The 142,384-nt window shown below is 45.6% G+C and overlaps 3 protein-coding genes across 7 annotated transcripts in view; 2 read left to right on the forward strand and 1 right to left on the reverse strand.

Annotated features, from left to right (window-relative positions):
- Nucleotides 1-11,239: 11,239 nt before the first annotated feature.
- ZHX2 (zinc fingers and homeoboxes 2) lies at nt 11,240-87,423 on the forward strand. Of its 3 annotated transcripts, XM_063327476.1 has the most exons (5): nt 11,240-11,390; nt 35,623-35,717; nt 43,899-43,970; nt 78,231-80,921; nt 86,195-87,423. In XM_063327476.1, the coding sequence occupies exon 4, from the start codon at nt 78,419-78,421 to the stop codon at nt 80,915-80,917; it is 2,499 nt and encodes an 832-aa protein (XP_063183546.1). In that variant the 5' UTR covers nt 11,240-11,390; nt 35,623-35,717; nt 43,899-43,970; nt 78,231-78,418; the 3' UTR covers nt 80,918-80,921; nt 86,195-87,423. The 3 variants fall into 3 exon arrangements, with proteins under 3 accessions (XP_063183546.1, XP_063183545.1, XP_063183547.1); XM_063327475.1 differs by lacking the exon at nt 35,623-35,717; XM_063327477.1 differs by lacking the exons at nt 11,240-11,390; nt 35,623-35,717; nt 43,899-43,970 and adding an exon at nt 45,058-45,171.
- Nucleotides 87,424-103,400: 15,977 nt separating this feature from the next.
- DERL1 (derlin 1) lies at nt 103,401-121,584 on the reverse strand. Its single transcript, XM_063327482.1, has 8 exons — nt 121,249-121,584; nt 119,518-119,629; nt 115,684-115,748; nt 113,321-113,347; nt 111,286-111,381; nt 110,471-110,523; nt 109,191-109,301; nt 103,401-107,339 (listed from the first exon to the last, which is right to left on the reverse strand). Exons 1-8 carry the CDS (start codon nt 121,399-121,401, stop codon nt 107,201-107,203), a joined length of 756 nt encoding a protein of 251 aa, XP_063183552.1. The 5' UTR covers nt 121,402-121,584; the 3' UTR covers nt 103,401-107,200.
- A 115-nt stretch (nt 121,585-121,699) lies between these two features.
- The window catches only part of TBC1D31 (TBC1 domain family member 31), a 25,310-nt gene continuing 4,625 nt past the window's right edge, over nt 121,700-142,384 (forward strand). The window contains exons 1-18 of one of the 3 annotated variants that reach the window (XM_063327478.1): nt 121,700-121,985; nt 123,790-123,936; nt 124,525-124,640; nt 126,482-126,660; nt 129,678-129,829; nt 130,259-130,418; nt 130,655-130,855; nt 132,054-132,230; nt 133,058-133,137; nt 133,240-133,386; nt 133,647-133,780; nt 134,795-134,928; nt 135,523-135,702; nt 136,713-136,945; nt 137,565-137,717; nt 138,902-139,037; nt 139,940-140,032; nt 141,801-141,941. In XM_063327478.1, the coding sequence (XP_063183548.1) occupies nt 121,825-121,985; nt 123,790-123,936; nt 124,525-124,640; nt 126,482-126,660; nt 129,678-129,829; nt 130,259-130,418; nt 130,655-130,855; nt 132,054-132,230; nt 133,058-133,137; nt 133,240-133,386; nt 133,647-133,780; nt 134,795-134,928; nt 135,523-135,702; nt 136,713-136,945; nt 137,565-137,717; nt 138,902-139,037; nt 139,940-140,032; nt 141,801-141,941 (2,724 nt within the window). In that variant the 5' untranslated portion in view covers nt 121,700-121,824. The remainder of the gene's footprint in view (nt 121,986-123,789; nt 123,937-124,524; nt 124,641-126,481; nt 126,661-129,677; nt 129,830-130,258; nt 130,419-130,654; nt 130,856-132,053; nt 132,231-133,057; nt 133,138-133,239; nt 133,387-133,646; nt 133,781-134,794; nt 134,929-135,522; nt 135,703-136,712; nt 136,946-137,564; nt 137,718-138,901; nt 139,038-139,939; nt 140,033-141,800; nt 141,942-142,384) is intronic. The other 2 variants (XM_063327480.1, XM_063327481.1) reach the window with 2 other exon arrangements.

The raw sequence follows: 142,384 nt of genomic DNA on the forward strand, positions 1-142,384 counted from the left end.
TGTCGTTTCTTATCTTCAGCATCTGCTCCACCATCTTCTACAGTAAACTTCATTCCAGCAATTAACTCACAAAAATACACTTTGACATTAGTTTTGATGTGTTAATTGTCCGAAGTTCAGATGAAATTCAGGAGCACCTTCTCAGCCTGCAAGATCCACTTTCAGCATTTCCCCTGTCCGTATTGTGTCAGATGAAGGACAGCAAGAGTCTCACCACTGCCTGCACTTCCCAGATGGTTCATTGGGGTTTTTTTCTGTAATTTGAGTTTTTCATCATGGTTTGTTACCTCATGTGCAGTCTCACAGTAATGTGGTTACACGGTTTTTGAACGATGGTGAACCCATGCGTGGTCAGCTTGGTGTCCAGGCAGAGAGAGCTTGTATCCACCCACAACCCGCTGAGACAGGATCCTTGCATTCTGAAGAAGACCCTTGCTGAATTCAGCTCTGATTTCAGCTGGGGCATCTGGGCCTTCTCATAAGGCAAACATTTCTGCGTGTAGGATCTGCTGGGACCACAGATGAAGGTGGACTGTCTGCATTAGGCATCTGTTTTCCATTGCAATCAAGCTGGTTTGAAATCACTTGTCTTTATTGCTGAAGCATTAGTGTTTTACCATCAGCTTCAATGGGAATTGCTATGCCAGAGAAGCAGATGAGGCAGTCCACCACCCTGCCCTCTTTTTTTTTTTTTTTTTTTTTAATTTTACAATACACACAAATATTAACATATCATCCTGATAAAGCTTTGTTTACTGGCGCGGTGCCAACCCCTCTGCAGTGCCTCCTGCTCGGCAGCCTAATCTCCTGAAGTTTGAGGGATGCTGTCCAAATCTCTTAGCAACGTTAAATCTCATTCAATTAACTTTGTTGGGGGACAAAGTTATTTTGTTACCGCCATTTGTCAGTCTGCCCTACATAATATGCCATCCAGCAGCTAGGCCATTCAGCCTTTAGGGATGGCGAGGAGACACAGCACAGTCCGGCACAGGGAGCTCTGGCTAGACTGGGCGTTCTGAGACGCAAAACAACCCATTAGCCAAAAACCCCACCGAGACCTCAGAAAGGTCCACAGCAGCAACAGGTCCGAGACACTGCCCGGGTTTTAACGCCTTCTATTGGTGCCACTTGCGGTCTCCACCCAGCAGAGGCACCTGGTCCAAGGAATCATCCCTTCCTCGTTGGGTTCCTGGTGCGTCCCTGGCTTCAGAGCCACTGGATCAGCATCCCCAAGCAGATGTACCAACACAGCATGCCCCTGAGCTCGGTCCGGTCAAATGCCCTTCCAACACTAAGCATATGAATATACGTTTCTATCTGGCACTGCTCTATGAATAAAAGTTCATTATTGCCTCCATGGGGATTTCTTTTGCACCTGCAAAAAAATCAGGGAGGTGTATGAGGATGTCTTCCAGCTCCCCAGTGAAGAAAAGGAAACTACTACTGAACTCAGACAGAAGACGCTGGGGTGCTGTGCCATCTGGGAAGTGGTGGGTTCACGCTGCAGGCCTCCCCTGTGTGTGATTTTACACAGTATTTATGCTTAGTTGCAACACGTGAATCTTTAATTATACATATAAGACATTAAAGGGAAATTAGTTCGGTCCAAATTCATTTTCATTCCAGAACTAGTCAAAAACAACCAAAGCAGCAGTAATTTGTTTTTACCACACAGCAGGTGGCATTATATCCTTCATTAAATTATACACATATGATTAATATTAATCTGCATTTGTATCACTATCCATCAAATTCCACATCCATCACACCATCCTTAGCATAGCATTTATTTTCCAATGTATTTCATTAAAGTGTTAAGACATAACTAAAAGCGGTGAGCAGGACCTGGACACAGAGCGACCCTTCTCCCACCTCCCTCCCAGACAGTAGATCCCGGCACTTCTCTGAAAGACTTGCACCGACATTATGGCGTTAAGGAATTCACTGATATTTCTACACTTGTTTTTCGTTCTATTCCTAACTTCCAAAAACTCTTGCAAGTCAATTCAAGGGGTTCGGGGAAGGGGGATCCCTTATCTTCATATTTTTTAATATCGAAATGAGTAGTTCTGAAACCAGGTGGCTCTACGGAGTTCATAGCCAGCAAGATGCATGTCTGTGCCTTTATAAAGGTATATGCCTTTATCAGTCCCCCTCTTGGTGCGTCCCCTCCCTGCCTTTTCCAAGTTGCACCCCGTATTGTCGCCCATGTATTGCAACTCCTAGCTCCCATCCTGCCGGCTCACTCCTGGATGAAACACAGCTGTTGGTGGCATGATGTTAAATTTAATTTGTGTCTTGTAATGTAAATGCACCCAGAGGTTGAAGCAACAGGAACAAGTTTTTTTATAAATCAAATTTTACGTACAGTATCATTTTTTCCCCCAGACACTCTCAGAGTGCAGGAAAATCAGCATTTTACAGGCAGCACTTGAGTTGAGTTTAACCATCTCTGTGGAAAAATGTCACCATAAATTTGTCACTGAACCAGGGTGACATTTAAGGTGGCTATTGTGACAAAATATTTTGCACTGATAGGGCTGCCTTTCCAGGATTTTCAGGATTGGAAAAAAACATTTCCCTTCAGTTGTAGTAAATACCCATAGCCTAGCCTGTAATTTAGCATGTTCTCCAGCAGCTAGCTTTGCAAATCCAGCTTTCCGAAACTTACAGGAGTTATTACTAGCACGGCCTTGCAGCACAACAAAGGTTTCGCTGCCCCAGCACACAGGGAAAATCTATGCGCTGAGGACCTAAGGGCAGATCTCTTACCAAGACGATGATACGAACTCTTGGCTGAGCTCTGGTAGGATAAAGACTCCAATTTGTTTCCGTGAGCACTGTGATACCACTTTTATATTTCTGATAGTGGTATGGGCACACTTTTCTTCGAAAGCAGGAAAATTCCTACTGCCACTGCTGAGATCCAGGCCAGTCCTATAAATATTTACCTCAACGCGTAACGAGCCGAACTGAGCACTTCTGCTGGTGTCAGCTGTTGGGACGAGCGATGGGGCACGTAGCTAAGCCAACAGGTTTAGACTCAGGGGGTCTGGCTGTGCCACGGGTTCCTTGCGTAGAGTCAGCAAAAGTCGCAAGTTCCCCAGCGCCGGCATTGATTTTCATGAGTGCTTGGCTGCAGCCAAAGCCACTGCAGAGCTCCATCCCCAGTTTCCCCAAGCCTCAGCTTCCCACCGATAAATTGGGATAACCATAGGGGCTGATAACATAAGCGCGCTGTAAAGCTTATGATTATAATCTTCTGAACACCTTTAGACACTGGTATGGACAGAGCTACAGAAGTATTGTTATTTTTGAGCATGCACAGCCAAAGACCAGTAAACTGATTGAATTCACCTTCAGAAAAGAGAAGATTTTAATCTTCTCACATTAAACCGGCCCAGGGTAAACATGCTTCTATCCTCCTGCTGTTAAAATATGTTGCCATAAGTGTTTAGTGTAACATTTGACCTGTTTCTCTTGAATCTTCCTAGATTACGGTCAATCCATTTGCACTTCAATAGTTTGGGGGCTGTGCTGCATTTTCTGGGGTTGGGAAGTAGCTCGGCTGTAAAAACTTGCTGGAGGCTGTAAGATGGCATAAAGAGGCTGAGTCAGGGAGTATTTTACAAGCCAGTTTTGGAGGGAGAAAATCATTATACTTGATTCAAAGCCAGGTTGAATGGGGCTTTGAGCAATCTAGTGGTCTAGTGGGAGGTGTCCCTGCCCATGGCAGGGGGCGTGGAACTAGCTGATCTTTAAGGTGCCTTCCAACTCTAACCATTCTATGATGCCTTCCTCCCCCTCTACCCCCCCACCCCTGGTTTTGGTTGGGAGCCTAAAAAAATTATGGAGGTCTTCAAGGTTGTCTCTCCAAAATGACCTAAAGACAAATCTGCAGCAACCATTTGCCAGCTTTCTCACTCAACGGGTAAAGCAGAGAGTCATCAGTGCAAAATGAAGTGGCCTGATTGGTAATACACTGGGGCTATGTTGATTCTGTATGTTCAAAAAGGGACAGGGGAGGAACAGATGCGTGAGGACTGTAAACCTTTTACGCCAGCTCCACCATAAGGGACAGTGGAACCTATAGCAGCTCAGGGCTGTGTGCTCTTCTGTCACCATACAGACCGTGGCACAGCAGATCCACTGTGGTCCCCTAGACCATCATATAGAAGTTGCCACAAAGTCTTAATATTTGAAAGTCTAATGCTATGGAAGTCTAATACTTCTCCTCTGTACAATGTACCACTTGAGGAACCGCATCATTTTCCCCAGATTCTCACCTCCTTTTCCCCAAACACCTCTCAGCTTTGTTAACACATATCATTTAATAGGCACATATCGTTTAAGTCCTCATAAACAGCACCACGTCTATTCAGCAACAAATAAAACAGCCAAACTAGGCTGCCTGTTAACTTTCCAGCTCCCCAGAGAGGTGGCAAATTGTACCACCAATTTCTCCAGAACTGCCAAATATCCCCATCAATTTTGTTTGCACCAGCAGTCTAAAGATGCTATATTCTAATCTAAGGGACAGATAAAGGCACATTCTGAAATACATACTAAAGTACAGATAAATATACAAGCTGTCTCAGTGAATTAGTTACATGTGCAAATAGCTTCCTAGAGGAGCAGGCTCAGTTTGATGGTTAAAATCTGGTCCAAAATCCACAGGAATCACAAAAAAAAAAAAAAAGGTAAGAAAAAAAATCCCTTACTTTGAACCAGGGGCTCTGAACCAGGTCTTTGGTTCATTGGAAATGGATAACACTGGGTATGACACCTGCTGGGCGCTCTTTGGTAACTAATCCGCTCCAGTTGTCCGCAAAGGCTTGCGACAGTTGTCACCCTTCACGCCAGGCTCAGCGGGGAGGTGAGAGATGAATGCCTCGAAAAGCCAAACCACTCACCCCCAGCCCTGTTATCTTCTAGATGGGGTCCGGGCAAAGCCACGGGGGAGCCTAGGTGAAGTATGCATTGCCACCGGCCATGCAGCACCTGCCTCCAAACAGGAAAAAGAGAGTTTGGTCTCCGGCATTTTCAGTCTTTGGATGCACAGGGGGGAAAAAAAAGAAAAAAAAAGTCTTAAAAATTCCAAGGATTTCTACTGAAGTAATACCATAAATTGGTGGAAAAGATTTCTCAAAGAAAGCAACTTCCTCTAAGGAGAGAAGTACGTGATTTCTCAAGTGGATGCCCTCCCCCAGCCCTAGCACTGAAGTCCTGTAAAAAGCTCTGGGGAGGGCTTTAGTCCGTCTGCTCCAGGACAAATCCCATTGGCTTGTAGCAGAAATCCCACTTTTGTTAATAGAGAAGCTGCTTTTTTATTTCTCCTGCCAAAGCAGCCTGGCCTGCCTGGTCCCGCAGTGAGGTCATAACTCAGGGTTGATCACATCACAGCACGTTGCCATGGCGATGCTTGAACTGTCACAAAGGATGTGCGCTATGATTTCACAGCAGATGGGCTGTGAGGGAGGAAGCCCTCATTTAAATTTTAAAAATTGCTTTAGTAATTAGCAAGAGCAATAGAAAAAGACATTAAAAAGAAAAGAAAAATCCCCAAACCGCCGCTCTCAGTGAAGGCTGCGGGATTCACGTGGGACCTGCAGGCCGTCTGCAGGGGGGGATGGCCGAGCTGCTGCTCCGAGTTCACCCAGCTCTTGGGGTCAACTGGTGGGTCCAAAAAAGCCTGGAGCCTGCCCGGCTGCAGGAGGCCCAGAGCAGCGGTGGGCGAGCGAAGGCCCCCCCGCGCACCAGTGCATTTCAAAGCATGCTGGCGCCCGGCCAGCCGCCCTTCGCAAGGGCCTGGTGGGAATGGCAGAGGGCAGGCGGAGGTGGCCACAGCCTTTATTAAAACATGAAAAGCCCAATGGAAGGGCAGGTGGAGTGTCCTGGCTTCAGAAGTTTTTAGCAAGGAGCTGGCTTAGGTACTTCTATGGCCCTTTTTAATACAGCACGTGAGGAGCCCAGGGTCACACTGGTGTGTTTGCCCTCGCATCTCGAAGTGTTACCCCTTTGAGATGAGAGTACAACCCCGTGGCCCCCCTAATTCTCACAGCGCAACAGCACTGACCCACACAGCATCCTACGCTGGCCTTGCCCTGCATCCTCAGCATCCTCATGGCGGAGCGATAACCCAGTCCCACCTATTGCCCCTGCGTTTGGGAACTGAGATCGACAGCAAGCAACAGAGGCAGAGCAGACGGCGTCAAGCTTTCCAGATAGCCACGGTGCAGCCCTGCTACCCCTCAGGCTTCTCCGTCCCTGGCAGAGGTGACCTTGAGGAAGCAGAGCCTCAGGTCCCCGTGGCCACCACAGCTCGTTGCAGAGAGGCTGGCATCCCCCAGCTTGCCGCAGCAGCTCTCTTCCACACCGCAGCAGCTCAGCAACCTCAAGGCAGAATTAAATCTCTCTCCCCTCCAGCTGCAGCGGGCAACGCACACGGTGTTTCAGGGACCTTGGGCTGAGTCCTCATTTTTAATGGGGAGAGCAGACTTCAATGCAGCATGCTCCTTGTTCGTTCAGTGACTAACTGTTGATCTCTCTAAGAATAAGCCAGATGGTTCCCGTGATAAGTGATCAGCTCTCCTGGAGTTTTTGAAACAGAAAAAGACAGATGCCTGCGTGCCTCTTGCCAGGACCCATCTTAAGCTCAGGCGATGAGTGCAAATGCTTAGGGAGGTTGCGTTCAGGGGATTCTCTCCATACAGGCTTAGCAACTAATCTTCCCCGTCAGCCCTGCGTCCTGAAGGGGAGGCATCTTGCCTTCTGACAGCTTCCCCTGGCTTAAGGGCACTACAAATCATAAGGTCAGCCCTTATAATTGGATCAGACCTTGATATTGCTTTGCTCTTCTGTGCATTTATATTAACATCTCATTTTGCAGACAGCGCATCTGATCGGTGCTCACTACCTCAGCTTGCGTTTGCACACCCCGGCGATTGAGAGCACTGATGGCATCGACAAAGCATTTTAGCAAAGGGGAAAGCTTGATCTGGGGAGTTGTTTTGCTGGGGTGATAGAAACTAAACCACCCACGTTGGGGAGAGAGTGACAAACACACGACGCTGAAGAGCTTTGTTTCTCGGCCACTGGTCTGCACAACATGCGCTGACCCCAGCCAAGCACCGCTTCCTGCCCTCAGCACAGGGATCGAGATCTCCCCAAGAGGGAGGAGGGAAAAGTAACAGCATTTATCTGCTGACTTCTTTCTGAATTGATTTTACCTTAATTTCTACTGCTGACGGCACAGAAAGCCTAACTCCACTACTGGGCCATCACCAAACAGACCAAGTGGGAGCCGGGGAATCGCCGTACCTGTGCGTGGTAAGAAGAACGGGGTGGAAATGGAGCAAGGTGTAAAATGAGCAATTGAAGCTGAGCCTGGCTCTTCCCAAATCCAGGTCTAAGGCGGCAGCTTGGCCCGCCAACCCAGGGCTGCTTCACCTCGCCTGGGAGGAGCCAACACGTCCTGGAGCCCCCAGCCCACCCATTTGCTGCTGCACCCTGTAGGCAAAGCTCCGCTTGATCTCACAGTGTCAGGCCAACATAAAAGTGAGCAACACGTAGCCACGCACTCAACAGAAAATGACTCTCTTCTATTTACACGCCTCTGTTTTGGCTCGTAAATGATGCACATTCCCTTCGAGGATATTTACACACTCACTTCAGAGCGAAATTCGGAGCTGCACCTCCAAGAGAGGGAATTAGATCTGTAATGCTGACTCAGCCTGCAATTTCACAGGATTAAACAGTCAGAAAAAAACCATTAAACTAAAAAAGACTGAAATGTATGTGACAATACATATGTCAGAGGCTCATCTCCTCACCGTAAAAAATATATATATACATATCAGTACACAGTTCATTATCTCTGACCAAGGTATTATTTCACAGGCGAGCTTGCAACTTCATCTGAGGGCTTTATGGAGCAGATGTCACTTTAAATCTAGAGAAAGTGCACAGAGGAAGTGGAGATGGCACTAGATTTAAAGCACACAAGTGCTCTGCCCTCACTTTCCTGGGAAATTTGGCACACGTACTTTGTAACCAGTGCAGCTTCCATTGTGTTATTAATTGAAAAGAGAGGCCTTATTCAAAAGAAATTTAAAATTGCAAATCTCCTTTTTGCATCTTCTGTAAAAGTCGTTTCCATTTTGTTGTGTTACACTGCATCATTCCAATGTTAGGTTTCTATCAATGAGTTACATACCGAGAGCTAGCGCGAGTATTCATATTGCATTCATCGCTGCTACTTCTTTTTTTTTTTTCCTTTTTTGCCTGATTTCCCAAGGAATCAAGGCTTTTGTAATTATAAACTCTAATCATAAACACTGCTCTCCCATCCCTCAGTAAACTTTTGATCCCTTCAGTTAACTTCAATTAAATTTGACAGAATCGGAGCTAACTGACTAACCACAAGTTTCCTAAAAGACAGCATCTGGGCGGAGAAGCCACACAGCCTGCCGGTCCCACTGCTCAAGCTTCAGAGGAAGAATTCGATGACCAAGTTGAAAAACATCCACAAAACAGGTCGCCGTGCACTATATTTTGCACTTTGATGTGGGAAAATGCAAAGTCACACGCAAGCAGGTATCCTTAGACGTACCTACGTGGTCTGAGCAGTTTCTCTGGCGTAACATTGAACACACAGTGCTCAGAAAGTTGTCCCTAGTTTGTTCTTTTAGGACGGCAATACCAGCTGCTACAGTTTTAAACCCACACCCTCCTCCCCTTAAATACAGTGAATTATGCCCCATTTTTAACGACCCCTCAGCTTCTAATTTGTGTGACATCATCCAGGGTTTCGGGGAAGGCAGATGAGCCTCACTGGGGGCCTTACTCGGTGCGGGCACCGCTCTGACCTGAGGTTAGAACTCTCTTTGTTACAACCCGGGTTTAAAGTCTGAAACCCCGGACCCGGCTCCCGTTGACGGCCCTTTTTTGCACTTGAAAGGCAGAATTAGCCGCCGCCGCATCACCCAATCAATCAAAGAGCCTTTTGCATTTGGCAAGGCAAAAAACGTTAAAGAGGCCTTAAAGTAAGTGTGAATTAGGACAAGAGCAAGCAGACGATTTTTTCACCTGCTTTTCCACTGATCTGCCCTTTCAAGAATATTTTATATCCAGAAGCATTGAAGTCTTATTAAAACACTTTGGCTTTTCTTTTTTTTTCCGAATCATAGAAAAGGAATTTAAGACAGTAGGAAAAGAAAAAGTATATCCTGGGGGGAAATATTTTTGCCCCCTAAAATAGAAATAGCTCTTTTTTTTATTTTTTTTTCCCCAGGCGTTCGAAACTCAGAAACATTTACAGGGCTGATCAGCTACTGAAGAGTTAAACAAACTATATCTTCAGTAGTATTTATCAGAAAGAGGAATTTCCATTAAAAACAAAAGAAAACAAAACGCTAGGAAGGAAAACCAAAGTTCAATGAGCATCAGCAAGCTCTAATGGTCACCTTCCGTGTCTCCAGCGATCACGGAGAGGATGCCCACGCCTGCCCCTTCCTAACAGCTGAAATCCAGAAAGAAGAGGAAAAGTTAGCACAAATCTCGAAGCTGGTGGCAGAGAGGAAAGAATCCATTCTGTTATCAAATACTTGCAGAGACTGTACTCAATCAGGCAGTCAAAAACACGCCTACTCAGATAAGGGTATCCCTGCAAAGAAATCTCTTGACACTGCTTTGACATATTTACGTTCTTCCGCGATTATTCAGTTGCAATAACTTCGAGCTCCTCTTCTGACACTCTCACAGAAGCCGGTCCCAAACCTGCACGGGGAAGGGGAATGAAAACGCTGCCCACCGAACTTGTTGAGGGGGGTTAAGGGCTGCAGCCCGGCGCCGGCTCGCCGTGCCGCAACGCCGGTGACACGGGGCAGGGGGCCGGCCGAAGCGAGGGGAGATTCAAAACCTCTGGAGCTTTAAGTATACAATTAAAATATCGATTTAATGCCATCTAATCAAAGATACCGCATCGTAGATAGCACACCCCTGAAGTCACCGAGAGATTATGCTACTCGTACGTCCTATTAGCCTTGTTGGACTTGTTGGAAGATCTGCTATCTGGTAGCAAGATACAATCGGTAAATTATTTCTTTTAATTATCTCATTGAAGTAAACAGAAAATAGCCTGGGTCCTATCTGTCTACATCTCTTTGGAAGAAAGGCAAAGAGGCACAAGAGTTCAACGACAGTTTTAAGTGGGGGAAAGGATTCCTGCGGTGCAGCGGAGGAGCGGAGATTGCAGCATCCCTGGGAAATACACACCACCTTCTTCAAAGCAACAACCAACCGCCGCCTGAAGCCCACCCGAGCTGGGGTGGCTTGGAAAAAACCTCCATCCCAAGCCAAGGATGAAGAAATGCCTCCCACCTCCCCAGGTAACCTGCCCCGCTTCGGGGGGGGTGGGGGTGGGGGGGTGGGGGGGCAACCTCAGGGAACTTCATCCAGCCCCTCATCATCCCACCGCCGCCGCTACAGCGGGGGTCCAGCCCCCACTCCGTCCTTGCAGCGGGGATCTAACCCCGCCGTCCCTATACCGGGGGGCCCATCCCCGCGATGCTAAGGCGGGGGTCCCGTCCCCACGTTCTACAACCACCCGCTGCCATCCCCACGCGGGGACGTCCAGCCCACGGGGTCCTGGACCGAGGGGTCCCCACCCCCAGCCCCTGAACCGAGGGTCCATCCTTCCCCCGGGGGGAGAGCGGGGGGCGAGCCCCGGCTCCGCCCGGGGGATCGGGGGGTTCCGCGCCGTTCCTGCCGCGGAGCGGGACGGGGGGCGCGGCGGGGACGGGCGGAGGGGCCGGCGGTGACACCACACGGCGGAGCCCACGCGTGGACAGCTCGGGGCGCGGGGGGGAGATGCGTGGAAGATCCGCGGGGCTGAGCCGGAGGAGGAGCGGCGGGGGCCGGGCGGGATGGGGGGGGCACGGCCCCACTCCCAACTTTCCGCCGCGCCGAGGGACCCCGGCGGCCGCGCCGGCGGTGGTATCGTATGCAAATACGCACGCTGACGTCAGAGATCATGTGGGTTTTGGCGTAGATCCCCACCGATCGAGGGCTCTTTTTTTTTTTCCCCATTTTTTTTCCTTTTCTTTTTTTTTTTTTTCCTTTTTTTTTTCCCCTCCCCATTTTATTTTTTGCACCGCGGCGTGTGCGTGCGTGCGCGCGTGGCGGTGCGCGCGTGTTTCCCCGCGGACGGGCGCGGGCGGGGGCGGGGGTTGGGGGGGGGGAGGGGGGCGGGGGGGGGGGGGGGGTGTCCGTTGCGCGGGGTCCCGCGGCCGCGGGCTGCCGCGGCGGCGCGCGGAGCGGCGCGGAGCGGTGCGCGGAGCCCTCGGTGCCGCTCCGCAGCGGGACAGTCGGTGCCGCCGCCCTGGGCGCAGGTAGGAAACTTCCCAGGCGGGGCTTCCCTCCCCCCCCCCCCCCCCCATATCACCCCCCCCGGCACCCCACCTCACCCCCGGCGGGCGCGGAGCTGCGCGGCGCTGCGCACCCCTCCGCACCGCCCCCCCCCCCCCCCCCCTTTCTCCCCGCACACATGCACTCGCCGGCGCTGCCCCGGCCGCTCGCACCCAACTTTTCCTGCCGCAAAAAACTGTCCGGTTCCCGGGATTCCGGCGGGGGCCGGGAGAAAAGGGAGGGGGTTGGGGGGGGGGAAGAGACCGGCGGGGGGGGTGTGAGCCGGGAGGGTTATTCGGGGTGAGCTCTTAATTATTTTTTTTAGATATAATTTTTGCCACGCAGCCTGCGTGCCCCCCGTCCTCCTCCCCGCTCCCCGCCGCCTCCCGACCGCAAGTTTGGGTGAAGGGGGGGGAAGGCAGGCGGAGGGGGGTGGGGGGGCAGGAAAAAACATGTCTACGTTTGTCTATGTCGACATCAGCAACACAAAATATGGCGTCCGCTTTCGACAGGGCGTTACGTAGAGGCGAGCAGGGCGATTTTGTCAGTGCGGTCTTTAAAAAGCAGCCGCTGGCTTCCCGGGAGGGGGAAGGACGGGGCGGGGGGGGGACAGAAGCCGCCCCGGGGGTGCTGCGGGCGCAGGAGGGGCCCCGGGTACCGCCGCCGCCACGCGTGGCTCCGCGGCCGGACTTGGCAGCGGTTCTTCGGATTTAATTTTTTTATCAAATTTTTTTTTTTTTTTAGCTCTTCACCCCCCTCTCCCCCCCGCCCCCGTCTGCTCCCCCGGGGCTCGCCCCCTCCCGCCCCGCCGCTGCCGGTACCCGCGGAGCGCGGCGGGGCAGCCCGGGAGCCCCGCTCCATCCCTCCTCCAGCCTTCGCCAAAGTCGCTGCCTTTCCTCTGGCATTTAATTTTTCCCGGGATGGGGAGATTTGGGGAAATTCGGCCTTTGGCACGTTTCACCCACTTTTTTTTTTTTAAGGAGAGGTGACTTTCCCTTTTGTTTTAGCGGGTTTCCAAAGCCATCACAGAGCTGTCGTGGGTTTTTTTCCCCTTCTCTCTCACCACAGATTTTTTTTCCCCCTTTTTGCTAGGAATAAAACTTGGAAGTGGAGTTGGGATGTGCCTGCCTGACTTTGGGGGATCCCTCTGCCCGCCTCTTTCCTGAGCCCTTTTGTTCACTTTGCGCCTGGGAATCCTTCCTTAGGGAGTGAGCCTGGTGAGGGGACACAGCCCCGGTAGTTCCCTCGGGATCCCCAGGGAACCTCTCCGATGGAGGCTCCCCATCCTCTCGGGGCAGGTGCTCCTCTTAAACCCCGGGAGGCTGCAAGGGCCCTGCCATGCAGGAGAACTCAGCAAAAGTTTTGTATCTGAAGGTGGAGAGCAGAAGGGGGAAAAGCATCTGAAGAGGTAGGAATGGGAGGGAAGAGGAGGACGCTGGCTGGGTGGGAAGGTGAGAGGATGCCGAGGATTGCTGGGCATCAGCACCTCCTGCCAGCCGGGTCCCGAGGTGGCAGCGTGGGGAGCAGCAGGACAGGGTGACGGAGCCTGCGGTGCCTTGTGACGCTGCACCCCCGGCAGCACCGGGGATCTCCCTCAGCAGTGCTGGGGTCACAGCGTAAGGCTGTCAGCTTGGCAAAACTGGTCTTTCCTGGTTGGGTTTTTTTTGTCCCACAGGTGTCAAGATCCCAGTCCAGGAAGGGATTTTAGCATGTCCTTTAGTGGAGCAGTGACAGACATCCCCCCCCAAAAAAACCCTTTTCAGATTGGGGCTGAGAACTAAAATGTCAGATGCCTCAATGTAATTCTTCTACAGCAAATGATGATAAATCATTGCCGCTCTCTGCTTCGTCATCCAGCTCACCTACAAGTAACCCACGTGTGGTTGGTCAGTGAGTTGTCTTTGTTTTTAAAAAAGCTACAGATCAAACTTTGTTCGGGGTTTGTCCCTCCCGGCCGGGGCTGGGGTAGTCGTGCAGGCGCAGGTGTGACTGGCACAGGGGTCCGAAGTCTCTGGCAGAAACACCTCGCATGTAAACTTCCTGGGAAATGCCATGTGAAATAACACGGCTTGTGTGCTGCCGTGTTTTGTTAGACCAGTAGAGGAATAATTTTGTTGTTTTAGAGGTATCTGTGTCAGAAGTGCTTTGCCAGTGTAATATATTCCTGTCCCGGTGAAGCCTTTCTAATGTAGATGTGGCTTCGGTCTGTTGTATGAACTCAGCAGCTCTTTGAAACCCAGAATTGCAAATTGATCTCCGGGTCAGGGAAAGCAAGGTACTGGCCAGCAGTGGGGGAGAGTATAAATGCTAAAAAGCCCATGCATTTTTAAAGTTGTTGGCCGGTCCCTATTTTACCTCTGCACCCGTGTGCGGGTTTCTGCTGCGTATCTGCAGAAATGAACGGCCAAGAGTTGTCCCGCGTTGGTTCTCTCTCCTTGTGCCGGTGATGAACTCGGTGCCGGAAAGCACTTACAGATGTGCGTAGCTCAGTTTCCAACCCAAAGCCCATGCGATTACTCACCTTCCCAAAATGAGGTTTTTCCTGCCTGACCACCCCAAAAATTCTCCTGTCAGAGTTACGTCCCACAGGACATCTCTGCCATCGGCTGCTTTCTCTCAAAGTAATACTTTTTTTTCCCCCCTTTTGACCCTAGTTATAATTCCTGTAAAATCAGTGATCCGTTGTATGAGACAGCCCAAGTTGTCAGCCTGACGTTTTGGTTCTTTTTTTGTTAGGGATGGCGTTTTATTGGGTTTTTATTAAAAGTAAAAAAAAAAAAAAAGCTAACATTAAATATAGAAAAGTTATTTGCTTCTTTTTACATTTCCAAACCAGTTTCAAACCGCTGCAGGCTGGACTGAGAACACAGCAGGTTTTGCTCATCCTCGTACAAGATGAAGATTTTAATGCCAGGCATGACATCACTGTATCTGCATGTGCGACATCTTCGGGTTTTGTTCCTTTTAGCTTTGCTTTAACTAGGGTGATCCTCAGAGATACTATTTGGAGCCTATTTTTGGTTAGGGTGTTTTGGCCTACATCTGAATTATTTTCCTGCATGTCCACTTAACCTAAGGAATGAAAACATCCACCGAAAATAAATCAAAATAGTATTTTGATTAGGATTTGTTTAGAAATGAACAGCATCACAACTGAATTCCTGGAGATTTTAGCATGGCAGTGAGGCTGCAGCAAAGCTGCGTTTGCTTTTGGTGTGGAGTTGTAGTTTTGACTTTGTTTGAAGCGTGCGGATAATTCAGCAAGTGTGTTCTTTCCCTAAAAGTTACTGCAAACTGAAGGTGGTAACATCCGCATGACGGTATTTGTTCATATTGAAAATAAGTAATAAACGGAAGTAGGCATTATGATAATCTATTAAAGGCTTTAACTTAAAGCCATTTAAAGTAATTGCTGTCAAGTTGTGTTTACACATGTCACTTCAGCTGGAACTAACATTTGTGGTGTTAGTTTATTTTCTCAACCCTTCAAAAATAGGTAGGTCTGAAGTTTACTGGGTGCCATGATACGGTTCAGTCCCAGGGTAGCAATAAGTTTGGGTTTTATCTGCAAAAAACTGTTGATTTCCAGAATGTTACAAATACTTTTCATACAGGGTGGTATTTGAGAGTTTGGTTTGCGAAGGTGTAGCGAAATGGGGATGAAGTGAATCGGGCCCTTGGGAAGAGGAAGGGAAGAGAGCTCACTTCCAGGCTTGCCGTCCGCAGGCAGTTCAGAAACCACCAACACAGCCCCCCCCCCCCCCAAACAGCCGTGCCTTTGCGAGGCAGGAGGGTTTGTTGGACTGATTGTTTTGTTTTAAAAAAAAGATGCACACGGGGTTGTTTCAAGAAACGCTGCGGGTTTGGATATAAGACAATGCACTTGGCAAGCTTTCCTCAGGACCCTGAGACCCAAAACCTGTTTCTAAAGTGAAAAAACTGAGTTTTCTGTAAAACGAGTTTACATAGAACGGCCAGTATTGTGAGTCTGCTGGTGCGACTGGGAGATCCGGTCAAATTGAGGGATACAGGGTTTTTCAGGGAGACGTGTGAAATGATTTTTTTGTATTTAGCACTGAAAAACCTTTAAAAGTCTGTGTTTTGTTAGTGAGCGGAGGGAGAACGGCACAGGCAAGCAGAGGAGGATTTGGCATTGGTGACTTAAAAAAAGGTCCTCCTGTGGGGCTTTATTCTGGTCCTGAGGACGTGGGTTATGGTGCCACATCCCCGTGAATTTGCGATGCCCCGAGCAGGGCTGGTGGTGGGAAGACTTATGTCGGCGCTTGGCAGAGGGGAGAGTTGGCCATCTGGAGGGCTGACGGAGGAGGGAGGAAGGGTTGGGAAGCAAATGGGGAGGAAGGTGATCTGTAACGCCTGCGTGGTTAGAAATCGCACGTTGGGAGCGGTTTTTGGGGGGGGGGGCGTGATTTCAGCGAGTTTTGACAACCTTTTGCGAGTCGTCCCGGTGCACGGGGTACATGCTGGGTGGTGAAAGCAGGGTGCGTGAGAGGAATTCAATGTCTCTCCGGCAGCGAGCCGCCCCGGCTACATCTACAGTTTATATCTTCTCCAGGCTGTGGCCCCTGGGCAGACTTTTCCAGCGGGGACCTGATCTAGCAAAGCCAAGCCTGCTCACCACTGGCTTATCTCTCAAATTGACTTTTGCGGATATTTTGGGAGCAACTGGCAGATTTCCACACGCCCCCTGAGCCCCCGTCAGTTGCCATCTACACCGTTGACAAGCTCTGAAGTGATGCGGGTCTCCTCTCTCTCTTGCGGCCCTTCATCTGGCAGCCGGGGGGAAGCCCACGGGCTGTGCACCTCCTGGGGCTCTGGCTCGAAGGGCAGCCCCAGCATCCGTAGGATCATAGAACCATAGAATGGTTCAGGTTGAAAGGGACCTTTAAAGATCATCTAGTCCAAACCTCCTGCCATGAGCAGGGACGTCTAGCCCTAGGTTATGTTGCTCAGAGCCCCATCCAGCCTGACCTTGAACACTGCCAGTGATGAGGCACCCACAGCTTCTCTGGGCAACCTGTTCCAGTGCCTCACCACCCTCATCATAAAGAATTTCTTCCTTATGTCCAATTTAAACCTACCCTCTTTCAGTTTAAAACCATTGCCCCTTGTCCTGTCACTGCAGGCCTTGGCAAAAAGCAAGTACGCATACATTTCAGGCTACTTGATATCTCATTACACTCCCAGAGCCTAGGAGTGTGTGAGCGCTGTGGTGGGGTGAGCGTCCCACGAACACACCAAGAACTTGCTCCTCGGGTGAATTTGCTGGTCGTGGCTTTATCCTTCTAACCCCACGCGATGAGTTTGATAAGCGGCATCAGCAAAAATCACCCCTTGGCTGGTGTAACAGCCTTTCTGCTCCTGGGTTTTGCCAGCACAGCGACATGGGTGACATGTCCTGCCCTGGGCTGATACAGCCACCTGGAAAGCGTTTGTGGTACGGACCTGACATAAGACGTTCCCATGCAGAGCTGTCTGCTGCCATGTGCGTGTTCATCCCTTGCTGTCTGCACAGCAACGCTCCTCTTTGGGAAACCTTTTTGCTGCTTGAGTTAAGCCCGAGTTAAGCCCAGTCCTCCCAGCAGGAGCAGGCGTTGGAGGCTCCAGGCCACAGGAGCGGGCGCATCCTGGCCCAAACACAAGGGACTCTGTGCACGTCACGGGAGTTTCCTCCAGACCGGTGTTGTCTGACCACGGCATAGTTTAGTTCACTTGGGAGACTCCTCCACAGCCTGAAATTCATCTTCTGTCCTGGAAAAATGTGGCAAAGCTGAAAAACAAAATTATTTCCCTTGTGTTACGGTCCTCTTAGCTGTGGGTTTGCACAGAAACAATCTTGGTGAGAAGCAACCCTTGCTTCACTCCCTCCTTTCTTAAGTGAGATATATATAGATATAGATATAGATATCTATAAGTATTATTTTTTACTTGCAGCAGTTTGGCAATGTGATTTACAGCGTGGTCCCAGCTGGCACCAATGCAGGGGACGATGAACTTTGTGTGAGCAGTGAGAGGGGCGGAATGGGAACTTCTCGCGCTGGTTTCCGTGCTCCATCACAGGCCTGAAATCTTAGTTTTCCTTCTCTCTTTTTTTCCCATTCTTCCTGTCCTGACCTTATTTCCCCTCTTAAATACTAAATATATTTTTAAACTTGCAACCTCAAATTACCTGTCAATTTTGGCTTTTCTTTTGTTGTTAATTTTCTGTTGTTCCCGCGATTCTCTAGTAAGTGTTAAAACTTCGTATTTCACTTGCTGGAGCTTAAAACCAAAAAAAAAAAATAATAACCAAATGGAAAGAGATTTTCTCGCTTGTTTTGAGTCAGTGACCGTAACTAAGCAAGCCTCAAGTTCAGGGTTATTTAACCTCTTGTCCAGTCTGGTGAGTGAAGGAAGAAGTCCTGTGAGCAAAGCTGTCTAGGGAGAAATGCGTTTCCTTTCTTTTTAACAGAATCTAGTTGTTTGTGGGTTATTTTAAATAGCACCCTAAAAAGCAGGTTCTGAGCTGCTGCTAAAGGCAGTCTCAGAGGGGTTTAATAAAATCTCAGTATTTCTCAAGAACTCTGTGCCCCTTCCCTGTTCCTTTTTCTCACTCTCCAAGCTTTGGACATTTTTTTTTTTATCTCCCTCAACCTAATTTCATGCTTATTAGTTTCAGTTACTTCATGTTACACTTCACTCAGATAGCAGAAGTGGGAAAATACTTGTTCTTTTTTAAAATCTTATTTGCAAGAAGCAAATCCAAGAGTAAACAGTTGGAGGTAGGAAGTTTTGTTGGATTTCCAAGAGTGCCAGGACGGAGGCCCTGGGGAAGCGATGCGGGGAGGTTTTCCGTCCTCTCCTGCCGGGGGAAGCCGGTACGAAGCAGACAGCGCCGGCATCTCCGAGCTTTGCTGCTGGGCTGCTGATTCACTCTCGCACAAAATAAAAGAAAAGTCCTGATGTTTCTGGCCTGAAGTGTTTTTGAGGAGATGCCTTCCCCGCCCCTCTTCCCGCCTCCCACCTCTAAAGCAAATATGTTTTGTTGTGGGTTTTTTTTTTTTCAGCATCCTCTTAAGCACAAACTGTCAGGCACCACAGGGAGTTTTTCCTTGTCTTTTGTCTCTCCAGAAACTGATTTATTTAAATGATATGCTGGGAGCACACTGCTGTTACAGGCTTTGGTGCTTGTCGTCTTCCGGGCTTCGGTACAGATTCCATGAAAATTGTGGGAGATGGGGTTATCCCAGAGGATCATGGTGCCCCCTGAAGCTGAGTTTTTTCTGCATTTTTCCAAAAATATTCCCCTTCTCGGTCTTCTGAGAAAAGCGGCGTTGGGTCGGACCTATTTTTTTCCACGTGACTGAAAGGCGAGGACGTTGTTTGAACGCTTGGCTCCCTCCTGGGGAGAGCGCTGGGTGGCCTGGCTGGGTGTCCACACAGCTGTCACTGCTCCCACCTGTGGGACCACTGCACCAGCACCCTCCTTTTGCTCAGCCAAAGGTTGTTTCGGAGTCCTTTATTACTCATTTATTTCCTTGTCACCCTTGCCATCCCCATGGCATCTCTTGCAGCCTGTCACTTTTATGATGACACTTTCCATTACTGTCCTGTAGTGCTCGGTACTGGGAGGAGTTGTGACCTCGTGGTTGCAAATTTTTGGGATTTGCTCCTCGTCCCTCGGGACTGGGCAGCCAGGGTTTTTTTCAGGCTCTGAGAGCCAGAAGCCCTTTTACCTGGGCTTTAACCTAAGGCACAAGTTTCCCCAGCCTGTGCTCAGGTACAAGCATCTTGCCAGCAAGGTGCCAGCTCCACTGTGCTGCCGTTTTGAGGGTTAGATTTAATTTTCTTTGGGAAGTCAGCAGCGGTAAGATGCTCAGAAAGCCTCATGTGGGGGGTTTGAACCAAGGAAAGTGCCTGGGGATGCTGCACGGCAGAGTCGGCCATGCCAGGCTGCTGGGTGCAGGGACTGGTGGCCACTGAGAACCTGCAGGATTTTGCCCAACTGCTGTGGGTAGGAGGTTTCCAGGGACAAATGGTGATGAATAAATTCAGAGGAAACTGCTGCCTTAGGAAGCTTTTACTTCCCTCTGTCTGTCTGGGATCCTCTGGCATAAGAAAGGAATAGGCTCCACGTGTGTTTTAGAGCAGTTGGAGTGACGAGGAAGAGCGATGTGTTTGGAGGGTGCTGTTTTCTTCACCACTTTTAACCTGGCATCTTCTCTTCCTTTAAAGTTAGAGCATCCTTGTAATTTTGCTGTTGCTAAAACAGTTTTTCCAGGACGCCCCTCTGCGTATCTGCTGGCATCTCGTCTGCGTGCCTTGCGGTTATGTCGAGGGGATGAGGTGGTTTGGGAAATATTGCTCAAGGCAAACACAAGTTTCAAAATCCACAGTTAATCAGATACAGGAAAAAAAATGTTAGCACTCTAAAGTATTTCGCTTTCAAACCTAAATATACTTGAAATGCCTTAAATTCTCTTTGCTTGTCCTGTTACCCCAGATCTTAGCCTTTATCTAGAAGTACCTTATTTTCATGTTTTACCTTATTTTTACGTGTTTACCCTCTGTGCGATCATCCGGGAGAGCGTGTGAACACTCGGGGAGTATCCGAGCCAGGAGAGGAGTGTCACAAGATATTACTTATGCCGAAAAGAGCTCGTACGTAGGGATGATCTTAGCTCCAGCCCCGTCTCTTCTCCAGCGGCAGATCAGAGAGCCAGGTCGGTGGATTTAAAGTGAATCTCCTGAAATCGGAACTCCTTTTTGTTTGCTCCGCTCGTGCCTCTTGGCGAGCGGTGGATGGTCGTGTTCTCCCCGCAAAGTGCTGGAGAGCGGGTGCTTTCAGCCTCGGAGTCTGCAAGCTCCAGGCAGCACTTCTGGGGTGCGGGTGGGCGACCCGGAACCCGCACACCCTTCGTTGGCTGGCCCCAATGCCCTGCTGAGCCCTCTGCACCTCTCTGCACCTTTCTAGGGGACTTAAATATGTGTTTTTAAAAAAAGCCACAAACCCCTGTCTGCACCCTGTCCCCAGTTTAGGAGGAAGTATGTTATTGACAGCATGTTTTGCATTTTTGATTGCTTTGTGGTACCCTCTACCCTCTTCCTTCCCTTCTTCCCCCCCAAGCCTGTTCCCACCCTGCCGTCGCTTCGGAGGGCTCCGTCCACATCCGCATCCCAGCAGGGAGCCTGCCGCGGCAGGGTGCTCGCCGGGCAGGGAAGGCTCCTTTCCATCCACAGGGAAAAAGTTTTTATGGTGGCTTGATGGAGGGAGGGACCCGCTTTGAAATGTGCTATTACATGTGAAGCACCCCCTGAAAAATATGCGAGGTGCTTTGCAAGGATGATATTTGGGTATTTAATGTTAGCACTGCTGCGTCACAAAATTGGTGGTGGTGTAAACAGTATGTGGTACTGTATGGCAAATGATTGTCGTCTGTTTTCGGGCAGCTTTACTTCCAGAAGGTATCGGGCAGCAAGAGGGGATGGGGATTTCCGCCCAGTCTCTGCCAAGATTTTAGCTTTTTTTTTTCGATGTTTTGTGTGCGATGGTGTGAGGTCCAGTTTGCTGCATTTTGGAAATGGTGTATTTGCACAGGAAAGCTGAATTCTTACCCGAGCCTCCTCACTGTATTGATTTCTGCAGCCAAGGTTGGAATTTGATCACATTTTTCTGTTAGCTGCCTTGGACTTGACGCAGCCTTTCGTATTTGCCTCTCCCTGACAGAGGTGCCTTGTGGTTAGTGCAGCTCCCACAGGACCGCTCAGACTGGCTCGCGTTTTTATCTGACGTGCTTTTGTTATTTTATTTTTTTAATCTGCCTGTATTTTGTTCACGCCTGTGTAGATGGAATGGTTTTTTTCCTTTCTTCTTTCTTTCTTCTCACTCTCATCCTGACCTTTTTATTGAATCTCTGGGTGGAGGCTGCGACCATGTGTCCTGAGGTTCCCGTCAGGTTGGGTTTGGTTTGTGCATCTAAGGCGCTGCCGTAGCATCCTTCAGAAGAGTTCCCGTGCCAGACTTCTGGCATAGATCAGCCAGGAGACCCTTCTTTCGCTCAAATTCCTGATTGCTGGTCTGCATAGCAGCATAGAAAGACTGTGATTTGCCTTTTACAACCTACTCGTCTTGAAACACTCTTCACCTTTTGCTGTGGCCACTTGGCTTGGTTGGGGTTGCAGCTTGATTAATTTTTGGCTAGTGTGTGAGGCCCTTGTCCCTTTGCGGTCTTTTAAAATCAGTAAAAAATAAGTGCTCAAAAAGTTCAAAACAGCAAGTTTAACACACACTTGGTACTGAAACTTTTACACTGTAGCTAGAGGAGAAGGAAAAGTATCAAGAATCTTATTACTTGTTTTTTTCTTCTTTTTTTTAAATGAAGCAGGCAGCTAATAGGAAGCTGATTAAGAAACATTTGAAGTTGGGTGGGTTTTTTTATCATTAAACTTTTTTTTTACTTGTCTGCGGTTTTAAAATATCCATTCTTAAATTATGTAAAATAGATGGTGTGGGGGTGAGGAACAGCCCAATGCACGTCTCGGTTTGGCAGGGTTCTTCATATGTGAAGTTTCATCCTTAATGTGATTTAAGTAGTTCAAGGTAGTAAAGTCTTTAAATCAAGGTTTATAATGACTTTAAGATGCTCCCCATTTAAAGCATGAAGGAATGTTATATGCTATGGCTTTTAAAGGGAAACATTGTACATTCGTTGCTAATTGTGTTCTTTATTATTAAGTCCAAGTAGTAATTTTTTTTTCCAAGGCATGTTTGGCAACTGATAGTTTTTAATCAAATTACAGAATAAAATAATTACTTGAAATTTAACATAATAAACTTATTTTATAGGTCTTAATACAGTGAGGAGCTATTAAGATCACCTTTGATCTGCACTGAACGCAGGCAGGCAGAGTCTTGTGTGAAGGCAAGCAAAGCCAGTTGTGTTAAAAACTAGAAGACGATCATCCCAGGAGGTGCTTGTTCAGAAGCCCACGGTTTAGGTGAGAGTAGGGTGTTGACAGAGAAATTTTTTGTCTCTTCGGTGAGTACATGCAGATAGATTAGGCGAATTGTAGTTAATTATTTAACAAAGGGCCCAATGCTGGAGTTGCCTTTGACTCTTGCGCTACTTGACAGCTCTGGTTTGGAGGGTGGAATTTAAGACTACAACTTTGAAATTAAGCTTTTCTTTGCCTTTTCTTCTTCCCAGTGAATTCAAGGCTCTTGACTGCCAGCTCTGAGCATTACAGCCCAAACAGATGACGTGCAGACTTTTGCACTCTGTGCTAAGGACATTTACATAAAAGGGAGATATTCAGATTGCATCCAAACCCCACTCAGTTTATGGGCTTGCTGTTGAAGAAGATGGGTCTGCGCTGTCCCTGTCCACCTGGGGGTCTTCAGAGAGTCTCTCTGATACCAGTCCTTGCTTTTTGTGCAGACCCCTATCAGTCATTGAGCAGAAAAAGCTTAATCCGTGACAAGCCAGATGTGATGTGAGCTGAAATCCAGGAGACTAATTATTCCTGGGGCCAGCAGGACCGATGCAAACCGCTTTCCAGCGCGTTCGCTCACGAGATTGAATTCCTGCATGCACTGGGAGAAGGGCCAGACTAACCCCTCTCCACTCGATGGCACCAGTGATGGGGCCTCTCCTTCACAGCGTGTCTGTTTTCATGAGACGGGTAGGAAGTTACTGTCTTCAAGATTTTCACCTCTGTCAAGTGTGACAGACGTTAGGGGATGTGCTGGGATTGATAGACCCACATACACATGAACGTGGAGGCAGCCGGAAACCAACCTCACAAATCCCTTAAAAATCAGTGCTACCAGCAGGGATAAAAAGGAGGAAATGGAGTTTAGGAATGTCCAAACTTTTACCCAATTCTACTTGCCATCCCCCTTTCATTTTGCCCCTACCTGGGCTGTAGGGCTGGAGTATCTCTCAGCAGCCCTGTGGTGCCTTTCACAGAATCACAGGGGTTGGAAGGGACCTCTGGAGATCATCTAGTCCAACCCCCTGCCAGAGCAGGTTCCCCTACAGCAGGTTGCACAGGAACGTGTCCAGGTGGGTTTTGAATGTCTCCAGAGACTCCACCACCTCTCTGGGCAGCCTGTTCCAGTGCTCTGCCACCCTCAAAGGAAAGAAGTTCCTCCTCATGTTTAGGTGGAACTTCCTATGCTCAAGTTTGTGCCCATTACCTCTTGTGCTGTCACTGGGCACCACTGGAAAGAGCCTGGCCCCATCCTCCTGACACCCACCCTTTAAGTATTTATAAGCATTATAAGGTCCCCCCTCAGCCATCTTTTTTCCAGACTGAAAAGACCCAAATCCCTCAGCCTTTCTTCATAAGCGAGATGTTTCAGTCCCCTAATCATCTTGGTAGCTCTCTGCTGCACCCTCTCCAGCAGTTCCCTGTCCTTAAACTGAGGAGCCCAGAACTGGACACAGTACTCCAGGTGTGGCCTCACCAGGGCAGAGTAGAGGGGGAGGATGACCTCCCTCCACCTGCTGGCCACATTCTTCTTGATGCACCCCAGGATGCCATTGGCCTTCTTGGCCACAAGGGCACATTGCTGGCTCATGGTCATCCTGTTGTCCTCCAGGACTCCCAGGTCTCTTTCAGCTGAGCTGCCCTCCAGCAGGTCAGCCCTCAACCTGTACTGGTGCAGGGGGTTATTCCTCCCCAGGTGCAGCACCCTACACTTGCCCTTGTTGAATTTCATAAGGTTGCTCTCTGCCCAACTCTCCAGCCTGTCCAGGTCTCTCTGTATGGCAGCACAGCCTTCTGATGTGTCAGCCACCCCTCCCAATTTTGCATCATCAGCAGACTTGCTGAGGGTGCACTCCATCCCTTCATCCAGGTCACTGATGAATATATTGAAGAGGACTGGACCCAGTACTGACCCCTGGGGAACACCACTTAATACTGACCTCCAACTAGACTCTGTGCCCCTAATCATGACCCACTAAGCTCTGTCTTTCAACCAGTTTTCAGTCCACCCCACTGTCCATTCATCTAACCCACGCTTCCTCAGCTTACCTATGAGGATGCTGTGGGAGACCATGTCGAACGCCTTTCCTCGGTAAAGCCCCATGCAAGTGGAGTTACCAAAAGGCGATGTGCTTTCCTGGCTGCAAATGTACAGACAAGGGGATGCCAGTTCAGAGGTATGAAAGAGTATGTACAGCAAAAATATCTTTTCACTAGAGTCCTCACTGCATTTGAGGCTGAAATCACAAGAGCTGTTCTTTGAAGTTGGCTGCCTAATTGTATTGTGAATTTGGCTTTCAGGGTACCGCTTTGAACAAGCAGCTGAGACCTTTAAAAGGCCCAAACCCCCACTCTTTTTATTGGCATTTTTACATAAGTCCAACTACAGGGTGCACACATGCACCTGCACACATGCATTGTGTGGTCCTACCTGGGTAAGTGTTTAGATCATTGCACTTGTGTTGAAGTGAGGTGCAGCACTGAGGCCCTTTCCCTCCCACGGACGTTCCCAGAGCATCAGGATGGTCGGTTCAGACCCTTTGCTGTGGTCTCTGTCCCTGCTGGGTGACAGCAGTGGGGCAGGGGGGTCAGGTGTGGTTCTACTGGAGGTTCTGTGATCAGTTCCTGGGTCGTGCCGTGATGGGGAAGATTTGATAAAAGGATCAAGCCGTTCCTTTGCATTATGGCATTGTAGTGAATGGGCAAACACTGCTGTTCTCGTCTTTACCTCTGAGATCACCAGCAGCTGCTTCATTAACTATTAATGGCCTGCTCATTAATGCTGTAAAAGGCTAGGACCAATCTTGCAAATTTTCTGGACTCTTCCCCTGAAATATTTATGACTTGCTCGCTGTGCAAAAGGGCAAGAGCAACAGCAGAGAACATGCCTCCAAGTTTTGTTGAGCATTATTAAAGAGCTCATGAATATGAAGAAGCTGGCAGCTTCTCTCTTTTTTTTTTTTTTTTGGCTTTCTGAGCTTGTGCTGCACGTCTGGCTGTAGGGGTCGAATGGGCTGGTGGTTCGCTGGTGCATCGGCGGCTCAGATGGTCCCTTGGTGAGCCATTACTCCAGACAACCTGCTGTAACACAGAAGATTCATAACCAGACTAACCTAGTCTAGTGTCTGGTCTTCTGCCTTCTTAGCAGAGTTTTGGCTGCTTTGCTTAGGATCTGTAGTTGCTGTAGTGCTTTCCTTTGCACAGTGTCCTGCGAGCACCAAGTTGTAAATGACACCTGCAGGGGAGGTTTTATTATCCTTGTTTAACAGATGGGGAAACTGAGGCACCAAAGTTGAACAATGTGCCTGGAGCTGAGTAATGGGAAGCCAGTAGAGGATGGAAATGGTTTTGCCCAAAACTGTGTTACTTTTGATTAAATCTAGTTAGTGTGAAAGAGGGGGACGCTCACCAAGCCTCCTCTGAAGCCATTGCTACAAGTCATTCCCGTCCCATTCTAAACAGATACCCTACGTGATCGCAGAGAGGAGCATGGGGTAGTGCTTTCCCTGCGAAGGTGCCAGTTGTTGTAGCTCCCTCCAGTACCGAGAAGCAGCCGGGAAGCTATTTTTCCCCTCCATCCAGATTTTGGAGATAAAATTGTGTTCTTCCCGTCGCTTACATCTACCGGCAATAAAGAGTCTGTCCACTAAATCCCAATTGCAGCTCGGCTGGTGGTGCGCCAGGCAGATTAAAATCTATATTTCTTTCCCACAGCCATCTGCAGAGCAAACACCAGTGTAAATACACGTGGGAGGCTTTTTTTGGTGAAGTAAGGAAATATGCTTTAAAGAGAACAGGTATGACTCCAGGAGTGGGAACTGGTCTGTACAAAGTTTAACATCTTTTCCATATGCAGCTGGCCTTTAGAGTAAAAAGGCTCCTGTGCGTTTGGAAGATGCTGGGTGTGTCAGGAATGACCAGCCTTTAATACTGTTTGAGCTTCTGGGCTTGCGGGTAGCGCCGGAGTGGAGCCAGGCAGAAAAATAGATCCATATCAGAAGCATTCCCTGGTACAGCTTTCTCATTATTATTTCTTACAGAGTGTGAATATTTTATCCCACATTATATCAAATTACAAGGCATGCTTGGTTTCTCTCCTGGAGCCATTCCTTTTAGTTGATGGAGCAAAGTTGTGTTGGATTCAGGGTAGAGTTTCAAAGCCCTGTCCTTCACCACAGTAGTGTTTAAGGGTCTGTCTTAACAGCTTAATTTCATACTGCTAAGACAAGGTGAAAAGCCAGCTCTGGTACCCTGGTGGTAGCCACAACTTAGTGGTAGAACATGGTCATGTGCCCTGTATCACCACAGCAGACCCTGGTGGGCCTCCATTGTCACACTGATCTTTAGGAATATCCCAGCAGTGTGCTGAATGCCATCTGGCTTTGCCCTCAAAACTAGCAGAAGTGTCTCTGGGGAAGACTTCTGTGACTCTGCTGCTACAAGAATACCATCCAGATCTTGAGTGACTCTTGTCACTCTTTATTGAAGCAATTCCTCCAAAAGCTAGAAAATGGGTAGATGCAGGAATCGAGTCCCTGTCCTTTGGCTGGTGCAGCTCTTCCAGAGACAGTGGCAATGGAGGCTGCAGAGCAGATTGTCATTATTTTTTTAGTTACCAATGGTGCCTTTATGTCTCCATCTGTAGAGCTGCACTCTTCCTCGTGGAAGATCTGCCCCCTCATCCCAGCAAGGACAGGAAGCTCCACCTAAGTTTTGAGGGCCCTTTCCTTGCTTCCTCCTTGCTAGTTAGGACGAGTCTGCCCAAAACAGACCCTGTTCCTCCTCTCTGAGGAAGGTTGAATCACAGGTTGAATCACAGGTGAGGGATGTTGCAAAATCTCTGTTCCTGAGCACAGGGAAGACCAGTGTAATTCAAAATGTTGGGGACTGTGTCTTATCTCTGTCAAAGGCATCAATGATCAAGAATCAATGATGTGAGAAAATACAGCGATAAGTAACACTTTCAGTAAGTACAAACTTATTGTATCCTATGAAATAACTGGAAGAGGGAGGGGTTTTCTGTAGAAATATCAACATTCAGCTCTTGGTGTCATAACGTGAACTAAAAGAGCTGCTGGCAGCAGAGAAATTCCAGATGTGTCTTCTGCGTGCTGCTCAGCTGCGGGTTACATTCCCAAGGAAAAAACGTGTCTGTCTGCACTCTTGGGCAGATCCCTGATTTCAGCAGTTTCGGACTGAGGACTGGACTGTGCTTCAGAGGATGCTGCAACTCATTACTGATTTTCCTTTTCTGCCTGTCTTGTCAAGATAAAAATGATTGCTCACACTTACGAATAGTGGTTTCTAAAGGCTAGACTTTAAAGTTTAGCCTTTAAAGAGGTGTCGTGGCATCTAAGTGATCAACGGGGTACCAGTAGTTCGTTGGAACTTGTGGGTCTCCAGCATTTTTGGTAGAACCCAGCTATTCATTAGCTATACATGTGTTTGCCTTGTGTCTTTGGATTTGTAAGTGTTAGCTTAAATTTTCACATGCATTTAGATTGCTGGGTACTCCAACCAGCAGCCGCTTTGGTTCATGGTAAATTCTGACTCAGGAAAAAGTTATCTAAGCCTAAAATTAAGAGGAAGAAAGGGCAAAACCAGCCTTACAGTTCATGGGTAGAAATGGGGGAACAGGTCAGCCAGCCAAATAAAATGGCTCCTGGTTGAGTCTGGGATGAAGCTGTCCTACAAGACCTGCTAAACTTGGCCTTTTCAAAAGAGTGTAATCGTCCTTTGAGATGTGTTGATTTCTTATTTTTGCCACTGATGCTGTTTATGTCTTGTGCTTGCCTTGGCTTAAGGAGTACAAAGTCACCTTGCGACTGCTATGCTCATGTAGTTGGGTCCTTCTGCACTAATGTGATGTGATGGGGCCCAGAACAGTGCTCAGCTAGAGTTTGCATATCAATAAAAACTGTCCTGTCAGGCTTTTTATAAAACCATTTATTTCATGGCATCGTCACCTTGACTCTTACTTGACGGCATCTAATGGTCCCCACCTCCAATGGCCTGAACAGCTCTGTGTGGAAGGACACAAAAGGCTGAATTTTGTATTACAACACAGGTTGTAATTTATGCTGGGAACTCAGCTGGCATCTTGATGCCTTCTGAAGGTGGCTTGGGGTTAAGCTGTGCCTACACTACAGACTTCTGCTAGCAAAGCTGTCCTGGCCAACAGTTGTGGAGAGGTGTGATTCCTGAGTGACGCGGCCGCGCTGGCACAGCCCTGAGGCATGGCGTGCCTACGCTGGGGAAGCCGCCCTTTTGCCGGCCTGCGAGGGACTTGTGTTGGGTTCTTGTAGACCAGGGCTTTTCTGCAATAGCCCGATGTAGTGTTTTGACAAGGTTACATGGGTGTTCATCTGCTGCTGGAGTGCTTCTGGGATCTTAGTTCCTGGAAATTTTTAAAGGGGTGTTTTTAGATCCTCCTCAGAAAAACAGAGGTGAAAGGCGTGTTTTAATGTTGCAGGTCCTCTCTCATCATCCTTCTTTGTGGGGTGGTTCTGGTGTTCCCTCCACGCTCCAGAGCAGGGCACGGCGGCTGTTATTCTAGTTATGTGCCATCTAATGCTGGATAATGTTGCAAGATCCAAAAATAAAAAGTGAAAAATTAGGCAGACAGAGGAAACAAGGCCCAACTTTACCTCTTGGGCAGCGCAACCCCCTTCCCTCTTCCTACCACAGCTTCACCCCCCGAGTCTCAAAAGGCAGATAACTTCGTTGGGTTTTTACCACCTACTCTGTCTTTCTACAATGAGTTTTGTTCCTTGTCTCTCTTCAAGAGCTTATGTTGTTACACCGCTACTACAGGTCCTTTGGTAAAATACTGTTCCTCTCTTCCTCCCCAGCCTTTTAGAGTTACGCATTTCTTCGCTCAAGAAAAACACCTCATGGTCGTCATCCCCAGCTTCATTGGAGAAGCAGAGAAGAGAGCGGTTTATTGGTGCTTATTTAATCCCATGTCTCTTAAAATACAAGCACCTGTTACCTGCTTGCATGTTTTCCATCCCAGTATTTGCGCTACAGAAAAGTTTTGTTACAAGAATTAGGTGTAGAAGCACTGAGGAATAAAAATGGTTTACACAAGTTCAGGTGGAGGATTAAAACCTCCTCTCCCACAGCCTGGCTGGGACCATACCCTCTTGCCTGTACTTTTCATCTGGTGCACTCATGTCCCTGGTTTATGAGTTGCTACCTGAATAGCTCAGCTTCTCAGTACAGTATAGGACACACCGATTTCCGAACGGGTCCCTAAGGATGTACCAGCTGAGTGCCACAGATGGCAAAGGCCACGTCAGACCTGCAGGTCTCTTACTTCTCTGTTTGCTCGTACGTTTAAAGTTACTTACTGCCTTTGGCAAAACTAATGCAATCATTCAGTCTATTGGAATTGCCCAATTAAGTCTCTGATCAGATAAAAGTCTATTGGGATGTGATTATCAGCAAGAAAGCATCGAGATCTCCAACTTGGCCTCCATGAAGAATGTGGGTTCTGACTTGAAACAAATATGTGGCAAGGTTGTGATTTTGGCTTGGTTTTCTCCCAAAATAAGAACAGGAAGTGTCTCATCTTTTGTAGAAGTCTTCCTTCCCCCTTCCAGTGAAACTTGGCATTTTTTCTTCCTGAAAAGGGGACCCAGAAAAATGATTTTGCTAGACCAGGGTCTGGTCAAGATACAAACACATTATGGGGGAGCTGAGACTGAAATGTTACTGCTCTCTAGCAAGTCTCCTATGTATATATAGCTCTTATACGTGTGTCTGTGTGTGTGTGTGTTTATATATATATAGAGAGAGCTCTCTTCATAGCCATGGAGAGCAGGGATGCCCGGCTTCCCAGGGCACGAAGCTCTCATGTTTAGCCTGTCCCAATACATCACAGGAGACGGGACCTCAGTGTAATCTCCTTAATTATATCTCCATTCCTCGTTCCCCCTCTTCCGCACTCTCCCTGCAGCCGGGAACTCACTGTTATTGTAGGAATTTACGCCAGCATCCCAGTGTTCAAAAGCAACACTTGCTATTTTACCTGTTTATTGGGGGTTTTTTTTAGAAGCAAAATGCTAAACACAAATAAAATAAACAAGTGAATAAGCAAAGCATTTAAATGAATGTGCAGTCATTATAACTGGTATCAGGGCAAAGGAATGCAAACAGGCCAGTCTGTGGCTGGATGCCTTTAGCTCCTGTCCCTCTGTTTTGTTTTTAATTTTGAGCACAGGAAGGGGCCAGTGTATGACCATATGCTTACAAAATGCTGGTTACACACATCTTCCAAACAATGTTGTCATAGTAATGATATGTCACGTATGTGTCACATTTTGTCACACTGTGAATGCATCCATGTGACTCCAAACCTTACTGCATTTCTTTCTCCTGTTCTTTGTCACCAGCAATAACGATTGTTTCTAGTCAACTTCTGCACCCATTCTGAATAAATTGGAAATGTGATTTCACTTCATTCAGAGACGATGGGAAGTTCATACCCTGGGAAATTTGCAAGGGTATTGCAGGGAAAATGTTAAGCATGTGCTTAAGCATCACTGATGTTGATCTAGTTAAGTGTACTCTTAAGCCTTAGGAGCTATTGCCTCTTTCCAAGCATTGATCTTAATGGAGGGTTCTGAAAGAAGGGGAATTGATCTCCACTTGCAAGGCCCTAAAGATGGAAGTGTACCTTGAGGGAAGGAATAATCAGCAGAAGTTGATGCTGATATTGCTGTGAACATTATCTTGGTCATACCTTTTCATTTTCCAAAGATAAGATCTGTTCGGCATGATCTAAAGATTCCTTCAGTTTTCAAAAGTTGGCTGGGCTTTTTTTCTCCCCTTGTGATTTGTTTTCCCTTATTTTTCTTGTCATGTAATCGCCTTTGCAGTTTTAACAAGGTTTTGAAGTTAACACCACTTTGAGGCAGTGATATCTAGGCCAAAGAGGTTCGCACCTCTTTGGTGTGAGCGAGTTCTTGTGATTTTTGAGGAGGGAGGTCTTGTGATGAGAACGTGGAGGAGCAGAGAATCAAGGCTCCTGGGTCCAGATTCGATCTCTGTGGCTTTCCCTCCTGTGAGCCTTTGGCAAATGAGCGATGAATGCAGACTCCATATAACCATCTTTAAAATAGATCTCCCTTGGGGAGAGTATGGATTAATTAACATTTCAGAGGCGCTTTGAGTTCCTTTGATAGGTGTTGCAGAAATGCAAGAGGGGTTTTTTTTCTTGCTAGACATAGGCTGTCTAAAGGATGGATTTTGATGATGTTGGTTTACTTCCTAAGAGCTCTTTTTCAAATGGAAGACTGTTTAACTTCTTATGTATGTACCAATATGGTGGTTTACTGCCAATTTAAGCCAAATAAAATATATAGCGTCTGGACCAAGACTGTATTTGGTACCTTCACATCATGCAAGCTCATGCTGATAATTTGCCAGTAGCCTCAAGGCTCTGATAGTAATTTGCCAGATGCTATACTGAACCTAATTTGCATCTGTATTTACATAAATGCTTTAATTAAAATTATATGCACCAACCTGAGATAGATGAGCAGCACTGCCTGCTATTTGTTTACATTCCCTGACAATAAAACCCTGCCTTGGCTGTTTCTTGCCGATTATATGACTCGACAAGGCTATTTGAGGTGTGGACTAGAAACTTGACAAATTTCTAGTTAGGCTCTGCTGCAAACGGAGGAGTGACCTTAAGGTTCCAGGACCAAATTCTACCTTCATTTTAGCAGCAGAGGAGATTTGAGCATCTTGATTCTAGGGGTCAGATTTCCTCCGTGGATGCTCTAGGTTTCGGGTAGTTTTGTGCAGTCAGGGTTTACAGCTTCTTGAAGACAATGTCTGCTTTGTCACGCATGCAAAATGTGAAACCCCACTGAGGACAGTAGAAAAACATTTTAAATACAGCTTCCATCAAGAATAAAATTTCTGAGCACTGTTGATCTTTGAAGAGAGCGTTACAGGGCTCCTTATAGGGCAAAGTGCTGTAAATAAAATGGATTTCAGGGCCCAAGTGGGGTCCCGGTTGTTTCAGTGGGACATGTGAGAGCTCATGGCTGAGTTTGGATGAAGGCAGTGGAGACTGGCTGACGTTTTTGCTTAGACCACACATTTAATCTGGAAAATGCAAGCATATAAATACCAATTAAATCCAAGCTGTGCAGTTTACCTTTGTACAGTGGAGGATGTTCTGGTCGATGCTGCTGGGCTGCTTCCCAGTTATTTGAAAGTTGCCATGAAGTGTTGCAAAGGAAAGAAATCGAGTGGCAAAGTTGTGACCGATTTCACAGACCGCTTTGAAGATACACGAAGGACAGGCTAAAGAGAGCCATAACTACTCTGCATGGGTTTGGAGGATTGCTGAGCTTTATTTGAAGGTGTTTACTTACTTAGCTCTATATGAGATACTTCAAAGCCGCTGTTTCCGTCACTGAGAGGTGGTATATAAATCTGAGCGTTACCAGTCACTTCCTCTGGTGACCTCTGACTATATTTGCCCATAGTCATTTCTGAATCCAGCTTGAGAGAGTCCATACAGGTTCAGCATATTTATACATTAACCTGTTGGCCTGACAGCTCTGTTGAAGAGGATAAACCGCCCTACGTATTACAGCCCGCCATGGGATGGGTAGCCAAAACCTGTTTATTGAAGTCCACGTGCAAGAGCACAAGCACAAAAGCATCTATGTTTGTTGCAAAGTGGCCTGAATATTTAAATCCAGAGGCGTTAATGCCAGCAGTACGCAGGTTGAAAGGCGTGTCTGGGAGTTGGGGTGAGTGGGACTGGGGAGGGTGGTTTGGGGTGACCCGATGGCGATCGGAGTCGAGCCCACCCCACTCCCAGGGGCACTGCAGCACCACAGCCCTCGGCCCGGTACAGAAATCACAGCCAGCAGCGATGGCAGGGGCGATGGGCTGCCGGGGACACCCTCCGCCAGCAGCTGGGGTCTGACCAGCTTTGCTCTGCTGGGACCTGGTGGTCTCAGTCGGATAATGGACGCAACAAAGCCGGATCTGCAGTCTTGCGAAGCCACAGCCAGCCCTAATTTAAACCAAAGTAACATAAATAAATCCAAGCTATCAGTCTTGCTTTACCTCGTCCGTAATAGGAGGATGAAAACACTTCCCCTATTAAGTTCATTACGGCGGCGGGGGGGTGCTCTGAGGCTCGATGGGGCGGCGGGGAGGGCAGCTGAAGGAAAGCAGCCCTCATTTCCCTGGGTGTGAGGGAGAGGAGGGGACGGTACTTGCTGGTTACTCAGTCCTGCTTTTTATGGTCACTAACTGAGGCGAGGAGTGCGGGCAGAGCTTGGATCCTCTCCGCTAACGAAGCTTTTTCAACGTGATGGGAGCAGATGAAGGAGAGGGCCTGGGATGTAGCGCACAGGGAGAAAAAAAATGCCCCCCAGGGAAGGTGTCCTGTCAGGGTGGGATATGTATTTGTGTCTACCACCATGGAAGTCCATCAGCCCTCCCCTTTCCCCTCTGCCCTCCACACCACATCTCCCAGCCCGGCCGGCGCCTCCCTGGGGAGGGCAGTATGGCGGCTGATGGGCACCAGCTCCAGAAAGCTGGGGTTTGCAACCGTGCTTCGACACTAAGACAGCCACTGGTTTGAATTTGGACCAACATCCAAGGTGTTGGTACCTCTGTAGGTACCAAGTTTTGGTACCTCTGGTTTTCTCTAGGTGACCTCTCGGTCTGTTTTGAGGTGGGAGAGCAAGGCAGGGAGGGGGTTCAGTGAGCAGCCCTGCGTTTGGAGAAGGTTTCTTTCAAAAATCATCATGTCTGTTTGGTTTTAAAATTCACCGCTAATGCTTTAAGTGTAGCAAGTGCCGTAAGCCAGCCTTTAATCAGCCTGTGCGTATTTTAAGAATTGTGCCAACTGTTACTGCCTCAGAGGTACCTGGAGATTTGGCCGAGAGAAGCCTGGCCTAGTTTTTCGGGGCAGCGAGCAATGCCGTTTTCATTTCCCTATTAAACGTGCGCTTCCCCGGTCTTATTTTTCAAGGGGTTTTCTTTGAAAGGTTGCAAAGCTCCAAGCCACCCGTTCATGCATGGGAGAAGAGAGAAGTCAGGGTGTAATATAGCAATAATTCCTGCAGTTAGAAGTATATTAAGAACTGGACTTCAGCCGTGGATGGAGTATGGAGTGGTGGGGTGCAGGAGGGTCACCCCTGGGCGAGGGGACCTGCGGCCTATGAAAAATAAGTGTGGAATTTACCGGTGAATTCCTTAATGCCATAACATCAGTCCGTCTTTCAGGGAAGTGCTGGGATGTGCTGTCTGGGAGGGAGGTGGGAGAAGGGTCGCTCTGTGATGGCAGCTTGGTCCTCTGTGGATCATTGGTTGCAGTTGTGCAACACTGAAGGCAGCATCCAGCAGCCTAGTCTGGAACTGGCACAGCTTCCCTAATGAAGACAAGGCTTAATTGGGTAAAATCGTGGCGAGAACATGTTGGGGTTTAATCATTTGCATATCAGAAACCGTTAAGCTGTTAGGCTGGGGGTTTTGTTTGTGTTACACAACTGATGTGGTGGAAACGATTACTCATCTTTCCATCTCGGCTCTGCAGACGGGGAAAACGGAATATAAAAAGGCTGAGGGATCCGTCCTGACAATCCTCTGGATCTTGAGCGTGCCAGGCGGGCGTCCCAGAGCCAGGAAAGAAGTGCTTGGCTTAGCCAGACCCCTCTTGAGCTCTGACGTGGGAGCATGCGTGCAAATGGCCCCACTGGTCATCTACCCGGGTCCCTGGGAAACGAGGTCTTGCCAAAGCGGGCACCCAGGTTCCAGCAGTAGCACACTTGCTAATCAGGCTCTTGGGCAATGTGTTGTTATTCCCAGCATCACACCACCACCAAAATATGCAAAAAGCATCTCTCAGAAGTAAAAGGACTCCATCCTTGAAAAGCACTTAAGAGGCAGTTCATTAGTGCTTTGTTTTCACCAAGAGTTAATTAGACTTCCCAACTACTTTATTTATATGTTTTTTCTGCTGTCATTTGGAGATGGAAGCAAATTTTCTGAGTGACTCCTGTTACAAACTGTCACCCGTTGGTAGGCATCCTCTGGTAGTGTCCTCTTTCCATTTCCCACCCATGTGTGCAGATGAAGTTGATACGAGACCTTCAAGATGCCTGCAGCAAGTGACCTCCTCCTAACACGGGATCCAGCATTTTGTCACACGAGGCCAGTTCTTATTTATTATTTCTATTTCAGAGCGCCTCAAGACACACATCAGGTTGATGAAACGACATAAAGCGAAGCTGGAGGCTGTGCCAAATAGTTCATAACCATGGAGCAAAACTTGGCAGGTGGGCAGAGAAAGGGAGGGGTGAATTAGTGGTAAAACTTGTGTGTGAGTATGTCTAACGTGTTTGTCTCATCATGTTAGCTTTCCTAGATGTTGTCAGCTGTCTTGTACACCTAATAGCAAAGATGTTAAATAGTGTTTAATAAAAACAGAAGCAGTATGGGAAGAGGGCATTTACTGAATTTAGAAATCAATCCAGGTGCTTGTTCACTGTTCGTTAGACTTTATTATATAAAAAAAAATACCTTTTTGATTTGGAGTCACCCAACAAAACTAATCCTTGGCTCAGGCGGATGTTTGACTTAAGTTCTGATGTTCTCTTTTTCTTCTTTTTAAACTAAAAAAACCTTAGCTTTAAAAAAATGATACGGTATTTGCAGAATCAATAGAAAAGCTGACCCAGATAAAAGTGCGCAAAAATTGGTTTCATGCCCTAGAACTTTTCCTGCATGCTTTTTGATGCAATGTATCTGATCCTTCAAAAAGGAGGTAACATACAGTGATCTCAGCAGCTTTGAAGAATTGTTCTGGAAGAATAACAAGGAGCACCAGAGAAAGGGGTGTGCACCTGTACTTTTTTTTTTCCCCCTCATTAAATATATCGTGAGATGGAAGAAATTAATGTCATGTTGCTGGTTATGTGGAAGGATAGGATCAATTTTCTATGAAATCTGGTTTTGTCTGATTTTTAAAGGGTGAAAGTGCATTTCTCCTGAAGAGCTCTTCACAGTAGGATGTGAATTGCACTTTATCTTCCTTGGTTCAAACCTGCTCCTACTGGAGTAAGCGGCAAAGGTGTATCCAAGTAGTAGCAGGATTCACTCTCAGAATTGTAATGATGCCCTGGATCCTGATTCACGTAGAAAGCTGTAAAAAGCATCGGCTGCAACAGATGTATTCCAATATAACTAGGATCCAAATCTTAATTTGATTCAAATACAGCACTTAGATCTGCGGGAATCAGACTTTCAGTGTCTGAACCTGTATTGCCTTGGCTCCCAGGAACGTCCCAGGCTGTTTAGGGCTGTGGACCCGAAGGCGTAACAAATCAGCATTCAGTACAGGCGTCGCCGCAGTGAAGGTGATAAATTGATAGGACAGATTTGTGGAACCACGAGACTGGCAGGCTGTGAGGAGAAAGTTTCATTCCAGCCCTTTGTATTCGCGGCCTTAAAAAAAATGTTAAACTCTAGCTGGAGGGGAAGGGTGGGCCTGAAGTTACTGATTCTTAACAGAATAAGCAGACGCAGAGCCCAGGCTGTGCTGGCTCTCCCCAGGATAGGGAGAAAAGGCCACAAAAGCAACTGCTTCGTGGGGATTTCCACATGCCTTTCCAGTTCTTGGGGTTGGATGCTGTTTTTCAGTGCTCGGTGTATGCAGATTGTCCCTTTTCGAAAGGCTGCGTGAGCCGGCGCTGTGTGTCCGGGGCGCAAGTGCAGCAGGGCAGGGAGATGCTCCGGGAGATGCTCACCGCAGACAGGCTGCTCCGGGAGTTTGCAGTGAGGAGAGCGGCTGAAGCTCAGCACCAAGCGGGACCGTATATCAATGTGTAGGGGACTCCGGGCAACCTTTCCTACCGTCTCTTTGTTGCTCCTTGATTACTAGTAGCTGCAAGTAGGTCACCTTGCATGAATATAGGGGCTGCTGACCCAGGTGCATCTCACTTAACTTTCGAAATATAGACACATGGACACTCTTGCTGAAAATAAGAGACTCAATAACACTTAACAACACTGGTCTTCAAGAGCGAATGGAGCACTAGCACCATTATTTGAACAGAGTGCAGTGATTTCTTGCTTTATATTTACACCCCGTGCTCATTTCGTTTCTTGTACTACTTTTGCGCTGACGGCTGCTATGTTTGGCAGGAATTTGCAAACACGCTGGTGCTTACAGCCAAAAGTAGGAATGGTCTAAACAGCCGGAAAAGGGAAACCCCTTCCTCTTGTATTTATTTTTATAACAGCAAAATGTAGTTGCTGGCTGGCCTTGATCAGTCTTTTTTTTTTTTTGCCTTTAAAGTTGTTTTGTTGTTTTTTTTTTCTTTTCAGCTTGGGGGTTGAGGGAAACAAAAGAGAGAATGAATTAAGAGCAGGAGAAAAGAGTGTCTGCTGTTGGGCTGTGTCATGTGGTGAGGAAATCAGGCTGAAACTGGAGAGACCGGGCCAAACCTAACAGCGGTACTGGGAGGCCTCAAATTGTGTCACTCTGACAGCGGATCTGAGCGGCAAAAATAGCCAGTGATGTTTGTGGCTGCAGTCTAGGTTAAAGAGTGTTGTGCACACATGAAGGGATGCCGATGGGCTGCTGCTCACGTCACTTGCCCCACCTGCCTGCTTGATACCTCTTGTAGGTGCTCTCAAATGATGACCCCCATCCTTTCCAAATTGGCAGATGCATTTAGACCCTGGGGACTGGTATGAGTTAGTGTGCTTTTGTGTTGTGTTCACTTCAGTTCTCTCTCTCGTTGGTCTTTTCCTCCCTAGCACTGCTGTTGTTATGAGACTGAGTATTTGGGGGGGTGAGGAAGGAGTGTGTGACTCTTGGCTGGGTCCCCTGTGTACACCATACGCTGTGTCTCTTGAGCAAACTCGTACAGTGACACCTAGATGGATCTGAACGCAGGGACTGGACATCCCGTGGTGTTGAAAATTAATTAGTGGATGAACAGTCGGCAGCTAGGTTGTTTAAAAATAAAATAAAAGTTATTGCTGTACATATGTTGGGCAGCAAAAGCATCCTACAACAGTGCTACTGTAGCAACCACTGTGTTGGAAAACAGTTATCAATCATGGTTCTGGCAGAGGAGGGTCTGACAACTGTTTTCCAACACGTTGATTACTATGGGCAAGCCTTTAGTGCCCTGTCTCGTAGGTAACTAACTGGAGGGTGACAGTCTGAAATGCAGGGTTTAAGAGGAATAATGTGAAATAGTTTAACTCTACTAAAAGCCAAATGAATTAATGATGAACTTTCTGTTGGCCAGAACCCTACAGGACATCGCGCTCTCTCTGGTTGAATTTTCTTATGTGATCAAACAAGTCTTCTTGCTTTAAAGCTCTTGCTGCCAATTTAAAATAGTATACGAGACTGAGATTTCTCACCCTTCAAGAAAACACTTTGATTCGTTGAAGGAAACTAGGAACAGTTAAGGAGATAGAAAAGTAAGTAATATACCTTTCTCTGCGCTGACATCCACAGCTGGGGGATGTGTTGAAAAGTAAATACAATCTGCTTTGAGCAGTGCTTTCCCATTCTCTTTCATTTTTGTTTAGTTCTCTGGTTCTCGACGAACTAGACTTAACGACAGAAAGCGAGGTGTGGAAAGGCTGTATGACCCGAGCAGAGATGCGGGGGAATACATCCCCCCATGCTGGGGCCGCAGGGGTTAATGTTGTTGTTTGTTTGCACATTTTTAAAGAAAGTGCTGAGATGAGAAGCGGTCCGTCTGTCCATCCAGTGCCGGGGAAGCCATGCCAGGACCCTCACCAGGCCCTGCCTTGCCTTGCAGCCAAGGCCAACCACGGCTGCTGCCAGCAGCCAAACCACATCTTCTTACAGGAAGGTGCTGCCTTCAAGCAAAACTATGGATAGACACATCTCAGCCCCCGCCCCGAGCAGCCTGTGGCCGAGGGCTCGGAGCAGTCCCCTGGGAGCACTGGTTGGGCCAAGGCGGCCTTGGTGGCTGCCCAGGCTGCCTGGCTCAGATGTCCACCACCCTGGAGCATCGCTCTCGTGCTTCTCCCTGGTGGGATGTAGGAAGATCGGTTTCATCCTGATAGAGAGCCTGTGTTCTCAAAGCTTTTAAAGCTCTGAGAGAGGGGGAATAGTTTCTGTGACAGTGAAATCTGCCTAAACCTACAGAACTTTTTCCTTTAATTTTTTTTTTTTGAGACAAGATTATTTGCTTTCTGCTCTTATTTACTCTTACTTTGCTGTTATCTGCTCTTTGCTTATTTTTATGCTTCCAAATATTTCCAAAAGCAGCTGGTAACATTAAGAAGGCACTGCAAAAAGGGGTTTTGCCCATTCCTGTAGTTTATAGAAGTTTTCCTGGGGGAAGCAAAGGCTGGAGAGCTGCAGCATGCTGCAGCCTTGGAGTGACTCCCTGGGGCAGCTTCTGCTCACAGGTACCTGCAAATGGTGCAGCGTTGATTAAGGCCTTGTGCACGTAGGTGTCACACTGCTGAGGTGGGGAAGATGACCCTTGGCAGAAGCCTCCTACCCTTTGTTTTCCAGGTCAGCACTGGTGGCATTCCAGGGGAACCACCAGGGCTGCCGTCAGCAGCTGCTGTGGGGTGGAAATACCCGTCTCCATTTCAGCTTCGTTCAAAAGGCTGGAGAAAGGTGGCTAACAGTTGAGTGGGGCAGGGGTAAGACCGCTGGGGATGGAAAGCTGCGGGGGATATTCCTGAGCCTCTCCGAGCATCACCGTCCACACGGGGGGTGTGTGTGTACACAGAGATATCAGAGCACTTCTGGGCTTTTTATTGGCTTTTTCACCACTTATATAGGTATTTAATGGAAACTCTGCATTTGTGTTTTATGCATTTGTCTTAGGGATGGAGGCAGGGATGGGTTAATGTTATTAGCTTTATTAAAAGGTGTTGGTGAAGGATGCTCATGACCACGTTGCTCCCTTGCGCTGACATCTGCCATGTTTGGTGAATGTTTAACAAGGACCAGCCCAGCAGCTGGGAACTGTTGGTGTACTCGGGATCTGCCGGGATAACTGGGATTTTCAGCGTGTGGATGCAGACGACTTTCAGGAACGCTTGTATCTGCTAATCATGCTGTAATAACAGTCTGCAATCCACGGGCTGCAAACCCCCCATTTCCGACACAGCTGTGCGTATTTAATTCAATAGAAGGCATTTCTAGTCTAGTGTTAGAAGTAATTCAGATCGCTACGGTAGTAATTTTGATCATGGTAGTTTTTAGGGAAATCTAGGTATGAGCTAGACTGAAATGTTAATAAATGCCTAGTACCTTACAGGTGCCGGGGGGTGAGGAGCGGGGATGAGCCTGCGCCCCAGCCTTGCTGTATTCCTGCCTTGCTGAGGCAGCAGCATACCAGGGCTCATTAGGTTGATGAAGGAAAAGTGGCCCCAACCTATTGCCTGTCCCACAAAATTTTGGGCGTTGGGGCAAGCGGGTGATGGGAACGGGTCACCAGCAGTGCCAGTGGGAAGCGCTAAAGCCTCGTGGGGCTGCGGAGGGTTCGCATTACGGGCACAACCCGCTCCAAAGCAATGCTTTCGTCAGACTGGCAGCAGGGTGTAAGCCACCGAGTGGGCAGCTTTCAGGAAAAGAGGTCTGGGGGAGTTCGGAAGTTATTTTTCTTTGGCTAGAGCACAGCTGGGGAAAGCAAGTGCTTTCAGGACTCCCAACTCCATTTCTCTCTGTAAAATGTTCTTGTGCAAAATTGATCATTTCTGTAGGTTGAGAGAGTCTCAAAGGAACTTTTCTGTCAAGCGCCTAAAAAGTACCGTTATTTCTCTTCCCTGCCCTAACAGCAGCTCGCGATTTACATTTTAGTTCACTAAAGATACCTCGACAATCTGTTTTTTGAAAGAAATTTCATGGCGAATAAAGCAAACTAATCCCATTTTCAGGTGGTTAGTGCTGTAGTGTTTGGGTTGCAGGAACTGTACAGAGTGCTGGTGTTTATCAAGTTACATACTTTAGAGAAGTATTTTTTAAATCGTTTTGTTTATTTTGTTTTTTGTTTTGCCACAAGATGTTCCTTTTTTTGGAAAGCATCCAGAATAACGAAGCAGCTGGTGGCTGAGTCTCCTGCTCGGTGCGTGGAGAATGAAGGATGGCTGGGGTAGCAGGAGTTATCCTCTGTGTGCTGCGGGTTGCGTACGCACACACACGTGGGCAATTCCTGTGAACCAGGTGGTGTGTGGTAACTCATAAACCACCGTCACCCTGTTTTTCACATGTCCTCACCGGGACACTGCACGGGAGCCAGTAGATAGGGATCTCCCTGGCTCTTGGTGCTGAGTGTGCTGGTGTTTCCGTGGCACGGCTGGTGCAGGTGAGGACGCGACGCCTGCATGAATGCCCTCCTGTGGAGTGGGGAGGTCTGGTCTGAATACGCCTGATCCCAGACGTGTGATGCGTTTCAGGGAAGCGATGCTGGGTTGGAGTAAGCATGCCCCCATGGGAGGCTGCTCAAGAGCTGCCCATGCAGGGATGCTCAGGACGAACAAACTCAGGCAAGAGTTTTCTTTTCATTCGTAATTACCTACATGTTGCAAAAAAATTGATGTTTCTGTATGAAACGTGTTTGTGGCACCTTCATTTCACTATTGCCTAACTCCAGGCTTTCAAAAGCAGTAGCAGATCTCCCAGAACCATGAAATTGTTTAAAAGATCTGAAATATGTATGTATATATATGTGTATACATATATTACCAACTTGTTTCTGAGCTGTTATGTTAAACCAAATCATATTCTCATAGCCACAAGGGGTAAAAACTTTTTGCATACTTTCTGAAGAGGATTGTGCGGTACGAGTACAACAGCAAGGGACTGGATTTAATAACCCTGGAGATTTCTTCCTACTTTATGTTTCTGAAAGCAGAGATAGATCCTTACAGAAACTTCAGCAGCTGAGTCTTTAGGAAAAGCACCAAAAATTACGAGACTCGTTATACAGTCCTAAGAAGGAGCGGCACCATACATACGTATTTATTTTAATTAACTTTCTAAGCTGTGTTGCACTATAGGCAATTTTGTTGTTCTTTAAAAGCGTTTTATTCATAGGTGTGGTTTTGGTCCTTGTTGGCAAGATGTAGGATCACTTTTGCACGTTGGACACAGCACTGAAAAGGCAGGACAGGTAGTGGATTTGGTGTAAGATAACTGGACTAAGCCCATTAAATAAAGAAACTGCTAGGCCCTGAGCTTGCAGCCTGTGATGGGAGAATGGGGGATCTGACCCAAAAGAGGGAGGAAGGGCAGCAGAAGGCAGCCTGCTGGGTCCAAAACGGGGTGGAGGTGTAAAGAGCACAAAATCTGCAGCCATCCCATGTGTTTATTTCTCTTTTACAATTCAGTGCAACTAGCATTTTTTTGCCGTACTCGGAGAGGGAGCAAAGCGGGAAGCAGCTTCCTTTTTATCTATGAATAAACATGCAGCTTTTTCTGTTCTAAGCTCTTAAAAAATGGGTTTGCTTGTGTAACAGCACCTGGCCTCCCAGCTCCTCCAGTAGCCGTGATGCTCCTTCAGGAAATCAAGTCATATCTTCCTTTGAAAAGAGCCAAAAAAAATACCTTCCTAACCTGCTGGGAAGGAGCAAAAGACTCTAGGTGATTTCGTTCGGGTTTGCCAGCTGACCTTCCTCTGGCCAGATAACAAGAGCATGGAGTTTCACACTCAAATTCTTCAGCTTGAGCTGAAAATACAGGTTGTGCTCTTGGCGCTGCTAAAGCAATCGATAAGCTTCTGCCTCTTTTCTTGAGGGAGAAGCAGGGTGTTTTGTTGCATGTATTTCTTTTACTGAGAGCGGTCCCATGACCGATTATTATTTTCGCTTTACCTGTTCTTTGCAGGCCTGCAGGCACAGTGTTTCTCAGGTGTGTATACAGCCGCTGCCAAAGGGGAAATTTTTTATATCAGTTCTGCTGTTGCAGCTACTGAAGCTAAACCTTCCTCTCCCATTTCTTTAGGGGAGAAACAAAAAGGCAAAAATGAGGAAAGGCAACTTTAGCTTTGGGACACAGCAGGTGAGTCCCTTTAGGGAGGAGAAAGGCAATTTTGATGGCATTTTGTTGAAGTTGCCAGTAGCCAAACAGAACTTGTTCTGGTATATGTCTGCTGCAGCAGATGTTTTGTGGGTATTTCTGGTCCAAACCGCAGCGGTGGTATCTTAGGACATCAGCGTGTGAGTGCTCTCCCCTGCCTGCTCGGCCTTAGAAATGTGGAATTTTTTTCCCCCCAAGAGGTCCCCCACATTCGTCGTGTTACTGTAACAGGGCTGGAGCACCAAATCTTTCAAATTCTGCATCTGTCAGTGGTGGTCAGTGGAAAAGGGAATTGCTGCAATTCCTGTCAGTCGGCATTCCCGGGTGCTGGCAAAAAAAACTGAATTGCCAGTCAGAGAGTGGAAGAGATGACTACTATTTTCTCCTCTTTTTTCCCTGACTTACGTGGCTTTTCCCTCTTTTGTAGGTATTAGAAGTCCTGCTCGCCTTCGAAGAGGCATAAGTACTGTGATTCCCAGGATGTAAGAAATGCAGTGCTGTGAGTAGGGGGTTTTTTTTTCCTATTTTCCTTTAAATGAGAAACCCAAGCTTGCTCAAACAGAAGGAAGATTTTTCAGTTTTTCTTTTAAAAAGACACTTTAAGAAACATTTACAGCAAGCAAATCCAGTCTTTTGGAACCGGTTGTGTGCCTTTGGCACCTCTTCGCAACCCACAAAATAAAGTCAGCATTGTATTACCTCATAGGCTGAATAATTATCTCGCTGCAGATATGAACCACATGAATGCATTTAACTGAGAATATGGTCAGCAGAATGGACCATTAGCACCATCTGAAGCTTATTTGTTGTTTCCAAGCCCTACCAGCCATTGAAAGACAAAATCTTGCCGAAGAGTTGAGGCAAGGCGTTCCTCAGGAAGAGAGCCTGCCTCTTCCGAAAGGGGAGGAGGGCACAGATTTGCTGTGAGGTTGTTTTTGTGTGTGTGCAGAGCACCCCAGCCCTATTGGAAAACTTTCCAATATTGAGCTTTTCCCTGATCTGGTAAAATAGCTTTGGAAAAGCTTTTACACTACAGGAGATGCCCACATGCTTGGCTCCCTCCGTTGCTTCAAAGCAGCTCAGCCAGGAGCTTTTATATGTATACATGTGTGTGTATATATATATATGTAAAAATACATTTAACGAGCAGCTGCACTGTGGCCTTTTCCTGTGCATTGCTAAAGGGTCTGGGCTGTGATTTCCCATCAGCTGTGGCTGGTTTGCAGCTCTCCAGGTGGACCAGCCAGGGCTGCACTAGACCGACCTCGGCAACCCTGGCTGGAACCGCTGGGCCGTGTGCCTGGCACAGCGTGTGCTCCTGGGGCAGCTCCTCTGGACTGGTGCTGGGGGGCATGACAGAGCTAAAATTTCAACTGTGGGTTCAGATGCCATTGCTTTGGGCTTTGCTGCTTTTCTGTAAGTAAATTTTCTTAGCAGAGGGGTTGGGGGGTTGTGTTTAAATCAGCCAAACTCCTGTCCCGGTTTTACACTGTTCTGCAGTGATGGAAATCTATGGTTACTTGGATATCAGCAGAGTTTTGTTTCCATTTTTATTTCAGTGGCTTACAGCCTGTGTTCTGTTACAGCAACACAAACCTATTTGGGCTAGAGCAGAACAAAGCCCCGAATTGAAATCAGCCTGGAAGAAAGAAAGGGTTATGTTTTGTTAACAGGAGGGAAACCAAGTCCATCAGTGTTTGGTAAGGACATGCTAAAAATTCCTTAATAAATACCTAAAAATCATTCAGAAACTAGTAAGCATAAAGGATGAATAGGGAATCCTCCTTTTAGCCTTTTGTGAAGAATAGCAGCAATGAGTGTGGTTACTGGGAGAAAAAGTATGTGAAATTATGACAATGTTTTGCATTGATCCTCCCTCAGTAGGGTCCATAGCTCATATTCTCCCTTTGAATCACAAACATTTTCTCCTAACTCCTTTGTGTTTAAACTGCCACACAAGAACTGCTAATTGAGCTGAGGGGTTTAGCTTTTGTCAATCGCTTACAAAGCGTTGCACAGGATGGGTTCTGCCCTCTTTTTTTTTTTTTTTTTTTTTTTTTCTAAAGCCATATTGGCTCTGGAGTGAAATGACGAGTAGATTTAGGTGAAGAAAATCAGAAAATTCAGCAGGAAGATGCCACGTGTCCATACTACGTCTCTCAAAGTATATCGATAAGCTAGAAAAGCTCTTTGGTCATCTCAAAAGCAAAGTTTGCTTGGGTTTTTTGCTGATAAGTAGGCAGCGTTGAAATTTGGCAAGTGTTTCTGAGGTCCTAATGAATCTGTGTCCTAATGCACCACTGTGGTGGTTGTTTCCACAAAAGGAATAAAGAAGGAGACCTGTTCCTGCTCTTTAAAGGTGGACTGCTAGTCCCAGGTAGATGTTATCTGTGCTGTTAAGTCAAAGCAAAGCAGTGATGCTGAGGGTGGCACACGGACACAGGTGCCTCTGATACATCAGAGCTGTGGTAAGAGGGTGAGAGAGAAAACACGAGCAGGCTGCATGGAAGCTGCCCCAGGTAACTCATGTATGGTCTCAGATGGCCCTGAAATTATTGCAGGGAGATGCAGTTGTTGCTCAGCGGTGAAAGGAGAATGTAAATTCCCCTTTACCCGCCTCCTGCCGCTGTGGTGTATGTGCGGCTGCGTGGCAGAAGCCTGAATGAGGAACTGGGGAGCGCGAGATGGCTGCAGGGGGGTGATGCCAACCGAGAAACCGCGTCCTACTAAGAAACTCAGGGAGAAACCAGAGCTGAAAGAGCTCAATTCCTGTACAGCGGCTCTCTGCGTCCCCTTCTGGTATTGTCCTGCAAAATGTTTCAGTACCTGGTGTTCATTGTGAAGAGATTCGATGGAGAGAGGGGGAAAGGAGGCCCACAGCTGCTCCCAGAGGTGTTCTCCCTTGCGAGGGGTGGCAGCATGGGGTGCAGGAGTGGTTTGGGGTGGCTCCAACTGATGCCCATGCAGAGGGAAGCTAAACCAAGAGCTAGTGTGCTGTGTTATAAGTGGTCAGGGATGGTGTTGGTTTGGGGACCTCCTGCCGCTTCCAGTGGGTTTGGGGACACTGATGAGCAGAGGCAGAGCAGGGAGCTGCAAGCAGTTGCTTCACCTGTTAGGCTTTAATCCACCACCCCTTTGTAAAGTGGCATCTCTCTTCCGTTATTTAACAGCAATACCCTCTTTTTTTTTTTTTTTTTATGGGCAAGATTTCCCCCCATGGGGTTTTTGTTGTCTGGGCAGTTCAAGGCAGAGCCGCCTCTTTGTGGGGACTAAGCCCTGGGAGGATGCAGGGGGAGGGTTTCCTTCAGGTTGTACGTGCTTGAGGAGAAGCATCTTCAGCTGTATCACAGTGGTGTGGCTGCGTCCCACCCCAGGATGCTGTGTGTGAGGACAGGTTGGTGGGTTGGCTGCAGATCAGGTGGGGCCTCGGGGGTGCCCCGCGGCAGGCTGCGGCCTTGGGCTGCGGAGGCATGTCAGGTCCAGCAGGAGAGCACGGAAGGCAGAGAAGCACCTTTCATGTATTGGGAAAAACTTAGGGAAAAAGTAACTTGGAAAAATGAACTGCTTTATGTCAAGGCTTCTGGATGTGTAACGATAAGTGAGACGCTTGTTGCAGTGGACTGTTCTCTACCAGATAAGATTTAGTTGGGTTTGGGGGCTTCAGGATTTGGGTTTTTTTTTTTCTTGTTGTTGTTACTTGGAGCAGTGAATTTGCAAACGTTTTCTGTGAAAGCAAAGGAAGGCTCTGACAGCAGTGTGTCCCATGACTGCCAGCGCTACGTACGGTAATGGCTTTGCGAAATGCAGCAGTGGTGCTGCCTCCTTGCTCTTATACGGGGCGAGACATCTGGCTCCAGCTGGGGCAGCTCTCAAAGGCTGAACCATCACTTATACTTGTCACCAGAAAAGCCATCTCCCTAAGCAGTGTGCTCCTCACAAAATCAATGCTTATTTCCCCCGTGCTTGGTCAGGCAACCGTCTGGAAATGTTGGGCAGACTCTGTTTTATTTTTAAAAAGGGGGGAAAATTTTGCTATAACTGAAGAATAGAGACGGGAAGGAGAAGCTGTTTGGAGAGCAGGAGACACTTAGCCAGGAGAGGTGAGGCTTAGCCAAAAGCCTCCATTGCTGCCATCGTCTCAGACCTGGAAGCCAGGCTTAGGCTTTGGATCATGCCGATGGTTCCCAGCCGGGAAGGGGTGAGGAGATTTCTTCCGTGTGACTGCTAACTTGCCGTTCGTCCTGCCACTGAGGGGAGGGAGGAGGACAGGTTTTCGCAAGTGCCTAGTGTTGCCCGGGATTCAGTAAAGATGGAGTTGCTGCTGCCTGGCTCTCCAGCAGCCCCAGCGTGGTTGTCCTTCGGGACCTTACTTCATAGACAGGAGCTGATGGCACTTGAAGAGGCAAAAGCGGGTTTTGTTCCATTATTCTTATTTTTGGTAGTGTCTCTTCTTCCTTTTCTTTTCCATTAAGCATGATGTCACAAATTACATCAGTCCAATAACTGCTTGCGGTTGTCATAGTCACAGCCTGTGACACCCAAACAAAGCAGCAGGAAACTGAAGCTGGCATACAAATGCTGTAATATTCATCGCATTCCTTTCAGTTAATAACTGCATAGTTAGGTATTTATTTTCCATTTGAATAAAAGAGGAGGGGGTGTTAAAAGCACAAACTTGAGTTGTTGAGGGGTAGGAAGTTTGTCCCCAACTCCGCCTGAGCGATGCAACTGTGCTTCTCCCTCCCAGTCGTCCTCCTCCTCCTCCACACCAACATTGCTCTGGGCCTCAACTGCTGGACTCCCTCCTGCAGCCGTTCCCATCGCTGCAGACCACATGGTGATGCCACAGCATGGACGAAGGCAATGGCAGAATTCCCACCGCCTCTAACACAAGCTGTGCCCCCAGGGAAAAGCCTCCCAAGGGCTGGCAGCAAGTGCCAGCAGTAGCGGTGGGTCAGCCGGCTTCAACTGCTGGACGGCTGCGGTTGCCGTCCTTGCAGTGCATGAATGGAGGGTGTAGAAGGGTGTTTTCAGCTTGGTTGGGGATGAGGTGTGATGGGGATTTTTTTGTTGGGTGTTTTTTCTGTTTTTTTAAAATCTGTAAAATAAGCTCTTCTGGGTGAGTGGCAGAGCTGGCTTGCCTTTGCAAGGTTTAATCTCCGCTCCTTCGGAGTTTCGCACAGTTGGCCTGATGGTAGGAAGGCACCTGCTGCAAGAAATAATTCCAATAAATTAAAAAAATTTTTTACAGAAATAGATCTTGTGCAAGTGCCGCATTTGCGAGACAGGCACTGGAGGTGGTTGGTCAGGGCTCGACGGGAAGGAGCCACCCAAACCCCTCGCCGCCATGGACATGTGGGGAGCCACCGTCCCCACACCCCTCGCCAAAACCTCCCCTTGCCCAATGCCATCCCCCTTCGTGCCCCTACAAGGCCGTACTGACCGCGAGCGCTCCAGCCTGGCTTCCCCAAAATATTTGGGCACTGAGCCTGGATAACTACGCAGCCGTGCCTAAGCCGGGGCAGGCAGCGAGCACCCAGAGGGCAGAGTCCGGCTGGGGGCTGTGGCTTTGGGCACTGGGTGCCACGGCTGCCACTGGCGCTGGGGTGGGGGGGAACGGACTCATTATATAATAGCTGGTGGTTGATTAATATGCTGTGAGTCAGAAACGCCAGGGTATTTTAGCTTTCTCCAGTTGCTATGGCAACGTTATTTTAACAAATAGCTTTTTAATATTTAATTAAAACTCAGCTTTTGGCAAGCTGGAGTAAGAACTATTACAATTGCTACTACAAAGGGTTAGCAGCGAAGTGTATTTCAGAGCCATGGTTTTTTGGTTGGGTTTCCCCCCCCCCAGAACTGTCAGCTTCCAAAAAAAAAAAAAAAAAAGAAAAAGGAAAAAAAAATAAATCACTAATTCATTAGTTGTGAGAAACGGGTGCTTGTTCCCAAGACACAAAGCAAATGTGATGCAAATCTGCAGTTACCCTTCGCAACTGAAGGTTGTCACTTCTGAAAGGTATAGTGCCAAGCCAGCTCCGTAAGGACAGAGGGGTATGATAGCGTTCATTAATTGCTGCTTTGTCGCTGGCGTTCCTTCTTCTACCTTTGCCTGCCGGATGAGATCATTCCCGTTTTGTTTGCTTCATGTTCCCTCTGTGTCAGGTTGGATGCTTTTCCCTCGCCAGCTTGTAGAGGAGGCTGGTGCTGTGTCCGGATCAGGCTCTGGACTGGTTCCTAGTCTTTTTTTAGGTGAGCTCTGCTGCTCCCTGATACCGACTGATTCTGCAACGGAGACAAATGAACAGAGAACTCGGTCTCCAGAGAAAAATAAATATTTAACAGCTCTCTTTGTAAATACCCTTTATTTATAGAACAGTTGCAGGTTCTATCGTGCTTGGTAAAAGGGGATGCTTCTTATGCAAGCATCCTGCCTTGAGGGACTTGCTGGATACTTAATGTCATCTGTGATATAATAATGAAATAAATGTGTCGCTCTCATGGGATTCCCTCCCAGCCCCTATTTTCTGTGATTAACTTCAGTATCGCATGCTTTGTCTCTGTTCACATTGCATCCCTTAATATTGTACGGAAACCTTATTTGGAAAGTAACACCTTTATTTCCTGAAGGGATGGGAAGGTTGTTGAGTGTTTTGACTCATGCTGAGGCATCTGAGACTAAATGTGCCTCCATCACATATCACCGTAGTGTCTCGCTAGGTCCCTGGGATTGATGCACTCAGCCTCTTGCTCTCCCAGAAGACTGGGATGGTGCTGTTATCCCAGCTTATACATGGAGAAAGGTAGACCTAAAGAGATGGACTAGGTTGTGTTTCACCCCAGCTGCCTGTAGGTTACACAGTTATTCTATGGTAGCTGTCTAACCACTTCTGGGATCAGCTGAGGGACCGCACTGTTTGCAGAGGTGTTTCACCCTGCTTTATGACAGATGTTTGAGGCATGTTGCAGGCTGAGAGAGTTGGGGTTGTTCAGCCTGGAGAAGAGAAGGCTCCGGGGAGACCTTATTGCCCCTTCCTAAAGGGGACTTACAGGAAGGACAGGGAGGGACTCTTTACCAGAGAGTGCAGCGTTAGGACGAGGGGTAATGGTTTTAAACTTGAAAGAGGGGAGATTTAGATTAGATATCAGGTAGAAATTCTTTACTGTGAGGGTGGTGAGACACTGGCACAGGTTGCCCAGAGAAGCTGTGGCTGCCCCATCCCTGGAAGTGTTCAAGGCCAGGCTGGAAGGGGCTCTGAGCAGCCTGGTCTAGTGGGAGGTGTCCCTGCCCATGGCAGGGGGGTTGGAACTAGGTGATGTTTAAGGTCCCTTCCAAACCATTCTGTGATTTTGTGTTGCACGTATAGCCCTCAGAGTTGCTGGTCTCTCCCCAGTCCCTTTAAGCCATAAATTAGATGGGGAAAATGAAGTGAGAGAGGTGCCACCCTGCACCGAAGATCTTCTATACTCATTTCTATAGGAGATCCCTAATGGTGTCCCCAGCTGGAGGATGTCCTTACTTGTTAACACTATTCTGGTCACAGTGGTGTCAGGACGCCTTTCCAAAGCAGCACAGCTAATCTCTGCTGCACACTGCTCACAGGTGGGCATCCAGGATTGAACAGCTCGGAGAGATGCAAACTAGTACCCAGGCGTGTAAACTGAGGTGCAAAAGATTTTGCTGAACTCTTCTAGCAAGCCGGGAAGAGAGAAAGGATTTCTGTTTGTGCTGGAGGTGTACTGTTGCAATGAAAATTACAGTGATAATATTATTGCTGCTAGAATATTGCAAACCATACGGGTGTGTTACGTGGTTCTTTAAAGCATCCTTCTGAGTTGCATACCATAGTTCTTGGTATGCTAAGTTTTTTTGATCTCTATTTAAACCTCTCTTCTAGCTTATGGCAACCTCAAGGAGTCCAAAGGTGATCTCAGGATGTGTTGGGAGCTGTGACAGGAACAGGGTGTCTGGGTGGATAATGACAAACACAGAGGAGCACACGCTCGCGCCCACCTGGGTCAACTGCTGATTCCTGAGAGGTCTAGGAAGGAATCTTTTCTATTTAGTACCAATAAGGAACTGAAATGTAGTGCAAAAATTTGCCTGGCTTCATAGCAAACGTGGGTCTCCGCGTGGCTTGCAAGGCACAGCCAGGACAGGCTTTGCAGACGGGTGGCAGGAGGTCCTGCCATGCCGGAGGGGCAGCGCGGAGGGACAGGCGGTGAGTGTTGTGGGGGAAGCTGACAAGCAGATGGATGGAGCTGGCATTGCTGCTGGAGCGGAGGAGGCGAGCGCTGCTACGTTAATGAACATGATCAGGCAACCACAGAGGGGCAAGGGGGGCTGAGAGGTTTGAACCAAGTATCCTGACCAAGGGGAGCCTGCGGAGATGCGCTCTGGGAAGAAGTGGGAAGGGTATGGTGATGGTGACTAGTACAGGTAGGGGTCTGAGAAGCGATGCTTTTGACTATTATAGGGTGAAGGGTTATGCAGCTGAAATGGGAATAGTGGTGAGAAGGCAGAGAAATAACATTTCTACCTGGAATTTTCATTCTGCAGCAAAATTTTGAGGATACAGAGAAAAATGCTGCAGGATAACGATCTTGCTTGGGCTACATGCTGGAGTGTAAGAGAAATGCCCCCAGGTTCCAGGTGAGAGAACATGAGATAGCCAAAATACAGGCAGTAGAGCAGATGGGGGAGCAGGGAAGGTCAGGAGCACCGCCGTCCCCAGAGGAGGTGGCACGGTAGTGAGCAGCAGGCTGTTGAGGAGGGATGGCCGTGCCAGGAGCCCGTGGGGTGGAGCAGACCCGGCTGTGAGCGATTTGGGGAATCCCTGATGCATATTGCTCCCGAGTGCCATGATGGGTGGCAGGTCTGGCCAGTCAGATCTGCCATGGAAAACAGTTCCCAAGGGGAGAAATCAGGTTAGTCAGGAGGGGGAAAAAGGTAGAAGACAAGACCCCTATATTTTTGTTTGGGAAGATGTACGCTGGAGTCGTACTTCGAAAAGCTGAAACGAGATTTGCAAGGGGAAATAAATGCTCCGTTACACAGACTGGTGTAAATGAGTTTACCTGTTGGGTCCCCAGCTCAGCCTCAGCTACTCAGCCTCTCCGTATGGGTGTAATATGCTATATAGATTTTAAATTTTCAGTAATTTGGGACTGGCACGACGGGCTGTCTGGCAGGTCTGACTTTCCCTCCCCTGAGGATAAGGGTGGATCCAAGCTGGCAGAAAGCCCTGCGTGGGAGTGAAGGGCACATCTCTCCAGAGCGAGTGCTCAGAGATATTGCAGTAACAAGGACTCCCCAAAATGAAGCCTGAGGGCCTGCCTTTTTTTTTTTTTTTTATGGTGGTTTAGGATCTGTACGCACACCTTCTATTGCAAGTCGGTGATCTGTCCCAAATCCCCACGTAACCGATCATGGAATCTCTTCCCCTCACCCTCTCCCTATGCTTAAAGCTAACCCAGGCTTTGCTTGCTTTCCTCTTCACTAGTCCCAGTTGATTTAAAACGTATGCTGCTACTTCTGTGTCTCTACTTCTGTGTCTCCCTGGTAAGCAAGAACATCAAGGGATGAAATACAGAGTTGGGTGAATTGAAAGGAGAGAGATGGGAAGTTACAGAAATTGCAGTGAACTTTCCTGGAGCTTCTCATCTCCACCTGTCCCAGACCTTTTCTTATCTTCTGCTGTTGTCTGTCATTTTTGGTAGTGTTGTCTTGTGAGTGGCTGCCCTCTCACTAGGGCGTCTGTTGGAAATCAGGGAGGGTTGATATCCTGAAAGCACAAGCACTTGAACCTGCGAGTCTGCTCGTGTGTTGGAGAAGACACTCCTGTCTCCCAACCTGGCAAGGGCAACGGGGGCGTGTCCCCCACGCTTTGCATTGGGAATAGTTTTGCACAATGCAACTGTGATATCTGCACGGGTAATGTGTGCTTAGTCCTGATTTTGCTGTTGGTAAAGTTAGGGTAGAGCATCACATGTGCACTGAGCACAGTAGTGGTCTCTGAGTTGTCTCCGTTTTCTCTGTCAACATTAGTCATGACTCAGGTATAAACAATCTGGCATGTTTCCTGTCTGCACTTCTCCAAGCACAGTCTTCTGCTTGCACGCCTCAAACCAAACTGTAACTGCATTTGCCGCGCTCTGAAATCCAGCCAGGCTTGCTACAGATGAATCAAACCCTGCAGCGCTCGGGGCGGCTGGGTTTCATATGCTGCCGCGTGCGTAGGAAGGGCAAGGACGAGTGAGGTGCTTGGAATCTACTACAGGAGAAGACTCAAGCTCCGGCAGGATGGGGAATGGCCTTGCATTTATTGTTATTAATGTTGTATATGAATATATTTTATATTATTTTTATATAGTAAGTATATATTTAATAATAACTAATTATTATATACTATATAAATACAAAGACGAACTGCAATTTTTTTAGCTCTGCTGTAAAGCATTCAGTGGATCCCCATCCTGGTGTGACCTTGCTCTCCGATGGTTTTCTCTTAAGTAAAAGAGCCTGCTGAGTGCCCATGGGCAGGCTATCCCTCTGATACTGGAGGAGTGCAGAGAAGGAGCAGCTTGCTTCTTTGATCTTACTTCTGCCAGAGTCAGTAGCAAAATTTCGGAGGACTTCAGTGAGCCAGGATCAGCCCCTCTAAAAATACTGCCAAGGCACTTGGAGAAAGCACTGGCGAGTAGGTGAGAAGCAGCCTATGTGTGCCTGAAAGGCTGTTTTCAAACCCCAGAATTTTGCAATAAATGACAATTTCAAAATGCATCAGTTCTTGCCTCCTGCAGTGCGCATCTCTGGCCTCACCTGGTCCCAGTGTAGCATCCGCTCAGGTGAAGGCTCAGGGGTGTTACAACATGCTCACATTTTGTGTCATCACCACGACTGTCCAGCATCAGGTCTGCTTTGGGGCAGAAACCACCCTCTTGTGGAGCCCCATCGATTGCTATCAATCAACTCAGTTTGCTTTTCAGGAGGCTCTGGCAGGATTAGCCTTGCTGGCACCGTCCAGTGCTGCTCTGTGTCTCTGCTCTTCCTCAAACGCTCAGTCTTCAGATCTCTAAAAGGAGGGATGATCCCCAGTGTCACCTCTCAGGAAATATTGACATTCAAAAACTTCATGTAATTAGCTGTGCTGTCCTTTTTAGCTACCACCTGTTTGCTTCAGCAAGTCTAGCTGGGGCATTATGTAAAGACCTCAGTGTGTGTCCTGGAGCTTTCCCTGGCTCTTCCCCTGGATCTTCTGCTGTGGGAGCCTTGGCTGGGGACGGCAGCACAGACGCAAGTAACATCATAGTGGGTGTATTTGCCAGGGTTTAAGTGCCAGTGCTGTGTCAGATACTTGTATGAAATGTGTAGGGCTTCCATGTTTTTTTCTCCAGGACACACAACTCCTGGGGGTCCCATTAAATTGCTTAGAGATTTGGGTACTGGACACATCTGAAAACTAGTCTGTGGCTGCTTTACAAAGGCTGGGTTTTATTCCAGGCAGTTGAAAGCTCAGGGGGGTGGGTCTTTGTATTCCTGTGAGTGAATTTGGTGGATTTTTTTCTTACTTGGTCAAAAGGATGACTGGTAGCGTGGCTGGATCCATACACACTGCCAGCCTATGCATCCTTTCCCATTTGGGTTACTGGAGGTGCCTGGCGTTCCTCTGCTGCTCCTTATCCAAGACCCTCTTTGGCAGAAGCTGGGTGCCAAATTGCTTTGTGCACCTTCAGCGCAGCAGCAGTTAACTCGCGGTGAGCCGTGTTTCATAGGAAGGCCAGGAGGGTGGTCCCCTCTTCGCAAAGGTTGATGTCATTCTGGTGGACACCACTTAGTCTTTGCCCTCTGCAGGGTAGATGCACACTCAGCTCTTCGCTTCCGTTGGACTGAGGGGACTGAACAAAATTTGTCTGACTCTGAGTTGAAATTTGTTCAGTTTAACCTTAAAACATATTTGCCTGCAAGGGGCTATTGTCAGAGACAGTAATGCTTGGTGTTTCTTGTTCCTGAGCCACTGATTGTAGAGTTTATTGCTCAAAAAGGCTATTTTTATCACAGTATAAATGGTTAGTAGAGAGTTTTGAAAAGTATATGTTAACTTACAGAGACAGCAATATTTAGCACTTTTTTTTTTTTTTTTTTCCTTCAGATCAATTCACAGCAAATAATCCTCCTAACTCCCCTTCGAGGGGAGGAAATAGTGTGTGAGCTCTTCGGGACAGGGATTGGGGCTTGTTTGGGTTTGTAGCACTGACGTTGTGATTGGGGAAGAACTGTTCATCTGGGAAAACCTTCTTGCTGTAAAATTCCTGCTCAGTAACCATAGAGAGAAACCGCTTTACATGGATTGCTCAAAAATGCTGGAGAAGGTATTGGGATTGGGACGTTTCTAGTGCTAACAGTTAAACTGTATCCCGTACTTCTCAAATTTATGAAAAGCAGCTTTATCTGTCTCGGGAGGTTTTCTTTTGTTGTTTAAAGTTCCATAAATCTACATGGGAGATCTTAAAATTGGATGAGGACTGTGTGACTGACTGAGACATTTCTGAGTTAAGTTGTAACTTGAAGCATAAGAAAATAAAGGTCCTCTTGGCTTGTTGCATTAGTAGGATATATTTGAACCAGTGTGTTGCATGTCATTAAACATATGGTGACTCACATCTGACATACATGCCAGAAAGAGTCTGAGATAATGGGACCAAAATGTCATGGAGTAACAATATTCACATAACAGAGTAATTTCCTGGAATATAATCCTCAGGGAATGTAAAATTAAATTTGAAAATGTATTCCCATTTTTATCTTGCCCCTTGTAAAGTAAAACCACTGGAAATTTTTAACCCTTTGGTTGTTCTTACAGCACCTTGTGAATGTTAAACTTCTTGTTGGGTCTCGAGTACCTTTTTCCTACCCCAACTTCACCTGCCCAAGGGCAAAATGAATCTGTGCACCATCCATCTGTAGCATCACTACACCTGTGCTGTCTGTGATGGAGGTTCCCCATAGAGATACGGATGTCGTCTTCTTTGTTCTTCATGTCTGGCAGCTGTTCTTCAAGTCCTCAGGTCTCCTGAAACAATGGCTGTTTTGGGTAACACCGCTGCTGCATGTACCGTAATGGACAAAGATTCTCTGGGCTTGTTTGATTTGTAGGATATATTCAACTAAAAGACATTGCGCATAGTTAAGTGTATTGCGTGCAGTTAAGTGTACAGCAAAACAGTGCCGGCACAAATGGTGGTGTTTTCCAGGGATCTTTTGCACTTTAGGAGAAAGTATAGTCTAGTCCAATTGTGGTAACCTGTCCTAAAACCAAGGCAATTAAACTTAAGAGATCGTTAAGGTTGTAGGGTAGGGTTTTCTGAAAGCCAGCTTGCAAATCTGCTCGGTCTGTCCCTAGTCTGTGTTTTAAATGTTGACTTCAGCTTCTAGCTAACCTTCTTTAACTTCCACCATGTTAGTCAAGCAGCTAATTCACTGCGAACTCGTCTGGGCTCCAGTCTGTTTACACAGTCCTTATTGAATTAGATTGGAAAAGCACTGTGGAATTTGAAAGAAAAGCAGAATGTGGATTCATGATCTTTCCTTTTTTGTAGCCTTTTTGAAGGAGGAAGCCTGGGGTGTCTTCATCTATGTGTGAGATACAAATCGCTAGCAAAAATACAGCAAAAAAGTGTGTTTTATCATTGCTGCCTTGGTCAACGTGCTGAGCCTTCAGAGTTGAGATGGCCGTGCCTGTAGGTTGGGCTAAAAACTGGGGGGGAGTGAGGGGTACATTGCAGCTCCTGTGACTTGGGCATGGCAGAGGAAAGCCTGGAGCCCCTCACCAGGGCTCTGCTGGTAGAGGGAGGGTGCCCCTGGGGGTCGGGATTTGGCAGGAGCAAGGCTGGCCTTTGAGCTGAATTCAGGAGGACTGTAGGAGGCTGAGGGCAAAGCTGTTTCTTATTTGTTCACCTCTTCCCTTCTCTCCGAGCTCTTGTAGCTCTTTGCTGCTGCCTCTTCCTTCCTCTCCCCCTTCCCCTTGTCAGCCACCCTAAAACCAGTCGAGGTGCAACCCAGCACCTGCTGGTTTTGTCATTTACCTACAAATCACTGTCCTTCTTTTCTTTCCCCTCAGGAAAACCCTGTGCTATCATCCACGCACACGCACAAAATAAACTTCTGGGCCCACCAGGATAAATGTTGTATTAAAATCACACATGTAACATCATCAAAGCTCTGGTTTAAGCTGGACAGATGGAAAATGCCCTGCTGACCTAATCCCCATTAAAAAAATATATCTGTAGCTGGTGTCAATGGGCCGCTTTCTTCTTTTCCTTTCTTTCTCTTTCTTATCATTTCTGTGCTTTCTCTTCATAAGAACTTCAGTGCTGCATTAAAGAGATTACAGGTGCTTTTCATCTTTACCTTTTTTTTCCCCCCAATTTTACTTCTTCCCAGTAAGCCTCAGGGGGTTTTGTTGGGGTTTTTTTGTTGTTGGTTTTTTTTTTTTTTTTTTTATTTTAAAGCGATTGATTTATAGCTCTATTACCTGCTGGGAAAGATTGACCCGCTACTGGGCATCTTCAGACAGCCCTTCTTTTGAGTCACTCGGGACTGGAAGCAAATAGAGGGCTCAGTTCAAAGGTGTTTCTTTCCTGGTGCTATTTACACCCTAAGGAAACAGAGATGGTGTGTGCTGGTTTTGTATAGCTTGATATACATCGTGTGTGTATGCACCTGCATCTTGAAATGCGCTTGTCCGAGGAGGAGAGACTTTCTTTTTTCCCACTAATACCCTCTTGATTTCTTACTTCAGATCTGAATGAAATCTCATTACACAGTTTTCCCCACTCTTTCTCTCATAGTATGCTTTTGGTGGGTGTTTACTTTGTGGTTTTGGGGCTGGTGATGGTGTTTGTGTTTATGCAAGCCTCGGGCAGTGCTTTGGTTCCTCTGAAACGTGAAGCATAGATCCCATCTGAAGACCCTTTCTGTGGGTTAAAGAATTTGTGGTTCTCCTCCCACTTTGGTGCCACAGTCTCTCTCTCTGCATGTCTGGGGCAGGAGACACGGGCTGAGCAGCGGTGCTGAGCCACCGTGCCAAGAAGTGAACAGGGAAAGATGTTTTTCACATCACTTCAGTTCACTGCGAGCTTGATGAACCACGGGGTCTGTCCCGTTGTTCAGCATTGAAGCCCTGAAAAGATCTCTCAGGGCAGTGTGGAAAGGGTTTGGGTGGGGTTTTTGTCCTTTTTTTTCAGTTCCTGCCATCTGATACCAACACTAGGTTGTTTCACCTTCAAAGGAATAAACTTGACATGCCAGGATAGCTATTCTTCCTAAAGATGTTCGTCCTAAAGGATGAATCAGCCAGCACTGAATTTCCTCAGCCAGGTCTTCTGCTTTTATGCATTGGTCTGAAAACACTGACCTCAGCAGTTAGGCTGATTTATTCCACAAAAGGAGTAAAAACTGTCTATTCTTGTTTGAATTCAGTTTTGAACTTACAAGATCTAGAATTAAAAACAAATGATGAGAAGAAAAGAGAGAGGCCTTTTTTTAACTTGCCTTCTTAGACCTAATATTAAGGCTCCTTTTCTCACTTGCTAACGCAACAGCTAAGACCAAGTCCCATGGACGTCATCACCCTTGAACTATTTTATTCAGTGCCACCTTTCATCATTAGGAAACAGCTAGAGATGCCACATTTGAACCTTGGCAAGTGACAAAAGAGACCAGCAAAGATTTAGACACCGCTCCATTCTGCAGATGAATCAAACGTGGGGTGACCCCATCCTGTCTCATCTCTCCCTTCTTGCCCTGGGGGTGGTTTGGATGCAGTTAACTGATGTGAACCGCCAGTATTTGGAAAGGAGGGGTTTGGGAGACTATTTCAGCAGCCTGATCCAATTTCTCAGCAGCCTTTTGTGCAATTGGGCTGTGTTTCATCATATTTGCTTTATTTTAATAAGTGTTACGAGAGGACTGCTCGGTGACTGAGTGAGGATTTTCCATTACAGGCTCTGCAGCCTTTTCACGCTCCCTGGCTGTCTTTCCTCTCTTGCAGTACCTCGCACAGGATAACTTTGCTTTAGAAATTAATTTTTCAAAAGGAGGGTGGAGGCCCATGGCCCGCATGAGCGGGATGGGATTTTAAGGGTTTCTTGTTTGTTCCCTCTTTCTCCCCTCTGATTGTTACCCTTTAATTTACTGTTGCGAGGCCACAGGAGGTTCCAGGGGAATTGAGTGCATTGGGTCATATTGTGCCAGAAGCAGCCCTTCTCCACAGGGACTGCCTCTCAGGAGCATTTCTAGAGGCCACACGGATCAGGAGCTATGTGAACAGTTTGTCTGGTTTCTTCTGCCCGAGCTTCCTTCACCCCCTGAACATTTTGGTGGGGGTGGAGAAGCCAAAAGGCATCAGAGTGGAATCGGATCACTTCCACAAGACAGAGGAATCAGGAAGAGAAGAGGAACTTTGGGGAGAAAAGACAAAAGTAATTAAAGAATTCAGTTTTTCTTCTTGGGTTCCTCTTTCAGGTGAGGAACATGCAGTAAGTCTTGATCTAGTTCACTGAATATCACAAAAGTCTTGAGAAAGGAGTTGCTTCAGGAAACGTTCACGAGCAAACATTTCCCTGTCAGAAGGCAGCCGATCTGCTGGAACTGAAGCTCTTCACACAAATGTGCGTTTTGCCAATGCTTTTGTCAGGAAAGAGGCCTGAAGCCCAGGCTGGATTTGAGAGAGGTGATAGCTGGTAGCTCCTCTGAGCTCACGGTTCCTCTGAGATGTGGTTTCAGGTCTGCCATCCCCAGCCTTACCCGTGGGACTATTGTCTCTCCCCTTCCCCCCTTCTTATTTGGATTTTGGGGTCGGGTGACTTCAAATAATAACCTCAGCTCTAGCTGTGGAACGTGGTTTTTCCTAAACCTCAGAAACTGTTGTGCAACTAAACTTTCACATAAAGCCTCAAGAGAAATAACCCTGGACTGCTCCAGTCTGGGTAATTGTAGTGCTTAAGGCAGAGTCTTGCAGGTGATAAGACAGAGAGGGAATGCTGCTGGGAAGGGAGGATGGGGGGGAAATCCTTGGGAGCTGGCTTGTTGTCAGCTTTGGCTCCCCTAGCAGTTGCACAAAGGGTTTGGATACATGGCTAGGTTGAAGAATAGCCAAAGACGAGATGTGCCTGGAGGTCTTGGCTCCCACATGTCTGGGGATGCTGAATTTCTAAAGTACTCGTCAAAGAGCATGGCAGGGGGGTGTTTTGGAGGAAAATTTGTGGTTGTAGGGACAAGCTTGAGAGTCTAGCCTGCGTCTAGTTGGTGCTGCAGCAATGGCAGGTTGGTCCTAGCAGAACATCAGGTGCAACATCCAGTGATGGCTATCAGAGGTAGCGAGGGAGCTCGCGAGCACCCTGCTGCCTGCCCTCCACACGGGCCGGGCTGCCCGTGGCAGTGGTGTGCCCAGCGTGGTTGTCCTGCCAGTTCTGGGAGCGACGCACGTTCTGTCTGTCCTCCAAAAGGAGATACCTGCAGCGAGCATCCTTCTGATGCATGTGGAGACCATCTGAGAGCATGGCCCAGTTGCCTTAATTCCATTCCCTTCTGGTGTGGAGAGTGATTTTGGGACTACAAAGGTAATTTTCCGTGCAGCTGAGGAAACAAAATGCCTTGACTGTGCTTTACAAAGCAAGCAAACCAACCAACCGAGCAGCTGGTTAACAGTTGGAGCTGAGACGCGTTTCAGCAGTGAGGCTGTGGAAGTGCTGCCTTTCCCCGGTGTATTCGGTTCCCCGGAGTGGCAGGATTGCCAGGCTGGCGTCAACAGCCGGAACTTTTCAGCAGGCTCTTTCCCTGCCCTCCTTCGTCATGCAGCGAGGTCCGTGCAGAAAAGCAGGCTCGGTGCTGGTGGGTTGCCATGGGAAGAGCTGCCACATTGCACTGAGTTCATAGTGGGGTGTTTGGTTATTTCTTTTCAAGAGAGAAATTTTCACAAACATTATAAAATCAGGAGACAAGCTAAATTAACACAAGCTGATCACAAAATCAGTGGCTCTTGAAATTATATCATTAAGGATCTTTTTTTTTTTTTTTTCCTTTCTTTTTCTCCTTCCCTTGGAAGGAGCACACGTGTTTTGGCAAACAAATACTGAATATTAGTGTTGTGCTGGATGTCGATGACTGGTTGGTTGGAGCCTGTTTTGCAGCACAGAGGAGAGAGGGAGGAGGAGGAGGGTTTGCTGGAGCGGGTGGGAGCGAGCGTCCACCCTGGCCGCGCTGCTGCAGGCCTGGTCCTGGCTCTTTCTGTGCCTCTCGTGCTCCGTGGCCCTGGCAGGCAGTGTTATGGGTTATTAACATACTGTGTCGGAGGAGGTGGGCCTTGGAACTTCATGTAAAACTTGGGTCTAAGAGCACATGGGCTGCATGGAGGTGATTTCTGAGCCCACGCCATACAGTTGATCCCAAATTTGGGGGTTCTCCTGGCACTAACATATCATGAGCCGCTCCTGAACGCTTTCTGTGGTGGTTACGCTCGGGGCTTTGCAGGATTTCCAGCTCCGTTTGGCTGGAGAGGCAGCACAGGCCGCCTGGATGACAGGATTTTTTCGGAAGCAGTGAGATTTAACACTTCTGTAACACCTTCCCTCTGCGGACCTCGCCGGGCCGTGCTGGCAGACGAGCGGGGCTGGAGCCCGCACCGGTGACAGGCATGGGTAGAAACAGGTTAACGCTTTCCTTCCACTTTCCCTTTGGCCTTTTCCATAATTTAGCAAGAAGATCATCCATGAGACCAGCAGAGCTCTGGGGTTTAAAGCAGGAGGAGGAGGCAGGTTCGGAAGGGAACATGAATCATATGAAATAAGAGGAAAACTGAACTAATGAGGCTTACGGGGATGTTACAAACTTAAGCTTGAGTCTTGCTTTCCTTCTGTTGACCTAGATAGTGGAGAGAGTGTCCACCTTCTGCATTGACTTCTAGTTTTGTGCTTCTGGCTTGCCATGGCTTCTTTGCGGTGTTATGTTTCACTCATTTGGATGTAATCTTTTTGGATAGTAGCTATTCATTTTTTTTTTACTTTTTGGGGGGGAATAAATTATGTATAAGAAACTCTTCAAACATAATTTCTCCCGATAATTTTTAATGGAGCAGGATTGCTCAACAATTTCTGACATACCAAAAGGCAACATGAAATAATTGATTGACCTCGTGAGAGGCAACGAAGACACATTCCCCCAGGGAGATGTTTTTCGTGTGTATAAACCAGCCTTTGCTTTTTCAAGCGAGATCCCTCCTACTCACCAGAAACGGGAGAAGAAATACAGTTTTTAAAAAAAAAAAAAAAAAAAAAAAAGGATTTAGATGAATACCCTTCAGTGAGAAACTGTTTTAAGGAGCAGTTCTCCTTCTTTTCTGCATTTCTCAAGTATTGCTCAAGCATCATTGTTACAGTTTGTTCATCTGGACACGCTATGAAGTAGCCCCCGGGGGGAATCCAGGCACCAGGGAGACAAAGAGGCTGGTGCCTGCAATGACTCCGGCCCTGCACGGGAATAGTGAGTATGCCCAGATTAAAAGTGTGGGAGGAGACGGGAGGAGGCGATGGACAAGAGTACTTTGTCACGCTTTAAGGTGTTCTGGTGGCAAACGCTTCCACTGGTAAGAAATAAATGAATGGGAGGTTTTTCCAATTCTTTTTGTTGTTGTTGTTGGCAGTTTATTCTTCAGTATAGTAATAATCTGTCTGGGTGAAACACGGTCCCTCTGTGGTTTGGGAGCATAGGGGGCATTCCAGGCGGATGCCAAAGCATCCAAGCTTTGGATGGTCCAGATCAAGCTCAGTTTTGGAAGTAGCAACTGGTTTGTTCTGCATCCCTTGATGTTTAAAATGAGAAGTGGAAGAAACAAAATGTGTCCTCGTTTGTGGTATGCTCCGTTGTAAAAGTCTGCAAAGGCATGGATTGTGCTAATTTCATTTTATTTATGAGTGTGTCAATTATTATTTTTTTTTTTTTAATACATAATCAGGTCTCATGAAACTTCATTTACTTCCAAAGATCCTCTTCACTCTCTTTCACTGTGTGTTTCCAAAAGAAGCACCGGTTCTTTTGAACTGGGATATTAAATAATTTGTGAATGATCCGGTAATTGTCTCCCCTTCTATTTCCTGGGTGAAATGAAAATGCAGAGACATGGGCATCCCTCTAAACCCCACTCTTTTCCAGCAGCATCGTGTCAGCGTGTGCTCACCCTCTGTCCCCTGCCCCCGATATTGGCATCCTTTCCTGGAGCTTCTGGGTGCTGGCAGCTCCTGGCCTGGCCTGGGGACCCTCATTGCAAGGGCCAGTTGAGGGAAAGGTGGGACAGACTGGTTACAGAGCAGTGCCCCAGAGCTGCTGTGCTGAAATAAAAATAAATATATATACATACATATATATATATATACACACACACACACACACAGAGGCTGGCAGATAAAATGCAGACGGGGAAGTGTGGCACAAAGGAATCACATGTTGTTAGATCTATCTGCCAAGTTTCTGGCCTCTTGAGGACAAGAATATACCTGGAAATTGGAGAGCCTTCTGTTCAGGTGGTCTTGTAGTATCCAGGTCGCAAGAGTCCTGCAGAGACGCTGAGGGCAGAGCTCCAGGAGTCCCTCAGACCCATCTTTGCTGCAAGTCAGGTTAGGGTTTGCAGGAATTAATGCCCCAAAGAGTGGTGATTGCTCCCCTGTCTTCTCTTCCCATGTCACGTACTGCAGGGAAGAAGGATCTCGTGTTGGGGAGGGGGACGGTGTTTGGGTTTGTGGGTTGCAGTCGTCGGGGAGTGTTTCTAACCCGGCTATGGAAACCCAACTCTGTGTGACAAGGGGGAAGGATTGCATTGTGTGCCCAACTTCTGGCACGAACAAAGGTCCTTTGTGGCCGTGCCAAATTTCTCCCAACAGCAAAACTGTTACTGTGCACAGAGGGCAGTGCCTCTGCCCTGTGACAAATCGCAGCAGCGGGTGCTGCAGGGAGGAAGAGGAAGCACGTTCGGTCCTGTGATCCCCAGGGGCAAAATGCATTCATTTTCCTGCCTAACATGCGCCTGTAGGGACACTTAATGAACTGTACACATCCACCTGAAATCTCAGCCTACCGCGTGGCTAGACAGGCCTTTTCCCCACAAGCAAGCACAGTTTTGAAAGGCTTTCTGTTTCTTTCTTCCTTTTTTTTTTTTTCTTTTAAATTTAAAAATTGTGTGTATAATCTGTGATTTTTCCAAAGGAAGCTAAGTATTTGACTGGGAGCATATTTGTTGGATGACAGACGAAATTAGAACAGGGTTATTTTGTGAATAACTTCAGGTCCAAACAACTATTAATTTTGAGCTTCAGATGGTGTAGACACTGGGAACATCAGTGATGCTTCAGCTGGCTTCTATTTTCCCATTGACAGACAATAGTTGGTGGCCTTTGGTCTTACATTAGATGCCTTGAATGCCCAGTATGCTGGGGAAAGTGTTTTGTGACCTGCAGTGAAGGGAAAGCATGCAGGTGTTTTGAAGGATCTTGCTGGCCTTGCTATTTGTTGTCTCTTTGCCTCTTCTGCTGAACATAGGTCCTCTGTCACACAGTCTACAGGATTGTAATAAACAGGGTGGTTCGCATGGGTATGAGGTCTAGGCGCTTACTAGGAAAAGGATAGATAATTAAACACACTTCGGAAACAAAGTGCTGAGATAAAATTTGAAGCCAGTAAGGGGGAAATGATGTGCAGAGGTGATCTAAGTGGGAATTGCAGGAGATGAAGTACAGCAGATGTAAAAAAACAACTTCAGCAGACACAGCATGTGATGGAAAACAGAGTAGCTAAGCATCTTTCAGGGGGTCACTTTTTCAGTATTTGACCTCAGAGCTGACCAAGGAACTGATGAAGGGGCAATGTGCATGCTAGGAACACTCAGTTTCTATTACCAGCAACAGGAAAAAATATGCCCTTGACTGAGAGGTGAGGGTCAACTCTTCCAGAGCCAGGAAGAAAGAAAAGAACAAGTATATTGATGGTGCCCACAGACTTTGGATGAGATGAGGTTGTTATGAGAAGGTCTTCATCACATGAAAATGCTCTTTACAGTACTACATTTTTTCCAGAATTTAGGCCAAAAAAAAATGGAAAGAGGAGAGTTCTTGAACTGTAGCACTGAGGCAAAGAAGACCAGGAGGAACTGGCGCGGCTTTGCTAGCAATGCGTTTGCTGCAGCTGCGGAGGAAAGTAACTTTTAGCGTGTGTAAGGACAGAGGGAGGTTTGGCATCATCAGAAGCAGACGGGCTTCTCTGTTGTGTACATGCACCTGGCCTGATGAGCGATTTCTGAGGGAAGGCAGATAGTTCAGACCTTTGATCTTCAAACTTTTGCTTCCTGCCATGAGCCTGCTGGTGAGTGAGAGTTGTGGTGGTTTCGCGACTTTGGTGCTTGTTTGCTGGGACCTAATCAAAGTGTACCAGCTCCTTTTGCAGGGGCTTTTAAATATTTTTCAACCTGTGAGCCAGGAGAATAACCTGAATTTACTGGAGGATGGAGCAGTAGCCTGTAGCACAGAAAACCTGGATGCTGTTTCCAGCCCTGCTGAAGACCTTGGTAAGGCATGATTTTTGCACTGTGGCTACCCCATCCCTTTGGTGGCAGCAAGCTGTAAATTGGCTTGTCCATTTAATGAAGCCTCAGCCACGCTCTCTTCGTGTCTTAATTGCCCATCTGAGCAATGGGAATAATAGCAAGTGCCTTAATTCACAGGCCTGCTGTGAGGATAGGTGTCTTAATAGCTGTAAAACCTCCGAATACCGGGCCAGCAGGATCCTCTGATCACCATAGGTCATTAACTATCTAAGGCAGACTCCTCCATGAGGGGAAAGGACTTAGAAAAGTTACCTGGTTTACATAGTCGGTGGAAGTCACATCACTGGTTTTAGAGACAAAAAGCCTCCAAATGTTGAAGTATGTTTTTCATGGTCTGATACAAAGCTACTTTTGAAACAGTCTTTAATTTAAGCAAGTAGAGCACAACAAAATTTAATGTAAAACGTGACAAGGTGAGAGTGAATGTTATTTACACCAAGATACTTGCAAAGGCCCTCAGCAGAACCAAATCTGCTCGTCACCAGGGCCAGAGGGAGAGGAGGAGGTCAGACTGATGCGAAGCACTGCATGGGTACATACTCTTCCAAGCACCTCATTCCTCTTAACCAGCAACAGCCACCTTTGCTGCATGCTGGCACAGCAGAGATGTGGCCTGGTGACCTTAGACACCTGCTTTTTGTCTCTGTCTTGGTTTGGAGAGTGGGCACCAGCTATGGTTGGGAAGAAATTGTGTCAGGTTTGAGGAAGGGATGTATTTTCCCAGCAATACAGGCGTTCATCTGTATCATAGAAGTCTCCTAAATAGGCATCCAGGTTAGGAAACAATGTGCATCATCTGCCAGCAGTTTAAGGTCATTCATCTGAATTTGGCTAGTGAGCAGGAGACCTGACCTGGCTATGGGCACAGGCAGCCTGGATGTCTGCAGCGTGCTCCCCCAAGCCAGCAGCAGTACGTGCATGGAGGTCTGTTTGCACCCCCAGACAGAAACATGGCATTTTGTTGTGGGACGCCTGAGGTTTGCCTCCTTGGTTCATCAGGGTATTGAAGCGTGTGAGTTAGGCCAACGGCTGACTGTTCATGTGCTTAAAATTGGAGCTGTCCTGAAGTGCCTTGGACATCAGATTTGTTTGCTATCCTCTGGTTGAGTTTGCAGGTGTGTGTTCAGGTCCTGTGAAAACCCATCTGGCAGTTTACAGGGGTGGTTTGGTTTCAAAGGAGGTGTGTTGAAATTCCTGCTTCTGGAAATGAGGTTTATGTTTCCGTTGCATCGCTGTGCAGGTATTCAGCGTGGTGGGCTCTAAGATGCATTTTTGTACCCCAGACGCTGCTTTTCGGCTTCCTTCAATAGCATCTGGCACCATGGCTCAAGACTTTCCGTTCAGGAAGTGAATATTCTTAGGTGTTGCAGTTATAAGTCAGATCTAATGTTTTAAAAGGGGAAATTATTGTGTACTGAAGCTTTTCCTGGTGGTGCAAAGGTTCAGACTGTGTAAGCAGTGTCAGTCTGGATGACTTGAAGCGATAGCCTTTGTGTTCACTGAAGCACAGACGAGTGGAGAGGGAAACGGGGGCAGGAGAGAAGAACAGCAGTGTTTGGGGGGCACGGTTAAAACCATCCTGTGGGTGGGAGACGTTACGCTAGTCTGCTTGTAGTGTTTTATCCTCTCATCTGTACTCCTTATCGGGGAATGTGGAGATACACAGAGAAGCCCTTGGGGGGGGGAAGGAAAGTGGTACAGTGACTCATCAGCTTTATAAATCACAAACCATCTGCGTTTTTCTAACTCGTCGTGAATGAGTCAAAGGGGGAGGTGTACAGCTATAGACACACACAGGTTACTAATGTTTTGTGTTAATTATTGAACTCCTTCGTCTCTTTTGGGAACTCCGTAGACTCCTTCAGTGCTGCTGTTGTGTTGGATGAGGCTGATGCAAGGGATGCTCCCCATCTCAGACAAAAAGTGATGGCCAGGCATCCCCATACGTCTGCACATATTCCTTATCTCGTTCAGACCTGACATCCTAATGACATTGATTTCTTCTCCTTTCTCTTTCCCTCAAATCTAAACCCATCTGAGAAGCGGTCACCAAATCGCCTCCTGGCCTCAGCCTTCGCTTCTTCCCCTCCATCAGGTCCTCTGGGCGCTTTTCTCTCTGTTTCGTGCTGTGCTGTGGGCCACGTGCTGCCTGAGCCAAGAGATGCGGAGTTTCGGGGCCTACTTCTTGAGAAGTGAAAGCTGCTTCTGAGAAACGTAGAGCTTATTTCTACCCTGCAGCCATGCAAAAGGGACTCCCAGAATGTGCATGTGATTTTTATTTTGTTTTCCCCTTTACAGTTCACCCACAAAAGTGTTTGTGAGTGCTTTGATAATTTTACTTGAGGGGAAAAAAAAAAAAAGACCCTCAGCTGACTAAAGGCAGGGTGCTGTGGTTCCCAGAGCAGAAAAGTTTGCCAAGGGAGACAAGAGGTGTAAGAAGTACCGAAGCAGGAAAACTTCTGTACTGTTGCTTAAGTTTTGTAAGCACATAAAGAAATCAAACGTCTTATTTCTGTCATAGCCCATCTTCTTTCTGCTTTGGAGGCATTTAACTGATAGTGTCCCTATAATAACAATAAATCTGAATAGAGAGTATATGTAATAGTATCAAAAATAGGTAGTAACATAGAAAATGTATACAGCTGTACCCTGTCTAGGTGGCGGTGTCATGGAATGATGACACGAAGGAGAAAGGGGGCCAGATGTTCCCGTTACGATGCTTGATCTTAACAAATGGGAAATGATTACTAAAAGTTGATCAGACAAAAAAATACTTATTTTAACACCTCCACCTTTCCCAGAAAAAAAAAAAAAAATCACTCTTTAAAAGCAAGAAAAGAAGCTGAACATTCAAACAGAATAAACTATTTTTTTCCCTGCGTAAAATCAAAGGTGGAAACATCCAGGTTTTACCCACATAGCTGAAGATAGTGTCTACAGATAGTTTGTGGTTTGTGTCTGTGAGTCTCTTGTCCTCCCATCACATGGTGCAGGATGAAAACTCAATATGAAGAATTAGTTAAATCCAGTGACTGTAATCCAGTCCAATGATGAGGATTCAGTGAGCTGCACAGACAAGTAATTAAACTAATTAGAATGAATGTTTTTATAGTGTTTCTATTCCTCTCTTAAGAAATCTGTTGGTCTTTATTTCTCTCTTATGAACATGCAAGTACCCACCCTAGAAGTAAACACACCACTGATTAAAGGAGATCATTTTGACAGGGTACGTGACTAATCTTTGGAGCTTGCTGCCCCTGGAAGCCATTGATGGAGGGCGTTGGACAGAGGTTCAGCCCCCCTGCGGGTGTTGAGAACATCTGCTGGTGTACCCGGCTGTATCTTGTATGGGTGGTTCATACATCTCCTTGCTTGGAAGAGGTCAGTTTATATTTTTCCTTCCCAAAGGAAAGAGCGAGGCCCCAGGAACACACCACTTTGAGTTTTGAGTGGGCATAGCCATAGGTGCCACTGGGACTTTGGGTCTCTTTCTGCCCCTGAGCATCTGCGACTCTGGTGGAGGGCACCAGCTAAACCGGGTGTTCAGCAGGACACCAAAGCAGGTACCTTTGGCAGAAGCCCACACTACAAGGAAAAAAGCTTTTCCCAAACTGCGCCAACTTCAGAAACCAATGGGAGCTGCAGTCCTTTTGGGCCGATTGCAGTTGTCCACGCACCCTGTTTAGTGTGTAAGCTATGGGTTGCCAGCCCTTTTTCCAGAGAAGAAAGCAGTGGCTGGGAAGCAAGAAAACCTGGATTTTGTCCGCATCCCATTGTGATGGTGCTCTCCTTCCTGCTCATTGCTTACCCTGTCAACTTGGGTGCATGCCCTCCTGGAGAGGGACCCTGTCTTGGGTGGGACAAGTGACCATTGCTACAATATAAATATTGGCTCAGGGCATGAACTAGTCCATGGGGTGATGTTTTTCATCCTGGGTAGATAATTCTGTTATTTTCCAGAGAGAAAAAAAAAAAGGCAAAATCAGGCCTAATCCATATTTTAGCAACTAAACTTAAGCATGCATTTAAAAAAGGAAGGGGGGAGGGGGAATAAGCTAGCAATTGCAGATTAGTACTTTAAAATAGAAAATTCACAGCACACGATGTTCAACTTCCCCTTTTCTGGGAAGGGGTTGGCCACTTGTGTTCGTACAACGTGCAGCACAGAAACCCCACCATTTTCCCCATCTCTTTGGCTTTGCAGCAGCGTGAATGAGAACATTTTAGTTCAAAGGAATAGCCTGTGAGCAGTGTACTCTGAAATATGCCTGTTGCACGGTACTGCCTGACACAATCTATTCTGGTAAAACCTACAGAGGTGTGGGGTTTTTTTTCTAGAATAGATTTTTTTTCTAGAATATCTGTGTTTTCCAGAATAAGTTTCTTTATGTCTATACAGTGGTCACATCGCAGCTGAGCTGTTAATGTAAAGAGGCAGCTTTCATGTGGATTGGCTCAGGCACACAGTTCTCCAGGGTTTTCTACTACTGCTGGTGCCTTTTGAAATCCTGTTTTATCCAACCCTCGGCCCATCTCCACCAAAACCCCTCACTTTTGTTTTATCTGTGTATTTTTACAGAGTCTCTCAATGACGGTGCTGTAGGGGTGCGAGGCAGAGACGGGATATGCGCTGGGTTTGCTTCCGCCCTCGTTAACAGACGTGTTGATATCCAGTTTCACATTGCTGGGGAAGTCGGGAGTCATGGAGGCAGTTTGGTTTGCTGATCGCCTTTGAAAGGTGTCGGCCTCTCGTCCTTAAAAGACAGAAAAATTATCAATTGCTGCTTTTCTGTAGACAAAAATTCATTGCCACAGCGCCCTGCTACAAACATCTAAATGGTGATTTTTTTTCTAATTAGAAATGTCTACACCGACATAAGCGAATTGAAAATGTATAGCACTTTCAAATTTATCTTTTCGCATGTCTGCAAAAATTATTGCTGTAACAGTCTGTATACCTCCCCTGGTTAATTCAGCTTGCAGAGAACTGCAGAAGTGTCGGAGCTCTAGGCTGCTCTGACTTGCTTTTTTAAAAGCTCTGCTCTAGTTCACAAAACCTGCCTGCCTTTCTGTGGTTTTCTTTTGCGAATCATTACGGTCCTGATCCATCATGCAGGAATTATTTTCCCTGGTTTGCTTCTGCTTATTCTCCTGCATATAATTAAGCAATGTTTTTAAGTGTTTTATCACACTGGAGAGCAACAGCATTTTTTTTGCTGTGCTAGCTGATGTGCTTTTTGATATTACTGTAGCAGCTGCCTGCTAAAAACAGTTGTGAGGAAGGAAGAACATCACCCTAGGCATGTTCCTCTTTAGCACCATGAAATGTGCATCTCACCTCTCATCCTTGGATTTGTAGGAGAATAACATTACCACAACATTAATGAATGAGAGTTCAGTATCTCTGATATGGAGCAGGATGGTAGCTCTGCCCTGTGCTGCATGGTTTGCATTGCCACAGCCTTCGTGGGGGAAGAGTAGCTGGTCTTGGGAGGGTTATGATGCTGTCAAGGACTATCAGTTAGTTTCTGCTCTGCTCTGAACTCTATGGGCATGACTTCTGGGCAGCCACGCAGGTTGCAGTCAAGTGTTAAAAGCAGAGATGCTCACAGGGACACGTGCTTTTGAATCCTGGGGGAGCCAGGGACCCGCAAGCTTGGAAGGTTACAAGAGGGAGAGGACTATCATTGAAGCTAGTCAGAAATGAGCAGACCCACGAAGGTCCATTGTGGTGTGGCTGGTCACACGTCCTGGAAAGGGTGGCAAATTCTTCAGCTCAGGAAAAAAGTGGTGCAGGTGGTGTCTCTGCTTTAAAAGCAGCCTGTGGTGTTTGCAAGGCGGTGGGCAGCAGGGCCTGGCGGGTATCTGAGGGCAGAGCATGGCATCCGTGTTGAGGTTCGCTGAGATCCATTTACTGCATGACAAAGTAGGATAGTATCCCAAAAAAAACCCAGGGACTGAAAGACTTGTGTCCGACAAGTCCTTGCTAATGAGCTGTGGTTGACGCTGCGCACCTCCTCTGTTTATTCCTACTGCATCCCCCAGCTGGGGACGAGGCATAGGAAAGCTGTAAGGAGAAGTTTGTACCTTTGCGATATTAAACATCATGTTCAAACATGAGGGAGGGGTTTTTGCTTTTGGTGTTTTGTGGGGTTTGGGGTTTTTTTTTGGCGGGGAGCATGTTAAATTACAAGGGCATGATTTACTGTTGATTGTCCTATGTAGCAGAGAGGATGCTGTCCATGGGGAACAAGCTCCTAAGCAGTAAAGCAATAAAATGCTCCTACCCTCTTTAAACATCAGGTGGCCCTTGCAAATGAAGCCCCTGAAGCTTCCCGCTTATTTGCAGGTATCCTCACGGTGGTGGTTTTCCCGCTGTTCATTTTCGAGTGAGGCCAGGTGCTGGGAACTCTCTGCTAGCACAGAGCAGAGGAAACCAATGCAGTGAGATGAAAAATAAGAAAAGATTTTATTGGCAAATCACACGAGCTTCACTGAAGTGTTTTCATTTGTGGTTTTTTGGTTGGGTTTGTTGGGTTTTTTTAATAAAAAAAAAAAAAAGGCAGGGTATACCTGTGAAAAGTAAAGATCCTTTTGCACTGGATGGGGGGTTCAACCTGTTTCAGCATCTGCTGTATTACTTTCTTCCAGCCCTTGGCTGGAAGCAAAATGCAGCACAAAGTGCTGATATTTCTGATACGCTTCTCCCTTTCTGCTAAAGTTAAGGTTTTCCCTGCTTTTTAATTTGACATCCCTTCTAATTTGGTTGTCTTTGGACAGCCTTTTTAAGACTTATATTTTTAGGGTACGAGAGAAGACAGACAGCATCTCGTTCTGTCTCTCCACTGCCCTACCACTTCCCCAGCCACGGCTCACAGGGTTTTGGCTAATGCTTTGTGCGATTGGGCTGTCCCAGCTGCCATGGAAAATTCCCACTCTACCACCACCTCACAGGAGCCGGTGTGGGAACACCACTGCAGAAAAGGAGTTCAGTCTCTTCCCAAATATTTGGATTTTTTGGGGAGGGGGTATAAAACTAGCTATGTGCACAAGGGAAAAGACAGGAGAGTGTGAAAAGACTTCAGTGGTTTTGATTTCCTTTTCCCATCCCTTTGCTTGCGCTGTACAGTTATCTTTTGCTGCTGGAAGGTGGCATTGCTACACAGGCAAACGTTTTCCACTGCCAGCCAGGCCTAAAAGCATGGTTTGTTTTCCCTGTGCGGTTCTCCGCAGTTTCCCTGCTCTGGGCCAGGTGACCGGGTGGGAAATGTGGCGTTTCCTCAATTGTGCACAGAGTCGCCAAAGTCATTCTCACGTTGGATGCTCCAGAGCCATTTTAACAGGGGTTTGAAAGATCAGAGGAGTGTGACTGAGTTACTTCATTAATTAAACAAATGAAACAAATTTCAGAAATTAAACAAAACCAGACTAGGGCCTCTCTTGTAACTGCTGTGACACGCTTTTGGAGTGACACGTTTAAAAGAATATGTTGCTTCTTGTGTGCTCTGGTCCCAGATGGCTTTGCTGAAGCAAAGGAAATCGAAAGCTCTTGTTCCTGCACACGGGCCTTTTGTGGTTTGGTTTGGACCTTGTTCATAATGGCAGCTGCCTGCTCAGAGCCGAGCGCTTTTGTTTTTTACCTGTTTGCCTTTTGCTGCTTTGTGTGTTTACTTTTTTTTTTTTTTTTTTTTTTTTTTTTTTTTTAAACATTAGGTGGCTTTTTTTTTTCCCCCAACCTCCTACAGCATGGAAGACAAGCGGGAGATGGTCCAGGTGAGCTGGAGGGGTGAGGGCTGCCTTCCCTCCCCGTACCTGGGGACTGCTCATGGGGCAGCCACCAGCAGCACCCCTGCACCCCATACCTATGGCCACCCCACCACGGCAGCAGCCCAAAAAGGAGGTCGGGGTCCCTTCAGGGTCCCATCCGTAATGAAGCACAAAGCGTCAGCCAGACCCAGCTTCAGGGATAGAGGTTGTCCTGTCCCTGGTGCAGCCCCATTCCTCAAGTGCTGGATGTGAATTTTGTCCCTTGAAGTGACACATATGCCCTGGGCAGGTGATGGATGAAGTGTGGCTTGTGTTCCCATCCTGATGCGCTGGTTACTGAGCCCTGACTGTTGCTGAGGGGTGTCTTCTCTTCCCTCTAAGTTGGAGGAGCTGAAGCATGGTCATTTAGCAGCTTTGTCAGGAGCAACACCGTGTATTTAAAGCTGTCCGCTGTGGCTTTGATGTTCTGGCAAGCAGCTTGTGTTTGAAAGCTGTGAGATGCTCCTGGTGTTTCCTCTGATGTCCTCGGATGAGACGTGGCAGCCCCTGTAAACGTATGTGATGCAGCTCCCGGAGATGTGCCGTGGCAGGGGTTTGTCCTTCTTGGCAACTGTGCATTGATTTATCCCAAATGACATCCTTAGTGAGGTCCTGGAGGGGCCGTGCCTTGGAGGTCCCAATAAACTCTCCTCGCTCATGCAGGTGTTTGGCCTCGTTCCCCTCCCCTCTTTCAGGACACAGGTTGAAGGGACAGAGACAGTCTCTGGCTGGTCGTGAGCCCCCCAAACTGCACATCTTAGACGGAAACTCAGTGGTTTTGTTACTGACCTCCAAAAAGAAGCGTTTGACTTGGGCTTGATTTCTGTGGCGAATAGTGATTCTCAAGTGGCAGAAAAACTATTCGAAGTGTAGAGTAGCAAACCAGCAATTGGACATGCAGAAAACCACTCTGTGGAATAGAAGAGAAGCAACAATCTCTACAATTTTCTAGTGAAACTGTAGCAGACAGAATTTTTCATCCGTCCACCCATTTATATATGTTTTGGAGGGACCTTGGCCCTTCCTCCATATCAGAGCATCCTTGCTTGGGGCAAATCCTCATGTTTTCATGAGAGACGGGAGCTCAGCACAGCAACTCAAGGCAGCTTGCTGAGCTTCCAGAGAGTGGAGAATTCAAAACATTTAGTCTGACTTTTAAGAAACCTTTGATTGATTCAAAGTTGTAACCTAGATGTTTCTCATTCTCCACTCTCTCTTCCGTTACATTCCTTTATCTTTTTGTTCTTACCTCTTTCTTCCTTTGTGGGGGTGGGATATTCAGTGAAATATAAATAAGCCTTGCTCTGTCTTTGATGTCTTTTGAATTTTCTTCCTTTTGCTGATGTTGCCACATGAATTTTGCAGAAGGTCATACATCAGAAAAGGAGGAGACCATTAGGTGCAGCTGTGAGGCCTGTGAGGGAGAGCGAGTCGCGGAGCAGCATCCCAGGAGCTGTGGCTCCATCTTCATCTCCGCCACCATCCCAGGGCACTGCCTTGTGCCTCCCTTCCCTCATCTATGAAAGTCAACATCACGAGCACGGTGGGATCTGCAGGGCAAAGTGAGGTGACCTGATCACCTTCACCCTGTTTCTGGCAGCAGTCGGGCTTACAGAGGCCATTCTGCCCCCTTGTCTCACTTTTTGGCCTGTTTCAGCCAAATTGCATACGAGGGAAGAAGCATCAAAGGTAACTAATTTTTTGGAAGCATCATTAAAAATGGGTGGCCAGGAAGATGGACGTTCGGATAGTTGCATGTTTGTCTCTAGCTTCTGATCCAGCCTGCAGTGGGATGCAGCAAGCCACAGATCACAGCCAAAATACTCTGTGGGAGGATGATTGTGAGGGGAAGTAGAAAGGAATTTTGAAGGAATATGTGGAAATAATAGAGGCTATTCAGTGTAATCCAGTTTAAAGATCAGTCGGCACAAATCTGTAGAAGACCAGGCATCGCTTCTTCCATGGTTCATCTGCTTGTTTATTACTAAAAGGGAGAAGGAAAAAAGGAAACAGAAGAGAAGAGGTTGGCTCAGAGGTACTAATACTTTGGGGAGTGACGGTGACAACATTGGTGATCCCAGGTTAGAGGGAAACGGCACTGTGTCATCCTGACCGAGGCAGAGCCGTAAGCCTGCGGGCAGCCCATCCCTGTTTCATGTGGCTGAGCAAAGATGCTCCGTTTCCCAGGGAAGCATCCAGAGCTTAAGTGCACCGGTGAAAGTCAACCAGATGGTCCAGTGCTTCACTGAATTGGAGTGAGTGTGCAAGAGCAGCCCCGATCTGTCAGGGCTGGGAGGTTCAGAGGCAGCGGTGGCTGGGAACACAGAGCACCATGTTGTTATTCTGGGGCATCTGCAATACAACAACTAGTGTCTCTGCGCAGCGTCTTTTCTCTGGTGCGTGTTTAGTGTTTCACAGCTTGTGTTTCGCAACTGCCTTATCTGCAAAGGTGCTTCATGGAGAATTTGCATATGAAGCGCTTCGTGTATGGAGAATTGCTTTGTGCTGGGTTTAAAGTACATAGAGCTGGAAGCTGCCATCCCTGCTCTTACACGCAGCTGGAGCTGCTTCCTCTGGCAGTATGTCATTTTGAGTTTCCATATGTACAGGAGTGGTATGATCTGTGATGGGCAGAGTAGCAGAAATATTCTCTAGAGACCTGCAAAGTATACATCAGCGGCAAACAGAACTGAGAAGTTAGCGTCTACTTTTGGAGCAACTATTCCTGGTTCTCGTGCCAATGCGCAAGGGAGAGGAGCAGGTTCAGGGACAGCACTGAGGTGGTTATAAACTGTCTGCTGATGTTGGATCTGTCCAGATGTAACTGCAGTGGGATTTTATCTTGTTTGATCTTCATGGGCACTGGAAGCATCTTACTATTTACAGGCTTCACAATGAGAATATCTGCCTTTGGTTAGACATGAGATCGTAGAATCACAGAATGGTTTGGGTTGGAAGGAACCTTTAAAGATCATGTAGTCCATCCCCACTGCCACGGCACATCTTTCATTAGATCTCTAGTTCAGATTCTCCATTTAATATGCTTCTACAAAGTCAATGCAGGTCTTACCCACTCTGCAAATCTCCACTTTCCACCCTCCTCCAGTTTGTGGAGTCCAGTGCCTCCCCCACCCCATCCCAAGGACTCCTTGATTGTAAAAGATGAGTTTTCCATGAGGACTGGAAGTACTACAAATCCAGAGCCCATCTGATCAGGAGGAGTTACAAACTGGAGTCAAGGATTGATTAGAAAAGGCATCTTGTCAAATAGGAGAGCGATTTTTTTTAATTGTTTTATTTTCAATTAGTGAAACTGTTTTGACAACTAAATTTCCCTCCTTCCCTCCACCCACTCCTGATGAGTGTGGGTAGATCCTAAAACAGCTGGTGTCGTGTTTCTTTGTGGTTGCTCTGACTGATGTTGACCTCAGATCCTTTTAAAAATATGTTTTGCAGAATTCTTGCATTTGGGAACTTCCAAAACCACTTTGACATATGAATCGTGCTTAAAAATGGCTTTTTTTAAATTCTGTAGGGAGTGAAGTGCACAAATCAGCGCTTGATGAGAATATCCGCAGGGTCTTGGGAAGGGACCCTGTTTAAAGGGTATCTAAGGGCTTCTGTGACCTTTGCTGGCTACCTCTGTCAATATTGAGTGAAAAATGGTGTTTTAAGGAAACTTCTGTTCCAGAAATGACTTGATAGGCCTCCATAGATCTGCTGCAGTTTCTTTGAACCCACCTCTCAAGACACAGACCTTTGAAAACATTGATTTATATTAACTCTTCTTTCTGCCTTTACTTTTACAACCTAGGCAAGCCCTATAGCTTTATTTAGAAATCACCCATCATTAGTAACCACAATCATTTAGTAGACATATTTACAAGGTAAGTGACAGTGGGAAGTAATTAAGTTTAATATAAATCGCACTCAATTTCAAATCTGCAGGCTTCAAAATAATAATTAATAGAAACTGCAGCTTCTATAAAAAGATGCAGTATTTATAGCAGTATCTTCTTTCTTTTCCAGCTAAATGCATTGAGTCTAGCGGAGATTAAAATCCCCTGTCTGTTCCTTTTATTTATTGCAAAGCCATTGTCTACCTGTGGCGCACTTCACTGCGAATTATCCACTGCTTTTGTTCTTTGTGAGGAGATTTTTACTCTTCGAGTTGATGACAGAGAGGAGGAAGAGTTCAGCATTGTCCAAACCGGCCTTTTAAATGCACATATCTTGAGCTGTGGCTTTCTGCTAAATCTGTGTTTCATAGATCAGTGCCTAACGATGCGTGCTTTGTCTCACAGGTGTCATGCAGCTGACAGGTCTGCTGGCGGAGCTGATGGTCATAGCCGGGCTGGAAATTCTTCATTAAACAGAACAGAGTAAAATAATCAAGGAAGGTTGGAGCTGCTTGCAAGATTTGTCGAGTTGATTGCTCACCCTGTCTAAAAAAGTCATCGTTTGGGACAACAGCCCGCTGCCAGCAGCTGCCATGGCTAGCAAAAGAAAGTCAACGACTCCCTGTATGGTACGAACTTCTGAAGTCATGGAGCAGGAAGGCGCTGAGGCCGTAGAGGCTCCTAAAGAGAAGGGGGCTGGCACACCACAGCAGGACTCTAAAAAAAATCGGCCTTCAGAAAGCTCAGTCAAAGACTGCGAAGTGGTTGAGGCAAAGCCCGCAGCTGAAAATCAGTCTAAGAAACCCCAGGGTGGTTACGAGTGCAAATACTGCCCTTACTCAACACAAAACTTAAATGAATTTACAGAGCATGTTGACACTCAGCATCCAAATGTCATTCTTAACCCCCTGTATGTCTGTGCTGAATGCAACTTCACAACCAAAAAATACGATTCTTTATCTGACCACAACACAAAATACCACCCGGGAGAGACTAACTTTAAACTGAAATTAATTAAACGCAATAATCAGACTGTTTTAGAGCAGTCCATTGAGACCACTGCTAACGATGCCACTGTCACCAGCGGTGGGCTAGAAAATGCAGAGTGTGATGATTCACTTCATGGGGGAATCAGTGCGAGTAAAACACCAATGATGAAACTGGGAAAGCCTAAAGGGGAAACCAGGAAGGGTCCCAAAAAGCCAGAAGAGGGAGTTACGGAAAACCACGTGGATGGCGCACTACCCCGCATCATAACTGAAGCCACTGAAGCTATTGCTTGTATAAATGGAGACCTTCTCCATGATGTGTTAGCCCATGTTATGCCCTCTGTACAGCTGCCACCAAATATTAATCTTGTCCCCAAGGTCCCAGTACCTCTGAACAGTACCAAATACAACTCTGCACTGGACACTAATGCAACCATGATCAACTCCTTCAATAAATTTCCTTATCCAACGCAAGCAGAGTTGTCGTGGTTGACAGCAGCATCAAAACATCCAGAAGAACAAATCCGAATCTGGTTTGCTACACAACGTTTGAAGCACGGTATAAGTTGGTCTCCTGAAGAAGTGGAGGAGGCAAGGAAAAAGATGTTCAACGGTACTATCCAGGCAGTTCCCCAGACCATCACCGTCCTGCCAGCTCCTTTGACAACTGCAAAAATGCCCCAGCCCATCATCCAGACAGCATTGCCTTGTCAGATACTGGGCCAGACTGGTCTGGTTTTGACTCCAGTGTCAAATGGTTCAACCGTTTCCTGTTCACCAATTACGCTTGCTGTTGCCCCAAACCAGGGGCAAAAGAGGACAATACAGACCTTATCAAATGCTCCAGAGGCCAAGCGTCCTCATGTAGTTCAGGTGCCTGAGATCCCTGCCAAGTTGACTGCTGTACCACTGACACCAGCCAGTGAGCGAAAAAAGACGAAGGAGCAGATAGCAGAGCTGAAGGCCAGTTTCATGGCAAGCCAGTTTCCTGATGATGCAGAAGTCTACCGGCTGATCGAGACAACGGGTCTCTCCAGGAGCGAGATCAAGAAGTGGTTCAGTGACCACAGGTACAGAAGTCAAAGGGGCATTGTGCACATCCCTGGGGATGCTTTAGGGAAAGATCAAATAGCACCTTCAGCTGGTCGACACGGACGTTCGTTTCACCCATACACAGATTTTACTCCCCAGAGATTCAAAGAGAAAACCCAAGAGCAGCTTAGGGCCCTTGAGGAGAGTTTCCTAAGATGCTCCTTTCCTACCCAAGGAGAATTGGACAGACTTCGAGTGGAGACTAAGCTGAGTAGGAGGGAAATAGATTCATGGTTCTCTGAGCGGAGAAAGATAAGGGACAGCATGGAGCAAGCCGTGTTGGACTCAATGGGATCATACAGAAAAATTAAAGAACAAGGAACTCCCAATGGTGCAATAAGCCAGGCAGAACTGCTGAGTAGCTCTCAGCTCCCCGGTGCTTTATCTGGGTCCTCCACCACGTTTAAGAAAACCCAAGAGCAGATTCATCTACTGAAAAGCACATTTGCAAGGACCCAGTGGCCAACACCCCAGGAGTATGACCAGTTAGCTTCTCAGACTGGGCTCACAAGAACTGAAATAGTTCGCTGGTTCAAGGAAAACCGGTCTTCACTAAGATCGGGGTCACTTAAATGGATTGACCAGTACCAGCAGCAGTATGTTGTTGATGGTCATAACGAGCAAAGCCAGAAAAAGGGATCAAAACACAATGAGAATCCAAAGAATGGTAATGAGGTGTCTCGGCAGCATTACCAGGAGCATAAAAAACTGAATGAAGAGAACGGGGGGAAACCGGTGGTGAGAGCAAAAAGAGACTGCGAACCATTGAAAGACTCTTTGTTGGGGAATCAAGCGGAGGGTACGGACAGGTTGGAGTGCAACAGCCACGACGGCCACGGCAGTGAGGAGAACGAGGAGCCAGCGGAGGTCAACTGGGTGGAGGTGACGGTGGGCGAGGATGACGCTGCATCGGACTGTACAGACAGCTGGAGCCAAACGGCACCTGAAGGCCAGGCAGAGCTGGCGGACTTTGACTCTGAAAGTATATCTGGAGACAATTCCCACGTATAGACAGGTAATGCTGATGGTGCCCTGTTTTTCTGAGCCTGCCTCTGTCTGGGTGTGCTTCCAGCATCCTGTAGCCCCTCTTCAGTATAAATCCCTGGAGACCATCCGTGACGGATCCTTGTGCCTGCTGGATGCCTGAACAAAAGGGAGACCCATCCTGCTTGTAAATTAAAGCAACTGCATGGTAGGGGAGGGGTTAGTGCCGTTTGCCTTGTTTCTTGTCTGCTTGCGGGTCAAGTCCTGGATAAGGGAGACTTTTTTTTTTTTTTTGGCAATAAGTGATTAAACTTTCTGCCTTTAAATGACCTATGTAACCTCTGCAGCACTCGATGTAAAAGACACCAGCTGAGCCACGCAAAGAAATAGTAAGTAACACGAGTTGCTAATACCCCCCTTGCTAACAGGTCATTTATCTCCCGGGAATAGAGGCTGTGCCTGGTTTTGCACCTCGGGTCCTTCCTTTGCAGCATCCTGCCCTGCTCAGAATAAAAGGTCACTGGGGGAAGGGCCCAGGACAAAGATGCTTCTTTATGCAACGGCAAGCAAAAAAAATGTTGTGGGGACTGAAGTGGCTCATGCAAATGTGCTCTCTTCCTCTTGCAGGTGAGAACGGTCTCCAACCTCCCTTTGTTCCGCTTGCTCACTCTAGAGGCTTAGGAAATGCCCCAGACTAAGCTGTGTGGGTGTTTTCGCAGCTCTTCTTCACAGGATCTTGAATTTAAAAGCAAGCTGCAGGGCCTTTATCTAAGGTGGTTTTATACAATCTTTCACAGTGAGAAAGGACCTTACGTGGAGAGCCAAAGCCTGTTTCTGATTACAGTTGCACGGGTATAAATCTGGAGCAAGCACCATCAGCGTTCCTTGACTTGCATTTCTTGAGTTCACTGGAGCCTGTAACATTTTGTGCTGTGTGAAAACCCAGTCTGTCTCTTCCAAACTGGAGTCTCCTTAAGCTAGAACTTATCCCACAGAAAGCTCAGCCCCTTGCATTAACAACCAGAGTGGGAGAACACCTATTCTAGAAAGAGTTAGTAGTTTTCCGATATCTAATAGGTATAATATACTTCGGCGTTTCTTTAAACATATATATAAAAAATATTCAAAATAAAAATAAAAAAAGGAAATACAAAAGCCAGAAAGTCCCTCCACGCTTGCACTGAAGACTTACTATTGCAGCTGGCAGTACTTGAATTGAACTACTCTTTGTGGCAGAGGTGCGGTTTTTCTTAGCAAGCCCTGCTGGCGAGCCTAGGGCCCTCCGCTTTCTCCTTGTGCAAAACTTGTCCAGAAGGCTCCTGGACATTTTCTCGTGAGTTGAAAAGGGAAACCCTGCAGTGGTTTTATTTTGAACTACGAATTGTGTCGGCTAATTTTGAGAAATGTTATCATGGCATCTGTGTCGCAAAGTATCTTAAAGCTCCAGACTGCAATGCAAGGCACTGTCCCGCGTTACGCCTGCGGAAGTTGGTAATTAGGGATGTAGGGATGTGAGGAGCAGGCTCTGTTACCTGTGTGGCAAGGGCAGCGATTAAAGGAGGAAGGACACGGGAACATCAGCCAAAGGCACGCTGGGGTGCCAGTGCTGTGCAGCCACATAAGAAAGGAGAGCCAGGATCTGATCTTCCTTTTAAAATCAAATATGTGATGAATAAATGCGTTGTGGGATTATTATTTTTTTTTTTTCAGGATTGTTATTCCAGATCATTTCCCCCTTCCACCTATCAACGTTCATACTGAGGAGAGGGAGCAGACCAGGGGCTAGGAGAGGGAATGGGGAGGAGGGCAGGAGAGGGGGGGACATTGCCTGAAACCACTATTTCTTACAAACCTCTTGCACCATGAACACGAGCTCTGCAACAACCCTCTTCCAGCAGCGTAGGTTTGGTGCCTGCATTTTTGTGCTTGCAAGCAGCGTAAGGTACGTTGGGGTGAACCTCCCGCCTTTGTGCGCTGGCACAGATGCTGACCATAAAGCTCCAGGGCTGTGGAGGTGCTCAAGTGTTATCAGAGAAGAATTTTAATAAGAACTTTGATCTCACTTAAACTTCCCCTGTGTTATCTTTTTGATGAGGACCTTTCTGGTGGCTGGTGGTAAAACACTTACTGAGAAGAGGTGCACTGGAACAGGGCTTCTGCTGCGAAGACCATGCAGTGAGATCAGAGAACCATTTCGTCCTCTGCTCTTTGCCCACATCTCAGCATGCTGGCCTGAGGACTTGACAAAAGCCCAAAGTCTTTTTCATTTTCCTTTATTCTCCCTGTACGTCTCAGCCCAGAAATGGAAGTGCCTGCTCTCCGGTGCCCGCGTGGAGGCATTGTTACAGGCGTTGGAAGCTTCATACCCCACACTGATGGGACCCGTGGAAAACTCCCAGCTGCTGGCTCCTTTTTCCTTCAGGATAAGCTTTTGCTCTTATCTTTGGGAAGCCTATCTCTTACAATTTTTAACTAGAAGTTTGGTGTTAAATTAACAAGGTATTATCTTAGGTAAGATCCAGAGTATGGCTCAAAAGCAAAGACTGTGTAAGACCTGATGGAGAGCTGGTTTCTGCCTGTTGTCATATAAAAGTCTGATTTTTCCTAACGTCATACCCCTCGGTACCGTAGAGGGGTTGTGCCACTGTCCTGGCTGCACGCAAGAGGTAGACTGAAGAGCTGACAAGGGACTTCTCCTCTTGACTCTCACACAGCCACAGTCATTATGTGAAACTTTCACTGCTGAACCCTACATCGGGTAGAAACGCGCTCGTTTGATATTCGTGGTGTTGCTGTTTTCTCAGCTTGATATGCGTAGTTTAAAGTGGACGTTTTTCAGTGATCAGTCTCCATGCCCCTGTTGCTGGTTGAATTTGTGTGTGGCTTCTTTAAAACGTGACCATCTTGGTCACTCCAAGACCATCTTGGTCACTCTCTGCTCCAGTGTTTAGCTTTAGGAGTTTCTGAAACTATTAGGGAGTATTTGTGCTGCAGTTTAGACAGACCTTATGCCTTAGAGAATCGAGTTTTTCAAAACTGATCTGTGTTCGGCAGGCTCTGCTGCTGCAGCTAGTGGGAGCTTCATGAGTGCCTGGCTGTGGTTGAGAGCAGGATTCACGCCAGGCCCTGAAGTACCATCCCTGGGCTAAGAAAAGGCTCTGAACAGTGAGGCTGGGAGGCCTGTCCCCATAGGGTACTGGGGCCTTCAAGATGTTGAGTGGGCGCTGTAGGGTGCACAAAAGCCATCACTGAAAGTGCTCCAGATGCTGCGTAATGAAGCCTCACGTCCCTCTTGCAGTGAGACCCAACTGCTCTGTCAAGAGAGTGCTTTAGTTCCTTTTCCGTCAATAGCGATATTCCCGCCTTCCAACAGCACGGGTCAAAATTAGATCTGTTGTCCCCATTTGCGCAAGCCTGACAAACAGAAACTGGTCCTAAATTAAATACAGCAAATTGCAGCTCAGCCATGAGAGCGGGACCAGAGTGTGCCAGAGTGGTTGGCAGCTGCCGTTGGCTTTCTTCACAGCATTGTCTCCCCGTGGGGTTTTCCCAAGATCAGTATTTCCTCAGCCCAGAGCTTTTGTTTTTTTCTCAGAAGCATACTTTTTTTTCTCACCACCACCACCTTCACTGCCGTAAACTCTCTTTTTTAGAGTTATTTCATGAACTCCATTTTAAGCCCAAGCCCTGCAAGATGTAGGCACAGTGTCTATGGCTCATAGTGGGAGCAAGGTAGGTAGACACCTCAGAAGATGCATGCCCTGGCTCTTGATGGCTGTGACCACTGCTGTGTGGAGATGTGTCAAAGGAAAACCATGTCTGGGAGTTGCACACCAGGAAAAAAAAAAGAGTCCAAAGGAAGTCACCCCTTACTTCTGCTGTATGCATCGGAGGTGGTCGGGGTCCTCTTGGTGCCTCCAACCCCTTTTGCACCACTCCGGGAGCTGAGAACACTCAGTTGCTGGTGGCCCACTGCATTCCTCGGTGTTGGAAGCCGGTAAACGTGAACAGTACTGGTGTTTCCTTCCCTTTCTCTCCAAATTCTTATTTTTCGTGTGGTTAGGGTTTCATCCATAAAGCTTAGCTATAGAGCCCATTACTGGTGTTGGGCTCCAAGGCGCCATCCTGAAATCAGTGTTGGATTGACCAGTGGTTTTTGTAGAACTTGGGTCAGCCTAAAGCATTTAAGGGAGTGAGGCCGAAGTACGGAGGAGTTGCCATTTCCCCTGAAACCAGTGAGGTGTGTCGCAGACCCAAGCTGTAACGCAATGAAGGACTTCGGAGGGGGAAGTCCTCCTACACGACGCAGCAATTAAAATTTTCCAGTGAATTAGGAGGAGCAGGGGGTTGTCTGAGGAAAGGTCACAAGGAGGAGGAGGACTTTTGCCTTTGGAGTTGGTGCAAGCCCATGCCATTTTAGTGGCCTGGACCGTATTGGTTTCTGCATTGCAGATGCCAGACAGAGCTCGCTGCTTTTGTGGGAAATAACAGACCTGGTAGCAACATTCATAAAAGGTGTGAAATAACGGTTAGCTCAGGTTTTCGATAAGCACTGGTGCAGGATGGGTGAGGAGGAGGGTATGGGAAAGCCACCTCGTGCTGCTGTGTGCAGCTCCAGCCTGAGTAGGTGCTTGCATGTTTACGCTTCAGTGGGGAAAAACACATTGAACATAATCTTATCTTAGAGCCCTTGCTCTGTGCTGGGAACTGGGGATATGCGTAGGTGGGTGAGTATTTGAAGGCTGGGGTTTTTTGGGGTTATTTTCTAATCACTGGTCCATGGTGCAGCCTTTATGTAGGTGCAGGAGTCGTAGCGTAGTCAGGGAGCTGCTCTGCAGAGCACAGGCACATGCAAATTTTTTTCCATTCTCTTGCGGTTTGTGTAGTTATTTTTTTAAATCATGCCAAAAAAGTGTTTAATGAGAGGATTTACAGGAGAAGAAAGACCTGAAGTCTTCTTGCCTTTAATGTCCTCTGTCCCTAACCCGTGTGCACATCATCTTTGAGCCAGCCGGAGGGTCTGCCCGAGGTGTATAGTGATGAGGGATCAGGAGAGTGAAGGCTGGGCTGTATGTCCCTGGTAGAAATCTACAGGGGGTTGTTGGCTGGGTGTTACATACAACAAAAATCCAGCACCCTACCGCAGCGTCGGGCTGCGATAGGGATAGGCTTCAGGGTATGGCTAATACAAAATACAGTGCTGCCGTGTGTGGAAGGGTATAAGCTGGACACTGTGTTGGCGGCTCAAATAGTTGTTCGCAGTGCCTTCAAAAATCATATGCTGCTTTTATAATTTTTTTCCAGGGGTACTCCTCAGCTGCACTGTCCTGACGTCGAAGGAGAAATGCTGTCTGAAAATAGAAGAAAACTATTTTCCTGCCTGGGGTGAGATAGCGTGTTGCGACTCCAAGTCTCCAACCGCACTTGCGGAGGCACAGCGAGAAATACTCTTGTGGAGCATCATCATGGGATCGTTTATAGTGCCAAAGTCCTACTACTGCATTAAAAAAGAAAAAGAAGGAAGGAAGAAAAAAGGGTCCTTGTACATAGGTTTCTCCTTAGCTTCTCTCCCACCCACTTTCCTGCCCAGGCTCTTCCTCTACTGGAACAGATTTGTACAACGTGGAAATTTTGTTAACTTTTTAATAGGTGCAAGTTATTCTTGCATATAATGCCATTGCAAAATTTGGGGGTTGGTTTGGGGGAGGGGAGGGAGAGGAGAATTTTTTCTGACGCGTTTTAAGAGAGATTTGTAATCTTTTGGAGTCTTGTTGGTGCAGATCAACACCTGAGCCCAGGTCCCCATCCCGGTTTACATTTCAGCCCACTTAAATGAGTTATGGGGTCGGGGAGGGTCGTTCTGGAGTGGTTGGGGTTTGTTGGGGTTTTTTCTTGTTGTTTTGACTTTTTTGTTTTGTTTTATGGCCACCTGCTACTGGTTGAAGTATTTAAATCTCTGCTTTTCCGTGCTCCTACAAAGCGAGTCTTCTCCAGCTCCTGTTCTTCACTTTTCACAAGTCAGCCCCGGCCGTGGGTCTCTGAAGATCTGGCTAGAACGCCTTTTTTTTTTTTTGTTGGGTATTTTTTTTAGCACTTTTTGTTTAAACATGCAGTACAACCCCCAGAGGGGTTGTAGAGAGGAAATTAAAATGCTTCATAATCCGAACTTGTTTGTGTTTCTTCAGCTGGTACAACGATGGACACCGTAATCGACAGTCTGCCCTCCAGCTTTAGATGTTGTAGTGCACAACAGAAATTTCTGATTAACCCTTGCCACTAAATTTTCAGATCAATCTTAGGTTCCCGAGTGCACTTTTTTTCAAATACTGCTAATTTGGATTTGTGTGGGGGTGTCTGTCCGTGCACGTGTGAGGAGGAGGAGGAGGGAGAGCGGAGCGTGGGTACGTAGACGAGCAGGTGCAAGAGCCGTCCGGTGCGTTCCTCTGACGAGCTGGGTTCGGAAAACTTACCCACCTTTCAGTACGCTGCACAAATACAATGCTAGGGAGTTTGAATAAATCCAACTTTTCTAACTTGTTGCTCATTTGTTGTAACTCAATAAAACAAAGGCTAAACATTTTGGTAACCTTTTTCTCATCTCTTTTTTTATTATTATTTTATTCCCTTTAAAACCCAACCTCAGCCCCCACCAGCTCTCCTTGCTGCACAAGAGCTCAGTGTCTTTAGAGCCACGATTAGGGTTTTAGCTGCTTTTGCAGTAATCGGCTTGGCAAACACTAACCAGATTAAGGTGAACTGGGTGAACTACTGATGTTTATTCCCCTGGTGTTGAATGGCTCTTCCCTGCGCGAGGGGGTCGGATACCACCTGGGACCGGGGATTTGGGAGGCGCCTTTACTTCAGTTGCAGTCACAACCTAACGAACGAATGAATGAAACCATCCCCATGACTCACCCCTGTGGAATTATTTTTGTTAATCATCAGCACAACGTCTAAGTGTGGAGGGAGGTCTGCAGTGGGCGGCGGCGAGCGCTTGGTGACTTTGCTCACAATGAAGCTGTCTGGTTCATCGATGAAGAGGCGTGAATGGATGGGGCAGCACTCGCGCTTGCTGCGTTTGCGTGTCAGGGGCCAAGGGCAAGCGCTGGGGAGCAACCTCGGCTCCTCCGTGGGCGACGGCAGCCGGACGGGGTGTGTGCTCGTGTCCCATCGCACGTGGTGCTGTGCATCGCGCTCCTCTGGGTGACTGCACAGTTGCGTCTGTACCCCCCGCGTGGGTTGTCAAACCGATGGATGCAAGCGTCAGGTGGCCAAAAGGAAAATGCCTCCGAGGAGGCTCCCCCAGGACTCCCGAGTTGTAACTGAAACTAATTGCCACTTCTGTCTGCTTTGCTTACATGAAAGGATGCTAATATTTTAATTGCCCTTGTGCATAGTTTTTAACAGCCACTTGGCGGCTTAATATTCCAGTTTGCGTCTCCCCTGTCTGCTGTGCGCACACGGCTGTGTGTCTGGAGCCCTGACCTACTTTGCTTCACCAGCAGCGCTCCCAGGGAGCTCAGCAGGAGGTTTCGGAAGAACAAGACCCACCTGGGTTTTCTGTGTTGGTGCAGCCCCAGACACGGCGGGATTAAGGGCCGGGACTGGGGCACTTTTAACATCTCTGCAATTCAAATAAAACAATAGCAGCGGCCCTGGAGTCTGTCATCACGCAGATAAAGAAGCTGAAGCTCTCCCGCAGCAAACAAACAAACTGGGAAAAGACCGGCACGGCCTTTGCCGGCCCCGGCAGCACCAGGCAGGGTTGTGCAGGCAGGTTGTGGTGTGATACAGAACCTTCAGGCACCAGCTTTCATCAGGGAAAGCCGATCCGGTGGCCCCTTGGTTTTTTGGCTTAAATCAACCCAGGTCCCCACAAAGATTGCTTCAGTGTGGCTGCTGGACCGGGTTCACAAACTGGGCGTTGCAAGCAGGCTTTGTTTTTAATTAATACCGACGCAGTGACTGCGTTTCTCAGAGAGCGCAAGCGGGGAGGCACAATCAGGACATTGTTTGTTCACGGCGGCCATTCGGGACGGCCCTGGCCATGGGGTTTGGTTGCAGACGGACGAGAACAGGCTGCCGACACCGCAATTCCTTGCCTCCCGGGGCAGGAGCCTGGCGTTTGCACCGCGGTGCGTGGCTGGGCAAAGCCCCACGGTGAGGAGATGGCTTGGGACAGCCCCTCCCGGGCAGGACCCCCGGCACCAGCAGTCCTTGGCCCTCAGGCTCTGATTGACATCTCTCACAATGTGTTTTAACCCAAGTCTCTTGAAATGTCCTAATCGGAAGAAATCTAGTTAACACACACAAAAAAAAAAATTTAAAAAATGAAATTTTTGCACTTGCGCAACACTTTTTTTTTAATGTGGTTTGTAGAAATAAAAATACCCATCACAGAAGCCAGGAACAACTTGAATTAGGTGACCTCTGCTTTCGTGATTTAGGCTGCTTGTATGCTGACAAGAGGATGGGTTTTCATTATATACACGCTTCACTTCTGCCTGGTCCATACGACGCTGGAAGGCTGCTCTCGGTAAATGAGCTGCCCTTAACTCCTTACTGCAGTCAGAGAGCCGGGGACTCCGAGCACGGAGTAACACAGGTACAATTTAGGACCTGTCAGACAAAAGCTTTATTAAATGTGATCATGGTGAGAGACCGCTTGGCCAGCAGAGAATAACAGCATCACGGAATGGTTTGGGTTGGAAGGGACCTTCAAAGATCATCTAGTTCCAACACTCTGCCATGGGCAGGGACACCTCCTATTAGACCAGGCTGCTCAAAGCCCCATCCAGCCTGGCCTTGGGAAGTTTGGCAGCAGAAACTTCAGCGTGTACAAACCTCTCTGCAGTCCAAATGTTTCATTTTTCATAAATCCTTTTTTTCTCTTTTTTTTTTTTTTAAGAAAAAAAGCTGAAAAGCAAAGAGCGCTTTTTTTTTCTTTTTTTTTTTTAAGAAAAGCTCTTTGCTTTTCAGCCACATCGCTGCAGAGGGATCACTCTTGGAAGAAGGGGAGTCACACCACCACACAGACCATCACAGGCTGGGGGAGGCGCTGGGTTATGCAAGAAATCTGAGTGATTATGAGCATAATGATGATTAGGTGGTGATAACTTAAAATCTAGGTAAACCAGCAACCAAGATAAATAACATTTATGCATTATATTCACGATTAGCAGAAATTTAAGCACTGAAAGTTTCCCTGTCATCTTCCTGTAGCCTTCAGATATTGATAGGTAGCAAAAAAAAACCACATCCTAAAAGCTTATTAAGAATTAATTTCGAAGATACATAAGGCAACATTGTAGGAAGTCCGTTTGGCATCTTGATGGCAAGGAAAGAGCACACCAGTGATGGAAAAGAACTTTTTAAATCATCTCCTGAGAAAAAAAGGGAGACCTGAGACCATTTAGATCAGCAAAAGGGAGGACTGCTGCGTTCATATGATCAGTAACTAATGGAAAGCGGTTATGAATGGGGCCTGTGGCTCTTGAGCATAATTCTGAAAATATTCATTGTACAGCAGGAAAAGGGGATGTAGTGAGAGCAAGAGAATGTGAGGGACGTGGCGAAGGTATGAAAAAGCAGCATAAAACCCGAGCGTTATGCAGTTGAACCATATCCCAATCAGATTATTGCAAGCTCTGGCGAGGACGGAGGTAAGAGCCGAGTGACCGGGTAATTGTCAGACCTAATCACACCGCACACGTCTTGAGCAGTAAAGCAAAAGCAGGGTTTTTCCATTGTTTTCTTAATTCCATCAGACATGATGCTCCAAAATGGTAGTTCTAATTACCTAATCATCTAATTATCATAGCTTAAGCATACTGTGAAAAGCACACAGCCAGCAAATTGGCTCAGGCACAGTAAATGGGACATCTATGAAGCTTCTTCAGACACAAACGCACCCTCTCCTTGCTCTTTTTTTTCTCCTCTTTCTTAAAAGTCTGATCATCCCAGTGCAATATATCATGTAAAACTTAATGTGCAGCAATCTTCATCTAAAATTCAACCAAAATCATTGGTTTTGCCACACATCTATGAGATAGCTAAAGGAATAATGCCATTACCCGAGTTTATGGACAGAGAAACAGAGAGATGTATGTAGTTATTCAGAAGACCGCAGAATAAATGTGCTAAAGGCAAGAGCTGGAGTTCAGCTTGGCCTTGTCTTGACTTCTCAGCCAGGAAGCTTCGGTTTATATTTGTATCATCAAATCATTGCCGTTTCGTTGGCATTTCTTATTCTTTCACCCAAAGCCTTTCCCTTTCCAAGAGGCAAAGACACAAGGGCAGAAAGGAGTGGGCCGGGACTGGGGCTCCTCATGGACCCCCATCCCACAAATCCCACCGGGACATCCATCTTCCCCAGCACAGCTTTCCAGGCGAAGCTGTTAGCTTCCTGCCTTAATTCCCTCCACCGTTAAGTCTCTCCCTGAACATCTTTCCTCCATCTCTCATTTCCAGTGACCTGCCGGCCCCCACCGAGGGGGGATTTCTCCTCCCTTTAAAGCAGGAGCTGACGGCGTGCCCCGGGGTGCTTTATAACACGTTAGCATGCATGCGCGATTAAATCCCTCTGGGTATTAAGAGCATTGCTGTCTCCTCAGTCTGAGAACAACGGAACCGTTCCACCTCTTCGGCCTCCCCGAGCCACCCACACAAGGTCACTAATACCGAAAGGCATTTTGCCCCATGTTAGCATTTAAAAGACATCTGTACCTAAATGCTCGAATCTGGGTTTTGCTTTTTTTGTCACCCTCTAACCCCGCAGCCCCTCTCGTCCCGGCGCTGGTGCCGTCGGCTAATGCTGACGAAGGACAACGCAGTTCCCCGTCGAGGTGGAAATATGTGACTCTGCTCCTGCCTCGCCGCGCTCCCAATGCGCCCATTCAACAGCAGCGCCACGTCTCATCCCCCCCACCGCTAAACCTCTTCGTTGCAGCCAGGGTTTCCCACAGATTCAAGCTTGTTTGGCTCCTCTGTTGCCTTCAACACTGCTCCAGGTTCTCCCAAGGCACTTTGGAACATTTGGCTTCATCTGTGTTGGCCGTAGCCTCAGTCGTTGAGCCCCATCTGTGCCTCACCTGCAGGGCCATGTGTGTCCCCCGAGGATGCTGAGCAGGGGACCTGGCCCTGAAAAGCCAGGGAGGCTCCTGGAATTCAAATTAGCACTAAATTTAATCAACAGATATCGTTATTAATTATTACTTGTGACACATTTGGAGACAGAGAGGTAGGCACTGCCCACGCTGAGTGCGAGGGGACACATCTGGAGCAGCTGCGACAGAAATAGGATGCCAGTGGTTTTGGCACCATTATACAGCAGGCGAGCAGAAGAACCCCAGGCTGGGAAGCACAGCTCCAGATCTGTCCTCCAGCCCAGATTCAGCTCCCACCAGGGCAAACAATGGGCAAAGAGGACCTGGGTTGGGGTGGGGAGGGTCTGTGGGTTTGACCTGCTCTCCAGGAAGCCCACAAAGCCCAGGTGAAGAGCCCAGAGCCAGGAGCACGAGCCAAGCCCCATCCCCGCCTCTGAAGGGCAGCAGGCTCTAAGGCTCCCTGGTAGGGATTTAAACAAAAGGAATTTTAATCTTTTTTTTTCTTCTTCTTCTTCTTTTTTTTTTTCTTTTTAATGCCAGCATTTGAATGTGGGGGGGATGGAAATTTTAACACGAAGCCACACGCTGAAGGTCATGGAAAGGCAAGGCAGACATTGTCTTCAGTAATATTTAAAGGAAGACCAACCCTGCTGTGACAGAGGAAAAAAAAAAACAACAGAATACTTCTTTTGATTGGAAAGAAAGTTTCTCCATGCCCAGTTGTGATGCAGCATTGCACAACGGAGACTGCTGCGGCTGGGAGCAAGGAGAATTAATTACTTTGCTTTTTGAAGCATGGGCCGCTCAGGTCTGCTGTGCCAGCTTCGAGAACGATAAGCGCTTATCCGAAGAGCACGGTTTTGTCCTCCGGCACAGGAGTTTTGCCCGTTTAAATCACAGGAGGCTGCTGAGGTTTTGTTTGGTTTTCTTCATACTTGGCCTACGCTCGAGCCTGGGCAGCGCCGCTCTCTTTTCGGACTCACAGACACTGGTTTTATGCTGTCCAAGGGAAGGAGACTGGAGGAGTGAGGAGCAGAGGGAAGGAGACTGGAGCGAGCATCAGCTGCTGGCCAGGAAAGGCCATGGTGGAATTGCATTAAGCACTGTCCCGGAGCGGCGGCTGCAGGCCCCGCGGCACCTCATGGCCCCGCAGCATGGACGGGGGTTTGCCAAACGCAAATTTATCTCCAAACCACCTCCCTCCCCGGGGGATTTTGCTTTCAAGGGCATTTCAGCATCCGAACAAAGAGGAAGTACGCCCCTCGGAGCGAGCAGGCCGGCGGGGTGGTGGCACTGAAGGATGTCTTCAGCGCGTTGTCCTCACACAGGCAGCAGCATGTCGTGCCTCGGAACGGGCTTATTGATGATGTGTTTGGCCTTTCAGGGGGCTGAATTGTTTTCTTCGGTCTCTCACCTCCCCCTTATTCGTTTAGAAGGAGATTATTTTTTTTATATGCAAGTGACTGGGGACCTGCAGCCTTACAGGTCGCTGAAGCTTTCCTCCTCTGCTCACAAATAACTTCCAGGTGGCCCTTGGCAGGAGAGAAATGGTTTCACTCAGTAAAAGCACCACCCACCAATTCGGGGTAGCTGCAGATGCTGCTGCCCTGACCTTCAACAAGCAACCAAAAAAATCACACGGTGTTTAAATTTTCACTGTAGCGTGGACACCCTCTCTGAAAAAGAGCGATTCCCAGCTCTCCCAGAGCCACCGTGCGTGGCCACCTGCAGCCTCAGCCTGCCAGAGTCGTAACTCCCGGCTCTCCTCCTAACCCCCACGTTTTGACAAAAGCTGCTGCTTTGCCTAAACAGTTGCAAAAGAGCTGAGGGAGGCGGGCACAGGGCAGTTTTGACATGAAAGCTCCTGCGGGCCTGTTGTAACAGATGCTTTCAGCAACGCTCAGGGAACCTCATCCCAGTTCTCTGCTGGGAGAGCCAAAATCAATGTCTCCTCAGCATCCTACACAGTGACGTTCTTAATTCATCATCACCGCATTTTTATTTTTTTTTTAATGTAACAAGCATAGGATTAAATGTAAGAGCTACTCAGAGCTCATCAGGCTTTTACCAGCCATTTCTTGACATGAGCTGGAACTGCCCAACTTCCCACACCTCACATACATAACCGATTTTAATTTGCTGCTCCTGAACCACAGCCACCAGCACCTAAGCAAGCCAAGAAACAAACTCAGGGACAAGAAAGATCAGCATTTCTTTGGAATTACGTTCTTCCTGAATTAGCATGTGCAGAGAGCAATTTCTTAATTGACACTTATGCTTGGTCACCACTAGATCAATGCTTCAAACGCAGTCCAGACTACCAGCTTCTTAAAACCATCACCATTCGGGTGGGAAGACGGATATAAGGGGGTGGAGGAAAAAAAAAAATTATGGCTGCATCCTATCTGTTGCTGCTGCTGTTCAGAAAGAGGGCTTGCAGGTCAGGGCACCGATATACTTCTTTCTTCCAGTCTTTTCCCCCTGCCGCCCCTGTGTTCCCCAGCTCTTTCCTGGGGTTGCAGTACCGGACCCCGGCTCTTTGCTGGCAAACACAAGGCAAAGCTGAAGCCTGACACACAGTGGCACAGCCAGAAATAAATGCAAGTCCGCAGAATTGCCCTCACTTGGGCAACTGTCCTGGTTTGAGTGACACAGGACTCATTTCTCTTCTAATGGCTGGGAAAACTGCACTTTTAGAAGACACTAGTGTCTGAATTTGTGAAAATATTCACTTTATAGCCAGCTAGGGTATGCGTGTTTCAAGGTCTCGGTGCTTTCAAACCTTGCCGGGTGCGGGGATGAGGAGGAGCGAGACCCGGGCACCCCCAAACTGGCCAACAGGGTTATTTCATACCATGAGCGTCACATTCAATGTAAATTAGAAAGTTTGCTGAGAAGTTCTCTCTCTTCTACAATGGCTGCCATCCTGAGAACTCCCTGCCCCGCTGCCGGAGCCCTGAGCCCTTCCCTTCCCCCTGGAGCCGCAGCACTCACAGCATCCCACATTGGCTGTCCCTGCGGCAAGTGTACAGCTCCCTGCTGAGAGAATTGTCCCACTATAATCCTTGTATATTTTGTATCGAGATCGATACTGGTTCTTTAGTGTTATTAATGTTAACTATCTAGTCTTATTCTATTAGGTCTGTTTATATTTCAACCCTCAGCTTTCCTTGTTTTTTCCCCGATTCCCCTTCCCAGATGGGGAGGGATCATTGGGGTGATTAGAATGATTGTCTGAATGACAATAAATTGCTGTGGGTTCCTCAAACCATAACAGCAACAGAGTTTACCATTGCACCCTGCCCAGCAGGGAACATCCAAGGGTAAATAAGCCCTGCATGAGGATAGGGAGGCTCTACAGAGAGACTTGGATAGATTGGACCGATGGGCCAACGCTAACGGAATGAGCTTCAACAAGGCCAAGTGCCAGGTCCTGCACTTGGGCCACAACAACCCCATGCATCGCTCCAGGCTTGGGGAAGTGTGGCTGGAGAGCTGCCCGGCAGAAAAGGACCTGGGGGTTCTAATGGACAAGCGGCTGAACATGAGCCAGCAGTGTGCCCAGGTGGCCAAGAAAGCCAATACCATCCTGGCTTGTATTAGAAATAGTGTGACCAGCAGAAGGAGGGAGGTGATTGTCCCCCTGTACTCAGCACTGGTGAGGCCACACCTTGAGTCTTGTGTCCAGTTTTGGGCATCCCAATAAGAGAGAGATATCGAGGTGCTGGAGCGAGTGCAGAGGAGGGCAGCAAAGCTGGTGAAGGGCCTGCACAATAAATCTTATGAGGAGCGATTGAAGGAGCTGGGACTGTTTAGTTTGAGGAAGAGGAGGCTGAGGGGAGACCTCATCGCTCTCTACAACTACTTGAAAGGACACTGTAGAGAGGTTGGTGCTGGTCTCTTCTCACAGGTAATTAGTGATAGAACAAGAGGGAATGGCTTCAAGCTGCAGCAGGGTAGGTTTAGGCTGGACATTAGGAAAAAATTTTTCACAGAAAGAGTGGTCAGACACTGGGATAGGCTGCCCAGGGAGGTGGTGGAGTCACCATCCCTGGATGTGTTTAAGACTCGTTTAGATGTGGTGTTAATGGATATGGTGTAGGGGAGAACTTTGTAGAGTGGAGATGATGGTTGGACTTGATGATCCCAAGGGTCTTTTCCAACCTAAATGATTCTATGCTTTATAAAGTAAAGCACAGCTGGCAAGTTTAAGATACTCCTCTGAAAGGGAAAAAGATTATTCACTCGCTATCTGCTCTGTAAAGCTTTAGGGAGCGCTGGCCCTACTGGTTTGCCCACAGATAAATGCAGAGTCATAGAATCGCCTAGGTTGGAAGGGACCTAGGGAATGTAGTTTGGGTCAAAACAAAAAATAAATAGCAGCATATCCAGCGTGAGTGACCTTGGAGGTGGCTGTAACACTGAGTTAAAGATCACCAAAAACAGAGGTGGGGTGGGCTGTCCTGTGCAGAGTGCTCCTCCCGAGCTCCTCCACTGCCCGGCACCTCGCGTTCCACTGAAGCCCCCCCCAGAGAGCGACCAGGAACAAGCCCATGCCCCTGCTCCAAAGCCAAACTGACCCATACGAGTGGGATTTAATTCCCTCTGTCCTTTCGGCCATGGGGACATCGAGACTGAACTATTCTTAGACAGCCTCCCCCGGGGTCAAGGTGCCGCCTTCCTGGTCACAGAGGTACAATCGCTTTCCTGCTGCTCTTTTCCCTGGATTCCTCCTGCTCTCCCTCCCGTCCTGTAACATGCCCACGCACCCTCTTCAGCCTGTTTTTTTTCTTTGAACAATGCAGCCGGGGGTCATGATTACTGACAGAGTTTTCCATGCTCCATTTCCTTGCTCATCATCCTGTGCCACTTGTTGAGAACCTTATCTTTATTAGCTGGTCTTATCACGACTCGATTACACATTAACAGAAACTCTCCTTACTCAGCAGGATTTCCCCAGGATTGCATTGCTTTCGGCTTCAGAGAGCAGCTCTGTGGAGCAAGCCACTCCACCAGAGCCAGCCGAGGAAGTTCCTCATCTCATTTAAGATGCAGGATGACTTTGAGGAACTGGAAAGAGCAGATTTAGAGGACAAAGCATTTCTACAGGGGGACGAAGGCATTAGCTTATGTTGTTTGCATTGGCATTAAATTATACAGTAATTATTTGGTCCCAGTGAGCTGCGCTCTAATAGCAGCTACAGAGCTATCGGAGATCCTTCAGCAGAGGGATTGCATCCAGCTAAAACATCCCCCTAAAACATCCCCCTATCCACTTACCTACTCAACCAAATCATGCAGCTGTAGGGCCTGTTGTTATCTGTCTGCTGTCACGAAATTAGACTTGATACAGTTCTTAGAGATTTACTAGACCTTCAAGTGCAATATCACCACACCATGTCCACCGCTGATAGAGGATTTTTTCCCTTCGATGCTACTGTCACCTTGCCCAGGAAGGTGAAATGGCATCAACTGGTATCAGTTGCTCTTTTTCTTCTTTTTTTAAAAAAATGTATTCTACAAAAGAAGCCATTATTTGAAGAGGACAAAGTAGGTGGTGCAAGAGAGGGATAAACACATTGTTAGAGAGGAGAAAAGCAGTTCCTTAATGGGTGGCTCCGTGAACCCCCAAAATCCATCTCTTGTGAAGGCAATCCTTCCACCCAAAGGCAAAACCCACCCAGGACTCCACAGCCTGCTGAGACCTTCCAGCACCAGACAGTCCAGAAGCAGACGGAGCTCACCGGTTAACGACAGCATCCCCTCTGCTCGGGAAGACTGGTACGTCTGCAATGACACGCCATTGCCGTGGCCCCTCACCCTCCCCTCTGCTCCCAGAACAGCCTACACACCTCTTCACGGGATGACTATGAGGAACAGAAACAAGAAGGTTTGAAGAATTCATTAGACAGTTAACACAGCTGGAAAAAAAAAATAGGTAAGACTGCAAGCACAAAAGCTCTTCTTCTGAAACAGCAGCAGCAGGCTCCAAAAGCATGTACGGCATTTGAGGAGAATTACTCTGAGTTTAACTAGTTACATTCATCAAACCATCTGGGAGAACAAGTAGCTGATATCTGGAGAAGAGAGATGGATGTAAGCAAGGGAAGAGGTATTAAACTGGTTATCACCTACAGGGGAGAAAAAAAAAAAGTGCTATATTGGTAATTTACTGTCTGCATGACAGCCAACAGAGGAGGCAAGAAAAGACTAGAAATTGCTATAAAACCAATATTGCTACTGGGGACATGATTTTAAGTATCAAGACTCAATTTCTGAAAACGGTTTGGAGATCTTTATATACGACGGCTGTCATGGCAGGCAACGGATGAGGAGTCCCTGTTACAGCCTGCTCAGGCTCTCTAAAGTGAGGAGGATTTACATTTTGCAGGTGCATCTGACGATTCCTGTACGTCTTCCCTGCCTCTGCAGAACACAGGCAGCGGGGGCAGGTACGACGCAGTAGAGCTGAGAATGAATATCCTCCTTCTTCCTCCCGTGCTATTGCGAAACCTTAAATTTGGACCTAATTCCTTGTGTGCAGTTTCAGATCAAAAAGAGGGAAGGGAGATTTAAATGAAATAATACTGCTCTAACCAAAATATCCAGGAAAAATAAAAAACTACCCCAATGGGAGCAGCAGGCATGCTAGGAAGCTTTCACCAGGAACACAGAAACCCTCCACCCAGAAGCTGTAAGTTTTTAAACCTCCCCAGGTACGCCCTGCTCACAAAGAAAAGGAGACAGAAGCTTGATCGCAATGATCCAAGTTAGACCTTTTTCCAACATGCAAGCCCTGTCTCAGGCAAGAGCCACAAATCTATGATTTTTTTGGCTTATTGCAATGACAAGCCACGACCACATCACTTCTGGAAATAAAGGCTGCAGAAGTGTTTTTCCCCAGTCAAAACAGTAGGCTCCGATTTCAGCTTACAAGGGTTGACTTGAGCTCTAAAAGTTCATTGTATCTTCGAAAAACCCATTGTATCTTCTAACCTACCTGAAAAGTCATTCTGGAAAAGAAAACCTGAAATACTTCATCCTCATCAATGTCATCCAAATGAAATATTCTCACATTACGAAATCTGCTTCCACCACACACATAGTTTCTTTCCGATACAATTCCAGTGAAACCAGCACACGCTGCAACCACACGCAGCTCTGCTCTCCAGTTAGGAACCTTCCCTCCGCACACACCGGGGTTTTCCCCCCTTTATTTTCACGTTAGGAGCTGCCTTTCCCTTCCCCACCCTTCAGGAGCAGCAGTTTAGGTCCCAGGAGACTTCCCTGAAACTCTCTGGGAAAGGCCGTGCCCAAGAGGTGCCCAACCAGGGCCGCCCTGAAACAGCCCGGCCACTTCTTCGTCCTTGTCTCTCCCACTCCCTTCTGGGTTGTGCAACCCCAGCAGCCCAACACAACCAACCGAGGAAAGTCAAATAGAGAAAGTTGACTGCCAGGTCACCCCTGACACTCCTCTCCTTCCTCTCAACTCGCTTCCCACAGCTTTATTATTTTTGTGTGTGTTTAGGTGTGTTGGTCCCCCTGGGGAGCCCCTGGCTACGTGCACCTCGGACTACTAAAGCCAAACCAGACCTTAATACACCTAGAGAGGAACACGCGTTTCCCCACTAACAAGTGAAGACTGTGCTTCCATTTGAAGAATGCAGAGCTGCAGAATAGTAAAAAAAAAAGTAAATATAGCCGTACCACATGATACAAAGTGCTTCTTTAATTGAATTTCAGCAAAATTTTGAACTCTTTCAAAATTCTTGCGCTCCTGCTTGTAGATCTTGTCCAGGATCTTCTAAGAATATGAATTCCTGCAAGATTTAATCTGTTTTCTGAATTTACACAACACAAGGGATGAAAGACCAATAAAAGCTCTTTATGCCATCCGTTGCGTAAAGCTTTGGGATGTTCAAGTTTCTTAATGTTGCCCCAGAATCTTTACTGTACTTTTTCAACATTAATTGGATTTTTATCTTAAATTACATACCTCGGGGAAGAAGGGTGAGACAGAGCAGAGAACAGGACAAGACTAACTTTCCTACGCGTTCATACATTAAAAAACCCAAACCTTCTATCATCTGGGCTTTGAATCAGCCTCCAAGAAAATGAAAACAAACCTGGTGGCCTTCTATGAGAAGGTCACAACATCAATAGACAAGGGGAGAGCAGCTGATATCATTTACCTGGACCTGAGCAAAGCCTTTGACACTGTCCCACATGACATCCTGGTCTCCAAGCTGATAAAATATGGCTTTGATGGACTGACAATTCAGTGGATAAAGAACTGGCTTGACGGCCGCACCCAAAGAGTGGCTGTCAATAGGTCCATGTCCAAGTGGAGGCCAGTGACGAGTGGAGTCCCTCAAGGATCAGTGCTAGGACCGGTCTTGTTTAACATCTTCGTCAGCGACATGGACGGTGGCATTGAGTGCACCCTCAGCAAGTTTGCTGACGACACCAAGCTGTGTGGGGCGGCTGACACGCTGGAGGGAAGAGACACCATCCAGAGGGACCTTGACAGGCTGGAGAGGTGGGCCCATGCCAACCTCATGAAGTTCAACAAGACCAAGTGCAAGGTCCTCCATCTGGGTCGGGGCAATCCCAAGCACCAATATAGGCTGGGCAGTGACTGGCTTGAGAGCAGCCCTGAAGAAAAGGGCTTGGGGGTGCTGGTAGACGAGAGGCTCAACATGAGCCGTCAGTGTGCACTAGCAGCCCAGAAAGCCAATCGTATCCTGGGCTGCATCAAGAGAAGCGTGGTCAGCAGGTCGAGGGAGGTGATTCTTCCCCTCTACTCCACTCTCATGAGACCCCACCTGGAGTACTGCGTCCAGTTCTGGAGCCCCTACTGCAAGAAAGATATGGACGTGCTGGAACATGTCCAGAGAAGGGCCACAAGGATGATCAGAGGGCTGGAGCACCTCTCCTATGAGGACAGACTAAGAGAGTTGGGGTTGTTCAGTCTGGAGAAAAGGCGGCTCCAAGGAGACCTTATAGTGGCCTACCAGTATCTTAAGGGGGCCTACAAGAAAGCTGGTGAGGGACTTTTTAGGACGTAGGACTAGAGGGAATGGATTAAAAGTAGAGATGGGTCAATTCAGATTGGACGTTAGGAAGAAGTTCTTGACCATGAGGGTCGTGAGACACTGGAACAGGTTGTCCAGAGAAGCTGTGGATGCCCCATCCCTGGAAGTGTTCAAGGCCAGGCTGGATGGGGCTCTGAGCAACCTGGTCTAGTGGGAGGTGTCCCTGCCCATGGCAGGGGGGTTGGAACTAGATGATCTTTAAGGTCCCTTCCAACCCGAACAATCCTATGATTCTATGAATTCTGTATGTAAAAGCTCCTGAGCAAAAATACTGAAACTTTAACATCAGTTACAAGTTAACTCCTTCGCCCGAGCCCCTAAAACGAACAAGGCCAATGCCCAAGGCACACACATTGCGTTTTTGGTTTTTTGCAATTGCTTAAATTCCAAAGAGCAACAAGCACAGGTAGTTCAGAATGAACAAATAACTGTTTAAAAAGACAGGTAAAGCAGCGTTACAGGCTCAAGGCTTCCTTCTGGTGAAAGGTTTATCCGCTGAGTCCAGTTGCGAGTACAAATACTAAATAGCGTCTCATCTTGCCCCCAGGCCCCACTGTGGGGTCAAGGACTCAGTAGATGAGGACAGAGGCAGGAGTTGCTTTTCTTTGCACCCTGAGCAGAAATTGCCACTTGTGAGCCCACGTTGGGGAAAAAGCACTTTGAAAACCATTCTTTGATCAGACAATGAATAGAATCCTTTTTCCCCATTCTTGATCCCAGTTAAAAACCAATTTATCAGCATCATTAGATGCCTTCCTGACCAATTTAAAATATTTTTTTATTCCAAAAATCAGTACCTTAGGCTTCTCTACCTCACGCGTCCACCAACACCATACACATACAGTATTTTCATTTAAAAAAAAAAAAAAGGCAGCAATGACAGAACCTGAGTCGCATTCCTCTGTCGCAGTATCCACTCCTCACAGCCTGGCACACACCCCTGCTGAGCATCAGGCAACCTGGACAGCTTTGGTTGCACTGATGTGAGACCTTCTCCTGTGTATAGGAGCAGCACTATGCAGGACGGGCTCTATACGGACCGCAAGAAGACAAGAGCCCCTTCAGCCTAATCCAGGAGGAAAAGCCCCTCTGCACGGGGAGGGATGGGCAACGGGAAGACGCCTTAATCTTCTCCCCTCTTATGATTGTGAAATGAGCTTTTGACCCGATTGCCTGCCAGAGTTTTTACAGCACCAGCGCTGAGCGGTCCCAGTCAAGTAAGTCTTAATGAAGGCAAGTGCTACGAAAAGCCTTTCCAGTTGGAGTATCATAGAGTATCTCAAGCTGGAAGGGACCCAATACGGATCATCGAGTCCAACTCCCTGCTCCTTGCAGGAATACCTAAAACTAAACCGTATGACTAAGTGTGCCGTAGCAGAGTACCTGAGGGTGTTAACGATTTTTAAACAGGCTGAGGGGTCTGTTTGGGTTAACTACAGCTAACCAATACTCTTGAAAGCAACAGGAAATATTACAGCAAAGAAGTGTGAAGAGATTTACCAAGCAGTTTGGCAAGCCCAAGGGTCGGTGCAGGCAGCATCCTCACATCTCTGGTTACAGTAAGTCAATGAAACCATTAATACAGGGATCCACCTGCTGTCCGTTAATCCATGGCCAGTCCTGGGACTAAATACACACATCCCTTTTAAGAAATAAATGTAAACATTCAGATGCAAGAAGACTGCTTGTGGTCATTTTGATTTTAAACATTGCCTCCAGTTGCCATGATCTCCGTCGCGGGAGACTTATGGCTGGTTACCAGTCCAGAGAAATTTGGCCTTAAGAGCTGATCTGAGCTCTAATGGCATTTTGCAAGGACTTTGTCCTTTGGGGGTTGTGGGAAGGGTGTGGGGGAACAAAACTAAAATCTAAACTACCTTCAGGCACCAGAATTAAGATTTAATCATCACTTCCCCCCCCCCCCCAACATCAACAGGATTCTGCAGAGGCCTTGCCAGCACCCCACAGTTACAGCTCCTTTCATGCAACTTCTGCTCACAAGTGGTGTAATCACTCCTCCTAGATCACGTTTCAGATGATAAAAGGGTGAGCCACTGCTGTGAACAGAACTCCTTTCATCACCAAAAAAGTGCGCTTGAAAAACACAAGCAGCTGAAGTCTTTTCATCTTTTCAATCACAGAAAACAGCACATCATCACCTTTTAGATGTAAGTACTTCTGCTTAATATGCAGATATGCAGAACACATATTTAACCTAAATTAATAAAATCATGACAACAGACTCAACTCTGAATTTCAAGTCACAGTTACTATCATCCATGGCAAAATAAGAATCTAGGCACACACAAAACAAGAAAAGCCATTAACTACCACAGGCAATGGCAATGCTAAGAACATCTTCACCAAAAGTAGCACTCTGCCATACTACGGCAAGTACAAATTGATCCATCATCCTAAGCCTAGCACAGAACAAGGGAAAATATGAATCATCTTCATTTTATGGATGCAGAACAGGATTACAAAGCCATTAGGTGACTTGTAATATCAGAAGCTTCAGACTGTTAATTAGCACGTATCTCTCCAGCTCACTACCTTAACCATCAAGGCAAAGCTGTCTTCCTCCCTGATAAGGTAACACAGTTATATATAAACACAGAAAGGATCTTACGTTATATAGCAAACAATATGCTATTCTGAAACTTAAAGCCTCTCAGTTCTCCTAATGCAACAATTAGATGACAGAATGAAGCAACAGGTCCGGTTTCTCATTAAGTCACTGGCCACACCGCATTACGGAGTGGTGTCGAGAGAGGAGCTGTCAGACAGAGCGATAGGAATGAAAGACGAAGCATTTTAGAAGCTTTTGATTTCAAATTCCTGGCTCTTCCGGTGACTCTTTACGCAGCTGGAGCAAAATCGAAAGGCACACACTTGCCATGCTGTTGCCTCTGGTGTATTTAGTATGGACCAAGACTTTCCAGTTCAAGGAGCACAACAGATTCACACAGTGCCTTATGTACCGAGTCCACGATCTTCTTCGGTGCCTCTATGGTAACAAACAGGAAAAGTGCAGTCAGATGAACGATGAGGACCAGAAAAGTCATTCAGAGAATGCTCAATGTGTCTCCAAATCTGTTGAGGTAAGAGCCTCAAAAGGAAGTCTGGCAGCTGTGCACATCTGGCTGGACAGTGAGAGGGTATTGCAGAATACCAAGCTTACCCATGAAAGAGTAAGTGATCTTTATCAATCTCACAAAGTTTGAGGGTGAGTAGAAGCATACTTCCTCCCAGAGGACAATAAAGGATGAATAATTAAGTATACACACAAAAAAAAAAAGCTGTAAAATGGTAACAGCCCAGGAAGGACACAGACTGTCAAAGCCCATGGTGATAAACAAAGAAAATGCCTTTACGATTTTGCAACCTATCAGAGAAGACAAGACTCCCACCCAAAAGCAGGTCATTTTCTTGAGTACTTTTATCAACAGCAGGAGGTGGTGTCACAGTGAACTGTCAGACAGTCCTCGGAGACGTGCAGATCACAAGGCTTGTCTTGAGCTGAAATAAGATTCAGCAAAACAGAGACAGTAACAGAGATTAAAACTTTAATTTAAAACTTTGCCAACAAAAATTGATTACAAAAAGAGAAATTATCTGTACAAAATAAGAAAGGAGGTACTCATTTAACAAGAGACTGTCATTGTCAGTGTACGCTGGAGAACAAATAGTGCTTCAGGTCAAGTGGCAAGTGAGAAATGAACAAACTAAGCTCGTAAAATGGAATTATGAAGTGAATTTTCCATAAACCAAAGTAAATTGACCTGAAGCAGCTCAAAAGCTAATCAAGACTTACCAGAAGTCTATTTTCCTTGCAAACCTTTTCCTCCTTAGACAAGGAGGGTGTGCTAGAAAGCAAGACCCAGCAAAGCACACTGGGCCAGGACAATGAATGACTTTTGCCATGCTTCCTCCCACTCACGCCTTCCTTCTGGCCTTCTGTCCAAAGTTGTTCTGCAATTTGAGTGTGCCAGGGTTTTAGCCAAGTCACAAACTACTGCATCTTCACTTAACTGTTAGGTCCTGACTCAAAATGAAGACAAATGCTTTGGAGACAGTGATATTACTATGTCTAAAAAGACCGGATGCATCATGACTCCTACAAAAATGATGGTTCTCAGACTGTTCTAGTTGGCGTCAAGTAACAGCTGTCAGTCAACAATAGATCAGTATTTAGAACACTGCAGTCCTCTTTTCTACCTACCATTTTATACAAAGAGAGAGACAAGAGCATCTTTAAAACTCATCACTCAATAGACAAAAGTGGCAGGTGATTTCTGAACTCCACGTTGCTGTAAAACCTAAGCACACAATACGAGCATTACCAGTTTTCTACATTTTTCCACAAGCTGAATCAACAAAATTGAGTTGCAGTGAAGAAATGGAACATGCAATTTCTTTTCAAGCAAGCCAGCTGAAAACTTCCAGTCTGACTGCTTATTTTCCTCTCAGTTTCACACCACGTAGTATTTACAAGTTTTTAAACCTTCAGAACCCAGGTTCAGTGAAGAAACAAAGTAGTAACAAAAAATGTTTTGGCCCAGATTCACTTCACATACTTATAGATACCTGAGAAACCTAAGTTGGGGCAGAACAGCTTTCTGTGCCCTACCTACCCAATAAAAAGACAGACAAATGCTAAAGGGAAACTCAGAGACTTGAATCTCATCTTAGTGATGATGCTCTTCTTCCAACTATAAAACAAAAAGTAACTATATTCCAACTTGGAAGTCTTGGTTAAGCTTAGAGTAATTGTGTTCCTAGCTAAAATGTTGTCATTTATGTGAAGCTAAGCCTTACCTCGCTCGCTGTCAGCTCCCATCTAGGGGAGCCGGAGACAGCTACCTTTTAAGGATGCCATGAGACATGCATGAGTCCTCCTTACAGCTGGGAAAACTGAGATAAGTAAGAACTTTGCTCAAGTCCATGCGGTGAGTCAGTAACAAGTTAGTATTACAGCTTCCTGGAGCTTAGCCCTGTGCTCTGCCCACAGGAGCCCAGTACAAGAAAAACTACTGTACAGAATCATTCCCTTTTCCATGTCAAAAAGTTTTACCCAAAAAGTACAGATACTAATAAACAGTGTACGTCATTTCTTCTTTGACAATGAAAGAGTCCTGTAGTAAAGCGATCTGCTCTATTGTATCTTGACCCTGGGAAAGTTTATTTCCAGCTTTGATTCTTTGATGCCTTAAAGCTTTTAAGAGGAAGTTGAAGATGCAGTTAACAAACATAATGCTGCAGTCAGTACCCTTTACATTAACCACAAGGATACGTTACATTTTCTGGTTTAAGTAGTATTTGTGCTACCCAATTTTGCAATCAAGATAGAAACCTTGAAGCCAAGAATTCACAGATCTCAGGGAAGCCAGACAACCTCAGTTTAAACAGAGCAAGCCTTGTAACATGCCATGAAGGGTTCAGAGATTTCAATTCTGTGAGTATCTGTTATTGCCATTTCAAATGAAAGCCCTCTTATCCTTAGTCTTGCCCAGCCCATTCTGTAGCAGGCAGGACAAATGTTGCACAGCAAGAAAAAAAAATCCCCTCAGAACACAGTTTAATAATGGAAACGAGACATTTGCACTTTGCTTTATGAACGCAGCAGAGAGATATCACTTAAATAATATTTCCAGAGATCCTGGGACTTAAGCACAGCTATGGAAAAAGTCAGCTTCCTAAGCTTTCGGGTTAGTTTGATCCATCTGCCTCACACTGGATTCTTCCCTTACCATGGTCAACCAAGCTTTTAACATACCAGGCAAGACAGAACACCATTAGCTTGTCCCATCACATCACGGAACAAGACAGCAGAATGGATGCCTGTTGCGACAGACAGAAAATACTGTATAAAGAAGGCTTTTTTCAATGGCAGAATCAAATTGGACACTACTGGCTAACCTGGAGCAAGATCTACATTTTTCCCTTCTGGAGTTTTTCATTTTCTCTTGAACCAGAAACATTCTTTCTAATCAGTGAAATCCAACAGTACTACAGAGAGCTCAGTTCCTAAGCATGCTCTGCACCAGGAAGGGTCGGTTCTACATCCAATTAAAACCAAAGAGTTGCTGTTTTCGAAGGGCAGGAGGTCTTCACTGGTCACCTAGCCGGAAACCTTGGCCCCAGTTGTGTCTTCCACCACCCTGCTGATCTTCTGCAGCTCTTCTCATGCTAGCGGGTGGGATACCAAACCCCGACACTCCTCCTCTCCTATTTGGCAGCCAGCGGTACCTAAGGACAAGCCAGAAGAGAAGGAGAGAGTTTGAGAAAGAGCTGTACCTTGGGGGTAAATGCCAGACTACTTTTCCATGCGATTCCTTTAAGCTGGTAGACTTTGCAATAAAACTGGCTTTCACAGCAGCACTTCACAGAATTCTTTCCAAATCTAAGCCTTCAGCACATTGAGAAATGTGAATTCTGGGGAACTTCCATCTCTGGGATATGGTTAGATACAATAATCCAAACACAGGGCAGGGGGGAAAAAAAAAAAAAACAAAAAACACAAACACACACATAAGGGAGTCTCACTGTTGAAAATAAATGCTGTGATACAAACTTAATTCCCCTAACTTCTCTTCCTTTTTTTTCCAGGGGAAATAAAAAAAAAAAATTCCAAATCACTTCTGAGCACCTCTTTCTCTTCAATAGTTGCAAAGCTCCTGTTATCACAGCATCCAACCACCTCACTGCTCTCCAAGTAAGCATTCCTGAGGAACTGAGGACCGAAGAGACTAAGGGAAACAGGCTTAAGCAACTAGCTTGTCGGAAATCAAAGCTCGAGTGACCTGGCCAGAGCAAATCAGTGCTGCACGACTTTAGCATCCAACTTAGGCTACCACCCAAATAGAGTGAATTAAAATACAGCTTCTGCATTTCGTCAAGGGCTGCCATTAATGCAGAGTCATTTCAGCTCCACAATAGTTACACTGAGCTCCTGCAAATCCCTTGCTGAATTGGACCGCTAAAATCTGAGGTGCAGACATAAAATGCAGGTTCCCAAGAAGAAACCCAAGAAGAATGATCCCGTATAGAAAAAGTTCTTCATTATTATATTAAAGGTATCTGCAATTCACCACATTAAACAAAACATTACAGTGCAAAGGCAAAATTTATCCATTTGTAGCAATGTTTGCAGTACTTCTGTTTCTGCTTCTCAAATACAGAGAAAAATTAAATAGAATCAATTAAATAGAAGCAAGAGAATTGCACATAACTAACAAGATTGATGGCAGTTTCAGAGCTATCATTACCTTGAAAGACATTTTAAAAAAACATTTTGTCTTCTAATCTTTATGGAAAATTAGATTTACCAGAAGGGCTTGCAAACAAAAAAGTAGAATATAAAGCTTTCCTACTCATTAAAACTTGTACAGAAAGCAGAACTGTAATTCAACTTTGCATCTTCTAATAAACAGTTTATGCTATAAAAAGAGTTAACTGAGTTGCTAACTAAAGTTTGGTAGAGGAAGAATATTTACAGCCCAAAAGGATGAGGACAAGGGCAACTGAAGCTACAGACTTCGGCTTCTGATCCTAGTATTTCAATGCCAAAACAATAAACAGTTCGCAAGAAAAAGCACTTCAGAAACCAAGACCTGCAGTCTCAGTCAAGGTGATGGGTGCAAACTGCAAAGCAGAATATATATTATAGTCCTGAACAAGTCTACAACCAACTCCTATTGTTACAAGTTGCTGAACTGGTAGCTACTGTAATGATACATGGAAATACAGATAAAAGATCATTTACAGAAGAAAATGATTTTTTGATACCATCTGATAATTGTTAGAAGTTCTCCTTACTACAACTCAACTCACTAGCAGAACTATGACTTTCGCTCTCACTCTTAAGAGTGGGTAAAGGACACAAGCCATCCACAGGGGTAACAAAGAGCTCTCACATGGGCCATTTACAAGAAATTCAACATTTCTGATGACTCAGAAGCACAGTCAATATGGTAAGTCTAAAGCAGGCTGCTTTAGCAAAGTATTTGACACCTTACAATCCCAGCAAATACGTGCCTGACAAACAATACAGAAAATTGGACCAAACAAACAGCGAGCTAAAGAATAAAGCCAGCTTACAGGAACTGAGGTGTGGACAGAAAATTCCTTCCTCCCAAATCCATCGGATATTTAAACATTAAGAAGAAATACAGGTGGCCAACCAGATTTCCTATCAGCTCATTGATGACTCTGCAAGGCAAAAGAAAAAGAATCGTTTCACATTCTGTCCTCTCTGAAAATAAACGAGTGCCCATCTTCTGCCAGTTACTACTGTTCATCTGCCACGGGCATTGCCGGGGCTGTCAGACACAGATTTCCCTTCCCTCAGCATTTTGCAGCCACTTCTTTAGAAGGGCCAACCTTCAGTGCCAACACATCAACAGGCTGTTCCACCCTCCCTTCCAAGCCTTCTCTACAGTCTGTACTGAAAATGCAATTAAATACTTGTTTACATCAGGGAATTAGACCGTACAGCTATTAGTGTCTAAAATAATAGTCTGCGGAGTTTGAGAAGTTACTGCTGTTTTCACTGGACAACCTGTCTCCTGCTGAACTGAACTGTTTTGTTCCCAATTTTGCAAAAACACTGCTGAATGGAGGCCCTTGAGTATCTTCCGTCATGCATAGAAACAGCAGGTATCTAACAGCAAGCAGTTTTCTCAAGTGACGGATGAGTCAGTAGGAGGCACAGCCAGAAAAGAGAATTTGGTTTTGCTGTACTACCTCCTCCTTTTATAAATCAACCACATAATTTGTTATTGTCACTAATTATGTTACAGCGGCACCAAGAGGCCCCAACAGACGCAGGGCACCAATGGGAAAGACCCTGCACAGAGGGGATTTCTGCATCATGCAGTTTAGTCAAAGAAACCCAAGACAGACCAATGAATTCAGCAAGTGCTAATATGGCGCTCTGTGGGCTTGTTATTGCCATTTTCCTTTGTTTCACAAGCTGAAAATACCATCACGTTGGGCAAGACTGTGAGGGAAAGAAGTAGCAGCACTATCAGAGTCAAGTTACATTTGTTTCTAAAACCAGTACTGATGGCTGGTCATATGGGATGACATCTTTCTTTACGGGGCTGTACTCTCTTAGTAAGGAAAAGGCCTAATGCACAGATTTACTAGAAAATAAACCAAATTCTTATTACTTTCCCCTCACCTACACTCTCTAGATCTCACACGCACATCTCCTCTTTGCTTTTATCTTAAATGACCACGATATGACACTGAGCATCATCAGTCAGATTATACAGTTTTAAGCCTCTTATTTTAACACTGCTTCTAAATTCAGCAGTAAGTTCAATAGCTGTAAAGGCTTTTATAACTTCAAATTGGCCATCCAAGTAAATACATACGATCCGCCAATGATGTAGTTGAATCCCAGAATAACCCATGGAAGGTAACAGGCCTGAAAAAGAATGCAATGGAGACGGAGAAGTTGTAAGTAGGAGTTAAGGACATAAACCTGCTCAACCTCCCACTGCACTAATAAGCACGATTATAATATCAATATTTTAGGCATTACACAAATCCCGATTTATTAACTTAAGCAGATTCTACCTAACAAGGTAGGATACTCCAAACTGAGCGACCGCTAACATTTTTAGATAAGTCATACTCATTTTGGCATTGTTAGGTTGATGGTTGGACTCGATGTCAAAGGTCCTTTCCAACCATGAAGATTCTATGAATTAAGCATTATAAGTAGATGTGTCTTTCGCACTCTATGTTCCACAGCAAGCTTTGTTTCACAATCTGAAACAAGTCCTAATATTTCTGATTTTGAAAAGGTCTGGAAACGATGATCAAAGGAGTTTTCACTACAAGATCTGGCAAAAACAGACAAGGTTGCACAGGAAAGAACAATTTCAAATATCAACATTTTGTCACTACATTCAGGTTTTATCCAGGTTAATGTTTATCATGAATTTTTTCCTCTTTTCAGACCAATGAATTTCAATTGTCAGGACATCTTTCCAGTAAAGCCACACTGAGTGACATCTTATGGAAGACCATGAAGAAATTTTGCCTTTGCTGCATCTCAAGGAGTATATAGCTATGTCAAAGCATGGGACATCTTTAATAAGAGAAAATATTTATATTTTGCCCCTCACCCACTCCAAATGCATCTTCTGGGCAGAAACCTTCCCAGATTTAAGGTCTGACATACCTTAAATCTTGTTCCAAACCAAAATGATACGATCATGTCTCTGTTCAGCTGGGCCCACACATAAAGCACTGACATGATGAGTGGAATCATCAGTAACTGCAATGTTTAAAAAAAAAAAAAAGGCAAAAAGTTACCATCATTTTCACAGAAAACCAAGAAACTTAAATAGGCAGCAGGAGCTGTAAGCTTCAAAAATGGCTCGTAAGCATGATATATCAGCAAAATCTTTAAAGATTGCCCCAGAATCTTTGCCATCACTTGTCATGGATCTGTTCAAAGCCTGCTAGGAAAGCTAAGCAGGAGAACCAACTTGCTTATTCTCTTTTGCAAGATGATGCCAAAGCAAAGGGCTCCAACTTGCCCCAAGTGAAAGAGCAGCTGTGGCGAACCCCTCTGCTCCCAGCTGCTTGGTAGCACACCTACAGCAGAGTCAGCAACATACTTGTGCCACAATCACTTCCATTCACAACCCAGGGCACTAACCCAACCATACTCACCTGGGGCTAAGATAATACACCAGATGAAGTGTTACTCTATCAAACTGCCAGCTATGTCCCCCTCGGAGCACCACAAGAATTAACCTCTGCTCCACGCCAGGAGATGAGACTGTTTCAAATACCTCCTTACTGTGACTGTGCATTAGCTGATTGGACTATTTCTAGTGAAACAAATATAAAGCACTATTTTAGCCATCTGCTGATTTCTGAACTGAAGACAGACTGTGCCAGCAATGTTTCCATGAACTGGTTTAACACTACAAACCAGCTTGTGTGTTTGGAAGAGAGGTTAAAACTCATCCCTTCGGGGGTGCCACTATTCAACAGGTTCCACGTTAAAGCTGGTACGTGGGCATCAGTCCAGCCTCCCCCGAGCCCTGCAGCACACCAGCAGTCTGACTCGTCACACGAGAACCTTAGGGTCTTTATTAAAACCACTTTTATTTTACTGGAAAACAAAGAAACATCTAATTTCTGAAAGTATTTGACATGGGTATAGAGGCCCAGCTATCCTACTCTAACTTCTCACTTTCAAGCAAAGCACTCAACACGAACAAAAACCCCGTATTTTAAGCAGTACTTTGTGTGCAGATATAAAACCATTTTAAGTACCTTTTTAAAAAGCTACAATCCAACACAGTCAGTCTAAAATTCATACAACATATGGATGACTTCACCATGCTTTTGAAGAATTTTGTGGCATCTTCCCCACAGCAAAAAAAGTTTAAGTGCGAAGTTATGGACAGCCCTTAGTAGAACTCGGTCTGGACAGCAGATGCACGATCACTATTTTTGTCTACCAGGGAAGCCTGATAAGTGATCTAATAAATGCTAAGATAATATTTTAGAGAATATTAGGGATATTGGTGCTGGCTTTGGGTGACAAGGATAGAATAAGATGAGGAGAGAACAGCAGAGGCAGGCTGAAGACCTGCAGTTCTCTGATACTCTGTTGTGTCCAAGAAACGCTCCCCACTTCGCCCCTTAATATTTGGGGAGATCAGAACTACCTCATTGAAACTGGTTCTTTAAATGACTATTTTAATCATTCTTGTGAGGATTTTGCACTGCACAGTTCTGATCTAAATCTGAAGCTGCATATTTCAAAAAAAGTTCTTCTGTTGGCAAGTAAAAGGCACACTAAATTTGAGAAGACTAATGAACCCAAGAATCATTTTTAGATAAAAAAGTAAGAATGCAGATCTACATTCATTAGAAGAAACAGTGCATAGGTGACATCTTGTGTCCATTTTAGTAAAAGGCCGAACACTTCCTGACTGCACAAACAGCCAATTCTCACTCCTTGACTCCCTAACTCGGTTAGGAGTGGCAGAGTCAGATACAGGCTTGTGACATTAGCTGAGGCTAAGCCAAACTAAAAAAATTAACAAAACGCACACAGCAATCTATTTTGGTATAAACTAAACCAGCCTAACTTAACTACATTCTGCAGTTATGCCGATGATGCTCTCTATAAAGTCATTAAGTAGTCAGAAAGTGCCATAAGATTATTACTTAAGAAACTGCACGGCACTTACCTGCATGTCCATCGCCAAGCCAGTTATCTGTCATTGCACCATTAAGGAAAACGCAGCAAAACCTGATAGACTAGAATGACAAAAAGAAGCTGCACACGCACTGAACACGCATGCAAAGGCCTTTAATGTTTAAAATGAAAACAGCCTTCCTGCATAGCATTAAGTTAACCACTGGAAAAAATGAAAATCCTCCAATGATCTAGAGGCTTACACACTTAGCTTCAATAATTGGTTTTCAGTAACCTTTCAAGCTACCACCTCAAGTCATTACCCCGAGGGTTGATGGATGCACTGGCTTTCCCTCCATGATGAAACTGGCTAACTACAAACTCAATCAGTCCTTGCATAAAAGCATGTTACAGGTTTAACAGCTGGATTCTTTCATTAGTTTTTTAAAGACTAAAATGTTGGGTTTGTAGCTAAAGAAATACCAGATCATAAAAAAATATCAATGTATTGACACTGTGTCATATAAAATAAGTTCTTTCTTGAAATGCATCAATGCAGGCTTTTAATACTACTCTCCTACCCTGGAACCCAAAGGATTTACTTACTGTAGTAACTACTGAGTAGAACCAATTGCTGAAGAATTTAGCTGTGACGAGAATGCTTTTAACAGTTCACGAATGTGTATAAAACGGCATCAAGCATTTTCCCAGATCATGCATCTAGGTTGCTCCTTACATCATATAGGGAACAAGCAACTAGAAGCTTTTAAATGACCAGTATGAAAGTCAAGTCACAATCAGATTCATCTAATAGCTCACAGCCAACAGCCTGCAACCACAATGAAGCTGATGGTTTTCTTAACAACATCTAAACAACAACGTTGTTTTCCTAGTTACTGCTGCGGCTCAACAGGCCTAGCAGGATTAGCAAATCCCTCCATACAGTGGAATGCAACTGCAGATAAATTAATCCATTGATAAAGGCAACAGCATTTCTACACACTGGCTTTCCTGGCTGTATCTGGTTCACACTGATGTCACCGCTCCCTTTTTTTCCACATGCTGTGCCCACTGCAAACTGCTACAAGGAGGTGGCAACAGCACAGACAGAATGGAAGCATCTCCAAGGATGCAGGGTCCACAACCTCTCTTGGCAACCCATGCCAGTGTTTGACTGCCCTTACAGTAAGAAGGGTCTTCCTTACATTTAAATAGAATTCTCTGTGCTTCATTTTGTGCCCATTCTCTCTTGTCCCACCACTGAGAGAAGTCTGGCTCCATTTCTGTTACTCCCTCCCCCTATCAGGTATTAATCCACATAGATGAGACACCTCTGAGCCTCCTGCTCTCCAGGCAGCACAATCCCAGCTCTCTCAGCCTGTCCTCATGTGACAGATGCTCCAACCCTTTAATCATCTTTGTGACCCTTCACTGGACTCACTCCAGTTATGTCCATGTCTCTCCCATACTTGGGAACCTGAAGCTGGATGAAGCCCCCGATGTGTCTCACAAGGGCTGAGCAGACGGGAGTAATCGGCTCCCTCAACCTGCTGGCAATGCTCTGCCTAATGCAGCCCAGGAAGCTGGTGGCGACCTTTGCCACAAAGGCGCATTGCTGGCTCATGGTCAACTTGGTGTCCAGCAGAACTCCCAAGGCCTTTTCTGCCAAGCTGCTTTGCAGACTGTCAGTCCCCAGCCTGTCCTGGTGCCTGAGGCTGCTCCTCCCCAGGGGTAGGACTCTGCGCTTCCCTTTGCTGAGCTTCGTGAGATTCTCCAGCCTCTCAAGATCCCTCTGAATGGTAGCACAACCATCTGATGTATCAGCAACTCCTCACAGTTTTGTATCCAAGACCTAAAGAAAACTCAGGTAGAACAGCATAGCTCATGGAAAAACTGCTTCCCAACATTCCCAAACCAACAAGCCCAGCTTCTTCAGGAATTGGCTCAGTGCAGATATGGCAAAGCTGCTGTCACAGACTCAGCTGACTTGTACCCCGCAGGTAAAGGATCTCTCCACGAGATACTCCTGAATTTCTAGCCCAGGGAATGGCAGAGATCAGACCTCTTTGCACATGGCAGCTTAAACACACTAAATTCACCCTCACCCCACGTGGCAATTCACAGAAGTGGGTAAGTGAAGCAATACAGCAAACACTAGGGAAACTCACGCAGCACAAGCTGAGCTTTATACAAGCAGAACTCTAGTCCCCAGATTACATACCTGTATTAGCACACTTATTAGTATTTATTAGTATTCTCCTGGAAGCCACTTACTACCTTTCCAGGAAGATTAAAAACTCACCTGTGAACATTTGCTACATTTTAAAACTGTTAGTTGCTAAAACCTGGTCTTTGAACAGGCAGAAACAGGAGAACCAAAATATTCTAAAAGTTTGATGATGAGCAGAAGGATACAACAATGCAGATCCAGTTAAACAGGAGCATGAACATGTAATCTGCTGGCCTTCCATCAAAAGCCCCTGTAAATAAAAAGAATCAGTAAGTAATCTTGATAAGAAAAGAAAAGCTCAGTTAATAACAGTTGTCCTACAGGCAGTCTGTGGTTTATGATTTTTATTTTTTTTAATTTTAAATGGCCTTATAATAGAACAACCTATAGGACCAGAAAATAAAGACATCCAGCCCGCTGCATTAAGTGTGCACACAGCAACTCTACTTAAAAAAGAACACACTTTAATTCTGGAGATAAGTGGTTTTAACTTCACAAGACTTCCAAATGGAGCTGGACCCCATCCTTCGTAAGAAGCTACCCGTCAGAAGCACACAATAAGGAAATACACTTGCTCAGCAAAAGCAGAGACACCAAGTTTAAGGATTGAGTCATGTGAAAACCAGTCCTTACTTAGGCAAATTGCATCCTCTTTGCATCATCTAGTCAGACTCAAGAGATACAATAGCTTTTACACTCCAAAAAAAAATCAACATAGATAAGGAGGGTGCACAGCTTGCAAACTCTCTAAAAGGCTGGCACGGACCTCGGCATTTGAGCAAGACTCCTATCAGCTTTCATACAATTCCATGCAGGCAAGGAAAGCCTAAGAATACTGCTGAAACAAACCCAAACCCCACAGTGACAAACACAGCGCCCCACGAACAAGCTGAATCACATGCTAATAATTAAACATCAAAATGCCTAGAAAGAAAGCCACTGCTTAATGTTAGCACCATTTGGCTTCCTACAACTATTTCACATGTCCCCAAAAATTTAAAGACAGAAAACCTATTTATAAGCATTAGGTTTTTAGAGTACAGAGTACATACAGCCTATGTAAAACGAAATTGCTATTTTAGTCATTTTAAGTTTAAGTTCAGCCATGCAAGTTACATGATGGGGGGGTGGGGGGGAAGCAGTTTGAAAAAGTCTTTTGGAAAGTTGTAAAGTTGGAGAACTACATAAACCGGAGTTTTCTCCTTACTGTTGCCATACAACAAATAGAAACAAATAAAGAGAGAAAGCTGACTAACCCTGTAGAAACTCCAGCACAGGAATTCCTCCAGAATAGGAAGACATCAAAGCAAATGTTATTCCCTTAAAGTTTTCCACTTCTTGTTATCTAGAAGATTACTAGCAAGAATATTAGACGAGCTATTGAAGCTGAGTTTCCAATGAATATCTAAGAAAAACTGAGCTACAGACTGCCAAAAATCTCAGCACAGGGGCGAGGTGTGCTCTAGCCCACTGGGTCCTTCAGGAGGGCCCAGGGTATAATCCAGTCATCGGGGAAGAACTGCAGACGCCTAATCTCATCATTCCTACTGCTGGGGAGTGGACTCTGCATATTCTGCTTTGTTGATATTTCACAGAATCTTCAGAGTTGGAAGGGACCTCTAGAGATCATCTAGTCCAACTCCCCTGCTAAAGCAGGATTGCCCAGAGCACATCACTCAGGACTGCGTCCAGGCGACTCTTGAAAATCTCCAGAGAAGGGGACTCCACAACCTCCCTGGGCAGCCTGTTCCAGTGCTCTGTCACCCCCACCGTAAAGAAGTTTTTCCGTGTATTTGAATGGAACTTCCTATGTTCCAACTTGTGCCCATTGCCCCTCGTCCTGTCACTGGGAACCAATGAAAAGAGTCTGGCACCATCCTCCTTCAACGCACCCTTTAGATACTTGTATGCCATAATAAGGTCTCCCCTCAGCCTTCTCTTCTCCAGGCTAAAGAGTCCCAGCTCTCTCAGCCTTTCCTCATAAGGGAGATGCTCCAGTCCCTCAATCATCTTAGTTGCCCTTCGCTGGACCCGCTCCAGCAGTTCCCTGTCCCTCTTGAACTGGGGAGCCCAAAACTGGACACAGTATTCCAGTTGTGGCCTCACCAGTGCAGTGTAGAGGGGGAGAATGACCTCCTTCGACCTACTGGCCATGCTCTTCCCTATGCAGCCCAGGATTCCATTGGCCTTTTTGGCAACAAGGGCACATTATTGGCTCATGGATAATTTACTGTCTACCAGGACCCCCGATCTTTCTCCTCAGAACTACTTCCCAGCAGGTCCACCCCTAACCTATACTGGTGCTTAGCATTCTTCCTCTCCATTTGTTATGTTCTTCTCCAACAGAAACAAAACAAAACCACATCAATCTCCTTTTCCTCAGGAAGCGAGAGGTCAGCTTGTTAGGAAAACACAAGCACAGTACAAAACCATATGGATATTCTTGACAGCTAAATTTGAAGCTAGCGTGCAATACCAGTGTATGCTCAAAAACCACGTACAACCCTGAAAATAGAAGTTTCACTTCCTCAGTTTCAGAGGCAAAAGGAGGCATACACCTATGCTGATTTTCACTTGTAAACATATTATCAGCAACTTACACACCTCCCACTTTCAAAAGGATTCAAGCCTCTTGCGTAAAGGAAGCGCCAGCCTAACCAAGAACTTTATTTATACCCAGAAAAATTACTCTAATATAGAAGAAATGCACTGATTCAAACAACACAGCTGACTTGCCAGTTTCAAAATCCAGATGTGTTATACAGCAGGAATCTAAATTTACCACTGAAACAATTAACTTCTGCTTCCATGAGACTTCTGCCACAGCATAGACAACTAGAACATTTTGTAAGTATATGTACATGAAGTGATGTCTTATAATCTGCATATATTAACTCTTACTACACATAGCTTTGCACGGTAGAATGTTGTGAGTACTCCCATGTGTTCGCAATTTACTGCAGAAAGGCTCAAAGAAATGGAGGAACATTTCTAGCTATTAAACTACTACTTACTTTCACTAAGAAAACAACCAAATACAATCTGGCACCACTCCTCCCTGTTCCTGCTACACTTCCTATGACTTAAGAAGAGATTCCATGATACTCTCTGGATGACAGGTTTACTGGGGATCTCTCTTCTATCGTGGAACTTCCCAAACATCACTTTGTAATGCATTTCCACTTACACCATCAGTTCTAAGACTCCATTAGAACTACAATGAAATTCTTGTTCATAAAAGCTTTCAAGAGGAGCTGGGCTTTGCAAATACTTTAATTATTTACTTCAATACAAACAATTTTTGTCTAGCTTTAATGAACTACGCATCACAAAGTGAGACCAGTTTTGAAGCTACCTTGTAACAACAATCTCTTTTTTGAGAGAAATGACCCATTATTTGATCTCTTTTCTTCCACTCTTAGTTTTTCCCCCTAACTGAAAATCCAACTCGTTCCTTAACTTTTTCACATTTCTATTTGACAGAGGGGTACACTTCATTTGTACAAGGTGTCTCTCAACTCAACATAACTGATAGAATAACGCAGGTAAGCATCATTGCCTTTTTAAAAAAAAAAAAGGAAAAACCAACATCATTATTTTCTCAAGATGGATATACCCATTATTGCGTATGTTCTATCACTCTTCAATGTTAAAGGACATCAGATACAAGAAAACAGAGGGTAACGTCATCTTTTAGTCTCTATCCCTCATTTCTGAAATCCAGCAACTAAAAAGCACCAAACCCTCCTATTGAAAGAAATATCAAGTTTAGATCCTAAATTAACAGGCTCCCTACCAACGGGAAGGAGCCAGGCACAGAAAATCAGTTTTCCGAGTAGCTTCTCATTGATCAACATAAGCAGGCACAGAGATGAGCCATCGTTCTCACCGTTCTGTCTGAAACGGCCACAACCTCATCGCCACAAACGTTCCCAACAGAAGCTCTATCTGACAATGTTTAGTCTCTATCAACTCTGGGCAGAGTTCACCACATGCATACAATTTAATGGATAACATACCTGTTTCTAATCGTGATGAATATTGATACAAGAAATACAAATTCACCAAGTAGAGAAATCCTGTTCCAGGTCCCACTGGGAAGAAGAAAGTTGCAGTTATCGGCCGCCAGATCTGTCCAGAACAAAAGAGAAAGATATATTTATACACTGAAGAATGAATTCATATGCTTAAGTTTTTTCATTTGTTATTAATTACTTGGAAGATCAAGGAGGAGATTAAAAATGGCCCAAGTATCAATTACTGACGCTTCAGCAGCTTACAGTTTTGGTTGTTGGTGTTTTTTGTTTTTTTAAATCTGATAAAGCAAAGCTATTAACATTACAACAGAAATTACACACAACTTCCCAGACTGTTCCATCACATCTTTGCAGTAGTGAGTCTTTATTGCAGTGCAAAACGGATATACTTGCAAGGATGCCACCCTGTTTTAAAAGTATCCAAAAAGGAACCCATTCTCACCTATTGAACAAAGGCCAAAGAATTCACACAACAGCCTTTAGTGTACTGTTGCAGACAGCACAGGCTGCTCTGAGAATTTGGAATCTGCTTTACAGTCTCCCAACAATCAATATTGGGCCCAGCATGGCAGCATGTAGCAAGTACAGAAAGTGTTTGGCCATTTATGAACGAGCTCTTTAACCGGCAACACTGATACTGAGTATTGGTATAGGTATTGCGATCCTGAACATCACAGTTCCAGAAGGAACTAGAGGAAAAAACCAGTCATTTAAGCTACTAAGTTTTGGGGGACAATACATGAAACAGAGAGCTATCTTCTTATCTTTTTTTGCATTCAGCTTTTTTCACTGAAGATATAATGAGCACATATAATAGAAATCTAAAGATTGGGATGTTTTTCTTCATTTTCAGTTCATCCAGTGGTTGCTCTCCCCTACACACCCTCACACCAAAACACTGAGCCTGTAACCTCCCAGTACAAGGAAAGAGACTATGTCCAGTTTGTGACCTCTTTTGGCACTGCTAACGCACCCAGAAACACCGTACATCTGAAACCTCCGGAATTCAGTCGTTAGTTTATGTCAGCCACACCTAGGCACAGAAGCTGACAGTCCCAAACACAAGCTTTTTCAAACTCCAAGAGAGAAGATGCAGAATATGCACTTCTTGAGCTTTCCTTTAATATCTCCAGACCCACCTGCAGTTTAGGACACTTGCACGTGCCTGTTCCCAACGTCAGGCCCACACAATCGCACAGCGGAGGCCAGCCAAACCACCTGAAGTCACAGCCACAGGTTTTATTGTTACAGAGTGCCTTAGCACAGCAACCGGGGCCAGGTGCAACAACTCCCCCCAAAAACGTAGGAAAAAATTGCACCAGAACGAGACCCCGGGCGAACTACTGGGCCTGGCGAGGGCCACAGCCCGCCTTGCCTCGGCCAGGGGCGCTGGCAGGGCCGGGCACCACAGCCTGTGTCACCTTGGTGGGGAGCCCGGGGCCTGCGGAGGCAGAGCACCGGCTAAACCCGAGTCCCGCAGGCCTCACGGAGGGTAAGCGTTGAGGCCCGCCCCGGCTTCCCACTGGAGGCGGCCTGCGTCGCTCCTGCAGGGTCCCCTCGGAGCGCCATTCCCTCCCCGGGCGGCCGCGGAGGCCGCGGGAGGGGGCAACAACCGCGCACTACAACTCCCAGCATGCCGAGCGCGTCCCGGGCCGCGCTCTCTAACGGGGCGGGCGCCGCAGGGCACGCCGGGACCGGTAGTGCGGCCCGTACCTGGAAGCGGTTGATGAAGGCGTCGGGCCAGAGGAAGAGGTAGACGGGGCTGACGAGGCCCAGCTTGCCGACGAGCGGCACCGCGATAGACCCGGCGAACCAGTAGCGGGTGATCAGCGGGATGCTCCGGAACCAGTCCCCCAGGTCCGACATGTCGCCGCCGCCGTTGCGCCCGGACGCCGCCGAAGCCTCGCTACGAACCGGCCGCTGACGGAGAGGCGAGATGAGGGTCCGCCCGCTGCTGCCGCCGCCCCAGGCAGGGAGAGGAACCCTGAGCCAGACGTGGCGCCGCCGAATTCGGCTGAGCCGCCGCCACTTCCGTTTTCGTCCCCGCCCCCGCCGGAAGTCCCGCCTCCGGGGTGGAGGCGCCCGCCGTTGCCCAGTGACGGCGCCGCCGTCCCCGCGGGCCGGGCCTGCAACGGGCCCCTCTCCCCGAGGCCCACGAGGGAAAACTACAACTCCCGGCAGGCCCCGGGGCCGCCGGGCGGGACGGTTCCAGGCCGATATCGGAGTTGGGGGGGAGCGTCCGCCTCCTTTCCCCTGTCCCCCACCGGTGAAGCGGGAGCGGGCCGTACCATGTGTGCGGGCCCCCCTCCCGCCGCGGTGGCCGTTGGAGGAGCCCTGAGGGGAGGTGGCGAGCGCGGCGGCGGCGGGCCGAGGATGGAGAGCTCCGACCTGGGCGGCCGCCAGCAGGGCCCCATCTGGCACCGCAAACCCGGGCCGGCGGCGCGGCGCGGGTAACGGCCGCCGCGGGGCCGGGGGGCGGCGGCAGGGCTCAGCGCCTCGGCTCGCAGGCGGGGCTGAGTGGCCGGTCCCCAGCGCTGCGCCGCGGAGGAGAGGCCGGGGGAGCGGGCAGACCGAGGGCATCGGGGAGCGGGCAGAGGGGACAGGGCCGGCCGGAGCTCGCCTGAGCTCCTGTAGGCTGGAGGTGCAGCGCGGGGATACCCGGGCAGATAACGGGGGAAAACGTTGCCCTTGAAGGTGGAGCAAATCCCTAAGCTGTGAAACCTCCGTGCTCAGAGGCCCTCACAACTTGGCTGGGCAAGGGCCTGGGCAACTCTCCCAGTTTAGCTTTTTTTTTTTATTTAATTTTAATTGAATGAGATACCATTGGTGAATTCCCACGAGAGTTTAATCAAAGTGTTAAATACTAGGAAAATATTGCCTGGCCCAAGCTGAAGAGCAGCAGTACGAATGCTACTTTGGGGTCCGGGTGTAACGTTTGACATGGGGGACCTGGGTGCAGCTCCCTGAACTCCTGACTTTATTCTCCTGGGTTAGTTTAGTGATAAAGGAACTTTTGAAAAACCAAGAGCGGTGCTGAGTAAGTCCTGGGAGATGCTGTAACTACACTGAAAAGTAGTCACATTTCAGGGTGTTTTTAGACCTTGTGTCTTTTTTATGACCCTGAAGAGCCTAGCATCACTAAATTTTAATTATAATTTAAATAAATTAGCTTAACATCTTTCTAATTTCATTTTTATGGCCCTTCCCTTTTATTGCAGAAAAGAATAGGCTGAGCAGGATGAGGTAAAATTAGTTTTGTCTCTAGTCTGGACTGTGGCTGCATGACCCTTCTTCCGACATTCACTCACACTTTGTACATATGCCAACAGCTGCATGCCAGCGCTGGTTTGCTTATTCTGCTCTGTTGGCAACTGGCGTCTCAGATAGCTGTCAGCATCTTAAATAGCCATGGTCACAGTCTTCTGCAAGTACCCTGCAGCCTTTATCAGCCTGCCAATATGCTGTACAGTTTTAGACTCTAAATTTACATCCATCTGATGACAGAAAATAATTGGTTGGCCCAGTGTTACCCAAGAAATCCAGGTGTAGCAGATCTCCCAAATCTTAATCTCCTGCTTCCTGGAAAACCTTCCTTTTATGGTTTATTCTGCACCTGGGATTTGGTTCTGCATCTGTCTCCGTTTTATACTAATAGCATAGTACAGGAATAGAATGTGAAAAAAGAGCAACTTTTGTTCCATAATATTTCAGATGAATAATGGTAAAAATGGCTTGCTTCATGCTTTTGAAGACTTTGGAAAGAAGTGGTATTAAAAGTGGCTCTCCCCCCACCCCCGTCTAATCCAAGTGGTTTCTTACAGTAATTCATAGCTTCTCAGTTTTCTAGTGTGTTTCTTTACAGTGATAACAAAGAGCCGTGTTGCTTGCTGAGTGCTGAATTAGGCTTTCAGATACATCGGTGGGTCATACATCACCATATATGTTAGTGTTATTCATTAACAATATAAATGAAATTTGGGTAACTAAGAGCCACATAAAAGGATCATGAATGGTGGATTTCCCCCATCTGCTTTACATGTTTTCTAACTGCCTTCCAAATAGTGAGTGGCTTTCTTTGTTTAGTGTATTTTCATATTAGAAATACGTGTTTCTTATGGAATAAGAGTTTTCCCAGAACACTATAAATTATTAGAATTGTAAAACCATAAGCTAGGAACATTTGAATCCTAGGTCTTGAAGAAACATGTTCCAATGAAACGATTCTAAGCATGGTTCTGCTTGCTTTCTTCACAGAGTTATAGTAAACATAATTCACAGTGTCAAAGGATACCATTCAAAGACAATACGTTTTCTGAATGTGGCTTTTGACAGTTCTGGAGATTCTCTACTCGCTGGAGACCACCAAGGGAATATATATGTTTTTGACTTGAATGGAAACAGGTAAGAATATTTCTATCAAGATATTTTAATTGTCTTGACATCTGTAACATTCAGGGCTATGGAACTTGCCTGGACAGCATGCCACAGGTCTGGTTTTAACCCACAGTTTTCCATGAAAGTGAAAATAGTCATTTGCTCAGAGCTGAAACTGCAATCCAGTATCTCATGTAGGCTCCTTAAATATTATTTTATTACTTTAGCTACTCTAAAAGATCAGAAGTTTGTAATTCCAAACTGAACAGACAGCAATTTCATAGAACTTAAGTGATTAAATACTGCCACAAGAAGTTATTCTTTGGACGGTACCAATCAATTAATAATATGAGCCATGATTTACAATAAACTAGACTAGTATTGTCATTTGCAGAAATACATTAATCAGTCTTTTCAACTTTCTACTACTGAATTTTAAAATATTAACACTGGTTTTAGATTTATTATAATTAGATATGATTTATTTGCTCCCTTCTTTTGAGTTAATTTGTTTTTTCTCTCAGTGAAATACATTAAAACTGATTAAGTTACTACTCCACTTGGCATTATGAACCAAAGTTTCCTAACACAATGGGAGTGTGTATTTTCAAATAGGTTCAACCTTGTTCAGCGAACAATGCAGGCTTGCACTGCTTTGGCATTTAATCTTCGCAGAAAGACAGAATTCTTGGTGGCTTTGGCAGATTATTCCATTAAGTGCTTTGATACAGGTAAGGAGAAATTTATAGGCTCACTATCTGGATTGCTATGAAAACCTATATCATTTTAGTTTTGATCTCAAGTTTTTTTGTAAGTTGTTTTGATGGAAATCTTACTATGTATTTCATGCTATCTGTCCAAAAAAGAAAACTTTGGGCCCGTGTGGGTTATAGTCCTGTGGGTAAATGAACACTTTGCTTTGTCAAAGTTTCTTGCTCCCACTGAGTAACGCAGGTGTCTGTTCCACTGAAATCTATCACGGGATCGCAGTTGTGTGTGTTGCCTTTTTTAAAGCAATTCTGTATATGTTTGCTTAGAATGAGGTTCTCTATGTAAAATCAAACCAAAATCAGTTTGCAGTATGTTAGTTTGCAACTGGAACAGTTATTAACTGTATTTACAGTAAAATATTTGACCAAAGTGGCAATATATGCTAAAAGAACTGTCAATACTTTTGAGTGTGCAAGTAGATCTGTATCCTTGTTCAAAAGTGATATTTAAAATTAACTTCACAGGCCACTTGTGTGTCTCTTGTCTTGATCAGAAGTTAAATGGTGAAAGGCATTGACAATTCATTCTTCATAAATTAATCTAACCCTATCAAAAAGTGCAGTTGTAGTGTTTCATATCATCTGCAATTTAAGGGTTTGAGTCTGATATTATCCATGAAGATTTTAATGTAACACTGTTGCCCACTATAGAGGAAGAGTCAGAGTTAAGGTCTGAAATCCCCTGTGCTTTTTTTCCTCCTTTCAACCATAGTGAGACCAAACTTAGTTTTTGGATGCACTTAGAGAAATCTTTCTCATTGTTCCACAGAGCATGTTTATATGATGCCGTTTCTGTATACCAAGAATGAAGAATATTTTAAAAGATAAATGTTATTCAGATAAGTCAGTATTGGGTAAACTATCCTTAGAGGTGTATTAGATAATACATAGTTGGTGGGCTCCATCCATTGCTTTGGAAGCCATACTCTGTAATCCCAGGTCATCCTCCCATGGGACAATAGCTTTAAGTACTCAATTGTCTGTAAGCACAGCAGAAAGTTTGACTGTTAGGCTTTATGAGCTGCTTTATAGCCATTTCCCGTCTTTGATGCCACAGCAGTAGGTCAGCTGGAACCACCCCATGGGCTGTCAGGCAAACTGCCCAACATAAATAGTGTAATTGCCACAAATGCAGTTTGGTTGCTGAGGGAAGATTAGTGGTCACGCAGTCACAAGTGGGAGACAAAGTCGTCAGAGGAACCATTTCCTCAGTATGCAATACACAGCACAAAAATGTTTTGGACTCTAGAAGAATTAATGAGGTGGTGTGTTCTGACTGTGCTTTTCTATAGTCATAGCCCGTTGTCATTAAACCTTTCTTCCTTGCACCTGTAAATAGCTGCGTAATCATTCATACATACTGTCCACAAGTAAAAACAAGTGGAGAATTCTAACTAGAACGTTCCGTCTCAACTTCTAGAGATTACTGTGGGTGGTCACATCAGATAATCTGCCTATGAGGAATGCCGAATTCACCTGATCACAGTGTTCATGACTTTAAGATTGATTCTTAGTCTAAATTAAACAAGTCTGTGCAAGCTGGCTTTCTGTGTAGAACTGAGAATAACTTATGAAATCTGTTACTTGGAGAAAAGGAGATGATTATGTTTCTCTAAGGCATAATAACTACCTGAAGACTGATACCTTTTTTTTTCTTGTTTGTTGGGCTGTGGTGGTACATATACTAGGTATGCTTAAAAGTCTCTTTCACAGCACGGTGTTGGCAATAAAGAGTAAAGTAGCGGTTATTTCACTTCGAATGGCTTTCATATGCTTTTAATTTTTTTCATCAACTCCTGCAGAAACCAAGGAGCTAGTTAGTTGGATGAGGGGACATGATTCTTCAGTGTCTTCCATCTCTGTCCATGGCTCGGGCAGGTATGCCATCACTACATCCAGTGATACAGCACAACTGTGGGACTTGGACACCTTTCAAAGAAAAAGAAAGCTGAATGTTCGTCAGTCTGTGGGTATCCAGAAGGTGAGTAAAGAGCAATTGCTGAAGGGCAAACAAACATACCTCAGTAGGAGTAACACCCCATGTTGAAATCACAGTACTTGAAAATATTTTTGAAAATACAGCTGAATCTTTTCTGTGTTCTTTGGGCATATCTCCGTAAGTGTCATCCTATTATGTCACCCAGACTACTGGAATCATGGCTCAGTAGTTGCAGAGATCTGCTGGGAACTTTTAAGGAACCTCCATCTTTGAGTATCTTTTGAGATACTCAGAACTTAGTTGGATATGACCTTGACTAACCCAATTTAACCTGGAAGTTGAAGCCATCTTCCAGATTGATCCTGCTGTTGCTGTGACCTGGGGTTGGGCTTAGAGGACCGCTGGAGATTGATTCCAACCTGAATGATCCTGGGATTTAAAGCTGTTGTGAAAAAAACAGTTTTGGTGTCATAATGGTAACTTCAAACCAGTAATCACCACCTACCCCATTCAGCTGCTTATTCCAAAGACGGTGTTCTTCCTGTAAACACTAAGCACTGAATGTGGGACCAAACAAAGCTGAAAAGTAACTCAGCAAAAAGAAATTGCTGTTTTTCAGCCTAGTGGTTTCTTTGGTTCGGTTTGCTGCACAGACACTTATACTGGAACAACATAGGGGATGAGAAGGATGACATGTTTGTGTCGGGGAGTGGTTTAAATAGGTCTTCCTTAGTGTTACAGTGCTTTAAACAGGTCTGCCTGCGCCACCAAATGTCAAACTTTGGCATAAATATTGCAGAAAGTACTAACACAGTGCCTGAGCTTTGGTTACACACGTGCTGCCCTGCAGTGAATAGTCTTACAAACACCACTTCAAACCAAAGTTCTCATCAGACTGGTCACTAAAAAGCCATGCTGATTTTGCAGAGAACTAGGCTATTCATTTGAGTGGCTTCACCGTGTTCTAGGTCAGGCAGAAATTTTGTCAGCCTGAAATAGTCACCTAGCAATTACTGTGGAAGATCACGCATACGTTTTTGTTTGTTTGTTTGTTTTATTAAAACTGTTGTGTAGTGCACGTTGCTAAAATAATTATCATGTCTTCCCTCCAAAGGTGGCTGCATTTCTTTAGTGGACAAGATTTTTCTACTGCTCAGTATTTTTCTTTGTGTACACTACGTGTAGGAACTTCTTATTGATAAACGGCTCTTGGAATTTGGTAGGATCAGGATGTTACAGTATGGAAACAACATTTAAATCCAAACAATAATGAGTATGGTTGAATGAATAAATCACTGTTTGGGAATCAAGAGCCTGCACTTTTGGTTTGATTCTACCGTTTCTGACAGGACATTATGCAAATAATCCAATTTATCTGGATTTCATTTTCCTGTATTTAGAACAAAGATAATGATCCTTACTGCCATGCCACAATTTAAGACATACAGATAAGTGTTTTTATAAAGATCAGATTTATTATTAGACCATAGCCCTGACACTCGCTGTCCAAAGTTGGATTCTTACTTGCTGTCTGAGCCATCATAGTAGTGTCACACCAATCTCTGCTGTGTACTTTTTGGTGCCTCTTTACTTAAGCCCAGTTTGCAGTCCAACGTATGCCTTCTGTTAAGTTGGTACTGGGCAAAGCTAATTTAGAAAGACAGAAACTGAGCTGCACACTGTAAGAACAGTGGGTGAAAAAAATAAGAAAGAGCTAAGAGAAGACATCTGTAATCACCGTTTTCAAAGCCCCACTGCTTATTCAAGAGCTGCTTGTGACCTTTTTTTTCTAAGGCAAAGTAGAAAATGAGGAACTGTTCAGTACTCCAGTTTACCAAAATTTAAACTTCATCCATCTGCATGGTAAGCACCTGCTCTCAATTCATTGTCTAGAGTTCCTCAAGGTCGCTGAAGGAGGACAGGCAGCTCAGTCTGTTTGAGGATAAATGACTCTGGGAGGTGAGGTGACTCTTTCCTCACAGGTAACTTTTGCTCTCTGTCAAATGACTAATTTGGCCTGAACATCCAACCCTCAGTTACTAACGTTCCGCAAGACGAATCCCATCCCATGTATCCAGATTCACAGATTTTCAAGGCCCCAAGAGACCATTCAGACAAAACTCTGAACTTTGTAGTACTGACTGTTAATCTCAGACAGCGAGTACTTCAGGTAGTCCCTCAATGTTCAGATACCATAAGACATTTTCAATTTAACCTTCAAAATTATAGGTACAGGAAATTTGCTGAAGCTGCATGTGCTGCTGCCAAAATAGGACCTCTGATCTAAACCAATCATTTGTCATTAAGCAAGAATGTATCTGATGACATCCAAAAATGTAAACAATCCCTTTATTTTCTTACTGAAAGAGATCACAATGAACAATAAAAATGATCAGAATAATTGAAAAAATATATTTACAAGCTTTTTGGGTTTATCTTCATTCATCTTCACAGTAAAATCTGCATTTCACATTTGGAGAATATATTGCTAAACTTTCTACAATATTTTTTACTTTTAATAGTTGTACGTAAAACTAAGGAGGTTAAGTCTAAAAATGAATGCTTCATAGAGTGCATTTGCAGTTTCTTGGTACTATTTGAATGCTGAAGCTTGTTTGTAGAAGATGCAACAAGCGGTTGCTGAGTGAGCAGTTCTGAGTCATGTCTCACAGTCCCTCCTGCTCCTGGGTTCATGTTCCCACTGTTTATATCCTGTCCTCTCTGGCACTCATCAGAAACCTCCACAGGGCAGTTTAATAATCATAAAAATAACACAGATAAAGATTTGTGTCATTTCAGTGAGTTAAATTGGCTTAGCAAAGGATACAAGTTGTGAACCAGTGCAAGGGAGAGCCCGCCTGGCTGGGCTGTGAGAGGGGAAGGGGCCCCGCTGCCTGCGAGATGTAAGCCTTGCATTGCAGCTGCGTTACGCACTTAGAGTAATAGCCATACTGCCGTGGTTTCGTGCTGTATTTTACTCTGCCGTGCCCCTTGGTCCAACTTAAAGGGTACTTTCTTGACAACATATTCCATTTCCTTTCTTTTCCATATTGTTCCAGGTTTTTTTTCTTCCATTGAGTAACACCATCCTCAGCTGTTTCAAAGACAATTCTGTTTTTGCATGGGAATTCGACACTCTTCACTGTAAATACCAGTTGCCAACGCCTGTAGAAGGTTCTGCGTTACTTTATAAGGTCTTTGCGGTTACCAGGTGAATTGCTATTTTAAATATTCTAAAGGTGGACTACAAAAATTGTGGTTTTAAAACAGGTTTTCTTACCTTATTTATAATGTTTTGTGGAAGTATTGAGCTATATACTATGATAAGCTTTTGAACTCTGCTGTGACTGATACTTTGTCAGCAAGGATCAATAGCAGTTTTTATTACAGTCCCATAGCAGTTGAAATAAAGTGAGTTGATTTTTAATGACTACTAAAATAAGGTTTAAACTGTCCTTTACAAAAGCAAATTTTATTATTCAGGAGCTATTTTGTTCTTTCAGGAGAGTTTGACAGGAATAATGACAGATTCACAAGTTATTTGAAGGCATAGAAGGAAATGTACGATCTCTTTCTTTTTAGCTAATGCTAACTTAGATTATACTATTCTGATGGAAACTTTGCCTCACCTGTGATGCAGAGATGGACGGATTTTTGTAGCTGGTGGAAAATCAAATCAGCTTCACTTATGGTGTTTAGAATCAAGGAAGTTGATACGAATAATCCAGATGCCTTCAAAAGTACGAGCTGTCCGTCATCTGGAATTCCTCCCTGACAGTTTTGATGGGGGCTCCAATCAGGTCAGTTTTTTTACAGAGCTTGAGACTGGAGTATTTGGTTAATTGATTCAACACGTACGCTTTGAGGGCTTTTGGGGGACACTGGGGATATGGGCCCATACCATACGAACGGAAAGTTACTGTGCTAAATATTTGCTCAGTTGCTCTTTTAGCTTAATGGAATGTCATTGCTGAATTGGGTGTTCCTCTTTGTTTTACACTGACAATATCAATTAATAAATCCTTTTAACTTATAGGTTCTTGGAGTGTTAAGTCAAGATAATATTATGAGATTTATCAATATAGAAACATGCAAACTTCTTTTTGACATTGGGAGTCATGAAGAGGGAATCAGCACAGCAGCAATTAGCCCCAATGGACGGTATATTGCATCAGTAATGGAAAACGGTAGCCTTAATTTATACAGTGTCCAAGCTTTGACTCAAGAGGGAAATCAGGTAGAGTGTTTTAAATTTCTTAAAACAGCAGTAAATCCCATTCAAGTTGATACTTGTCTACGTAACTTGTGTTTCAGCAGTAGTTTGCAGACATGTGTTGGAGTTCCATATTTAGCACTACATATATGGAAAAAGTGGTTTGTAGAGTTCCCTTAATAGTTACTCCAGGCTGTCAGGTAATACGATGTTTTTAAAGTATATATATCACTGTGTTTCTGGTGTTGGGAGGCGGGGGAGATGGTATTTCTTTCTACAGCAATTTGTATGGACCAATTTCTCTTTGTAATGACCTTTTGGGGGAGATGGAAATAGCATAATTGCGCTGCTTCTGTTCCGTTTCCTATAGGAAATGTTTCGCAACTGATGCTGTCTTAAACTGCGGGCATGAATGGTGTTTTTGTTACTGTCATTTTGTTCTTCTTATTGTGTTATTGGATACCAGCATCCATCATTATTGCACAATCACACTCCTAATCCTTCCTAAATAACAAACGTTCTAAATACCAGTGCTTATTTTATTAAAGTAATTTATTAAGGAGAGTCAGGTTTCTAAATCCAGAATTCCATGTATCTTTAATCACCACGTCTTTGAAGTAAACAGTAACCAGCTTTGGATAATGACGGAGTTGAAGCTGAGGAGGGATGTGGAAAGATGTCACACGTGCATTCCATTTGCACTTTTGTTGCCGGTTTGACATGAACTGGGATATCCACTTTGTTACTTGCTTTCCCAATCTCCAACATTGAATTAGTACCTCCCTGACACTGAATACTAATTAAAGTTTGTAAAGGTCTTTTGTATTCTTTTTAACTGGTGCTATAGAAATGCAAAATATTTTAGTGACATTGAGAAACACACTAAAGTAAATAACCTGAATAGTACATGATACACATTTATACTATCCCAATTATATTTTAGTGTTTGCTAAACAGGGAAATAGCATGGTGTTTGAGTTGGTTTGGAAGCTACATAAACCTTCTCACAGTCTTTCTAGTTTATTACAGCAATTTATTCACTGGCATACTTATTCAGGAGTATACAGTCCATATATATTTATTTATGGCATAAACGCGTCACTGTTCTTCTTGATATAGCCATCAAGCTCAAAAATATGGCATATAAAATAGAGTAAACATCAAGTTATGGTGGTAGTCTGTTTTACAAGATGTTAACTGAGTTATTTTCACTTAATATTAGCCTCCACCACCCACGTTCAAAGTAGTAGAAGATTGGTCCAAGTGCACGTCAGCGGCAAACAAACTGACAATGAGAGTGACTTCAGGAAGGTCAGAGCGGCCTTGGAAATCCAAAGGAAGCAAAATTCAAAGCAGATTGCTAAAAATGCAAGTGAACACATCACTTGAAAATAAAGAGGTAGGAAGAAGTTGCCAGTATCTTGTGCTCCAGTCTGCAGCATTTAAATTTCTTTGCAAAAAAATATTTAGCCACATACTTTAAGGAATAAGTTCAGGCACTGATTGACTTGGAGTTTTGAACGGAGAGGGGATTGAGAGAGTTTTAGTAACATCTGCCCTCTCTCTGTTTAGCCTGTACTCCTGTATTATGTGACACAGCCAGAGCTGCCTCCAGTCAGCTTGGGGTACCTCTGAAGTTCTTCAAGCAACTTGTGACACATTTGGATATTTGCTAGATCTGATCTGCTTCCCTGCTGGCACTTCTAAAATGTCTACCTAGAAGCCATTTCATTTTTTATTAATTATTTAGAGGATGCATTACTGTTACATCTATTTCCCTTCTGTCATCACTGTGCCGTCTTCTCTCTGTCTTGTATCACATGTATGTACATTCTCTCATATATATACACATACATATCTCTATATATATCTCCTCCTGTAACATTCATCACAGTATGATCTATTCCTTATGTCAATATTCTTCATGGGTTGGCTATATCCATCATTTAATTATATATAATGCAGTCAGTTGGAGTCTGCTTTGCTTCTGACTGAAATCAATGGCAGCTGTTCTTTGAGTTCAGTAGAAGATGAATGATCTTTTGAATTATCTTTTTTGTTGTTGAAAAACCTAGGATTATGTAGAGATAGCAGTACACATTATTTATTTTTTTTTTAAATTACGTTAGGAACTTCAGTATTTAGCTACTATCATTAATTAGAGTGCAAGGAAACAGATCATGAAAGATAAATCCTTACATTTATTGTTGATCCCCTATTTTGTAGAATGAATTACCAGGTGGATTAAACAAGAAACGTCTGCGGGCCTTATTGAAAGGATTTGGAGAATATCCAGCAAAGTACAGGTATGTTTGTGTGCATGTTCATGCTTGCACAAAATAAAATTGCTTGTGTTTACTGGCCTATGCAAGAGAAGTTGCCTGACTAAGTCTGCATTTTAATTGCAGGATGTTTGTTTGGCGTTCCTTATTACAACTTCCTGAAAACCACTTAGCATTCAGTAGCCTAATAGATAAGGGTACCCACAGTGCATTTGTGAATATTCAAAATGAGTATCCCATCAAAAGTCAGAAACTGCTGAGAGTTTTACAGAGGTAAAATATTTATTTAAATATTATAGATTTTTATTTTCATATAGTGATCTGAAATGCATCCAATAGCTGGAATCAGCTGTAAGGAAAACTCTAAAATGAAACAGTAGTGCCCTCATGCAATTTTGTTTTTATAACTCGTATAATCCTGCATCTATCTTGAAGTTTCCAATCTTTCTATGTTGTGGTTCTACAATGCATATTATATTTTTGTTTGGTTTTGGATCGATGTTTTCTGTACCTTATTTTGCCTTTGCATACAGGACCTTATCAGCTCTGGCTCACTGGTCTGCTATCTTTGCTGAGACGCCTTGTATTCCTTTGCTAGCATTCCCGTTTGTAAAATTATTCCAGAACAACCAGCTGATCTGCTTTGAAGTTGTGGCTACAGTAGTAGGTAAGCAATGATTTTAAAAACTCAAATACGCTGCAACATGTTTAAGCTTTCCCATGCAAAAGAGCTTTTCCTGATGAAATGAATGAGGTATTTTCCTAAGAGGTCACCGGGCTCTCTTCCGAAGGTGTTGCCAGCAATTAATATGTAGCAACTGTATACTTAAAACAAAAACCTGCTTGTAAATAAAAAAAAGATACTAGACTTCCTTTTGCAGTGTTTCTAGCAAAAAAGTTAGCAGTTTATCAGTATTTGTAAAGTCAAACCAGTAAAAACAAATATATCTACCATAATTATACCATAATGACTAAAATCTCTGAGACATGGGAAAAGTAGTCATACGCACACCCACCCCACCCCCTCACGCACTCCCAGTCAAAAGGGAATGGTCTCTTTTAAAGTTTTACTGTGTTTAGTTGTCTTAAGCATGTGGTAACTCAAAATTAGACATTTGCCTGAAAGCTGGCTATGGCTGTTTTCTGAAGAAACATTCTAAATTGAAGTGCTTTGCACTTAAATTAGTTGTTGCAGCTGCTGCTAAGTCTCCAGAAGATACGTGCTGCCAAGCATACGTACCCACTTTGCAAACACATGCTGTTAGTGAATAAGTATCCAAGTTTGCAGAAATTATTCTTAGTATGTTAAAAATTACTTGATCCAGGCTGTAGTTTCATGAGACAGAAATACCGGTTTAAGTATTCCCATCTGCCTTCAACCACTTAGTCCCACAGCACACAGACTTTTTTTCGTTTTACTTTTGAGCCAGATGAGTTCCCCAGTCTGGTTCACGGTGTACTGACACAAACACTCATGCCAGTGCAGCTGGAAGAGCAGTGTACGGTGGGAATGGTTTAGCAATAAGTGCTAGGAAAGAGGAGAGATGGGAATATCCTAAATAGGTTTTGCTGCCTAAAACTACCTCTTAAATTTATAGCCTTTATAACCAAACCTTAAGGTTGTGAGGAGTCTATCACTGTGGATTACAGTGGATTGTGTTGGGCTTTTTTTCTCTTTCAGTTAATCTTTGTCAGCACTGGTTTGAGTATTTTCCCAATCCTCCAGTTAATATCCTTAGTATGATGGAAAATGTTTTGGCACATCATGACAAGGAACTACTTCAGCATTTAATAAAATACAATGTAACTTCACAGGTAAAATTCTAGCTAACTTTTGTGTGTAAAATGTCACTGCAGTGAATGATAGTGCACTAGTCTTTTATCTTGACATAATTCTTTTTTTGAGGGAGTTTTTGTTAAATAACAGTGAATGATATCAGATTGTAAAGAATATACGATTGCTTTCCTGCAGCTTTTCCGTTTCCATGATCATAAATCTCACATGCATGCTATTGTCGTTCTTAGAAGTCCTTTGCTTTCAAGTCCACATTGCTTGACAATCTACTCATCAAATTACAAATGTACTTTTTTTTGTTTTGTGGACATAGGTGTGATGATTTAATTTTGTAATCCCTGTTTATCATTAGGAATGAGTTTAGCTTTACAAATCTAAACAGAAGATTTAGACATCCAGTGAAATAAGAAATTTATTTATAATCACCCCATATTAATTCTGAATGTTTATGGTGGGTGATAAAATTCATCTCCAAATATTCTGGTTTATTTCTGGTTTCTTTCATAAATCAATAGATTCTTGGTATAAGGCAAGAATAATTCATATTATTTATTTAAAAGGAATGGTAAAATTGTACTAATGGATTATTTTGTCAATTTTCCCAAATAATGTAGGTTTATGCTTGGCCTCTTCTAGAAACACTGTTCTCTGAGGTTCTAACAAGAGAAGAATGGCTCAAAGTCTTTGACAATATCTTCTCCAACCATCCTTCGTACTTCCTAATGATTGTTATTGCCTATATTATATGTTCCAGAGCTCCCTTGCTTCACTGTAATCAAATAGAAGATTTTGAGGTAAACGTCTTCATATTTAAGTCAGTCATATGCAAGTGTACCTACAGAGATGTATAAAACATATCTGTTGTTACTGAGGTTAGAAGGAGACATTTCATTTCTACGTTACTATATTATTACATGGTTCTGAACAACGTCATCTACTACCTGGCAAATATACAATAAATGAGTAAAATATTGAGCAATTTCCTGCAATTTCACGCAACAAGATCTTTAAAAGCCTTCATAAGCTTTCTAATGCCACTAGAAGGCATTATGTAAATGTCAGTCGTTCATCAACCACAAAATAATTTTGCCTCATTTTTGGGGATCTAATACGGACTTGTGCCAGTGGAGACAAGACACAGTCATTCTGTCATGTTGTTTCATTCTTTTGCTTTCAGATTTGCAAAATTAGGCAGTATTGTTTGACATTCTCTGAAGCGGAATGAAAATGTTTCCTTGTGTTTAACTTTCCATGGGAGGAGGAGGTTTTTTTCGTATGAAAACATCTCTTTAGGCAAACAAAGAGTTCAACCTTGAAAATGTGTTTGTGAGCAGTTAGTTTGACAGACATCAAACAGACAACATTATTGCTACGTTTAATAATAAACAATTTAAAGATTTTCTTGGTGAATAAGATCTTTGACGGGAATAATAGTCCTTCAAGAAGAGGAACTCCTAAGCTTCGCGTTGGAACACCAGAAGTCGAGGGAGGTTTACCCAGTGGTAGGAGTGTCTGTGCGGGCAGTTGGACACTAAATTCGCACCTGGCTTTCCAGGCCCCTTACGCAACTGCCGTTTGAAGAGGAAGAAAAGGACCAGAGCATACTTTTACAACTTGAAGAGGTTTGGGTCAAGTCATTTGAGACAGTGATATTTTAATAGTTGGTAGGGCTAACTTAATAATACCTTTTTAAATCGACTTTTGGAATATAGATCTTGCTAATTTACCTAATTATTCCCCAATAGGTATATTAAAAACTTGCTTAATCTTTTGTAGAATGTAAATGGAAGCATGTCTCTTACAGTATTTCTTTCATCATCGTAACAACCTGGACATTAGCGTTGTGATTAAGGAAGCTTATCATCTTATGGAGACTACACCACTAGATATCCATCCACAGCGTGTGCTTGATGACTTCATACCACTTACAAAAGGACAGTACCCTGTATTTAATAAATATCCCAAGTTCATTGTGGATTATCAAACTCAGGAACGGGAGAGGATCAGACAGGATGAAATTGAATACTTACGAGAGAGGTACTAATGGGAAAGTTGAAGACAATATCAGGCTGAGAGGGATGGGGGGACACAACTGCCTTTTTCTGTTGTAACGTGTACGCTTGAGAAGAGAGACAATTAAGAAAATTCGGGAAGGTGACTTTAAATAGATGCTAAAGTTTATTGGTTATTTGGTTTGACACATTTTGAAGCTAAACTGGTATTCTTATCTTAAACAAAAAATATTTGTTGATTCACAGAAAATATTGGGCCGCAAGTCTTCAAACTTGAAAGCTTATGAGTTAGAGCCTGAATCCGTGTTGACCTTGTAGTGTCCAACTTTATGAAGGACCAGGAGTTTGTAGCTTGCTATTGAAATCAGTGGGTGCCATGGTACCAAGGCACCTTTAGAAGCTGGTGTTTGTTAAGAATGTGGGGAGGAAAATGTCTGCGCTCATCTGAAATGCCCTGTTGTCTGTAACAGTCACTATTGTAACTCTTCCTCCTGTACTTTATCAGCACATAAAGGGGATGCCACACTCTTTCGTGACATCTCATTTCAGCAGTTCTTTGCTAGTACAGTCATCAATTTCTTAGTAATCAAATAATTTTTTTATACTTGGCTTGAATTATTAACATGTGATCTCCCTCCATTTAGACAATTAGCGCATGAATTAGAAGCTAAAGCACAGGAACGGAAAGCAGAAGATGAAGCCTGGTATCGAAAGCAGGAATTACTTCGAGAAGCTGAAGAACAGAGGCGAAAAATGCTACTGGAAGAAGAAGAGAAGCTGGCAGAACAGAGGCAGAGGTATTATAATATAAGAAGCATTAGGGGCCTGGCTCCTGTAGCCTGCTATTACATTTTTAACCATGAGTAAAGGAGAAATAGCCACTAATTTGTATAAATTGCAATGTGGGAAAACAGTGTGGTCTGGTGGGTCAGATTTTGGTGTGCGAATGAAGTGATCTGGATTGTATTAGTGCTTTGCCTGAGGGAATACAGCAGATTAGAGGCCAAGTCACCTCATATTTTTGTCTCAGCTCCCAGCCTTTTGTCTGGTCTCTTCAGGTTTTGAATGCTCTTAAGCAGTCAATTGCTGTGTGTTTGCACACTGAGACTTCAGACTTGCACTGTGGGCAGACTCACTCTGCAAATTTAAGAGTCACTTATAGCATCAGTGACTGTACGTATTCTTGTATTCCTAGTGGGTTTAGAAAACAGACTGCTTTATTTATCAGTTGCTGAGCAAAGGGTTGTGCTAGTACTGAAGCTGAACTGTTAATTTGTACACCTTGCAGTTGTGAAGGTTTAAGAGAATTTCAACATCTCCATAGTTTTTTAAATCAACTACAAGTAATCATAGAATCATCTAGGTTGTAAAAGACCCTTAGGACCATCAAATCCAACTGTTAACCTCACGCTACCAAGTCCAACACTAAACCATGTCCCAAAGCGCCACGTCTACAGGCACTTCTCTTCAACCTCTGTAACCTACAGGGTAAGGGGTTTTTTTTCAAATAAAGAGGGCAGTGAGCCTTTCTTTGCAACTAATTCTTGAGTTTGTGGTTTTGTTTCTTGAAAGAGTTTGATGTTTTCCAAATAAACTTAGGCCTAATTTTGTGCAGAAAGAGGTACCAGGACAGTGGCAATTATTCTAAGGAATACTTTCCAGTTCTGGATCATTGCAGTAGTAAACTAGTGCTTATTAAAGTAGAACAGAAACAGAGCACAGGACTTCAAAGCTTAATTGGGGGCATTGCCATTAGAGGATGTCTGGGAATTTAATTTTGTCTCGTAAATGAAAACTGGACAATTTACAAGAATGAAAGCAACTGCCCCAAGCTTTATAAGCTAGAGATTAGCTCATAGTAGCTAATGGATAACTGCAGTGGGAGTTTGTGCTCTCAAGGTATTGAGCACAATACCTCAAGAGGTATTGACCTCTTATATATACACAAATTCCCTTCTTTCTGTTTGTTTTGACTTTGAAGACTAGCTGCTGTGAAAAGAGAACTGAAAGTAAAGGAGCTACAATTTCTAGATGCTTCGAGAAGGCGCTTTCTGAAATACCAGCAAGATCAGCGTCAAATGGAACTGAAACGTCTTGATGACGAAATTGCACGAAAAGCTGAGTATTGCTCAAGCAATTCTTTTCTTGAAGGCTTATTAGTGAAAATAAACAAGGAAAAAATGCATAACTAAAATTTCAGTTGATATACTGTGATTTGTGAGCCCAGAGGTGTATTTAGCATGACATGGACTGCTTTAAGTGGTAAATGCATAATTTAACAGTTTTATTTGGCGCTGACTATGTTCCACTGTCTTGCTTTAACTGGCAAAATTCCCAAGAAAAGCCAGATTCATCTGTATATTGGCAGTGTTGAAAAATGTAGAGCTCCTTAAAGGACTAGTGAATTCTCAGCTGTCTGTGAGCTGTATGTCCAGATTGCAAATTAACTTTGCCATTGATTGAGAGGCTCCGCAGTGGCCTCTGGCCAGGCCTGGCGCTGCTCCCGCGTTACTAGTTTGAGCACTGTGGCATGCAGATGCTGAGAATGGAAGCTTGTGAACCTCGTGGGCACAAATTGAGTCTTTGCGGGGCCATTCCTCGTGTCTCAGCACCACACTTTGCAGAGCGCAGTGCAGCTGCCTGTTAATTTCCACAGTCAGGGCACTGTAAGGTCTGTTCGCCCCAGCTCAGCACAGGTTCTGCTGGGTGCAAAGTGGCCACTTCCCTGTCTGTGTACTGTCCTCTGCAACGTTCTGGGCTCAGAGACTCCTTGTTCAATTCGGAGCTGCATCTGGCAGGTTTATTAGCACTAGATCAAGCCTGACGTTTCCCTGACGTGCTTGGCTGGATGCAAAACTATTCCTGTGCCTCTTCTCCATCTTGCCCTGTACTTTTGATAGGCAATACTTTCCATCATTCACGGTATACAGAAAGTTAACCAGAATTTAGAAGTAGGGTGTGGCTTGGGGTTTTGGACGTTCTTCTTGATATCGTTGTTTCATGTGTTTCTCTTCTCAAGGCAACCATGAGAGAGCAGGAAACAGCTGCTGCTCTTCAAGATGTAGAAGTACAACGGATGGAACTTGAATCACAAAGGCAGGTTTTTGAACAGGTAATTATTAGGGAACTATACAGATGTTTATATTTAATGGTTCTTCCTTTGCAGTTCTCAGACCCAGTTGTGTTCATTAAACCAGACTTTGTGAGGAAAAAGGGGGCCTTTTTTTTTTTTTCCTTTTCTTGTCTGATACCTTTTTTAGAATAAACCCTCTGTTGATAAAAGCACTAGTAGAACTCACTATTATGTTTTTTCCTGGTAGAAAATACCCATATCCTCCCCATTTTATTCTTCTCCTGTGCAGAGGTAGCATTTGGTTGCTGCAGGCTTTAGCCGTGTGCTCAGCTGGTTGAGAGAAGCGAGGAACATGTAAATAAGAAATAAGTCTATAACAATATGTTCCTCATCCCAGAAACTCCCACCTTTTCCTCTGTGGTAGCCAGATATATCTACATTTTCTGGAGGGAACAGTATAGCAGATTGATGTAGTTGATGAAAAAATGTCTAATTGCCAACAACATCATTAAGCAAAAAGGAATGGATGGTTCGTGGGGAATGTGCCGTTCCTTTCTCAAACGACTGACTTACAATTCAGAAAGATCACTATTCAGTAATAAAGGGGTTTAATCAATAATACTATTTAAAGTTAAATATGAGTTAATTGTTATAAGTAATTAATTACTGAAAAGCAAGGCTGCCAATGGAAGGCTTTAGCAGTGTCCATTTCCGTTAGAAATCGTAAGTTAAGTGTTTAGAAATCACAGCTACATGCGCCGATCTTGTATACCTGCAGATCCATCCAATGGAATGCAAGTAGAAGTGGACATCCAGAGAGCTAACCCTTATTTTGAAGCATGTGTCTGCTTCTGTTTGGCTTTTTAAAGCTTTTGGCCATGGACTTTTTATAACCCATGCAGAGCATAACTGGGCTAAATTCTTTTAGCATTCATTTATTAAATACACAGCCAGCTGTATTGTGGCTACATAACGCAAACCAGGCTAAGCTCATTTGTGTTCCAGTACATGTAAAGTCAGCTGTTTCAAGGAACTAATTCTACAGTGATCATCCTCTTTAGGCTGGAAAGGTAGCAATTATTTAACTAACTGAGGACGTAGGTCTGCCCACAAGAGTCTGCGTAGACAGAATTTGCCAGCCCGTGCCCTGAACTGACTGCTTTCCTGCCATCAGTGGGGGGCTGTATTCAAGTCTAGAAGGCCGTGAATGTTAACTTTGCTGCAGTACCCTGCTGACACAGCTCAATGGATTCCTGCAGGCCTGGGAGGGGGTTATGTCTTCTCCAGGAAACTCTGTGCCCTGATGAATGTGAAGAAAAGGTGGTGAGAGTTAAAATTCTATTTCTAGATCTGCTGCTGATTCGTACTACTTTGGCAAATCATCTCTGTATTCAAGCTGCAGATGTGTTTATTATAAGTCCCTGTACCATGAAACGTGATTTATATTTGTGAAACATTTTGAGGTTTTGGCTAAAATGTGCTGTAAAAGTGTAGAATATTTTCATGATGGATCTAATTCGTTTAAGTTGGAATTCTGCTTTTATGATCCACTGTAACCCAGGGAATGGAATTACATCAGTATCAACCTGCTGGACCACTGTGATGACTCAGGCTTAGTGTAATTCCAAGTGGATAAAACAGCAGGGGCTATATCACTTTCTTGGACAGTGATGATATGTAGTGGGATGAGATGTGTGGATATATTCAAATACTAGTTTAATGAAATTTTAATAAATGTTAAAGAGACAGAATTACAAATGTGGGTTAGTAGCTTAGCAACAATAATTTACATTTGTGTGTTTGGCAGCATCTAATCAAAGATCAAGAGGCAGTTACAAAGGAAATGAGAGAAGAGGTGGATGCCCGTCGAAGAAAGGTGGATCTAGAAGATCATCTTGTTCAGAGGTTGATGGAAATAGATAGAGAAGAAAAGCAGAAAGCTCAGACAGTAAGATGATTGGATCTTAACGTGTATTTTGGGGAGTTATTATGCTAACTAGTACAAGTAGTACTACTAGTTAATAGTATTTTAATTGCATAAGCTACTTCAAGTTAATATGAAAATATGTTCTAAAGAAATTTAATTTCTAGATACCTATATTAACAGATTATGAAGGTATGTTTAAAGTTTTGAGGTTTTCAAAAATCTGGCTGAAGTGTCCAAACAGCTCTGTAATACTGGTGTTCTCTGGGCCTGCCATGAATATTAATTTTTCTTTACTTCTCAGAAGTTAGAAGGCATATAAGACTCAAAAGTGCTTTTCAGAATAAGTCATCCTCCTGTTAAGGAACATGTTTTATTTGTAACCGTAATAAAACAAAAGTAAGCCTCAAAGGAACTTTCAGTTGGTAGTACTTGGCAGGAAATTCAGCTGTAGAAGCTGTCTTCTA

Source organism: Chroicocephalus ridibundus, chromosome 2 (genome assembly GCF_963924245.1).
Source record: "Chroicocephalus ridibundus chromosome 2, bChrRid1.1, whole genome shotgun sequence".
Lineage (NCBI taxonomy): Eukaryota > Metazoa > Chordata > Aves > Charadriiformes > Laridae > Chroicocephalus > Chroicocephalus ridibundus.

Excerpts from the sequence above, each read along its gene's own strand:
- DERL1 (XM_063327482.1), bottom strand. The coding sequence starts at position 121,401 with ATGTCGGACCTGGGGGACTGGTTCCGGAGCATCCCGCTGATCACCCGC. Across the intron at positions 113,348-115,683 it reads TTAACTGGATCTGCATTGTT|ATAACTGGCTTGGCGATGGA; the intron begins GTATCCTTCTGC and ends GTGCAATGACAG. Across the intron at positions 109,302-110,470 it reads AACTACATCATTGGCGGATC|AGTCATCAATGAGCTGATAG; the intron begins GTATGTATTTAC and ends TTTGCCTTGCAG.
- ZHX2 (XM_063327476.1), top strand. The coding sequence starts at position 78,419 with ATGGCTAGCAAAAGAAAGTCAACGACTCCCTGTATGGTACGAACTTCT.